This window comes from Triturus cristatus, chromosome 4_1 (assembly GCF_964204655.1).
Source record: "Triturus cristatus chromosome 4_1, aTriCri1.1, whole genome shotgun sequence".
NCBI lineage: Eukaryota > Metazoa > Chordata > Amphibia > Caudata > Salamandridae > Triturus > Triturus cristatus.
The window spans coordinates 754231100-754375278 of record NC_140585.1 but is presented as its reverse complement, the minus strand read 5'-3'; the positions used below and the strand labels follow the sequence as shown (position 1 = coordinate 754375278).

The window sequence follows — 144179 nt, the reverse complement described above, 5'->3', positions numbered from 1 at the left end:
GAGCCCTTGATGGCCCTGGGGACCACCACCCCAAAGGGCCAGCTCCAGCAATGTCCTAGGGCGCCCATTCATTGCAAACTCTGCTTTGCTTCATGAAAGTGAGAGCACGAAACCTGCTCTCGCTTCCACAAAGCAAAGCAGATTGCTTTTGGACAAGGGGAGCTGCATGTCAGCAGCTCCCCTTGTCCAAAAGCAATGCCGGCTCCCGCAGGAGACAGGGAGCCGGCTGGGACTGCGGGGCATTGGGGCTTCCCCCGCAGTCCCCAACGTGAGGCCACGCCCCCGGGGGATGGGATCCCCAGGGCCATAAGTGGCATAGAGAAGTGGGCAGCAAAGCCCCCTCCCAAATATTTAAATATTTTTAAACAAAACGAAGGCAATGCGTCAGGGGATGGGGTCCCCGGGGCCGATAAAGGCCTCAGGAGGGGAACCGAGTAACCACCTCCTTTAAAAATATTATTTTAAAAAAATGGATATGTGGCCATACCATGGAGGATGGAGTCCCGGGGGCAAAATCGGCCTCGGGAGGGGGCCACGCATTCCCCTTCCTGTATAAAAAATTAATTAATTAATTAAAACATGTGTCAGGCCCTGGGGAATGGGGTCCCCAGGGCCCACAAAATATTAAGAGCAAGGGGGACCACACAAACCCTTTCTAATTAAAAAAAAGAAAAGCCGTCATCTTGCAAGAGGCCCCGCCCCCTCCCTGCACCACTCTGCAAACGCGCCTCCTGGCACATTCTAAGTTTGGTGATTAAGTCCCCTTGAATCCTGCTGTGTGGGCAATCTAGCTGTGTGTGGTTTACTAGAGATAACAAGAGGGCTAGTTGGCCCCCAGTGTCATGATTCCACTACGCAAATCCGGCTGCATACACCAGGCTGCGTATACCAATCAAAGACTTACTAGAGGATGCATGTTGTTATTAGCAGAAATCGCACAGGCTGCGCAAACCAACTAAAGACTTCCCACAGAGGATGCATGCTGTCAGAGGCAGAGAAACCACGCTGTGAAAGAAACATGCAGTGGTATTCAGCATAAACATTAACCAGAATGTGGAGCATCTCGCTTCTGGGCATAGATGTGGGAACATTGCATAAGTGTACATAGAACTGCGGCATTGTGTTATACGAAATACTCTGTCTGAATCACTGTTGCTTTTGGAACTAACCATGTAGTTTATTCAGTCTAGGCCATTCTGCGAGAGAGTTTTAGGAAAATTCAGAGCAGAGAACTGTCTGAATCTTCATTACCGGAGAGGAGCCAGGACTGGAAGCAGTTCTTGGTCTAATAAGGTTTGCTTGCACTTTGTTGTTTATTACGATCTACGGAGCAGGTAGGCCAATTATTTTGATATAATTATTGGGATAGCTAGACTTTGCTTTTGAGAACTGCAATTCACAATCAGGATATAAGAGAAAAGTGACTTTTGAGATCCTGAGACTTTGGTGATAATGCGACCATTATTATAATATGTGAATGTGAACATTAGTACAAGTGAGAGAACAGTCTTACGTAATACATTGAAGTGAACCCTCGGAGCATTGTTTTAGCATCTTGTAAAAAGGAGACATTTCATCAAAACTTTATTAACAGTAAATCAGAGTTGTTTTAATAAGAACTTTATTGAACAAATACACTGGACTGATTTCAACCAAAACTTTATTGAACTGTATTGAAGAACACTCTTTATCTTGGTTAGCATATCCTGCAAGAAAACCATAGAAACTTTATTTTATGCATCACAAATTTTTTTCACAGGTAACTAGAGAACAGAACAGTTTCCATAATTATTATAAATTAGTAAAGAATATTAGCCGGTATAAGTTTGACCTTGTTCATCTTCTTTTTAGGTCTCCCTCCCTGCAGTACCCTCCCTAATTTCCCTTCCCCTCATCTGGCCATTCTGATACTCTGTGAATTTCATATCAGAGTCGGAGCTGCTAGAAGATGGGCCTCTTGAGGGTACTGCTCCTGAGGAACATTGTGGATCGTGACACCCAGGGACCCTCAGGAGGCAAGGGGACTTCATACCCCAATCAAGAGCACGCCAGGAGGTTTGTTCGCAGAGTGGTTCAGAAAGGGGGCATGGCATGTGTCCACCTCTCAGCAATCACTATCTGGGGCCTACTGGAGGTAACAGGTAGGTTAGTTGGCCCCTAAGGACCCCCAGCAGCGAAGGGGACTTCAATCCCCATCCAAGAGCGCGCCAGGGAGCTCATTTGGAAAGTGGTGGGCAAAGAGGATGTGACCTGCTATGTGAACTTACCAATGATGCTGTGTGGGACTTACTGGAGGTAATAAGAGGGGTAGTTGGCCCCCCATACAATGGTATTGCTAAGAGGTCTTTGGAGGCCATGCCCCCCTTTCTCCACCATTTTGGAAATGCTTCTCCTGGCACACTAAAGGTTGGGGGATGAAGTCCACTTGACTCCTGAGGGAATTTGGGGGCCAAGAAGCCCTCCTGAAACTCTGCAAACGCGACTACTACGTTATAGTTAGAAATTAGCATTTAAAAAACCTTAGAAATTCACTAAAAAAACACAGGTTTCAGGGACGTTATAGTTAGTTGGACATTTCACTTGTACAAAAGCAAAGAAATTTGGCCGTTATAGTTAGTTGAGCTAACTATAACTCGCACCCCCGCAAAAGTGGGTTGTGTAATAAGGACGTTTTTCAAAATCTTGTATTCCAAATTGCATGCAGTTAATGTAATAATTAAATATTTTCAATAAATATTTTTAATAATGCTAAATCATTTCAAATGAACATTTGAAAAAGCATGTTATCAATAAAGTTAACATTTTCAACAATAAGCACACTTAATTTTAATATTAAAAATGAACTCCAACAAAATATTTTTTCCCTATACATGTATTGTTTTAAATGAAAAAAAATAATTACAGCACCCTTGCAACCAAAGACATGAAAACAATCTTCTTAAAAATATTGATCATTACATTTGTACAAACCATTTAAAATATTAAATATAATGTTTATTTATCATGCATTATCTTGAGAACAATCCAGGCTGTCCTTGGTGCTAGGGCTGCCATCTTGTGTTGTACACTGTCACACAGACATTCTTCCTAACGCACAGAAGTCTGCTTTATTGCTATCAATAATTGTAGCATCAATAGGAAGCAGACATCATATTCCAAATGCAGAAGCATAACTTTCAGGAACTTTGCGAGGAAGCAGAAAATATTACTTGAGACATTCCATTTGATTCAGCAACAGTATCTTGAAATGATCTAGTTGTAAAGTCTGTGGGGAGAGGATGTGGCCTCATGGCTAGAACGGCCGACTTTAGAGCTGGGGAACCAGGTTCAAGCCTCGGATTCAGCTCAGCATCCTGTGGTTCTGGGCAAAGCACTTAATCTCCACGTGCCCTACCAAAAATTAATGTGTCCTTGTGTAACGCAACTGGTGCTCATGTAAAGCGCTCCAATACCTTTGGGTCGAGTTCGCACTATATAAATCTGCCACAACAAAAAAGGTGTAACACGCCATGATCTTCAGAAGTGAATGGATTGCAGATGAAATGTTAATTTCTGAAATCAGATCAAGCTTCAAAATCTTACAATGCCTATATTGTGCTGTAGTCTAATCTTCAATTTTTGATGTTGTGCCTTCTTTACATGGTATGTAGATCTGGGTGCGGCACTATGGCATGGTCTTGATGTATTCTATGTGTCATCTTTCTTCTTTGGTGAGGAGGATGCAGTATATGTGTGTTATAAATGCATATAAGTGGGATAAACTCTTGCTGCTATACAATATAAGGATACTGCAAGTCACCAAGGAGTTCCGTGATCATATAGAGGAATGAGGCTTAAGATCTTGGAACTGCAAGGTGACCAGCAATAAACTTTTGTTGTACGGCAGAAGGTATTTTTGGGCATATTTACTAGGAAACTGTCAAAGCGCTGTGTTAAGCCCAGAAGGCTAACGCCACGCTCCGTCAGGTTCCAAACGCAGGGATGTGCCGTATTCACAAGAATACGGTGCATCTCTGCCTTTTCCTTAGCGCTGGGGCTAAATCTACCTGCCTAGCGCCAAAACAGGCACTCTTTCTCCATTGTGCAAGGGTGCCTGAGTTGCAGGGAAAGATTGCTTTGTGCAGGAAGGTGCCCCTTTCGGCATATAAAGAATCCAGACTAGCGATTGGTACTTGTAAGTGTTCTGCATTGTGCAGCACAAATAGAAGTTGCATATCGTCATTTTTTATGTGCAGCTTCAAACCTTGGCGTCTTGCTCTTTCATGTTCATTGCAGATAAGAGGATTAAAAGCATAATCTGTACTGAGAAGCTAAAAACACCAAAAAGCAGTTAGTACTTTCTGCAAAATGATATTACAAGAAGTTTAAGATAAGTCTAGACAGTCCTTATTACCATATATTATATAGTTTTACCTTCTAAGTGAATGGATACTGGGGGTAGGAATGGGTGGGGGGACATATTATTGGCTATGTATAGTATGGTCAACAATGTTTAATATAGAGTTGTCCAGTGTTTTAATGTTTATTTCCTCCGATACTATTAGGGATGGCCTGTACAGGACCTAAACGCATAACCGTTGTTTTGATGATTGCTGTCACCTGCCCAATGGGGCAAAACTGAGTGTCACACTGGGGTCCACATAGTCAGGGCCTGAAGAATGTATCCTGGGATGGTATGAGTAGGAATGTTGAACCTTTGTACTGAACAATGCTATTTTTGCAAAATGTCCATTGCTGTTGGTCATCTGAAAGTTAATAAAGAAATTAAAAAAAAAGGTTTAATGTAAGTCAGGTTAAAAAACTGCTGCTACTCAGATTGTGTAGAAACAGAGGTTCTATCCGTCCTTCAATAAATATCTATTTTCTGCTGATCATTTTTTCATTTTAGAAATTAATAAAAGAAGAAGGAAATGCTAGTTCTCATTGTTTGACTTCAGCTTTAATGAAGCTGCATGACCTGCCTTTCACCTTACCTGCTCTAATAACCTAATAAAGTTGAGCAGCTCACTCATTTATTTTTTACATGTGAGTAGAGACATCACACCTCAGTTGTAATAAGGATATTAGAGACAGGTTTATGTAAATAAATTGCAGGCCACAATGCACTATAAAAAATGTATAAGAGTATGTACATATAAGATATGTAGATACTTCTGTAACAAACATAATAAAATAATTTGACATATATGGCGAAATAAAAATTCAATATAATTGTACATTAACTTTTTTTAAAGAAAAAGATAAGACTGCTTAGATATTTCTGACCATAAGTTGTGCATTACTATCATAAATTTAACAAATGCTACAAACATAATTTTACCACTTAATAACATTTTATTTTTTCATTTCAATTGTTTTGTTTTTATGAAATACTTGTTACTTTTTAAAATGAATACCCAATAAAATATAAATGGGTAGACAATTTTCTATTTTTTGTTGTTCATTGAATGTGACAGATGCAACATGGTGGATGCTGGATGTGTCCATTATTGACGATATTCCTGCCTGTTATCTTGTCAAGCATTTACCTTTGTACAATGCATGTCAAATTTACTGACTACAGCATGGTAATTGACATACTCGTCTGCCATGGATGACAACATCTTTGCTGAATTTACTTTAAGACTGATACATCTACCATCAGAAATCAGTCATAGTGGCATACTTCACAATGCTTCTTTAAAGGTTGACTAGCCTGCCACTACTGACTTGCCAATACTGCCTCAATTTCTGCTAGAATTTAGTTTTTTGGGGAATGGTGAGGGATCCATAGACAGCGCACTCAGCTTGGCCACAGAAGAGCTGGAGATCTTGGCAGAGAGTGCCCTGGCCAAGTATCTTCAGTTACATAAACATTTGGTGCATGAGATCATGGACATAACCATAGTCATCAAAGAATTTTTACATTTGATATAATATTTTCAGTGGTGAGATTTTTGTTCTTACAAATGTTTATATGATACTTTATTGTACCCTCAAAAATAGTTTTTGGATACATTTATTTATATTACTGTCAAAAGCTAAAAAAAATATAAAACTTGGAAGAGTATACTCAATACAAACAGGCCAACATAGTCAAGTTCCTAAATTATGTAGCACAATATATTGCCCATTAATTTTTATTCTTACACTGTTTTCCAAAATTAAACTTGGCTAAAGATTATAATACAGCATGATTGGCCATTTAACAGAAATGTAATTTTTCTAGGCGTGCACAGTGTTCAATAAGGTCCTTATATAGACATTGGTGGACAGTATACTCCCTCACAAATATACTGAGTGCCCCGTCACACGTCTTTCAAGTGCCTTGTATCTCAAAATCAGCCAAAAAAAACTAAGATACATAAATAAAATGTGGTGAGCTGGATGTCATTCCACAAATGCTGCAGACTTTTCAATCTATGTCACCCTAGCAGATGACCACACACCACATTTAGCAATATCAGCCTGACTGGTGGAGGTGACTATGCCCTCAAAGGAGCTGCCTACACAGAATATATTTGAAGGCATTGAAATCTACAGCAGACAGGCAGAGATGTTTTAATTAGACAGGCAGTAATCTGCATGGATGACATATAATACGTCTTTTGCCGCATTTGGGGGACGGGGCCCACCCACCAAAAGTAAATAATCATATGTTTCAAGGTTTAAGAAAAAATGCCTGTATATTTCATACGTTGAATTTTCATGATTTAATATGATTTTAAAAATGCATTACTTAAAAACGGTAAACAATATCAAATTTGCTTGTCGTTTTTCAGTTAGTAATAATTATTTGCATTATGTTTAATACCACTGTTTTGGTCAGTGCTCACACCAAGAAGATCTGATGGACATCTGCAAAAAGTGTGCAAGCCTACGGGCAAGACCGGACTGGCCAGACCGGGCATCGAGAGTTTCCCTGGGACGCTGGAAGGGCGAGGGCCATCTTTTGTTACCAAGGGCTGGTTTCTTGTATATCCAACAGTTTTCAGGCAACAATAAAAAAAGTGCCAACATAACGCTGGTGATTTATATCCCTGCTGGAGAGAGATCTGTTTTGTCTAGTGGCATTTTTGACTCAGCGCAGAGGGTTAATCTACATGCTGCCAAGAGTGTGTACTATGCAGATTTCAGGACAGTATTTTATGTGCATAGCTCAGTGGGATACTGCTTTTGTCACAGAGTTCCTTTTGCCACTATGCCTTTTTATAAGTTACAATTGTAATCTAGGCTAGAAAATAATGTTTCTTCCCAGTCTTTCATTATTCTAATTTTGCTAGAAAGGGTTTGTTTGGATATAAATATATTCTTGTCAGTAAAGTCAACCTTAACCACTGTGTTACGCTCTGTATCCTGAGTTTGTGCTTACACAGACCAAGGACTATTACAAAATGCCTACCAGTATGAATGACATGTGAATCCTACATCTTGTAGCCCCCCTTGTCTTATGTAACCTTTTCTATACACTGATTTACACACGTATGACTCATTTTCTCTGTATGTGTGTGTGATGTAAAATGCTCCAATACTCTACACTGGTATGAGAGGTGCTAAAAAGCAAATCAAATGCATGTGAGAGAGGGACTATGGAGACATGAGAAGCACTGTTGGAAGGTGATAGTGACAGAATCATTGAAGAGCCCCAATAATGATTACTGTATCCTGGTAGACTGTGAGGTCATCATTTACTATGCTTTAAAATGAACACAATTGAATAATTAATAAAACATGTGTTGTAAAATACACCCATTGTTCCCAAATTTTCTTGGGGTAGAACCCCCCAAACACCCATGTAGTGGTCAACATCGCTCACAGCGCTCGCTCGCTATTTACCGCATTGGGGCTTGTCTGACAAAATTTGGCAAGTCTGTTTTGGATTCCCAGTCAGAAGCACGGTATCCATGTGCACAAGCTCTGGAAGGACCTCTGCCAGTGGTGCAGGCTGCCTGCATTCTATCAGCTGGGGTGTTCCACCCACCAGAAAAAAAGGTGCAGTGCTCAATGACACCCTCTATGTTGCTGAGCGGCTGTAGGGTAGAGCCCAGGTGCACAATGTGAAGTATCAAACTTGATATAATTTTACAATAATAAAAAGATCTTTGCATTTGATTTATGAATAGGGCTCCCGGTTTTATGGCATTTATGTTTTTTAACATTTCCATCTGCATTTAACCATATTTATTTTTGGGCCATTTTATTGGTATTTATCCATATTTATTTTGTGTTTCAAGAATAAATGTAGCTGTAAAATTGTATATTTCTGCATTTAAATAACTCTTCGACATGAACTCAACCATGCGCTCAAACATGGATGCCTGTCATAATTTAGCAAACTAAGCAGCCACGAATACCAATAGACTACACCCACAGGTACATATTAGCATCATACTACAAATATATGTTAACATATGCCTGTATTTAAGGAAATCTCATCCTGTATTTTGTCCCTCCATGTTGTCTGCCTGCTCAGCTGTTGCCTAGAATTCATGAAAGACAGCATGGAGAATTTCTGACCAAAAGCAACATTTTCAGTATTTTTCCACGTTTAAACATAAATACAGACAGGAAACGCATTGTTTTCTGTCTGTATTTACCTGTAAATCAGTAAAAACGGAAAACAGGAAGCATTAATTAAAATGTACCTTCTGCGAGTCTACAATGTATCTAATTGGTGCTGCTCCTTTGGTCGTAATAAGCTTGAAAAGATTTAGAAATATGAGTATACACATGTGATTCCAATATGGCTGCTGCTGTTAGACGTAAATGTAGAGTATGCACACTAGTGCTGATGACATGAAATGTGCAACGATCATGTGATGATTTTAAAAACACTGTGGTTGTGAGATACGGGTTTGCCCGGTTAAAGGGGTGAACCGAAACGCGTAGGCGTCCTGTGTTGGGTGTTGCTGCATTTATAGATGTAATGAAATACTATTGAGTACTTGGACAGCATTGTGCCATCTTCGTGGGTGAGAGCACTGCTGATTTTCTTTTGAATGAAGGTCTTAGGGTGAAATATAAATATATCCAAATCTATTCAATAAATTAAATTTACAGCAATAAGTCTGTGTTCCCGTTTTTCTGGCTCTGCAAGGTGACGGCAACTAATCTCCTGCATATATATATCTATATTCTGACGTCAGATATTACATCACTGATTACATATGTGTCTTTCTGAAAAATAAATATTTGTAATATATGTATAGCTAAAGTTTAATGGAAGAAGACATGGGTAAATAGGTGTCTAAATACAGTGATGTAATATCTGACGTCATCAGCAGAGGATTGCGGTCGCGTGAGTTATAGTTGCCTGCACTAACTATAACGGGGGAATTTCATTGGTTTTTTACGAGGGAAATGTCCAGCTAACTATAACATGTGTGAAACCTATGGTTTTTTAAGTGAATTTCAAGGTTTTTTAAATGCTAATTCCTAACTATAACGTGTGTGAAACCTATGGTTTTTTAAGTGAATTTGTACGGTTTTTTAAATGCTAAGCTATGTATTTATTAATATTTATTTTTTTCAGGTTTTTCACCGTGTGCGCACCGTGCGCGCGCTGTGGGCACTCGGTGCGCTTCTCGCACCGAGCGCCCACGATGCGTTGTGCGTGCAGTGCGCGCACGGTGCACGCACCACGCGCATTTTCATCAGAAAAATAAATGTTTTTTTCACCCTTGGGGGTCCTTCAGTGACCCCCTGACAAAGGCTAGGGGGTCAGGAACTGTCCACCCTGCCCCCTTTTCACGTTCTCCACCTTTGTTTTTCACTGCCTCAGACTGCGAGAGACAAAATGGCGGCCGACACTTCCTGATTTCGACCGATTCGAATGTTTACTGACATCTAACAACCAATCAGAATTGCGCTCGCGCACGTCACCGTGTGGGCACCGTGCGCGCACGGTGCGCGCTTATAGATATATATGTACTTTTAACTGAAATTTTCTCTGGTACTACTGAACCGATTGACTCCAGAAATTCAAAAGGCACATCCCTGACCTGAGGACCACCTCTCTGCTAAATTTCAAGTAATTCTGTTCAGCTGTTCGGGCTGTACCTTGGACTAAAGGTCCCTATGGAAAAATGCATGGGGAAAACGCGTTTTGGGACCCCCCTTTTTTCTCAGCCCCCGCTTGACTAATCACCCCGAGACTTTCAGGGTAGGAGCGGAGCGGAGCCCCCCACCTATTTTGAAAAATTCGCGAGGATTCGTCAACCGGCGCCAAAGTTATTCAAAATAGAATTTTCAGATTTCCTATGGAAACACGGTCCTAACTATAAGTATCTACTGGCGACCGCCAGTAGATAATGTCTATATAGATATATATAGATATATATATATATATATCTATTCACTGAAAAATCCATAGGTTTTACAGACATTATAGTTAGGAATTGGCATTTAAAAAACCCTAAAAATTCCCCCAAAAAACCATAGGTTTCAGGGACGTTATAGTTAGTTGGACATTTGACTCATATAAAACCAGAGAAATTCGCCTGTTATAGTTAGTTGAGCTATAACTCACTCGCCCACAATGCACTGCTGATGATGTCACATATTACATCACTCATGACATGGTCAGTGACATCACTGATGACATCTCAAATGACATCACTCATGACATCACTCATGACATCATCCAGTGAATGTGTGTTTCTATAAAATGTAAATATGTTTTATATATATATGCCAAGGTGTATTGAAGAATGAATGCATTTACAAGTGCCTAAAGGAATTATTTTGTATGTGTGTGACTGACTATCAGTGAGTGATTGAACGTGTCTTACTGAATGCATGGGTTAGTGACTAAACTGTGTAAAAGTCTGTATTAGTCTCTCCATTGGTGTGTAAGCAACTGCATGGGAGTGTCTATATAGGTTATTGATTTGTTGTCTGAGTATCTGTATGGGTTCCTGAGTGTCGGTGTGGGTGGGTGGGTGTATGAGTCTGTGCATAGATTTCTGAGTGGGTGATTCAGTGGTTGTATGGATTAAAAAGTGCATCTGGAAAGGGCTGTATGGGTGAGTTAGTGTGTCTATGGATGTGTTTGTGAGTGAATAAATGTCTCAGTGATATATCTGTGACTAACTACATATGTTTTAAGCCACTATATGTGAGTGTTGGAGTATATAAATGAGTATACGTGAGACTAAGTTATTTCAAGAGTGGGTGTATAAATAAGTGTCTGCTTCTATCAGTGATTGTATAAGACAGTAAATATGTGTTAGTATCTGTATAAATAAGTGATGTGGTATGTCTAAAAATAACGAAGTTGGTGTGTATAACTTTATACATGATTAAATGGGTATGTGATTCATTCTTTGCATTACTGACTAGGCATGTGAGTAACACTATGGATGAGTGGCAGAGTGTGACTGCATGTATAGATGTATGAGTACATATTATAGTCCTCTATTGATGAGTAACTACATGTAGAAGTAACTGGATGTGTGTGTAGACCTAGCAAATAGTGAGTGCTATGTAGTATATGGCATTCTTCTATGTATGGTTTCATAGTAGTCAGCATTTTAGAATGAGTGTATCAAAGTTTATATTAGAGCATCAGTGTGTACATCAGATTGTCACGTGGATGATGTCATGAGTGATGTCATTTGAGATGTCATCAGTGATGTCATGAGTGATGTCACTGACAATGTCATGAGTGATGTAATATGTGACATAATCAGCAGTGCATTGCGGGTGCGCGAGTTATAGTTAGCTCAACTAACTATAACAGGTGAATTTCTCTGGTTTTATATGAGTCAAATGTCCAACTAACTATAACGTCCCTGAAACCTATGGTTTTTATAGTGAATTTCTAAGGTTTTTTAAATGCCAATTCCTAGCTATAGCATCTGTAAAACTTATGGTTTTATCAGTGAATTTCGAAGGTTTTTTAAATATTAATTTCATATTTGAATGTTTATAAAGCCTATATTTTTTCTATTATATTTTTAAAATTTTGGAACTCTAATATACTTCTTGTTTTTAACTTTAAAAATCATGTAATGTTTTACATCTTCCCCAAAAAATATGTACATATTTTTTTTGGGGGGGGAGAAAACTGCACTCCCCTACCGGTAGCGTACCAAGCTCCATCACCACACAAATCTTATCCGCCATATTACTATACTCGTAAATGATGCGCATTTCGCATCGGACGAGTTCGTGGCACCGCGTCCCGTGTAGCATCATATACGCATGAAGTCACCCCAGGTACTACTTTTGTATCCGACGGCTACGCAGTACTAAGACATGCGTTACGTCTAGTACGTATGGGGTCGCGCCTGCTGCGCATTGCGTATTCGACGAGTACACGTTGCCAGGCCCTGTGTTACATCACAGACGTGTAGTATCGCGCCGGGTATGCAATTCCCTTTTTCTTTGTCTCAAAAGTATATCTAAATAACTTTAAACAGTATATGAGAGCAAGCAATAATCTAAAATATTTTAAACAATTATATATTTCTAACTGTAATAAACTTATATTATGATAAATATATTTTGTCAAAATCGCGTTGGGTGCAGCCTCCTTGCACGCTCGGTGCACGATTGCCATGTGACCTTAAAAAAAACCATTTGATTGGTTCATAACATTTCCCATTGTAACAGTTGTACGACCCCACCCATTTTACTCATTCCCTCTACAGCGTTTGATGAGAGACACCTCTTCTGCTTAGAAAGCTTTTTTGAAAAGTGTTTTCCTGTATACACATATCTTATACTACACACTACATGCAACGATCATCTTGATCAATATTCATGCTTTGTACATTAGCCTTCCACGTGTGATTGCCAAGCATCTCAAACGTTCCATCAAAAAACAAATATGTGTTACACGATGCCCCTGGTGTGTGTGTCTGCACATTATTGTGCTGCCTTTCGGCCTGGGTATTGCTGGCTCCAAGGAGCATCATCAGCCAATGGCAGACTGCACATCCTAGATCACATGCCATCTCATTAACGATATATTCCGCCCTCCCAACACACGCTACACTAATCTAAATTGCACACTCCGCGAGGTCAAAACTACAAAAGAAACACACATAAGTACACTTCCTGGCCAGGCAGGAACTGAACAACGCCCAAGTCCCCGGAATAATTATTCACATCCCTACGCTGGCCTGGCGTACGCAAGCCCTGCCCACTTTGCGTATGTAAAAATAGGATTACCACGACGCCACATGTCCCTCTTCTTCCACACTACCTCAAATGATTTGCCGCATCCACCTCGCATATCACAATGCGCAATAAAAAAAAGAATTGGATCCATGAGGTGTACTCCATCCTGGCACTCAACACGGGCTCTAAATTGTGAGCCTTACTGCCCGTTGTCTACGAAAGGGATCCATGAGGTGTACACTCTCCTGCAATCAACACTCCATCTGAATTGTGATCACTGCTGCCCGTAGTGTTTGCTCACACAGCAATGACAGCAGGTAAGCAGAGCGGCCTGGGTGCACAGGGCCTCCAATTGAGCGCGCTGCGGCGAGAGGGGTGGGGTGCTTCAGCCTAGCTGCGCAGGTCCGAACAAACGATATTGCTATTTGTTATGATGTGATCTTTGACATCATTCAGTCACATCTCTGTCTCATTTTAAAGACCTGCTGGACTGTACTGTAGGCCTGAGCCAGCGGACAGCGCTGCCCTACAGACACCTCTTCGGCGCGGTGCTGCAGGAGGGATGGGATGCATCAGCCAGACTGCGCACGTGCGAATAAGCGATATTGCCATGTGTTATGATGTGATCTTTGACCTCATTCAGTCACATCTCTGTCTCATTTTAAAGACCTGCTATACCATAAGATAGGCCTGAACCTACGGGCAGCACTGCCCTGCAGACACCTGTTGAGGGCAGTTCCGCGGGAGGGTTGGGGGCATCCCCCAGAGTGCGCACGTGCGAAAAAGTGATGTTGCCGTGCGTAATGATGTGATCTCTGACCTCATTCAGTCACATCAGTCTAATTTTAATGACCTGCTGGACCGTAATGTAGGCCTGAGCCTGCAGGCAGCGCTGCCCCACAGACACATGGCGTTGGCTTTTAGGACACTGTAGTGAGCTACTTACTAAGTGTACATGCACACAGGCCCCGCCACTGCATTACACGCACACATTATGTTTCTAGCATGCGCTCTGTTCCTTTGTATGTGAACGTTGGCATAACATATTATTATTTAACCTTGTGTATTCTTGTGCACTCTAACTTCTCTTTGAACCATGATTACCACTAACAGTTGGTAGATCGTACTTCAAAAACGAAGGATGCACTCAACTCCTATTTTCTATCAAGATTGAAATAAACCTTCATTTACCGCCAGACGTTTCCATCATTAAATTATTTCTCCCTTTTCAGACATTCCATTGATTGCCACAAGAAGGGTGGAGCGGGAGCTGACCCCGCAATGATGCCCTGGCATTCTGACACCTTCCATTGTGGTATCAAAACACCGTCCCGACCGGAGACCTAGTCCATCGTACAAACATACCCCGGACTAGGAGCTTTCACCAACACGTCGTGAGACACACCAGTGGTGGCAGGTGAGCAGTGAAGCCTCGATGTGCAAGACCTACAATTGAGCACAGTGCGGGGGAAGGGGTTGGGATGCAGCACCCTGGGTGCACAGGTGCATGCAAGCGATTTTCCCGTAGCTAATAATGTCGGACTATATTATCAAACGACGGCGATAACATTATCACCACTTTAGCGACAGGAAACTGCCACTAAAGCAACGATAAGGGGTTGATAATATGCCCTTGTAAATTCCCATAGAAGCCCAGCTTCACACCAGAACCTGGGCCTCTAAGGGAATTCACAAGGGCATATTATCAACCCCTTATCGCCGCTAAAGCGGCGATAATTTTATCGCCCTTCCTTCATAATATGGCCCATAATCCCTGGCCTCATATATTTAATTTTAAGGACTTGCTGAACCACACTCTTTCTCGCAGACCTCAGCGTCCTAGACAAACGGGTGACGGAGGGTAAACACTAAGGGCTGGGTGCAATAGGCCGACGCTCTGTCTCCTCCTCCCTCTCTTCTTTTGACTCTCCCTCCCCTTCTCCCTTCCACCCACCCCCCCCTCCCTTCCATTCTCACTATGGTCCTTTCATTCGGACTACCTTTCTTTACCTCTACCACATAGCACACATACTTATGTTTCATTTTGTCTTGCAGGTTTCCTACGCTGCTTCCACTGGAGTCCAACCCACGTTTTTTTTATTATACTGTTCTATTAAAGTTCCATTTCTATTTATTTCTGTTATAATAAAGGTTACTTATTTTTTCAAATAAATAACTGAGTGTATAGGTCTTCTTTTTCTGACGACACTTGTCTATTGTTTATTGTGAAAATCATCTGTTTATAGGAGATTTTAAGGACAACATTATTTAATATTAGAGTGCACCTACCAAACATAATCTAACTGACTATTAGACAAATGGAGCCTGGGTAATTGTACAGCTGCAAGAGTTCTATGAGTGTATCACTTTATAACACCATAAGTACTGCCCGTGTGATTACAGAACAAATAAGGCACTGCCTAAGACCCGGAGTGTGGCGATCCCTGGACTTCAGTTGGCCTCGAACCCCCCGAACAATTTGTAAACAATACCCGGGAAGGTGGCGCTCCCCTAGGCTGAAAAACGTCTCTGTGCCCTTCCGCGCCTAATTCACATGTGACATTAAGATCCCCAGTCCTACAGAGACCCCGCAATATAATAATTTGATTGGCCACGGAACATTACTCACCCACCAGGGGCCTCATTTAAAAGAACGGGTGAGACCCCGTTTTTTTTTTGTTTGTGCTTTACTCTCCATTGTTACCATCCATCCCCTCTATTACAGCAATACGAAGCTTTCCTCCTCTCGCTTCAAGTAGTCGAACAAGTATTTGCTATCACAGGGTGGAAGCAATGCACCACCCTCTAATAGCAAACACAAATGTCCAGCGAATGCACACCCCGGGACATTGTATGAGCTGCGCCTGAGAGGTCGCCCTCCCTTCTACCATGATGCATTTGTTAGTATAAACGCATGCTAACACTACTTACACACGTGTAGTACAGCGACCAGAATGTAGTGAAGAAGCAAAGGAAGCACAAAATCTAAAAATATAAATCCTACCTGAAGTCGGATGACAGTTCAATGAGCCGACGACCCTGGCATGAGTAGAAACAGCTACACGAACAAAACGGGTCTTCAGCACAACGCAAGCAATTTTGAAATATTGCTGAGTGGTGCCTTCTTTTTGCCTTCTCCCACTCGTCGCCAAATTTATGTAGTGAAGAGGCAGACAGCAGTGAATCCAATAAGTAGATTGCTTACAAGAAAACAAGACACCTGAAACAACCACCAACAGGAGCAGACAGCAAAGCAACCGTCTAATCCAGCACTGTATCCAAACTCCGCAAGGTTTCCCTCATGACAGCCGTACATTCTAACATTACATACTGAGCGCCATATTATCAAGGAACGGCGTTAAAATTATCTCCGCTTTAGCGGCAGGAAACTGCCGCTAAAACGGCGATAAGGGACTTGATAATATGCCGTCGAGAATTCCAATAGAAGCCCATGTTCTCGTGTTAACATGGGCTTCTATTTGAATTCTCTACGGCATATTATCAAGCCCATTATCGCCGTTTTAGTGGCAGTTTCCTGCCGCTAAAGCGGCGATAATTTCAACGCTGTTCCTTGATAATATGCCCCTTAGATTCTAGTAGAATTACATACTAACATTCTACTATGACTTACAATGGAATACTACACAGAGCACATGACTTTACAGCAATGAGCTCATAGTTTCATCCACGAGTCTTGACACCGGGAGGGGTAAGACTTTCGCTTCCCACTCCCTATATTGTATAAACGTAAACTAACACTTCTTCCACAAGTATGCTACAGTGCCCAGAGCACATCACTTTACAGCACTGAGTGCACAATTTAGGCTCACGGTTTAATCCCTGAGTCTTCACACCAGTAGGGATGAGTAGTTTGCTTCCCACTCCCTATATACTATAAACGCATACTAACACTACTTACACACTTATACTACAGCGGCTAGTATCCTACACCGCCCAGAGCCCATCACTTTACAGCAATAAGCTCGGTTTCATCCCCAAGTCTTCACACCGGTAGGCGTAACTACTTCGCTTCCCGCTTCCGGTATACTATCAACACACAGTAGCGGTCAGTCGTTTGCTTCCCACTCCCTGTATGGTATAAACGCCTACTAACACTACTTGCACACGTATGCTACAAACACCAGACCACATCACTTTACAGCAATGACCTCATGGTTTAGACTCTCGGTTTCATACCCGAGTGTAGCACCATCTCATATCACCACCATGCCACTCTGAGCAACACCGCACTTTCAGACCGTTAACAGTGATAACTACCTACTGGCGACCGCCAGTAGGTAATCAAGAACAAATCACAATAGTTCCTTGATTCTATTAGCTTTCAAAAATTCTCTCTTTTACTGTCTTTCTACTTTTCCATATAACTAGTTTTTTTAATATTCAAGTACACATCGAAGTCAGAAATGCAACGTATTCTATCAACACACTTTCTAGAACATTCTACAACACGTGGAGGTTAAAAGTTCATAATTTTTTTTAAACCTAACGATATTTATTTGCAACATTTTCTCGAACATTTAACGGCACGTGCAGGTTAAAAGTTCATGATTGTTTTAAGTTCAAACAGTGCCTTCCAAATGCAAGTAGCAGGTGTGGTTGAGTTGAGCAAATGTTATCCTATAATATGTACTATAATATGTAAGTGCAAACTGCTTTTTCTTAACCAATCACAAACATACTTTTCCACAAAACGAATGCGCACCCTACTTTTAAAAAACAATGCTTTTCGTCTCCCAATCAGGTACCGTTTTGTATGCGAAAAGAAACTAGTTCCCCATCTTTAAACATATCTCTTATTCTATCAAGGAACTGCATGAGCTACAGACATCTTTCCATACCTTCCAGCCATACCTTCAAAATGCTAGTGTGGATCGTAGGACATAGCTATGTTTTCTGGTGCAAGAGGTAGGCAGAACAGAGACGTATTGACTTAGACCTAGGTTTACAAAATGTGGACATTAAATGGTTCGGACAGAGAGGATTGAAGTGGCACCAATTGTTGCCTTTGGTTAAAACCTGTTTGCATCTCCAACACCCTGACCTCATGATTGTGCACTGTGGTGGAAACTACCTAGGCACATTGACTGAGGTAGATATGGAAATGCTTATGAAGTACACCTTTAGACAATTGATGTTACTTTTGCCTCAAACCGTCTTTGTATATTCCAATATATGCCAAAGACAGAAGTGGAAATGGTCCAAACAATTTTGTCCTCAGATTGAAAAATCTCGGAAAAAAGTCAACAAAGCTGTCTCTGCATACCTCAGAGACCACAAAATGGGGTCCATATACAACAACAACATACGTATTGATATGGCGGATATATACAGAAGTGATGGAGTACACTTCACAGATCAGGGAAACCAAGCTCTCCTGAATAACTGGAAGCTGTGCATCTGCACTTATATGTAGCTCCAACTAATGAACACAAGGGCTCTTTTTAGAGCCACCCTATAACTTACAACTTAGGCCCCCTATTTTAGGGCCATATAACGCCAACTCCCGCACCCTCACCAAAATGTATTGTCCACACAGCTGTGGCGCAGCGGCCAGACTATCTCACTTTGCAGCACAGACCTCTCGCTTTGATCCCCAGCTCTACTCACCCATAGGGGTGAGTAGTTTGCGCTCTACAAATACCATATTGATTTACCTTCGCACTCCCTATACAACACCACCTAAGCACCATATACAAGCTAGAATGTTCTAAACAAAAGTTCATCCAAGTACCTATAACTACATGCTGACACTACTTGCACAGATGTGGCACAGCGGCCAGAGCACATGACTTCACAGCATATGACACACAGTTTGGGCTCACGCTTTAATCCCCGACTCCGGCAGCAGCTCAGCATAGCAACATGAGACTCTAGACAATACCTCACATATATTCTGTACCCCAGGACTTTCATACCAGTACGGGTCAGTAGTTCGTCCTAGTAGTTATAAATAACATCCGGACACTACTTCCACAACTGTAGTGCAGTGGCCACGGCACCTGACTTCACAGCACAAGACACACATTTTGGGCTCACGCTTTAATCCCCGAGTCCCGCACCAGCTCACCTTACCCGCATCAGACTCTACCCAATACCTCACTTAATTTCTGTAGCCAACCACTTACACACCGGTAGGGGTAAATAATCCGCTTCGCACCCCCTCTATAGCACACCCTGAACACCCCACGGAGTTTACAGTGCTCCAACCCTCCTATTTCCCACTCTTTTCCCCCTTTTTCCCCCTTTTTTCACCTTACTCGCTTCAACGGAATCACAAAATTGCGGCCAACATTTCCTAGTTGCAACCGCTCACACCGCTCACAGCCAATCAGCAACAAGCTCGTGCTCGTAACGCCTCAGCCAATCAGATGGCAGAATTCCCAAATATCGTTATCTGTAAATTTCGATATTTCTCAAAAACTGCTGAACGGATTTACACCAAACCAAACAAAAGCGTGCTTTCTAGACCAAGACCCTTCTCCCTGCCAAATTTGGGGTAATTCCATTCATCCGTTCGACCTGAAGCCTTGTCTAAAGTTTCCTATGGAAATTAACATTGAAAAACACGTTTTGGGACCCCCCTTTTTTCTCGGCCCCCCCTTCATGAATCACCCCCAACCTTTCAACATAGGAGCTGATCTCAACAAAGAATTCGTTTTGAAACTTTCGCGAAGATTCGTCAATCGGCGCCAAAGTTATTGGGAATAGAATGTTGCCATTTTCCTATGGTAACTAGGTCCTAACTATAACTACCTACTGGCGACTGCCAGTAGGTAGTGTATATATATATATATATATATATATATATATATATATATATATATATATATATTACCTACTGGCGGTCGCCAGTAGGTAGTTATAGTTAGGACCCTGTTTCCATAGGAAATCTGCAACATTCTATTTTTAATAACTTTGGCGCCGGTTGACGAATCCTCGCGAAATTTTCAAAACTAATGGGGCGCTACGCTCCGCTCCTACCCTGAAAGTCTCGGGATGATTCGTAAAGTGGGGGCTGAGAAAAAAGGGGGGTCCCAAAACGCGTTTTCCCCATGCATTTTTCCATAGGACCTTTAGACACAGCTACAGCCCGAACGGCTGAACAGAATTACTTGTAATTTGGCAGAGAGGTAGCCATAAGGTCAAGGAAGTGCCTTTTGTAGGTCTGGTGTAAATCTGTTCAGTAGTTCCTGAGAAAATAGCATTTAAATCAATATATATATCTGTGGCAGCGCTCCGTGCGCTTACCGTGCGCTTACGGTAAGCTTACCGTACGCGTACGGTGCCGTGCGCGAGCGCTTTTCTGATTGGTTGTTAGATCAAAGTAAACATTCGAATTGGTCGAAACCAGGAAGTGTCGGCCGCCATTTTCTCTCTCGCACTCTGAGTGGGGGAGGAAAAACAAAGTTGGATAACATGAAAAGGGGCAGGCTAGACAGCTCCTAACCACCTAGCCATGGTTAGGATGTCCCAGAAGGACCCCCAAGGCCAAAAATTAAATTTTTATTTTTTTTGAAAAAACGCCGAATGCGCTTACCGTACGCGTACGGCAAAAAATTACTTTAAAAAAAACCAAACTCCACATATTCCCCCCCCGTGTGCAAAAGGTGCCCGCAGGACACCTTTTGTGCATGGCATATCTACCCATTGAACATTTAATAGATAACCTTTCACAACCAAGCGCATAATATGTCCTCCGTGTGCGGACGGTGCGCGAAGCGCATCGTGCGTACATGGCCCATCCAGCGTAACGTGGGCACGCGGTGCGCGTAGCGCACCGCGTGCCCACCGTGCGTGCACGGCACTAACTGCGTAAATTGGGCGCACCGTGCGTGCACGGAACCAACTGCGTGAAGTGGGCGCGCACGGCACGAACGGCGTAAAGTAATTTAGCATTTAAAAAAACGTACAAATTCACTGAAAAAACCATAGGTTTCACACACGTTATAGTTAGGAATTAGCATTTAAAAAACCTTGCAAATTCACTGAAAAAACCATAGGTTTCACACAAGTTATAGTTAGCTGTACATTTCACTCGTAAAAAACCAATGAAATTCCACGTTACAGTTAGTGCAGGCAACTATAACTCAGGGGGCGTGGCCGAGCCGAGCTGCAAGATGGCCGCCGTGTAACGGGGCTCTGCCGGCCGGACAACCAATCCGTTAGCCCATCCGGCCTCTGCCCAAATTTCCGTGCAGGGAAGCTACGGTGGGAGGTGCCCTGACACCGAGGATCCCGGCGGTGCTCCTGTGGCAGAAATCGGCTGCGGAAATCCGGAGATACAGGCCCTCGTGGCTCCGGCGGCTGGGGTGTGCCGCGCTGGGCGGCGACATCTGATACGCGAGGCCCTGGTCGAGGGCCGTTGACCGGTGGGCACGCAGAGACCGGCGTGGACACCTGCAGAGCGTTGGATGCCCGGCGATTGGAACCCGAGGTGAAGCGGCGGGCCCCTGCTGGGCTGTGTGTGGCCTTCGCGGCGGCTCTGGAGCGCGTTGTGTGCTGGCCTGATAAACTGACTGCCTGGGCCTTGCCGGCGTGGCCGCGATCTGCGCTGCTGACTAGGCCGGTACTCCTGCTGGCGTGAGGCAGCGGAAAGAGGACGCTGCGAGGCCCGATCCGTACCTGCGATGAGGGGACTCCGGCTGTCTGGCCTGTTTTAATCCGTGCCCAGGCCTCTGAATGTCTACGGCGCTACGAGGTGGTGGCAAACAGCGCGTGAGAGGCCGGGTGACTTTCCGAGCTGCTGCCTGGCCGCGGTGAGTCCGCGATTGGTGCGTGGCTGCTGCCGACCCGCTGCCCGGGAGGGCCGAGAGCTGGTTGGGCCGGGCCTACCTGGAGAGGTCCCCCGAGGTGCGTGAGGGCCGCTTGGAGGGACGAATACCTGACCTCTGCGACCTGGCGCTGGTTGGGGCCCGTGACCTGCGGAGTGCCAACTGCCCCTCTTCATTGGTGCCGGTGTGTGAAGGCCCCTCGGAGGCGACATGGGAAAATCCGACACCAAGCAGCGGAAGCTCCACTTTGAGAAGCAGGCTTCCCGCGGCGCTGTGGCGGTTCCGCCATCGCCGAATGTGGTCCCTGAAACGCAGCTAGACCCAACACCGGAGGACGATGTCAGAAGCATGTTCCGCGACCTTAAAGGCTGCCTCAAGGAAATCGATGGCAAGCTCGACTCCATGGCCCAGCGGCTTGATGGCATATCTCATAAGGTAGACCAGCACGAGGAGCAAATCGCTGCGGCGGAGGCGCGGATTACCGACTGCGAGGAGAGCCAAGGAGACACCCAGGAGAGGCTACTTCGCATGGACAAGGTCCTGGAGGTGATCAGAGGGCGCAATGAGGATTTGGAAGCCCGTTCCCGAAGAAATAATGTGTGCATTATTGGCATTGCGGAATCCACAAACATTGGCAACATGGAACAATTTATTGAAGGAATGTTCCGCGAACTGTTTGGGGCGGACCTGTCGGCCATGTTCCTGGTTGAGTGGGCGCACCGCACGCTGGGGCCGCGACCCGTGCCTGGAGCTCCGCCGCGGCCGATCCTGGCATGGGTTCTGAACTACCGTGACAGGGATACCATCCTGAGGTTGGCGCGTGAAAAAGGTGAGCTCCGATTTCAAAATATGGCCATCTCCTTGTTTCCGGATTTTACGCAAGCGGTACAGGCTGCGAGGCGAGAATTTATACCGGCTAAAAAAATATTCCAGAAGGTGGGGACTAAATATGCCATGTTATACCCGGCCAAGCTGCGTATACACCACAAAGGGAAGCCAATGATCTTTACAGCCGCGGCGGATGCGCTCAAATTTGCGAGGCAGGCGGAGCGCTCGCAGCGTGAGCGAGGAGATGAGCAAGGCACTCCTCCGCTGGGCCAGTTGAGTGACACTGAATGACACAGCGCGCTATCACTTTGAGATGTGCAGAGACGCTGGACACCGCGACTGTCAGGTACGCGGCCTGTAGCCGCAGCTGGAGGTCCGTGGGGCCTGCAGGGGCCGAGGGATCTGTCCCGGACCTGTGAGAACTGGTTCGACTTGCCACGGCCCACATCGCTGATACCTTACGGAGCGTTGCGGGGGGAGGAATGTTGGGCCTCCTTTCGCTGTGGATTGTTGTACTGCGTTGACAAAAGGCAGCAATGTTCGGCCACCCTGTCGCTTTTCGACGGGGGTGTGAGCCGGTGACCCCACGCCCTGTGGGATGATTCCCGAGATATTGTTACATGACAGTTATTGTTGGGTGGGGAGGAGGGGGGGGACTGTATCTCAACCTGATTGGGGGGTTGGAGTGGGTGGTGGGGGGTTCTGGTTATTGTTGGTTGTTGCTATCTCACTGCGGTTTCTTAATGCACCACGACATGACGACGCGACCTTGCCACAGGCGGACTGTATATGGTTGCCGATCCCGGGGAATGGGCAGCGGGGGGACCCCCGGTGGCCCCTGGTACGTGGGACATTGATATCCTTGCCACTGTATGGGACACACACATATAAGCCTCCCTGACCGAGTTGCGCTGCCTTACATGGAATATCCGCGGTCTTAACGATCACCGCAAGATACGCTTGACTCATGCACATTTGTCACGACACCACATTGACATATGTTTCCTACAGGAAACTCATTTGCCTCGAAACGCCGGGGACAAGCTGCGAGGTGCTAGATGGGGCGAGATACACACCTCCGGCTGCTCCAGCTATTCCCGAGGAGTGGCTATTCTTATCCGTAAAGGCCTTCCTTGGCAAACGTTTACGGTAAATACTGACACTGAGGGGCGCTACATCATACTGAGCGGGAAACTATTTCACATGCCGCTGACGTTAGTTAATACATATGGCCCCAACTCGGATGACCCTGGGTTTTTCCGTCACGTCTGGCACCTGGCACAATCACTGGGTGGAGGGGATTGCGTGTGGGGAGGAGATTTCAATGCCGTGCTGTCGCTGGACCTGGATAGGGAGGGGGCTGCTCGCGCACATCACCCGCAAGCTGCAAGTCTCATACGCGGCCTAATGGCTGATTATAATCTACTGGACTCGTGGCGGGTATTGCATCCCGCGGTTCGGGAAGGCACCTGCTTCACCCCGCACAGAGGAGCCTGGTCCCGCTTGGACTTCTGGCTCTTGACCCCGCAGGTCCATGCTTGGGTGTCTGCAGTCGCTCATAAGGCGCGTACCCTCTCAGACCACTCCCCTGTTGAGCTAACTCTGCGTGTCCCCAAGCCATACATCACGCCCTTCACGTGGCGACTGCCGCCACAGGCCCTGTCAGATCCGGTGTTTCGGGAGGATATCCATCAACACATACTTGACTACTTTGAGCACAATGAGGGTTCCGTGACGTCGTTGGGCACCTTGTGGGACGCGTTTAAGGTGGTGATAAGGGGCCACTGCATTGCGGGACAGGCCAAAGTCCTAAAGACTATAAGGGGTGCGCTCGGTAAATTAGAAGATCGCCTGCACTCACTGGAGGTGCAGTACTGCTCGGACCCCTCGACTGCCACATTGGCGGACACTCGCGCCACGCTCACTGAATATCAAACAGAGGCCGACAGGGAGCTCAAATTCCTGACTAAACATGCGGTGGCCCGCCGATATGGGGAGGGGGATCGCCCGGGCAAAACGCTCGCCCTCCTGCTGCGCTCACAGCGGCCCTCTACTTTTGTCTCCGCAGTGATGACTGTGGGTGGTGATACCGTGTATACCCCTCCGGAAATACTAGATACCTTCCGGACTTTTTACAGGGATTTCTACAGGTCTCGGGCAGCCCACCCACAGGCGGAGCTGTCTGAATATTTTGATGCTATACAGCTTATATGGTTTAATGCGCACCAGAAAGGGTACTTCGATCGACCATTTGAGGCAGACGATGTACGGGAGGCCATTGGGTCATTAGCAGCCGGTAAGGCGCCGGGGCCGGACGGCCTCCCGGCGCAGTTCTACAAGGAATATGCAGATCTCCTGGCCCCCCGCCTGTTGGCAATATATGCGGAGGCGGTCGAGTCGGGTATACTCCCAGACTCCATGAGGGAGGCTGTCATCATAACCCTCCTGAAACCAGATAAGGATGTCCAGCAATGTGACTCCTACAGGCCATTATCGTTAATCAACACTGACGCTAAGATCTTTGCGAAAATGCTTGCAACTCGTCTACAGCCGGTGTTACCCCTGATGATCCGCCCGGATCAGTCGGGCTTTATACCGGGCCGATCGACGTCCCATAACCTCCGCACCCTCTTCGGTGTACTGCACAATTTGGCCCCACATGTTAAGGCTGCGGAGGTGCTGTTGGACGCCACCAAAGCGTTCGACTCCTTGGAATGGGGGTTCCTGTTTCCTCTGCTGCAGCGCATGGGGGTGAGTGAGGCCTTTATCAGATACATTAGACTGCTTTATACCGGCATTACTGCTAGGGTAAGGGTCAACGGGTTGATCTTTGAGCCATTTGCCATTCGGAGAGGCACGAGACAGGGTTGCCCCCTGTCGCTTCTGCTTTTTGCCATCGCCACAGAACCTTTGGCTGCCCGCATTAGACAACATCATGCGGCCAGAGGCATTGGCTTCTCGTCAAGGGCGCTGACCATATCGCTATATGCAGATGATGTTACGCTATATGTCTCTGATCCTCAGGTTAACCTCTCCCCTCTGACACGAGAACTGCTGGAATACGGACGGTTGTCGGGTGTCAATATAAATTGGGAGAAGTCAGTCATTCTACCCCTGACTACCGGGACTCCCCGCTTTAACCCGGACTGCCCACTGAAATGGGCGACTGGGCCGGTGCGGTACCTGGGGATTTGGGTGAGCACAGATATGCAGCAGATATGGACAGAAAATTATGGGCGTGTGACGGGTTGGGTAGAGGAGAGGGTTGGTCGCTGGAAGCATTTGCCCCTTTCGCTGGCTGGCAGGATTGCTGTGGCTAAAATGGTGATCCTGCCTATACTTATTCGTGAATATCCCGCTGCCCCTGACCGCACATTTTCTGCGACGGCTGCGCTCCCTGATGGTGGAGCTGGCCTGGGGGGGTAAACAGCCGAGGGTGTCCTGGGAGACCCTCACTCTCCCACAGAGACAGGGCGGCCTGGCTGCGCCAGACTTCTCATTATATGCCTACTGTGCACAGGCACAGTTCCTGCACTACTGGGCGCACCCCACACTGTTCCAACCGCACGTGGCGATCGAGACCGACAGGGCGGCTCCACTGCCGCTGACTGTTGCACTCTACGCTCCACACGTCCGGAGGTGCACGGAAATCGACCCGGTGCACGCACTCAGGTGGGCCTGGAATGGTTTTTAGAAGTAGAGCTGGATTAGATATGCTTTATACCCGCTCTGTGCCCCTGCGCGGGAACCCGATGTGGCCGCCGCTGCGGACTATGCGGACCGTGGAGCGGGCCACGGAGCTAGGCCTCCACACTGGGGGCGATCTGTTTCCGGATGACACCTTCCTCACGCCGGAGCAGATGTGTGGATCGGAGGCACCGACGCTACTGGACACGCTTCTTTATTACCAGCTCCGCCACTCATGCAGGAGGCTGTTCCCCACTTTCCCGGCGCCACCGCCGGATCTGCTTGCTTTGGAGAATGTGTTATCTGTGGACTCTGGCCGCAAGCTGGTCTCCCGATTGTATGTGCGAATGCAGACTAACCACCCCGTGATACTTCCGGCGGCGCGGGGCCTGTGGGCGGCGGAATTGGGAGCGGAAATTTCTGATATACACTGGGATCTGTGCTGTAAGCTACTTGAGATTCTGTCCCCCAACTACAGGCTGCGCCTGATCCACTTCAAGTACATACACATGACTTATCGCACACCAAGCCGGTTGCACCGCATGGGTTTAAGGGACACCGATGAATGCTGGCGCTGTCACACCTCGGGGGCCACCTTTATACATATGGCGTGGGGCTGTCCTGCAATAGCGTTGTTCTGGACAAGGGTAGTGGAGATAATATGCGCTATCACGGGCCTACCCATCCCATGCACACCCCAGGTTGCATTGCTGGGGATTTTGCACATGGTTGAGCCCAAACACCGTAAACTGCCAGCAATGCTATTATTATTGGCCAAACGACAAGTTGCTATGCATTGGGGAGTTGTTACGTCACCTAGCATTAAGGTATGGGTTAAAAGCGTTGTCTATTGCCAGACCCAGTTGACCCTGTACTGGGAGCTCATGCCGATGCGAACCAGGCCTAGGGATGTATGGGGGCCCTTCATACACTGGCTGGAGCTAATTCCGCTACAAACGCTGTAGCTCGATGTTATCCCCTAGGACGGGAGGGTGAGGTCAATACTTGCTGCTGCCCGGGTGGCGTGTTGGCGGCTGTTGGGGTGGGGAGACATGGGTGGGCAGATGTGGCGGATTGACGGTTGGGTAAAGCGCAGATTGACATGTAACACTGAATTGATGTCCTTGCCAATCCGTAATGTGTGCCTTGTTGGAGGGGAGACGTGTCGTCATTGCCTGAAATATGTACGCAGCAGTGTGAAGCATTGTTTTACGTTTGTTATTGAAAATGCCAATAAAAAGAATTTAAAAAAAAAATTAAAAAAAATATATAACTCACGCGACCGCAATCCTCTGCTGATGCTAATACTGTATTTAGACACTTATTTGCCCATGTCTTCTTCCATTAAATTTTAGCTATACATATATTACAAATATTTTTTTTTCATAAAGACACATATGTCATCAGCAGAGGATTGCGGTCGCGTGAGTTATAGTTGCCTGCACTAACTATAACGTGGAATTTCATTGGTTTTTTACGAGTGAAATGTACAGCTAACTATAACTTGTGTGAAACCTATGGTTTTTTCAGTGAATATATATATATATATATATATATTATCTACTGGCAGTCGCCAGTAGATAGTTATATTAAGACCTATTTTCCATAGGAAATCCGCAACATTCTATTGGGAATATCTTTGGCGCCGATTGACGAATCTTCACGAAATTCTCCAAACTTTTGGCCAGCTCCGCTCCGCTCCTACCCTGAAAGTTTTGCGGTGATCCATGAAGCGGGGGCCGAGAAAAAAGGGGGGTCCCAAAACGCGTTTTCCCCATGCAATTTCCCATAGGATTTGTTGTCGCAGCTACAGCCCGAACCGCTGAGCGGAATGACACCAAATTTGGCAAAGAGGTAGTCCTCAGTTCGGACTCGTGCCTTTTTATATTTGGTGTGAATCTGTTCAGTAGTTCCTGAGAAAATTAGGGTAAAAAAGTTAGTGATATCTATGGACGCGGAGGATCCGCGGACCGTACCCGCACCGTAAGCGCACCCTCCCCGAACGGAGCGCGCACCCTCCCGATCGCGCGCTGAATGCTAATTGGCTGTCGAGCGTCTCTCTACATTCGAAACCAGGAACTGTTGGCGGCCATTTTCTGCCTCGGTAGAAGCGAGGCTGAAGATGGAAGGGCAATAAGTGTGTAAAAGATATAAAGGGGGCAGAGTGGAAATACTCTGACCCTCTAGATCTTCTTAGGGGGTCCCAGAAGGACCCCTTGTGGCCTCCCTTTTTAAAAAAAAAAAAGTGGCGAAATGCGCGCACGGTGCGCGCATCCTACCGCGTTGGATGCACGGATTCTCTTGCGGTGGGTGCGCGGATCCACGGCAACGTTTTTTGAAAAACGACAAGAAATCATTGGTTGTATAACAACTTTCTACACTGAAAGGTAGGGTGTATATTTTTGTTTTTTAAAGGTATGATTGTTATTGGTTAACAAAAACAGATTGTAAGGAACATTATATATGATAAGCTGATATGTTGAAAAGTCAAGCACAATTCCTGTCTTGTGTAGGAACATTGTGTGCTGAACTTGTGACCTGTGAGCTCAGTGCAGTGTTCCATGACCTGTTTCTATGGTAACAGGCAGAAGGCAGATTGGGGGAAGGGTTGAAATGTATTTCAGTTGGAAAGGGTTGAAATGTTTAACCAATAGAAATGTGTGTTCGCTTTGAGTTTATGTGCGAAGGATTGTGATTTGATGTTTACATGTATATGTGTGGAAAATGAAAGGGAAACATTTTCATTCTTTGCTTTTGCTGAGAGGTGCACAGTGCAGAGATTCTGTAAAAGAAAATATGGTAAGTGATTTATATACTCCTTAATCTACAAAAGAACTTGAAAGATGATTTATTTAATTGTGAGGGGATGTATGTAGACTATTTTGATTTTAATCAGACTAATGTATTTTTCCTGCTAAAGTGTAGGGAGTACTTTTTTCTCTACAATGTCTGTGCATGTAGAAACCATTCTGTGATTGGCATTTGTGTTTTTCGTGTGTTTGTAGACAGATAACTGTGCAGTTTTTATATTTTGGTAGAATTAGAAACCAGTCATTGTTTATGAATTTGTGAAATGAGTTATGTTATGTTTCTATACTAAAATGTAGTACTACTTCTAGATGAAGAAATGTGTTTTGATATAGTGCAAGGGATAGTGTTGTTTGTCTAGAATCACACAGTGAGTCTGTGTGCATTTGGGAACCACTGTGAGAGAAGCATTTGGTAACATTGTGTATTTGCTGACAGATAAGTGTTGTAAAACATGTCATGTTGTCAAGTTTTAGTAGCATTAGAAGACAGTTATGGCTTATGCTTTCATTATATGAGTCAGGCATTGACAGTAAATTGCAGTTCTGAAATATGTAGATTGTGTGCAGTTCCCTTACCACTTGCACTGTAGTGAATGAGTTTTAGTAAACTCATAGGGTTTAGTGGTGCTTGTCTACAATCACACTGTGAGTTAGTGTGTATTTGGGATCATTGTGAGAGAAGCATTTGGTAACATCATGTATTTGCTGATAGATAACTGTTTCAAAACGTGTCATGTTGTGAAGTTTTAGTAGGATTAGAATCCAGTCTTTGCTTATGCGTTGATTAAATGAGTCATGCTTTGACACTGATGTGGTGTACTTAAATATGTAGATTGTGTGCAGTACCATTAACTCTTCCAGAGTAGTGAATGAGTTTTAGTAAACTCCTAGAATAGTGTTGCTTGTCTAAAATCACACTGTGAGTCTGTGTGCATTTGGGTAAGGATTGTGAGAGAAGCATTTGGTAACATCGTGTATTTGCTGACATATACCTGTTTTAAAACCGGTCATGTTGTGAAGTTTTAGTAGCATTAGAAGCCAGTCTTTGCTTATGCTTTGATTATATGAGTCAGGCTTTGACATCAAAGTGCAGTCCTGAAATATGAAGATTGTGTGCAGTTCGCTTACCACTTCCACTGTAGTGAATGAGTTTTGGTAAACTCCGAGGGATAGTGGTGCTTGTCTAGAATCACACTGTGAGTCTGTGTGCATTTGAAAACCGCTGTGAGAGAGGCATTTGGTAACATCGTGTATTTGCTGACAGATAACTAATTTAAAACCTCTCATGTTGTCACGTTTTAGTAGCATTAGAAGCTAGTCTTTGCTTATGCATTGATAAAATGAGTCAGGGTTTGACACTAAGGTGCAGTACCATGTACTATTCTGTTCACTGTGGCAAAACTGAAAATTTAAAAGTTTTATCTAAGCACTGTCCTAGAAGTTGTCTGATTATTTAGTCAGTTTCTAAGTACCAGACTGCTTCAAATGTCTATGCAGTATGCATGTAGTGTTCTATACACTTGTCTTTTACACCTTTAATTCCCTAGTCAGTATCCATACACTTCCAGGAAATACCCTGTCACTCCCTTTGCAGTCCTCTAGTGACCCATTCAGCACCATGTACTAATCCATTTACTGTGCTAAAACCCAAACACTTATAAATTCACCAAGATACTATCTTTGCAGTACTCCAATGATTCAGTCACTGCCTAAGTATTCATGCACAGAGCCAGGTCTTAGCATATGGACTTCTTCAAACCCCTATCCACTATGCATGCAGTCCTCTAAGCACCTACACATTTGTCTTTCACACCTTCAATTCCCCAGTCAGTATCCGTTCACTTCCAGCACACACCCTGTCACTCCATTTGCACTCTTCTAGTGACCCATTCAGCATTATGTACTAATCCATTCACTGCGCCAAACCCTAATAAATTCACCCAGGCACTCTCCTTGCAGTACTCTAATCATTCAGTCAGTACCCAAGTACTCATCCAGTGACCCAGGCCTTAGTATATGGACTGCTTCAAACCCTTATCCACTATGCATGCAGTCCTCTAACCACCTACACAATTGTCTTTCTCACCTTCAATTCCCTAGTCAGTATCCATACACTTCCAGGAAATACCCTGTCACTCCCTTTGCAGTCCTCTAGTGACCCATTCAGCACCACGTACTAGTCCATTCACTGTGCTAAAACCCAAACACTTATAAATTCACCAAGATACTATCTTTGCAATACTCTAATCATTCAGTCAGTGCCTAAGTATTCATACACTGAGCCAAGCCTTAGCACATGGACTGCTTCAAACCCCTATGCACTATGCATGCAGTCTTCTAACCACCTAGACACTTTCAATTTCCTAGTCAGTATCCATACAGTCCAGCACTTGTGACTGCCTTTGCACTCCTCTATTGACTCATTCAGTACCAAGTACTAATCCATTCCCTGTGCGAAAATCCTAGCACTTATAAATTCGCCTAGGCACTCTCCTTGCTGTACTCTAATCATTCAGTCAGTACCCAAGTAGTCATGCAGTGAGCCAGGCCTTAGCACATGGACTGCTTTAAATGCCTATGCAGTATTGATGCAGGCCTCTAATCACCTACACAGTTGTCTTTCACACCTTCAATTCTCTAGTTAATATTCATACTCTTCTAGCAAACACCCTGTCACTCACCCAGTGTGTCTCCTTATAGTACTGTAATCATTTAGTCAGTTAGCATGTAGTCTTTTAGTGAGGTAGGGCATGAACTGCTTCAAAGTAGTATGCACTATGCATGTAGTGTTTTAACGATCGTCACACTTGTGGTTCAGGGCTATAGTTTCTTAGTCAGTTTTTATATAAAATGTGTTTGTACAGTAATGGAATAGTATAAATTTGAAAGTTATTAATATACATTTATTTGTGATTCTTTTTTACTGATACAGAACAGGAGTGTTTCTCATCTGATTGCACTCTTCTCGTGCAAGATTGTTTGGATGAAGGGTCCTTAGGTGTTTCATCATACTTGCTGTGCCGCACGAGTATTTTTTGTTAGGATCCCCTCGTAACAGAACTCTTTGGCAAATCTTACGAATGAAGAAGGTGCCATTGGTCTTTGTTTGCCCCTTGGAAAAAAATTTAAAAAAATTCACCACTGATGAAAAACGTGGGCGTGGTGCCTTCTGCAAAAAAAATTCCTCAGATTTGGTAAATATTTTAAAGCGGCAACATTTACAGTTTTTGTAAGTTAAACTTATCAAATTTTGTTAGCTGTATACATTTTATATATCTGTCATTTGTTTCTTGTGGTATTTTGTTAAGAATACCATGTTGTTGTTTTTTAACAATCTTTTTGATTTTTCAGGTCTGTCGTCGACATCCGTGGTTCCCACAGGAGTGTTCTGCTTTGTTGTTTTGTATTATTGTTGTTACATTTTGTTTATTAGTTTATTGTTTATATTTATGTTAATAAAAATATAAAGTTTGAAAATAGTTTATCGTTTATATATTTATTATTATGGAGAAAAAAAAGTTTGAAAAAAAAATTAAAATGTTTTTGGTTGTTGTCTTAACTGCTGTGTGACTCTTTCTTGTTCTTATTACTGTTATTTGATGGAGTCCACCATGGTGTTAAATTTTGGGGCACTTATCGCTGGAATACTAGTGATATCTGTAGTTTGCACCAACTTCTGAATAGTGTGTTAGATTTATCTCAACTTTACTTCCGTTAAAGTGCTGATAATGAAATGGAGAGTAGCCGTTCCCGTGCAAAAAGACATGAGGTGCACCTTTGCGATTTATTCTAAATACTAAAATCCTGTATTGTATTGCACTGAGGTATTGGCTGCACTTACAGTGTACACACGAAATCTATTAAGAAATCTCATTGTATTTATATTGATTGGGAATAGTGCGTCAGGTGCTGGATCTTGACGAGATACACTGCTCAGTTTGTATATTGTTGTGCACACGAAAAAAATCACATCACAACTTTCACACCAATTGCAATGCGAAACAAATTCCAGCAATAAGACACGTTGCACCAGGGATTTTACACCTGCTTTCTGCTGGTGTTAAGCAGGACAACTACCTGCACCATGAAAGGGAACACAGCCAAGAGCCACACCAGAACACCCACAGGTGCCATAAAGTCAATGAGCATGATACAGGGATACCCATGAGGGACAGAAGACTCATCTCAACAACTCCAGGACCGCCAATGCCCCCCAAACCCATATCTTAGTAAGTGTGTCCCTGTGGTCATTGTCTTAGCATGATAGGCACGAGCCCTGCAACATCACAGTGTGCTGTCACCTCAGCGTTGGCAGTGAGCCTGGATGTGTAGCTACGTACGCATCATCCTGCATGCACAACTGGCATGTGCTGATCTGGGGTTCACATGTCAGTGGAGGGGTGTGCCTATCCGGCAAGGGGAACGGGGTGTCACGGACATGTCCGTGTACAGGAAGTGCGGTAAGTGTGTCTCTGTGTTCTGGTGTGGCCTGTTACAAGAGCCGCAGCAGTCGATGTTGTAAAGTGGCATGTACCACCTCCAAACGGCACTGTGATGTTGTTGTTGGAATGTAGCAGGACATGCACAAATAGGCATTACAATGGCGTGCCGTACGAGTGCACGAGATACAACAGCTCACCGTACAAAAGTGTGGGGACTCGTGGGAGGGAGGAGCAGCCGTTTGGCAACATAACACACAGTGAACTCGACCATGTGCCACATGCTGGGCATCTCATCCATGATGACCACAGTCGCAGACATCCCACAACACCAACGACTGGCCTTTGTACACATCCTGTATGAATGCAGCGTGGTTTTCACTTCTATGCTCGTTCAGTGGTGTGATGTTGGCGGGTTGTGTGACTTGTGCTCCTTGTTGGTGTGTTTCATTTTGGCCATTGTTTGTCTATACTTGTGCTGTACTTAATTGTGCATGTGTGCCATTCTGCCCATCTCCACCCCCTCCCCCCACTCCCTGCTTCTTCCTCTTCCTGGTGCTGTTGTGTCTATAATTTTGTTGCTGCACACATAAATACATGTAAAGAATAAATTAGAATAGTTCCTTGATTCTTTTAGGTTTCAAAACTTCTCTATTGGTTTCTTTTTAATTTTCCATATGAACCGGTTTTTTTAATATTCAACAACACATAGAAGTCAGAAGTGCAACTTATTCTATCAACACACTTTCTAGAATATTCTACAACACGTGCAGGTTAAACGTTCATCAATTTTTTTAAACTTTACGATATTTTTTTGTAACATTTCCTTGAACATTTAATGACATGTGCAGGTTAAAATTTGACGATTGTTTTAAGTTGGAACAGTGCCTACCAAATGCAAGTAGCAGGTGTGGTTGAGCTGAGCAAATTTTATCCTATGATATGTACTCCACATTGAAACTGCTTTTTCTTAACCAATCACAAAGATGCTTTTCCACAAAACTAATGTGCACCCTACTTTTAAAAAAGAATTCTTTTCATGATATCTTCAGAGATAAGTTATAGATAGGAATTAGCATTTAAAAAACCTTTGAACTTCACTGAAAAATCCATAGGTTTCATGCACGTTATAGTTAGGAATTGGCATTTAAAAAACCTTTGAAATTCACTGAAAAAACCAAAGGTTTCAGGGGCGTTATAGTTAGGAATTGGCATTTAAAAAACTTTAGGGGGTGTTATAGTTAGCTGGACATTTCCCTCGTACAAAACCCTAGAAATTCCCCTGTTATAGTTAGTTCAGCTAACTATAACTCGTGCCCCCGCAATGCACTGCTAATGACATCACATATTACATCACTCATGACATGGTCAGTGACATCACTGACGACATCACTGATGACATCTCAAACGACATCACTGATGACATCACTGATGACGTCATCCATTGAGTATGTGTTTCTGAACAGTTTTAATATGTTTAATATATATAGGGAAAGGCCTGTTGAAGAATAAGTGGGTGTACAAGTGTGTGAATGGGTGAATGGGTGATTTTCTAGGTGCGTAACTGACTCTATAAGTGAGTCATTAAATGTATCTTACTGCAGACTATTGACTAAACTGTGTGAATGTCTGTATCTGTCTGTCTGTTGGTGTATAAGCGGCTGCATGGTTTTGTTAATAGCAATATGAGTGCCTCTATGGGTTATTGATTGGTTGTCTGAGTATCTGTATGGGTGCCTGAGTGTATGTGTGGGTGGGGTGTGTGTGACTCTGTGCATAGATGTGTGAGTGGGTGATTCTATGCGTGCATGGTTTTAAGAGTGCAACTGTGATGGACTGTATGGTTGAGTGAGTGTATGTATGGGTGTGTTAGGGATTGAATGTATATCTCAGTGGTACATTTGTGACTAACTACATATGTGAAAGGCAGTATATATGCGTGTAAGAGTATATAAGTGGGTATATATGAGAGTGTGTGATTGTGAGAGTGGCTGTATGGATGAGTGTGTGCTTGTATCAATGATTGTATAAGAGCATAGGAATGTGGTACTATTTTTATGAGTAAGTGAACTTGAGTGTGTATAACTGCATAGGTGAGTAAATAGGAGTGTGATTAATTATTGGCATGACTGACTAGGTGTGAAAGTACCTCTATGGATGATTGGTGGTGTGTGAGTGTCTATGTAGGTGTATAAATGCATATGATAGTCTTGTACGGAGTGACTGTAAGTATGAGTGACTGTACATGTGAATGAGTGGAGGTGTATGTAGACCTAAGAGTCAATGAGTGGGTATGTAGTTATTGGTATTGGAGTATCTATTGTTTTGAGAATGGACATCTGAAATTTTGAGTTTGTGTATCAACGGTTAAATTAGGGTGTGAGAAGATGCAGTAATTTATCACATGGATGATGTCATCAGTGATGTCATTGACCATATCATGAGTGATGTAATATGTGACGTCATCAGCAGTGCATTGCGGGGGCGCGAGTTATAGTTAGCTGAACTAACTATAACAGGGGAATTTCTAGGGTTTTGTACGAGGGAAATGTCCAGCTAACTATAACACCCCTGAAACCTATGGTTTTTTCAGTGAATTTCTAAGGTTTTTTAAATGCCAATTCCTAACTATAACGCCCCTGAAACCTTTGTTTTTTTCAGTGAATATATATATATATATATATATTTCATATACAAATAGTTTTGCAAGTCTTCCTGCCTCTTGATTGTGGCGGGCACACAGCGAGGTCGCGTACCTCCTTACATTCGTCCGTGGTACTTTCCAGTTTGTTATTTACAACTTTCTTTTTTTTAATTTATGATAGTGATGCAGTGAAGGCTGTTGAGTTTCTCTCATATGCAGAATTCCGTTTGCGTTTTTCTCGGTGCCCGGCAAAACTCCTCTGTACGGCCGGTGCCTCAACAGAGAACTAGCTGACGACATGGACCCTAGTAAATAGTTGTTGTTTGACCCCAGGTGGGGGAAACATTTGTGTTGTTGTTTCTCTTTTGGGGTCATTATCTTCTCTTCCTTTTATGGTCCTTCCCCATCAAGGTGGCCACCCTGTCTGACCACTCACCCATCAGGCTGCATCTTGAATTATGGGGGCAGGCACTGGATATGCCAACCTGGCACCTTAACACAAAACTCCTCACTTATGACCAAATAAGCTCAAATACCTTAGCAGCTTTAACTACTTTCCTGAATATTAATGACTCACCTATGACTACTCTGGCCATACTATGGGAGACACTGAAGCTGGTGCCTAGGGGCCATTTCATCTCAATATCCACAGCTCATAACAGAGAGAGACAGGCTACACACCACCAGTTAGAAATGCAGGTTAAGGACCTTGAAGCTCAGCTCGTGCGTTTAGGCTCGGATGCAGCCCATCGTCAGCTAACAGCCATCCAGAAACAATTCCGGGAGATTGACATAGGTAGAGCAGACTACATGCTGCTTCGCATCTGCCCAAAATACTATGTTGGTGGCAATAAGGCAGGGCAGATGCTTTCACACTGCCTTAGAGCCCAGCAAAACAATGGATTTAGGCCCAGATCTCTGTACTGTGGTGAATGTACGACATTGTTCTGCATTCTGTCCATCAATAGTTCTTTTTGCATTTAGAGCCCAGGGCATCGAGCGGAGAGTCCTGGAAATATGTGGGACAGACGGTGTCCCTCTTCAACAAGATGTGGATGTAGCGGGTGCTTCTCGAGCTTTCTATGCATCCCTCTACACAGCAGAGCCCCTACTGGACTAGGACGCACAGGTGTATTTGTCTCAAGTGCCGCATGCTGAAGCCAATGTTACCACGTATTCAGCCCTGTACAAGGATATCACAACCCGAGAGGTCCTAATGGCCATCCACAAGTTACAGCCTAACAAGGCATCAGGCCCAGATGGCTATAGTGCCAAATTCTATAAGGCTTTCGCTCTGCGACTCTCCCCCCCTCTTGGCCAGCTTGTTCAACACTTTCAGTGATATGGGCACATTACCTGACTCTCTATGTTTAGCAACAATCACAGTTATTCCCAAAAATGGTGAAGATCCAAAATGCTGTGCCTCCTACCGCCTGATCTCTCTCCTGATCATTGATGCTAAAATCTTTACCAGCATACTCCTCCACATGCTAGCCCCTTATGTACTGGGCCTGGTAGATCCAGATCAGTGTGGGTTTGTTCTGGAGTGGGGGTGTAATTATAACACAAAGCGGTTGTGCCATTTGTTGTGCAAGGAACAGCGTACCCAGACTCCAGCTGTGCTGCTCTCCATCGATGCCAAAAAGGCCTTTGATCGGGTACACTGGCCCTTTCTGCAGAGCGTCTTGCCGAGAATAGGCATTGGCGCCCGGTTTTGTAAATGGTTTTGTAAATGGGTTCAGCCATGCTATCACGCTCTTCGAGCTAATGTGCAGGTAAATGGAGGGAAATCTGTCCCATTCCCCATTACACGCGAGGCCCGGCAGGGTTGCCCCTTGTCTCACTTGCTCTTTGCACTCTACATGGAGCCTTTAGAGGTGCGTTTTTGGAATGACCACAACATAGCAGGCATATGGATAGCTGGGAGAGAGCACAAGATCATGCTCTACAAGGACGATCTCCTCTTAACCCTTACAGACCCCAAACAATCCTTAACTACCATGATGAACGAGCTGGCCGCACTCAGTGCCACTTTAGTATTCTAGGCTGACCTGCAAAAGTCATTAGCCCTTGGTATAGGCATTCCAATGTAGGAGCAAGCTCGATTGGCACCCCTTATGCCCTTTCGATGGGCAGAGAATGGGATCCCATATTTAGGCCTTTAGATCCACTCTACACTCCTGGCTACAGTAGGTCAGAACTATGGCCCCCTTCTTCCCAACACACCTTTAACACTTGGAGGGCCCATAACTTGTCCTGGCTCTGGCGAATAGCAGCCATTAAAGTGATGCTATTACCTAGGCTCCTCTATGTGATGCAAACCCTCCCGCTCCAGCCCCCCGACAATTTTGGATAAATTGCAGACCCTTATCTGAGATTTTATCTGGGCTGAAAAACGTGCTAAGATGGCTAAGACCTGTGCTTATTTGCCAGTACAAATGGGTGGATTGGGGATTCCAAACCTACACTGCTACTATCAAGAAGCACAATTACGCTACATGGTGGAGTGGTCTCAAACCTTAACGGAGAAACATTGGTGCTTTGTGGACCAGACGATTGCAGGCATGCATATTTTGAAAATACTCTGGCTTTCAAAACCCCGCAGGCTGGCCAGTGTCTACGTTTCACAGATGCACTGGTGCTCCGAGCCACTATTGGTGTCTGGCACTGCGTTGCACTGCAACATGGGCTCTCAACGTCACTATCCCCTCAAACTCAGCAGATAGTCAAACTGGTGTGGCATATATGATCGGGCAGGAAGCCTCATGGACTTCCACATGCTCCAATCCTCTTATGGCCTTCCAAAGGCCATACGCTGGCAACATTTGGCAGTGGCTCACTGTCATAGCCTTGGATCCGGCCACACGCCAGCAGAGTGCTAACATCCTTTGAAACATGGCAACTCAGTGACACACGAATAAGAAAATAATCTCTCATCTCTACACCTTTTTAAATACACTGCAGTCCCCGCTGAAGTCACCAGGGTGCGCTAGATGGGAAAGGAAATACGAGAGACCCATCACTGACAAAGAGGGGGATGACATGTTGCATCACACCCGAACAACAGCTCCTGAAAATTGCTCCCTACTGGTACCTTTCCCTCATTTTTATGGTAGTGCCCCAAGCTACAACTCTTTTGAAAAGAGGTCCAAGGCCCAATAAATATCATATACACAAAGGATATTCCAAGATTTCCAAGTTACATATTATTGGGCCTCTCAAACCCCCTCACTTGCCCCTTACGGTCCCCCAGGTTGAGGCCATCACTCTCACACCCGGAGCAGCCAAACATCTCCTCTATAGTAAATGGGGTATGGAAGTTATTCCAACACAACTCGATTGGCTGATGTGGCAACCCTGCCTTACGTACCTTTCTACAAAGTTCCGGGAACTCTCATGCCCCCACTGTCTATGAGTTCTGCGTTTAATTCCAATAGCTGCGCCCACCGATGACGCCACTACCAAATTGCATCCCCTAGACATTACTGCTCATGAGTAACAGCTCCTTTCCCCCTCCTTTTCTCTCTCTCCTCCTAGATTTTTCTCTCTTGATCACTTCTATAATTGACTCTATTATGTCTGTGCCGGCGAGCCTTCTATGTCTTCATATTTAAGCCACCACCACACAACGGATGTAGGTGGGCAGTGTTGTACTGAGTCTCATTTGAATAATAAAAACAGATTAAACCCTAAAATAGTATATAGGTAAACTATGTAATTCGCATTGATCCTCTCAAAATTACTGATAATTTAGATGACTCAAAATGAAAAAAAAAGAAAAGACCAAAAAGAAAATAACAACAAAATATGTAACATTAGAAATTCAAAGTATGGGGAACCTATAACGATTACCAGACAGCTTGCAAGTATGTCCATTAGCATTTGGTTGCTACTTTGGAAACAGTTATTCGTTTAGCTGCTCCCATATTTCTTTGTCTTGTGTTCTTCTTTCTGGATATTTAGTTTCCAGTGAAATAATATATTCTGATTCCAACTTTCTCAAGATTTCTAGTTTATCACTGTCTCCCGGTTTCATATCTACAAAGTCAATACCTATAAACATATGTTTGCCTCCATCACTATTATGTTCCTTCGCAAAATGTTTCACTACTGGGTATGTGAAGTCACAAGAAGTGATGGTCCTTTTATGTTGTAAAAAAAGTTCCTTCACTTTTAGCTTTGTAATTACTACACAATTATTTTTGCAGGGACACTCCAAGCACTCCAATAGCTACACCAGATAACACGTATGGCAAGTTATAAACTTCAAAATGTGAAACTTTTTTTTGCTATGAGGCACTACTAAGGTATAGTCAATAGACCGCTGAAGAATATGATCTGTTAATAACACATTCCAATGTTTTTGTAAAGATTTATTTATTTTTCAGGCATCATTGCTGTAATCCAAAATAATTATTTCACCTGAGGTACTCTCCTTTTTCTGTGTTTCATAAGTCAGTTTGTGTCTGCATTTGGTTGAGACTGTGGGCTTGATTACGAGTGCAGTGGTCTTCCGACCACTGCACTCAGGGTGATGCAGCAGTGACGGTCCACCGTCTGCCGGATTACGACTTTCACCATCGTACCGGCGTTGGGCCACCACCGTTGCCTTACGCTGTCGCAGCCCAGGGCCAATACAATATGCAGAGTGAGATTGGTGCAGTCCCGCCAAGCATATTTTGAGTTCCTCCACTGCCAGCCTTTTCATGGTGGTGAGCCCATCATGAAAAGGCTGACAGTGAGGAATGCGTCTGCTTGCAGCCCACGTTCCAGAACGGCATAGACTTCCAATCCATGCCGTGCTGGAACATTTTTGCAGTTCCCATTGCGGTGCCTTTTTTCTGGCACCGCCGTGGGAACAGCCAAAAGACTGTCCACCTGCATGAGTTACACTCGCAATCAGGCGGATGGTCTTTGTGCGACTTTGGTGCAGCTGCGCCGGCAGAAATCCAGCGCAAATGTGCCAAAGTCATAATCAGGCCCTACTTTTTTAGCTCAATTCAAGACTGGTTTCGTATATCCATGGTTGTGGAATCTTTAATGCCATACTTTCTGCTCCTCTTCGAAATTACTTTCCAAATTGCAGTTCATTTTAATTCTACAGCTCTCCATACGGAATACTTTACACTAATTTATTATGATGTGTACTGCTGGAGTGTAGTACACTGTTTCCAGCTGTTTCTTTTTTAAGTTTCTGAGTTTCCAATTTTCCCATTGAGAACTTTGATAAAAAGGTTACACTCATTTTATGAATATGACCCATGAAATTCAAATTTAAAGCATCATTGTTCCACCTATGTATACTTTTGATTGCATCATCTTTGCACCCCAACCAAATTATAAAACAAAGTCATCTGAATATCGATGCAAGGTGACTACAAGGGTCATAAGATCTTGCTATTCCTCACTTCTCAAAATTCTCTCTTCCCGCCACCCAAGGGGAAGATTGGCATAACTGGGTAATATTTTGGTACGCATCAGACAAATTAGTCTGAACATCTTATTTTGAAAAATAAAAATATTATTGCTTCGGCACAATTCCAACATTTCTAAAATCATATTGTTATGCTTCCAATATTAGATTGCATGTCTACTAAGACAGAAGCTGGAAGCTCATATTCCTTCTTCGTGTGTCTAATAGAAGTATATAAGGATGTTACATCCATAGTTACCATCCAATAGTCCATTTGCCAAGGTATATTACTGACCTCCTGTAGCAAATCTGTACTATCTCTTAAGCAGGAAAGTAACTTCACATGTGGTTGTAAAAAATGGTCTACAAATTCCGATGCTGCTTCCAGTAAACTCCCTAGTGAGGCTACTATAAGGCAACCTTGCAGTTTCTCCAGATTCTTATGGACTTCAGGTAACATCAATATCATGGGGATTACTGGTTGCTCGCATTAAACCTTGTTGAGGCCCTCATCTTTACAATCTAAAGATTTCTCTTGATATTTCCTTATTTGCATTTTGTGTTTTACTCATTCATACGATCCATAACATTTCAGATTTTTTTGTTGTGCTTCATAAATACATATCTCACTCGTCATTAGCCCTATATTTCCTCCTTTATCCAAGGGTTTATTAATTAAGTCACGATCTGTTTTGCTTCCTGCATCTCTTTCTGAGAAACATTCAGAGGTTTATGTTTTCTCCTCAAATCCTTTAAATTATTGATGACAAAATCATGAAATACATGTATTGCATCTAGTGACTACTTGGGTATATATTTCGACATTTTTTTTCTTGAGATTAATGAATGCCTTAATTTTGAAAAAATTATGAATACAGGAAAGTATATATGTGTAACATTATACTGTTTTGACCCACAGTAAGACAGGAGAAATGCCAAATATACCCCACTCCAACTTATGGTCGTTTTGTTATAAAGCTGAAACAAAGTGTGTAGTCCTATATTTATGTTTAGTATTGTGACATAATATGTTTGAAACAGTTAAAGTTTGGGGAAATGAAAAAGTTAGTGGTCGGAGGACGGTCGAGTTCAGAACGAAATGCATAACCAGTGTCTAAACGCATTGCAATTGCAAAATGAATTAATCAAGTTGGAGCCATAAGATGTTGACTCTTAATTTTGAAATGAAGTGTAGACTAGAGCATTATGTTCTAGACAGGACATGCACTACCACTAATACTCATAAAAGAGTTTACTCTTAGGTTAAAAAAATTGACTGTAAGTACTCAATGAAGAACGTGTAGAATCCAATATTCACCATGAATTTACCATTTTTTTCAAACAATACAAGTGTTTTGACATAAAACCAAATTCAATATTCGTCTTGTTGATGTGTTTCCTTTTTGATGACACATCTCTTGAAAATCCAAAGTAAAGATCCAAAATTCAAAGATGATTACAAGCAGTTCATAAAATGGGTAATTGCTGTATGACGAAGCCTTAAATGTTATTCCCAATGCAGTTCGGGTGAATACATCACCCTTCTTCAGGGGATATCTGCAAACAAAATGGATCTCGTTTGTTGCATTGTAATATAATCTCAATTTTACAATGAATCAAGTAAAGAATAAAGTTGAGATAAACCAGGTGAAATGATAGGCCTTTAAGTCCAGGGGGGTTATAAGTGCTGTAGAATGCAACTGCTGTATGAGGTCAGATGGTGAATTAAACATGGATTGTTGTGCAGAAGAAAGGATGCGAGAGAGAAAAAGACAATGAAAGACCTGGGGGAGACTAGCCCACCAGCTACCTCCATTAAGCGACACAGAGCTGCGTTGCAGAGAGATGTAAAAAGGGGCGTGGCCTCAGAACACCTCTCTGCAACGCAGCCCCCTGGCGCATACTGGAGGTTCCTGGTTGGCTAGTTGGCCCCCAGGGACCCCCAGTATTCAAGGGGAATTCGTTCCCCATCTGCAAACGCGCTATGGGGTGTGTTCGCAAAGTGCTGAAAGGAGGGGGCATGGCCTCCGGCGCGATGCCTGCCTTTTTTTTTCTTCTTTTTTTTTAAAAATGGGGGCCTTTGTTTTTTTAATTATTATTTTTTTTTTTAATTTTTAATATTTGAGGAGGGGGCCGCATGGCCCCCCTCCCGGGCCACTAATAGCCCTGGGGACCCCATCCCCCGGGGCTGGCCCTCTCCTTTGGGGACCGTGGGGGGGTCCCCAATCCCCCCACGGTCCCGACGGCTCCACGCGTCCCTCGGGAGCCGGCATTGCTTTTCCACATGGGGAGATGCTAAGATGCAGCTCCCCGTGTGGAAAAGCAATTTGGTTTGCATTTTGAAAGAGAGAGCAGGTTTCCCTGCTCTCTCTTTCAAAATCCAAACCAGGTTTGCTATGGCAGGACGGGAGCCGCGAGGCTCCCGCCCTGCTATAGCAAACTACAGTGTCCCGGGGTGGGCACCCCGGGACACTGCAGGAGCCGGCCCTGGGGGGTGGCGGTCCCCAGGGCCATCAAGGGCTCCAGGAGGGGGCTACGCAGCTCCCTCCCAACATTTTCAAAGCCCCGGGGGTGGTGGTCCCTGGGGCTTGGGGGTCCATAACGGCCCCCCCAATTTAAACTCTTAGTGCCCAGGGAAGGTGGTGGTCCCCAAGGCATGTGGGGGGTCTCAAGCCCCCCACACAGGTTTATATTTATTTTTAAAAAAAGCCCCAGGGGGTGGCGGTCCCCAGGGCTTGGGGGGGTCTTTGAGCTCCCCCACCCATGTATTTCGAAGCCATGGGGGTGGCAGTCCCCGGGGCTGGGGGGGTTGTGAGCCACCCGCACATATTTTCATAAAGGCCCGGGGGTGGCAGTCCCCGCGGCTTGGGGGAGCCTTTGAGCCCCCACCTATGTATTTAGAAGCCCCGGGGGGTGGCAGTCCCTGGGGCTGGGGGGGCCTGAGAGCCCCCCACATAATTCAGAAAAGCCCCGGGGGTGGTGGTTCCCGGGGCTGGGGGGCCCCTCTGGGCCCCCATTACATAAAACACATTGCCCCCGAGACTTGTCCCCCCCCCCGTGGGCTAATTAGCAAAAAAAAACAATTTTATCAGCAGGATCCGCGCACCCTGCGTGTATTTTGCCGATTTGTTTTTACAAAAAATAATCTTTTTTTGCCCCTGGGAGTCCTTGTGGGACCCCCTAAGCAGGCCTAGGGGGTCAGGGTGTTTCTACCCTGCCCCTTTTTGCGTTTTGTGCGTGTTTTTCTCTGCTTTCTTGTGCCTACCGAGGCACAAAATGGCTGCCAACACTTCCTCATTTGGAGTGCTGACAGACAATTAGCATACAGCTATCGTGATCGGGAGGGTGCACACAGGGTACGGGGATCCTCCGCGGCCATAGATATATATGTGATTTTACTTTTGATTTTCTCAGCAACTACTGAATGGATTTACACCATTTAACAAAAAGGCACCTTTCTGAACCAAGGGCTACCTCTTTGCCAAATTTGGTGTAATTTCGTTCAGCAGTTCAAGCTGTAGCCACGGCTAAAGTTTCCTATGGAAAATTGTATGGGGAAAACACGTTTTAGGACCCCCCTTTTTTCTCGGCCCCCGCTTGACGAATCACCCCGAAACTTTCAGGATAGGAGAGGACCGGAGCGCCCCACGAGGTTCGAAGATTTCGCGAAGATTCATCGACCGGCGCCAAAGTTATTGGAAATAGAATGTTGCGGATTTCCTATGGAAAATAGGTCCTAACTATAACTACCTACTGGCGACCGCCAGTAGGTAATATATATATATATATATATATATATATATATATATATATATATATATATATATATATATATTATATATATATATATATATACTGTTGCAGAGAATGTACACTGATTTTAGCAAATTATTTTGAATACTCTGGGGTGTATTTCTCATCAGAGTTTCATGGTTTGCAAACAATGTGGTATAGAATGAATTCTCTCCAAAAAGTAAACACTGTTTAGAGTGCTCAGTTTTCTACTGCTATCAACGTTATTTCTTAATGTAGGTTTGGTGTGTGTCAGGGGTTTGATACAGAAAAAAGCTGTCCGTAGTAGGGCTTTTGTTTTGAAACTGGCAGTCGCTATTTTCGCTTTCTCTGAACAGTTATACACATAAAGGTTAAAGGTTTTGCCTACATCTGTGGTTGATAAATAATGTGAACTATGCTACCTGTAAACTGTATGCTTTAGGGTCAATGTTTCACGTAATGCCTGTTTTCAACACCTAAGGGAGTTTTTTCTGTGTTGCTAGTAATGATGCCTGATCTTCTCCTGAGCTATTTTGTACTTAATGCCATAGTAATTTATACAGCAATATGTGGGACAACGATTCTTGGATGATGTCATCAGTGTTGTCATTGATAACATGTGAGATGTCATCACTGATTTCATAAATGATGTCATAGAACAAGTCATGAGTGATGTCATATGTGAAGTCATAAGCAGAGCATGAGGGGACGAAAGTTATAGTGAAAGTAAAATATGTTTGATCCATTTTCAGCCCTGTGCTTACCTTTAAAGAGAGCCCAATAGCGCAGCAAACAAGTGACACATGTATGTGCATTCCTTTGGCCACTCAGAGCATTAAAGAAAACACATTAAAGGTGACAGGAGGAATGTCTGCAAGTAGTTTAAATCACTAGCAATTTCTCTGGGTAGCATTCCTGCCCATCCTTTTACACTCACTGTGCCACTCTAGATAGATGCTTGCCTTATGTAAATCAGTCAAAGCAACCCCTAAATTAAGCCTTTCCTGAAGACCTTGCTCCCGTTGGAGAGTCATGTATACAGAGGGAGTCTTGAGAAACTAGCTGCAGTGCAATAGTACCAAAGCCCCCAGTGGTAAACAACAACAGCAACCAAGGATAATGCACAGTAACCATTGGTTGATCCAAGACCAGCACAAAATGCCTGTCATTTACACGGGAGGGAACTTGAGAATTCCTGTGATGTATTCAAGATGTACTTGAGCACATCTGCGTGAATTCCGTTTGTACCTGAACATCTGAATGATGTCCCCAAATTTGTTCCTGTGCAGGTCTTTTGACATACGATATAAAATAGCTGCCTAAATTCCGAGACTGCAGGCATGTTCTGATTTACTCCAAAGCAAAGGTTTGTGAATATGGTCTGTGCTGCACAACTGCATTTAATCAACAGGACCATAACATAAAGATATATAAACAGGGGTGGCTGTCATGGCTTGCGGGGTTCGTGAGGGGGATCTGCGGGGGAGGAATTTAAAAAAAAGGTAAACCTACTTTGAGGCCGGGTCCCGCGTCTTCTGTGCTCCTGCTCTCCTGCCTCCAACAGGAAAAGGAAGCAGGCAGCCAGGCTCCCTCCCCTAAGCCAATCACAACGCTGCAATGCAGTGTTGTGATTGGTCTGAGCACCATGACACGGCACTCAGCCAGGGACTCGCGGAGGTGGGCATGTTCTACATGCAGGCTGTAATACAGCCTGCATGGAGAACACTGAAAGTGCGCATGACTGGTTTGGGCGACCCGAGAGGCCGACAAAATTGCCATTGCACACTTAGGAGTGGGCAAACCACTCCTCCCCTGCCCTGCCCTGCTCTGTTAGCAGATCAGCCCTGCCAACCCGCCCACCCGCAAAGGAAACATAGAATGGCAATAACTGAAAGATATTACCATTTTATGTTTTTGCTTCTCGCACTGCGAGAAAGCAGTGGGGCGACGATCCTCCGCCATAGCGGGAGAGCCGCCATTGTATATAACCACAAAATCGCCTCATTGTCAGTATTAGCGACTCATATGTAGGTGCAGTGAAAACAAATCACGTGTGCCCTCAAAGTGAATTATTTCAGAAAATATTTGTTTTTCTATACGGTTTAAATTATTGTAAATCAATGATGTTGCACATATTATTGTGGCAAAGTAATTCATCCATGTATATCAATGAAAAAACAAAGAACTTACTGCACCACCAGCAGGGGGCAGGAAAGAAAATTCTAACGCTGCAAAAATAGCATGTTTTGGCGGTGGGGAATCAGCTAAATTAATGTTGCCCTTTTCCCTGCGTGACGAAATTCCTCAGCTAATTCATGCGGAAGTGAAATCTTCATAAAATGCAGTGTAGATGAATGTGCAAAAATGAAACCCGATATTTTTTTTTCTTATAACATACAAAAGTACAATGTGTACCAAATATGATTTTAATGAAAAATACAAACATATTTCAAAAAATGTTTAAAACATTTTGCAACTGTAGAAATTACTGTTACAGAGTATAAATCAAGTTGTCAATTTTTTTAAAAAAAGGCACTCTAACATTTAAAACAGTAGAAATTACTGTTACAGAGTATAAATCAAGTTGCCAATTTTTTTTAAGAAAGCACTCTACCATTTAAAACAGACATACTCGAGTAAATGTTTTTCCTAACACAGAAACACACTTTATTTAATCCGTATACACGTAGGATAAGTTCTACACCTGTAAGTAATACGAATTTTGGAAAAATGGAGTGCTACTTGCAGCAAGAAAGTTCTAAGCTGGGAAATAACTGGTGAGTAGAACAGATAGTCATGTCTATAATGCAATATTTCTGGAAAATTTAGTTTCTGCGCTTAGAGACCAGTCAGGATGTAGAAAACAACAGCAAACAGAAAGTTCCAACTTCACAAATAGACTGCTTGAAGAAGTGGAGTCTTAGTTGTGCTGCTCTTACACTTTGATGGGATTTAAGTTAAATCAATGCTGTTTCTGTGCCGCAGTTGTCTGCTTTGGTGATTTTTTTTTTACTATTGTGTATTTTTATTCTAGTCTTGGTTTCACATTGCCCTTGGCACTGTTGCCCAAGAAGGACACATGCTCCTTTCTCTCTAGGAAGTGATGGTCCGCACGCAGTTTCAGGTAAGGAGTACTTAACTTGGTAATTACAATAGATTACACATCCTACTTATATTGCCACCGATGTGGCTACTGTTGGTCCGATAGAGAAGCTGTAGTCCTGGGACTGGTGTCAGGAATTGGGTATTTCCTCCGCAGGGCAACAGATCAGCCCTATGTCCCATCCCCATACCTGCCAACGTGAACACAAATCTCACCATGTGAGGGGGCAGGCCTTGGAGAGGGGGCCTTGTGTCGAGAAGTACCTAAGATGCCCTTTTTGCCCCAACCTGCCCCAAACTCCCTCCGTCTGCTCCACAAAAAAAGCATGTCCATGTTTATTCACACTCCTTAATGGGTGTCAGCAGTTCAAAGCCTCGGAAAACGAGCTGGAAATCCACTGTTTACAGCGGTTTTTAGTTCATGTTCTCTGCCACCATGTGATGTCGGCTCCTCACCAGGTGATCGTGTGATGGGAGCGGCTATCGTGTGTCACATGGTGGCATCCACTGTGTGAGTTGGCAGGTCTACATCCACTCCGACGTTATTGCCACATGAGGTGAAAAACACACATGTGAATAGAAAAGTTTGAGCTTTGGCACGTCTCCTGTACTATGCATTATAATGCAGGTGTCCAGTGTGTAGGATTATAGCACGATCATCAGCGTCGTTATGGGTCTTCAGAGGTCCTTTAACGTACTGTGGAACCATATACATTGAATATATTTTATGTATTATTGTGAGAAAGGGAGACTGCTTCAATAACATGTCCAATCCTCATTCCATCTGCTACACCAACTTTGCCGTTTAAATGCATGCCAATGAGAACAATGAAGTCATATTCACAGGCAAGGAAAATGGATTTCAATATCTTTAATACTGGCATCTTCTCCTTTGGACTCCAGAGTTGTAAGGTAGCAAGTGTACTAATTCCCACTTAGAGGCACCATGCGGACAAGTACAACCACATATTGGTTAACAGGAATCCATCTAATTCTGGTTTCTTGAAGTGAAACATCCAATAGCACCCTCCATAGCTGCTGAAGGTAGATCTGATAGTTCATTTTTTGACACCATTAGCCGTTGGAGACTCTTCCGTAATGTCCATCTCATAGCTGCTGAAGGCTGGGTTGTCAGTCCCATTTTCTGTGACAGAGTAAGGGGTCCAATTCAAAACCTTCACTTTCTCCTCCTGAAAAGAGTTAAGAGGAGAAGAAATTAATTAAGGTCTACAGCTGTGGTTTGTTAAAAGTCATTCAATACCACCCTGGGTTTCACCTTGAGTCTCATGGGATTTACATGAAATGAGACATATAAAAAAGCCAGAAATATCTCCTTCAATGGTATAACAGTTTCTTCATGCTGTAGTTCAAACTTTATAGATGTTGAGAAAAAGTAGGAAGAGGAATTTAGGCAAAAATATAATTTTGTACTTTTTCTTTCAGAAAACTGTGTGGACACTGGGCTTTTTGTGAGATCTTAGTACTTCAGACTTCGATAGCATTATCATTATCTTGGTTCCTAAAGATTCATTTTTTTTTACTTTTCTAGATGATGTGATTTTTGAAAGATCGGTGTCTAATGTTGGATTCAAGCCATCTTGAATTTAGGCTGTTCGAACACAAAACTTGTCTAAATTCAGAGGCACATTATTTGATCTTTCAACTATCACAGCTACTATTAACTTAACATATATTTTAGAATCATAAAATATATTTTTTTAAATGATGGCAAATAGTCTCCAATATGCACCAAATAAAAACAAATATAGCAAAGTCCCCATGACCTTCAATACGCTGAAAAATATTAAAACCTATTAAATATATCGTTAGTGCTAAATAATTGAAAAGTGTTATTCTAAAGCCACATTGTATACGTCAATGATAACGAGAAGCTTTTTCTACTTGTATTTTGCTCTGCGAAATGGATGAATTCTCAGCTTTTGTTAATTCCAATATTTTCCTACGTCATCCACCACACCTGATTGTTTTTGATTATAGATTATTTTATAAGGAATGACAAGATTCGTCTAGTAGTTATTATAATATTTCTTTTAATATAAAAACTATTTAAACGCCAACTGGAGGTCAAAAAGAACTTTTAGAGGAATTTGGAGTGTTTTTCAACACTCCCCTTTCTTATCCTAATGTGCGTGTAATTCAGGTCCTCATTGCGAGAGCTGTGGGACCGCCACGTCAGGCCGTCGGTGGCGATCCCACCATGGAGGTCCATCTGCCGCATTACAATGACAAGCGGATGATGTGCGGTTTGAGAGACCGACTGCCACGGATCTGGCGGGCTAGAGGAGCCCGTTGGAGGAACTGCAATCCCTACAATTGTGGCAGTGCCTGCTCAGGCATCGCTGTAGGGATCACAATGTCACTTTCTGGCAGCAGTTTCATGGCGGTTAACCCACTATAAAAAGGCAGGCGGAAAGTGACTTGGGGGCACCTAGCAGGGCCCTCTTCCCCCTGGGCCTCTGCTATAGGCCCTGGCATATCCCTGCACCATGTGGCAGGCACCTCATGGTGCCTACCACATGGTGCAGGGATATGTGAAATGTGTTTATTTTGTACTGCTGCTTGTGCTGCAGCCCGCAGCACACGCCGCAATACAAACTATACACATTGCGACCATCTTGAAGGCGGTGCTTCATAATGTCGATGGCGGGACCACCATCAGCTAGTCCGGCGGTCCCATTGCCGACAGGATGGCAGTCGAACTAACGTCCAACCTCCATCATAATGAGCTCCTAAATTTCTAAAAGTAAGATTAAGCTCTACAACATTTTGATAGGCGATCTCTTGGTGGCATTTAGTCTGATGGAGATATGTTCTACAGGACCAAACACTACACTTTATTAGAGGTTCTGATGGTGATAATGCAATCTATTTAATGTTGCTTCTGCACACATGCCAGAATCTCCCGTACCCCGTCTGCATCCTTGGTGTAACGTGCACCAATAGTCAAGACACCAAATATGATAATCCTCAATGTCCCAGACCCTCCTGGTTTTTGGCCTTTAAAGCCCCACTTACTTTATGCTCTGGTCCCTGGTTTTGTGTGCCCTGAATGTATGAAGTTGTGCTCCACTGCTCTGAATGGGAGCTAACACATTCCAAAACATTTTAGAACACTGTTAGATCATTCCTAATTCTTCCACTCACTCTAAGTGATGTAGCAAAGTTCCCAAGGTCCCTAATGCAAGCAAGGAAAAGGAAACCTCCTCTTTGCTGGAGAGAGACACCCATAAGCATAGTGAATCGTTAGCTATGACTGAAGTAGATGATGTAGTAGGTTTCTCACACCAGTGGGCCCATGTGAACTGCTCCTGCTGCAATACTGGTAGCTGTTCCCCACCACAGCATAAATGTGTGTAACTCAAAACTTATTTCCCAGAGCCTCTCCTGGTTCACCTTCCCATTCTTTGCAGAACACTCCACTAAGTACTGAACCCTTTGGTACCCTACTTTGCATTTACTCTACTTTTTATGGAACTTGAAGCAAGAGCAACATGTTCCTCCTAACAGCGTGCCAAAAACCACCCTGCTATAATCCCAAAGTGATATAGATTTTAATATTCCATCCTACCAGTCTTTAAATATCTTTTTTCGAAAAGCACTTTCAAAGGCATATTGTTGGGGGAGTGATATAAGAATGGTGCCTGTTTTGAGCTTCACTTTAATTAGTCAATTAACAGTATTTTGGCAGGAGACAGCTGTTTTCTTAAATCACTATTTTTAGGCAAGGTTTTTGACATCAAAGACTACTCCTGTTTTCTTTCAGATTTGGAACCCTATCTCACAACACAAGGCTGTTCACAGAGATTTGCCTAACAACACTCAGTATGGTGATGCCTTACTTTCACTAGGATTTCATTTTTATAGATCAGCGTATCATCTGCCTTCTTAAATGTGGATGTGAATAAAGTCAGTGGGGTGGTTGTACTTACTTTGCTGCCTCTGCAGTACGAAATGAAATCATAGATGTAGCTGAAGTCCCGTTTGGTTAGGAGAAAGTCTGGGTTTACCGTTTGCTTCAGCCCCCCTGCAAAAGACGAAAAATACGCATCATAATGACATGGTTACATAAATTCATAGTTATAAAGATATGGACCAGATTCATTCTATGAACTTCAAATCATCAGCATAAACTATAGGGTCGACTCATACCATGAACTGAGAAGGCTCACCAAACAAGCTTTATAGCCAAGAGAAACTTTTTGGAACTCAGGCAACTCAGAAGATATACACAGCCAAAGCAATATCGGTTAAAAAAGATCACGTGAACTTTCATATTATGGCATTCTAAAATACTAGCCAGACAGGCTCAACGAAGGTAAAACAGCCTCCTATAAGTAGCCTGGCTAACACTGAAACTCATGTATTTGGTGTTGGGCACATGACTTTAAATGGGATGAAAAAAATCGGTGGTCTCTCAAAGGGGCGTGGCCGATGTGATTAGGGCATGGCTTAAAAGGTAAGCTAAAAATCTGTGCTTAGCATAGTGTGTCACCCGACTGGTAATTTGCTGCTTCTGTCATTGCATCCAGATATATAATACAACAAGTAAAATTTCACCTACAACAAGCCAGGACTCTTGGCTTTGCCAATGATGAGACTCTGAATGTGTGTCTTTGAAGTTACATCAAAGGCATTGAACGGTGGCACTGCTGCAGAGTTATGATGTATTTTTTCACCCTGAGCTGAGGGTAAGGGCAACAATGGAGAGCCCAATAGGGACCCCTCTCAGCAAATGCTTTTTAGAACTGCCGGGGCTGAGCACCGGCAAACCCGGCCCACTTAAAGCCCCAGTTGTACAAATCAAATACCCGCAAGGGTCTGACTGAGATGCCATTCTATACCTAGGCAAAAGAATCCCCTACAGTTACCAACAGAGCTCTTCACTTCACAAACCTCTTAAAACACTCCACTCCTTTGGAAGAAACTACATACCAAATACTTTTGAGATGACGAACTTCCTCTCCAGGTTGGTTTGGTGTCCTAGGTGTAGTAAATATTTTAAAGTCCTGCAAAGCGCTTTATACAGGGTGGTCACCTTAAGGTCAGGAACTCTTACTCTAGTACTGCTAAAATTAAAAAATGCAAACTGCAGTAAAAAATAAGCTTTCTTTCTACAGTGCATGTATGAGATAAAATTTATATGTGATATGACTGAGTGTGTCTTTAGATGTAAGATATTACCATATGAATTCCAATGGTCACTATGAATCAGACAACAGAAAAGCGTTGAGAATAAAATTCTATATTTGCATTGTCCAGCATTCTGTCCATCAATTGTTTCTTTTGCATATGTCGCCCTAAGTGGGAAGGGTATGCCCAGACATGGGTCCCGTGCTCACTACACCACTGGATTCAAGCTAACCTGGCTCCTGAGGGGCAAAACCCTGAAACCTGTCCTTGGATGCTTGTTTCCGGTCCAGGAGGACCTGGCCTGGCAGTTCGGGCTGGACTGTTCCCATTGGACTCAGGGTTAAGACTGATTTGCATATGACTGGGTTCAAACTGGAATGGCATGGAGAGCAAAATAAACGGTGGATTTAGGCCCAGATCTCTGTACTGGGGTGAATGTATGGCATTGTTCGGCATTCTGTCTATCAATTGTTCTTTTTGCATTTGTCACCCCGAGTGGGACGGGTATGCCCAGCTGTGGGTCCTGTACTCTCCATGCCACTGAAGTCAAGCTATCCTGGCTGATTAGGGGTGAAACCCCGAAACCGGTCCTAGGATGCTTGTTTCCAGTCCAGGGAGGACCTGGCCTGGCAGTTACGGCTGGACTGGTACCATTGGGCACAGGGTCAACACTGATTTGCATATGGCTGGGTTTAAACTGGAATGACATGGTGTGGAAAAAAACGATGGGTTTTGGCCCAGATCCCTCTACTGGGGTTAATGTATGACATTGTTCTGCATTCTGTCCATCAATTGTTCTTTTTCCATTGATCATTGAAACAACATCATGGCAGGAGTCATGTCATACCTGAGATTAGCATGGAAAGTAATGTTGCAACAAAAGAGGAAGATTAAAGTAAATTCAGAGGAGCAACCTAAATGTACCATCCGACGGAGGAATCAAACAGAAAATGACAACCAAGGATGACAAAAAGAAGAAGGACTTAAATCACATGGGTCTCAGACAACAAGACTTGATGAGCACAGATTCCACATGCCCCTGGAAATAGCACAACTGAACCCAAATGAAGAAAGAACTATCTAAATTGTTCTTTTACAAGACCTTACTATTTATGTCTAACCACATGAATTTTTACAATTTGTATGTAGCATAAGGCGCGGAACTGAAAGCTGTCTTATGCCAAATGCGAAGGCTCCTGGGCGAAGAGGAACCCAGTCAACTGCAGGGAGTTAGCTCTTTTTTTTTTTTTTTTTTTTGAAAAACCTTTATTTTAGATCAGTGACACAGCTATTCAGCCGACAACCCGGAGGTACGGCAGCTTTAGAGATTCAACACATGCTTGCGTCCACATATCACTGACAGGAGAGCCAAAGGTTCTATTTTGCATAAACATAAATACAACCCTAAACACAAGCAAGGCGAAAGGTACTGTAAACACCAAGAGAGGTTCCCATCAGGGGGGACGAGCCCCATCACGTCCAACAGGCACAGATCTATAGTAAGGGAAAGGAGGGAAAGGCAGAGACTCTAGAAACAATCACATATCAGCGGGAAAGTCAAAGCCGGAAAAAGACTAAGGGGAAAGTTGCTCCTGAGGCGGATCCGGGTCGGGGGGCAGGCATATGTCCCCTCTGTACTGGTTCCATGGCCCCACACAGCATGCCATTTCCGAGGGCGCCCCCGAGCACAATACACTGTCTTCTCCCTAAACATGCTCCAGTCCATGTTTTCCATCCACGCTGTCAATGTGGGCGGCCTATTGGAGCCCCACAGCCGAGCGATATCGCGCTTGGCTACCATGTTCCCCAGGGTCACCCACTGAGTCTGTGCCGCGTTGTGGTCAGTAGGACTCCAGACATTCAGGAGACAACATCGCGCCTCAGGCTGCATAACAATTCCTGTCACCTCCCCCATCACCTCGTGGACTTGCCTCCAGAACTCCATAATCGCACCGCATTCCCAAATAATATGGAGGAAGGTACCCACCATACCACAGCCTCTCTTACATAGGCCCTCCTCCGAGAAACCCATGTGGACCTACCTGGGCCCCGTCACGTAGACCCTATGGAGTATTTTAAGCTGCACCAGCCGCAGGCGCGCGGGGATAGCGACCTCTTTGGGAGAAGAAACTGCGTACTGCCAATCCTCATCATCTAGTTCAAGGCCGTCCCTTATCCATTGGGCGCGCAACCCTAGGAGAAGATCCGCCCGAACATTGATAAGCTTCTTATAAATGAGCGAAATCGTGCTCTCTGGCATGTGACCATCCAGGATCCGATCCTCCAACGGAGAGGACTCGGGCACCTTCTCCCCCTCCACAAGGACTGACCGCAAGGCGAGGCGCACTTGTGCATAACGGAAGAACTCCGTGCTCCCCAGCTCGTATTCCTTCTGCAGCTCCTCGAACGACTTTATCTTACCCCTAACCAAAAGGTCTCCAACCCTGGATATGCCAATCAAATCCCATTTCTCGAACCCTTTTGTGCGCCAAAGCTTCCCCAGAATCTCGGAGTCAAACAGAGGGGTGGCAAGGGTAAGCTTACCCCTCCAGCCCAGCGAGTCCGTCGCCACCTTCCACACATGGACGGCCACTCTGGTGGGCCCCGTGAGGGTGAGGTCCGACGATTTCGAATACAACGCTCTGTGGTAATTACCCCCACGGAGCAACCAGCGGTCCATGGCGAAGAGTTAGCTCTTTTTAACCAGTTCTTTCAGAGTCTCAGGTTGTGAGCTGCTTTGTAAATTAAGTTGTCTTGATGTTGTGACTGTGAGCAGTTGGTGTAATCGAGTGAGACAAACTATTTGGAATTTGTCTCCAAAGATGCACAAACACAATGTGGCAAATAGTGCACTCTGTGTGGTCATGCAGCAGAAAGTTTCGAGGCGCCCACTTATATTGGCAAACAACACTAGATATAAATAAAATGTTTCTATAGTTTTATTTAATGGACAGTCCGGCGGACATAACATACCTGTGAGAAGGCTGGCGATGACGCCAACAATGACTGCCACTAAGGTCCCAAGGGTGCTGAAGTACAGGTAGGACAGTGAGTACCAGCTATCGGCCAGAGCAGGTCTGGAAAAGAAAGAGGTTGCACGTCAGCACTTACGACTGCCAGCACTTACAACCGCTGTCCACATAGATGCACACAGCTAAACCAAGAGGATTTCAAATCCTTAAGAATATGATGTCAGATTCAGCTTAAGTTTTATGAACTTTCTGGTTTCTAAATACAAATAGAAACTCAACTTTATTAAAAGTATTATTATGAAACTAGGAGTGTGAATGAAGAGGGCAACCACTGGTATTTAATATGAGCTGTGAAATTGATCTTCCTCATATATAACCCATTCGTTTCTATGTGCAGTACTTCATGTAGCTACACTGCTACTATTAGATAAGTATGTAAGGGAATAATAGGCTTCCCTAGATAAAACTCATACATTCTGATGCATATTATTTTATTATGGAGACAGAGAAAATGTGTAAAAAGTAACCCAGGATACCATAGTATAACCTTATGATCCACTGTAGATTAGAGGTTCAAGACATACTCTCTCAACACTCCTAAACTCCTCATTTTAGAACGTTTCTACATTGGTAATAATCTTCTACTTGACCCTAAAAGTATAAAGCTGTTCAATGCTAGAGAACAGTGATGGTGCACAAGACACTCAGGGGCATATTTACTACGAAGTGGCGGAGCGCAGCATTAGCCTCCTTGGCTTAACTCTGCGCTCCCCCACTCCCAAAAAGCAGAGCTGCACCATATTTACAAGGATGCGGTGTAGCCCTGTGTTTCCCCCTGCACTGGCGCTAATTTTAGCTGCCTAGCACCAACGCAGACAACCTTGCACCATAGTGCGAGGGAGCCCGCATTGTAGAGGAAGGTTGTTTATGTGCAGTAAGGTGTCCTGTCCTGCCCATAAACAATTTGTAAATGGTGTTTTGTAACTTCCATGTGTGCTGCTTAATGCGGCACACATAGAAGTTGCAAAACATCATTTTTTTAATTGATGGTTTATGTGCAGAAAGGGATATCTTCCTGCACATAAACTATCAATGGCCTTTTGCTGTTTCTATGTGCGCTGCAGAACGCAGCACACATAAAAACAGCAAAAACGAGGAGAAATTAAACATTTTTCTTTGTTGCGCTTGTTTAAGACCATGTTTTCCCTGGTCTTAATTTTGCCGCTGCACCATATTTACGCTGCCCTTGTAAATATGGGCAGCATCAAAATCAATGGGTGTTGCGGTGAAACGCCCACCACAACACCCATTGCCCGCCCCTTACACGCTAAGTATAGCGTGAAAGGGAGCCTTATTTACAAGGCAGCGTTGAGCCACTTTAAGTGGCTTAATGCTGCCTTGTGAATAAGGCGAAGCCCATATCGCCACAGGAACGTCACTAAAAGTGACATTCCTGTGGCGATAGGGGCTTGTAAATATGCCCTTCAGATTAGAGTAAACCATGAATCTTCACTCTTCGCTCAAAATGACAATAACATTACCAAGTGGCTTTATCGCTTAGTGTTAAATTTTGTTAAGTTGAGTTGAATCTTCCACCTTGGAAAGATCTATTTTAGCTCTTTTTGTTGAGCAATCAGACCTTGCAACCAAAAACTTCTCACAACACTGGCTTTCAGACCTAAAAATAACTCTCTGGTTTACATCATTTTAGTCGCCACTTTTGTCTATCTGGCTGAGAAGCTCACCACCTCCAGTAGCTCTTAGTAGATCTTCAGCCAGGATCTCATCAGAACGTAGATCAAGAAGTGCAAAAATACAAGGCAACAGGTCTTCTCCATCTGTGCACTCAGGATCTCGAACAACATCCACGTATCCATGTGGACTTCTCAACCCTGCTCTAAGTTAGGAAAGAGCAGGAGTCACACCTGTTTAAAGAACACTACATCATGATGCAGCAGCAGCCCATAGTCGCTTTTAGAAGCTAGCTACCCCTTCAATCACACATTGACTATGTCTTTACCATTGATTGTGCAGAGCACTTGGCTAGCTTTCTGCTAATTCTGCACTGTGTACATATACACATACATAGTGGGACTCACTTGGAGAAAAGGAGATGGGAATTTTTTTTAGTAAATAACATAAGAAAAGTGGTGGGGTGTGGACAGGTGGACGGCACAAAAGGGTGGGAGTCATTTAATGGCCAAATACCTTTGGTGGGGTAATTGCTTTATTGCCAGGCATGAGGTCATCTCTTTTGAAATGTTTTTTTGTAATGCAGGGTATGCCTAGACCATTTCAATATTCCAAAACATCTTTGACTCCTTCCCCACAACCTTTTTCCATTTCCATTTAGGTCTTGAGCTCCATTTCCCCACTTGACTGACTCCTTTCCCTTTAGTCCTTGCCTCTCTAATTTTCACCTTATCATCTTGTCTCTTATTTCTTCTGTCTGCTTCCTGGCGAGCAGAAGACACATCTCTCACCTGTCCAAGTCTGTGGTTGTTGTAAGGGATGTTATGGCAGGCATTCCCGTTGTTAAGGTCCAGTTGCTGTTGATGGTAAAGTTGCACCCAGCAGTTGTAAGATCTAATGGCAAACTTCTGTCTGGAAGAGGAGGATAAATCTGAGATCCGATACCGACCCACAAGGAAACAGTGAACCCTGCAAGGAGACCTATGATGGAGCCCTGAAAAAAAGAGAACGTTTTGTAGTAATGATAAATGAAAAGAAGGAAAAGTAGCATCTGATAATCTATCGGAGCTCCTTTTTGTGTCATCAGGAGGATGTAGGTGAATCAAAGATTATGAAACAATGTTTCGTTTTATCAGTAAACAATACGAAATGATACGACTAAAAGAGACTGTGAAAGAGCTAACCTGTGCACAGGCAAAGATGATGAAAACACTGCTAAGTGAAAACAGCCCCAGTGTGGACAGGAGTTAGGGGCATTGGGTGGTGGCTCTCAGGTGGGAGTCCACCACCCAAACACACCTGTTGATGAGCTACTTCTATTTAACTGGCACATTAAGTACTGCGGTACAATACACAACAAAATGACCTCGAGGATACTGAAACATATGTACAATTTATTGAGGGACTTGTGAACATTATCTGCAGTGGTCTGAGTCAGGTAGCACCGCACATCTTCAGGCCACATTTGATTGCTTTCCCTTTGAGCGGGTGTCTCATTTCCTTATAAGAAAGTGAGGCTGTCTAGCGTTTGCCCAGAATACTCTAAGCGTGGCTGTCTCCTCTTTAGGTCTCGACCTCCAGATCCCTTAGGTGTCTCTTGTCAAAGACCTATTGTCTACAATACAATATATAGTGTGGGCAGCAGTCAGACCTTGGTCATGACTGGGCCGCTTCCTTCTCTATCCCAGTTCCCTTCTTGTACCCTATTGAATCTTTGCCTCAGCACTCTAGGGGAGTGGATCTCTTTCTTCTCTCCCCTCTGTTCTCAATCCCTCCGCTCCTACTCGTCCTTTGCTACCCCACTCCTTCCCACCCTGCTTCATTCTTTTTTTTCAGTTGCTTTGATACTACTTGGGCACGGCAGTTGAATACTGCTGCCAGGACACTCTCTTTCCGATCTTTGCACCCCATTCCTCTCCACATCGTATTTTTCTTCCAGTTTAAGAAAAATTATTCGACTATGGCCACCACATTTGCGTGTTCATGCACTGCAGCTATCTTTCAATGTTTAGTCTTGGAGCAAATTCAAGGTAGCCTCCTGCAGAAGCTATTTTTGTTCTGCTTTAACAAAAACTATTACATAATGCCTCCAAATATACGTACATGGCGAAGATCTAGAGAGAAAAAAACATTTGCAAAGCCAATAGGTTTCATGGGAGAACCATCATGGCTTTGTCAATGCTTGTTATTAATCAATGGCCTAGAACTTGAGACATCCATCAGTTTACCTATAGAATCTAGATTATATTATTTGACTTTAGAATGCATATAGCAAATTACGGTCTGATTTAGATCATGGCTGACACATACCGGAACATAATGAGTGTGATCAGATCCCCCTCCCACTCTGAAAGGGTATTACAGTCTCCAGGAAGTTCCCCAGTGAAGAGATGCTGGCGGGAGTATCGGAAAGTCCACAAAAGTGCATGTGTGGGTGTCGCCAAACTTCCAAGGAAAACCGTGCCTTGGACCGCGTTCCTCCGAAAAGTGGGGTTTACCAGTGCAAACGTCTCTGCACTCACGCCAGCTATGTCGGCTCATGTAAAGACATTCACGCATGCCAGGAATCTTCTTACAGATTCGTGGCAGGGGTAAGAAAGTTAAATTGTAAAAAGGCCCCCTAGTGTTTCAGTATTAACAGGCACATGCATCAAAAGAAAAACCAGTCGCGAACGGGCAGATTCTCAGAATCTGTCCCTGTGCGACCGGTATTTTTGCACTTAGGATGCATCATTATAGCGATTCCTACATGCATAGGATTTTGCGAGTCTTTAATTGCGAATCCTTAATATCCGCAATTAAGTACTCGCAAAATCCTAGCTTGATGCATGTGCCAGTAAGTGCCGGACCATGGAGTAGTGCATTCGCCTGAGTAGGAATTTTAAATTCTGCAAACCAGTGCGCTTCACAAGGGCCCTGTTTTATGGTGATAGTTTTACATTGGCCATATATAATTTCACACATGCATACAAACTATGGCACATGTTAATTGTCCTTATAATACAGTGATGCAAAAGAAAACTAACCAAAGTCAATGTATTCTTCTGTCAAAAGAACATTATTCATTCTACATATAGATCTCGATTTTTATAAACAAATTCTGATGCTAAACTGACAGCCTGCATGTACTTACTAGTGGTGTTGCGCAAGGGAACAAAATGCCGAGGGAGAACAGCCCCAGCAGAGGGCCTCCGACCATGCCGAAGATGGAGAGCGCCGCCTGAAGAAGGAAAGGGTATATTTGGTCAGTTTTATTGCTCTGTGTCCAGTGTAGAGTACAATATGCGCACAGCTGTGTATAAAACAAGACACCCCAACCAATGAAGGGTGTTAGTATAGCAGCAGTTTATTGCCAGCATGTAGGATACATTGGTAAAATACAGCCAAATCGTCAGCAGAAGTATTTTAAAGTGGAATCTACTGAAATCCAGCAATTCTGAAGTTCTTGCCCGTGTACGGAACATGGCATTTAATACTAATGCACGCGCACAGTCCCTAGAATTCCCCCAGCGACCGTACCATGTTGAGCTGTCTTGCCGCAGCGCAGAGGCGCGCGCCTGTGCTGTGTGCCTGCAGTGCTCGGAGTGAATTCACTTAGCCCAACATTTCTCTGAGTTAATGCTTTATTTTCAGATAGGATACAATTTACATAGACATACAGGTTTTTTGAAGACAATCAATAACAATAACAAATAGAATTTGTTAAAAAAGAAACAGATAGAAGGAGAGTAAAGATATAGGAAAATAGAAAACCCATATAAAAGAGGTATTAGAAAATTGTATCAATTTTTATTCAATTTATAAATGTTAAAACAATTAAGACAAACGCTCAGAACAATACACTGGTACATAAAAAGTGCTATACAGTACAAAACCAGACAAGTGGCAAACAGAAGGGATTACATAGCAAAAAGAGGTTCAGGGTAAAACTGAAACAACATCAAGCTAGACGATGCGTCCTTCATTATTACGGCCACACGTGCGTCGACGCCGTTTCGACCTTTGTATAATTACATGGTCATCATCAGGACAAGACATTTTACTGAGTGCCCAAAAAGATCTATTACTGAAGATCATCCAACCCCAAACTAATTGACAGATTATACGGTTGTATCCAGATTTTTTTTGAAGGTGACAAAAGATGAATTAAAAAAATTGATGCAGGGTTATAACTAATATACCCCGAGATGTTAGAGAGCATCTACCCTAATAGCTGCATTTAATTAATAAAACAGAACTAGCCAGGGATGGGGTGAACAAATTTCCGGTGTACTTCACTCCCACGTAAGGAATGTCGCAGCACCATCTGGTGAAGTTACTGTAGCACGCTCAGTGGCGGCTCCTCCTTAAGGTGGAGGAGCGTCGCCTCATTGCCAGGAGCAGCAAAGAAAGGAACAAATAAAATGATAATAACGGAATGTTATTATCATTTTATTTTTTCCTCCTGCTGCGGCAGTGCGTGAGGAGGCGGGGCGGAGCTGCAGGGGAGAATTGGTAGACACTCCTGTGTACAATGACTGTTTAGTCGGCCCTCTCGGGCCGCCCAAAACAGTCATGCGCACTCCCCTGTTCTGCATTACAGCCTGTATGGAGAACATGCCAACCCCTCCAGCCCCTGGGTGAGCGCTGTGTCACGGTGCTCAGACCAATCACAATGCTCCATTGGAGTGTTGTGATTGGCTTAGGGGTGGGAGCCTGGCTGCCTGCTTCCTGTTCCGACCTGGAGTCAGACACAGGGAAGCAGGAGAGAAGATGCGGGACCTAGCCGCAGCAAGGTTCGTTTTTTTAAAATTTATTTTTAAGCAGTTTGCAGCCCCCCACCCTGGCACTCGCTCCCCCAACCCGCGAGCCATGCTGGCCGCCCCTGCACGCTAATTAAATGGAGTAAAGCATCTATGTCACTGTATGGAATGTGCCAGTACCATTTGGTAAAGTCACGAAAGCATCATAGTTAAATGGAGTAAAGCATCCATTTCACCGTAAGGAATGTCCCAGTACTCTCTGGAGAAGTTATAGTAACATCATGGTTTCCTGGAGTAATGCATTCATGTCACCATATGGAATGTCCCAGAGCCCTCTGGTGAAGTTATGGAAGCATCTAAGGTCAGTGCAGTAGCATGCATGTCTCCTAAGAAATGCCCCAGCACCCTCTTGTGAAGTCACTACAGCATCGTGGTAAAGGGAGTAAAGCATCCATGTCACCATAAGGATGTCCCAGCACCCTCTGGGAAATTTAGTGGCACCGTGGTTTAGTGGAGTAATGCATCTACTATAGGGGCTTCTGTTTGGCACAGTAGTCAGCAGTTTGAATCCCACTATTTCTACACTGCCTTTCATCTTTCTATGGTAAATGAATCGGATAATGTCAAAGTTCAACCAAGGCACAGGTCGAGGGTACACGCAGGTTGACAGCATCAATCAACTATTTTCACAGGGTGGACGCCATCTACCCTAACAAGAGGTTGGGCCTCACTGAAATATGCTCAACTGGTCCCTGTGTAATTTTCAGACAGCAGGACACATTCAGCAGCGCCTGCACATTGTCAGCTTTCCTTCCAAGCAGCAACGTGCAGGCAGGGAGGGGTTTGTCAGATTTCAGCTGGGACCAAACAAAGGCTGAATTTAAGGGGCCATTAGGACTCCTTTTGTTTCAGTATCCTAGTTGGGAGCTATCTGGAGTCTCACCGCTACATGCAAACGCAATGGAAGGGAAACAAAGGTACACAGTTTGTTATTACTTCACAAGTACTTCAGAAACTTGCTTTTGACTTTTTTCAGTCTCCGTACATCTGAAATATACATGCACTGTAAGTATGCCAGAGGTATTGGTCTGTCCCAGTATTTACACAAATAACAATTTAAATACCGCTATTTTCTTTTTTTTCTTTTATAGCACTATATCGCTACTCATCCCAAAACAGGGTGTTAGAGTGTTATACATCACACATACACATTATACATTGACAATAAATCATATATGTGTTAAATCAATGTACAGGATGTGTTACATGAGACAGTGAGGCTTACCAGGTGTAGGAGTCTCGTGTCCTTCATAGCTCACTGTGCTATATTAGAAGGATTACAATTTATAAACTGCAAGTAACAAAAGGATCTCGGTGATAAAAGCAGTAACCCACATACCTGTTTACATAAAATACAAACCTGTTACATGTTGTGCTTTGCAGAAGATATAACAATCGATGCTACTTTGATTCAAAACATGGAACTCGACTAAACCCAGATCTCTCCAGTAAATCCATCAACTTCCAGAGTAACCTTACCATTATTATTATTCGCTGGGATTTACAGGGCACACAAAGATCCCTGCAGCAGGTGACTTTACCCCATAAGATATATATTAAAATGCAGATTTTGCAACCAATTAAGCAGGACAGACATACGGCCGCATTTCTCCTTGTTGCCGATTTCTTTGTGAAAGAATTGAAAAAAAATAACAATCACCATAGCACAATTTGTTAGATAATTCATATGACAGTGTCAAGGTGTCTAAAAGTCGATGAAGTTTCGATCCCTTACAGAGTACCGGGAATATCATCAGGACATAGACATGTATGCCTGAGACTAATGCCTGTTGATGGCTTTGTATGGTCACTCAGGGAACTATACAGGCAGGCGCCGTGGCGCACGCCAATAGGAGGGCCACTAGGGCGATCCGCTCACTAAGGTAAAGTGCAGTATATCCACAGAAGAATTGTAAATAATGCCAATATTGGCAATCCGAGCGAAGGCCGGACGGTCTATAGAGTACATTCGTTTCCTCAACAGGTGTGAAAATGAGCCGGAGCGCTTAAAGTGCTTAAATACGAAACGTCGCCGACTTTTAGACACCTTGACACTGTCATATGAATTATCTGACAAAGTGTGCTATGGTGTTTGTCTTCATATTTGCTTGGCAATTGTTTATTCCTAATCAAGCGTTTGAAATGCCTGACCCTCTTTTTCTGTCTTCTTTTTAAATGTCACAGTGTTTGTGTTCCACTTGATTTTTGTCTTTTTGCAAATGTAATATATTAAAGAATCATAGTCCGAACGGAGAACTTAATGTAGATCTCATTGTATTTCGATATATACCCTGTCTCCTAATTCTTTTTGTGAGGGACCACTGTTTGTATAAAAAAATGTATTTAAGGAGTATGACACATTTCTGCCTTTACCCCTAGTCTGCCGCTCAATGGGCAGCTTAGCACCAACGCTGTCCTTCTTGCATAATGGTGCAAGGAGGCCTGCGTTGCATGGAGGATTGTTTTTGTGCAGGAAGCGTCACCTTCTTGCGCAAAACCAAATCCTGAGACGCCTATTGCTCTATCTTTGTGTGCTGCCAAATGCAGCACATTTGGAAAGAGTAACTTAGGAGGGAACACCCATGCAACGCCCATGGAACACCTTCCAAGGGCACAGTAATGCAACCCAGCGATTTGCGCTGCACTGCTTAGCTTCAGATATTTGGAGCCACTCAAAGCCAGGCAAAGTGGCTTGCGAGGTTTAAAAAATCTGACTTGTTTGTGTCACTCTGGCACCATGTTGCAAATATGGCACTAAATCTGAAAATCACATTTGCGTCACTTTTTTGGCACAACCCAATTCAAAATCTAATTTGTTAAATATTGTAATTCACTGAAATGTACTCATGATAGACCGGCTAAACATATGTGTGAGGTCTTAAGATCTGATGTCACTTCTTGTGATGTCCCTTCCTGTGAGATCATGGGTAGTGATGCCACTTCCTGTGGTGTGCCATGAATTCATGCACTGTGATATCACACACCCAGATGCCACTTCCATACTGCCTAACTTGGTTAGTCCCCCCACTTCTGTTTTTAAGGACTTGTGCTCTGACATCAGCTGTCAATGTCAAGTGGCTCTAGCTTTGAATAGGGGGAACAACCTTTACAACGCAACTTTTACAACGCACTACACTTACAATGCATTTTTTACAACGCACAATCCATTACAACGCATGACTTTACAACGCATGACATTACAACGCATTTTTAAAAACTACCTTTACAACGCATTCCATTACAACGCATACTACCATTACAACGCATAACATTACAACGCATAATATTACACTACACTATCCAACACTTACCCTACTGTTGCACCCCCTGGAGTTAGAATAGTAATTGTTACCCCTATACTATCCAACACTTTCCCTACTGTTGCACCCCCTGGAGTTAGAATAGTAATTTTTACCCCTATACTATCCAACACTTTCCCTACTGTTGCACCCCCTGGAGTTAGAATAGTAATTTTTACCCCTATACTATCCAACACTTTCCCTACTGTTGCACCCCCTGGAGTTAGAATAGTAATTTTTACCCCTATACTATCCAACACTTACCCTACTGTTGCACCCCCTGGAGTTAGAATAGTAATTTTTACCCCTATACTATCCAACACTTACCCTACTGTTGCACCCCCTGGAGTTAGAATAGTAATTTTAACCCCTATACTATCCAACACTTACCCTACTGTTGCACCCCCTGGAGTTAGAATAGTAATTATTACCCCTATACTATCCAACACTTACCCTACTGTTGTACCCCCTGGAGTTAGAATAGTAATTTTTACCCCTATACTATCCAACACTTACCCTACTGTTGCACCCCCTGGAGTTAGAAAAGTAATTTTTACCCCTATACTATCTAATACTTACCTTAAATGCAATTTAATATTATGCGTTGTAATGGTATACTGTTGCACCCCCTGGAGTTAGAATAGTAATTATTACCCCTATACTATCCAACACTTACCCTACTGTTGTACCCCCTGGAGTTAGAATAGTAATTTTTACCCCTATACTATCCAACACTTACCCTACTGTTGCACCCCCTGGAGTTAGAAAAGTAATTTTTACCCCTATACTATCTAATACTTACCTTAAATGCAATTTAATATTATGCGTTGTAATGGTATGCGTTGTAATGGTAGTATGCGTTGTAATGGAATGCGTTGTAAAGGTAGTTTTTAAAAATGCGTTGTAATGTCATGCGTTGTAAAGTCATGCGTTGTAATGGATTGTGCGTTGTAAAAAATGCGTTGTAAGTGCATGCGTTGTAAAAGTGTGCGTTGTAACGACATACATCCTTGAATAGGTACAATACAAACTAGACTAGATTTAACAGGTTGGCTCACACAATTTGTTTAAAGTAACTTTATATTTTGTAAAGCTGTAGAATTCTCAAAAACTGGGCATGTCACCATTTGGGGATTGTTTTGTTTGGAACAAACTAAAGTTATGAATATTCTACAAAGTAAAATATCTACCCCAAGTGAATATTTGGTCAAATTGAACCTATTATATGGAGTAGACGCGATCAGATCATAATATGGTTGACTGAGACTCGTGATGAAGCATAAATGTGGAGGCCGAGAAGTCTTTCACTAGCTGAAAAGCATTCATATTGAATGGAATGTATCTTGCCCACCACGTCCGGCAAAAAATATAAATATACAATTTTACACTCACCTGTAGTAATCCACCCATGAGTGATGCCAAAGCCGCCATGGCGATGCACACAGCACCATATGCCAGACCTAGACAACAACAGACAACAATAAACCAAGACCTAGACAATAATAAGATGTTTGGATGGATGAGAAATCTTTGCTAAAAGCTTAACATATGAGTCAAAGACTTACTTGTCCCTTTGGAAGTCCAAGACAGCTGCTGTTCACTGAGAGATGTGAAATATGGTTTGATGAGATCCTCAACGGTCACTGCCGCCAAAGCATTGATACTGGAGGAGACGGTGCTGCGGTGCGCAAAATGAGAACCATCTTAGGTTTCCTCATAAGGACATGTTTAGAAATTCTGTTATACTACATGGGAGCCTATGATCCATGTAAAAAAAGCCTTTCTCTAATTTCCTTATTACACTTGAGTTGTGTCATCTCTAGTCACCTGTGGTAACGTAATGACATAGCTGCTCAACTTACTGAGTTTATTACAGTACAGTTGCTACATCATTGGGCCTGCTCATGAGCCAACAGCCAGAATGAAAGGCAGGTCACAGGGCAAAATCACAGCTGCAGTTTAAACAATGACAATGAAAAGTAGCTGTTCCCTCTGATTTGTTGTAAACAATGTTTAGCAGAAAGACAACATTTATGGCAATATGTTTAATTTTTTGCACATAATTACAAGAAAAATAGGATCTGTCTGCCTTTTTCTACACATTCTGCGCTACATCATTTCCTAAATCTGACTTACATTAAACTGACTATAATACTTTTTTGCAACACATTACTAACTACTTTTTTGGTGTCCTTTATTTTGCCCTACAGATTACGACTTTATTATTCATATCTGCAACCATACTATTTCTTTCAAAAGTAACAGCAAGGCACTAAGTATTAAAGCTGTTTGTGGAACCATTTATTACAAAGAATAAAATGCCTTCTGGTGTGCGCTGAAGACATTACATGTTCCCCTTGAAGCTCCATGACCTTTTGAAAGAACACAGCTCCAGCCTTGTTCCAAATGGTCATGGAACTCCTTGGTGCCTTGAAATATGCTCCTAATGTATGGCACAGGGGACTGTAGACAATATATCATTTATTTCCAGTGTTCGGATCAGTGGCCTAGCTGGGAGGGAGTGGGGGGGGGGGTGGGGGCGGTCCGCCCTGGGCAGCACATTTGGGGGCGCAAGGTAAGTTTTCTTTTCCTTGTCGTCATCTGTCGCCGCCCTCCGTTCGTCGTCTGTTGATACCCCCCAGCTTGTCGTCATCTGTCGCCACACCCCACCCACTCTTACCCCCACCGGCTGTGCCTGGGCGGCAACTCTGGGATCGCCCCGGGCAGGAAAAGGTCTAGCTACACCACTGGTTCGGATCGCGTCAGATCTCGTTTATGGTGTGGCACAGTACAGACATGTTGAAGTAGTGTGGTGTCAGAGAAAATGTGTCTGAGTAATAAAGTCTCAGAGGTAGTGCTAGCACTAATAATAATAATAATAATCTTTATTCGTTTTTTTAGCATTGCAAAACCATAAAAGATATCATAGCATACAAATATTCACAGTAAAGTTTGTTTAAAAAGTATAGTTGAATATACAGTTAAAAAGAGAAAATGCAAACGGTTAGATGATATGCGAATTAGTCCTCTGTTTTACAGGTTATTTCTGTGCCTCATGACACACTTTAGAAAATTCAGTACGTGGTAAACAGTACATTCGGAGTCCAAAGTTTGAAGTGCCAGCATAGCTGGACGGCATTGTCTGTGGCCCCATTTTTTTAGTAAAGGGATTAGCCAGATTTTTCGGTGGGTATGGAAAAACTTACAAAACAATATTGTGTGCATGGTGGACTGTTGGGAAAGATCATCACATGGGCACGGATCCATCTGAGTATTCCAGTTATTTTTTTCAGGAAATGTCACTAGTCTGAAGAAGAGATTCATTCTGAACCTTGTTAGGAGCATCTTTTCATATGTTGTGATCTCCAGAGTCAAATATGACTGAATTTTCGGGGACTGCTGTGTCATAGTTGCGTGAGTAACAGATTTTTTCGCAATCAGCGAAGTCAGTCTCAGGGATTCCAAATGGCTCAGCGCAACTAGTTTCAGTTCTTTTTTGGATATTTCTTTCAAATTTTCTGGCGTGTGGTAATATTTTTGTAGACCCAGGTCGGAAAAAAAATGTCTTACATAGGAGAGCCAGGCTATTTTGTGAGCGTGGTCCAAATCCATAGTGTCGTGTAGAATGCTTTTAGTCAGGCTATTTTTTTCCGACAACCAAACTCGCCTCCAAAGTAAAAGAGGTTGGATTTTCATTAAATCTTCGATATGTGGGATTCCCAGTTCCATGTGTGAGGCATAGGTGGAGGTGCCTCTTGGAGTTGATAAAAGGAATCTCATGAAGATATTCTCCTCTTTTTGTATAGAGCCGGTGGGTGTATGTCCCCAGATCCCTGCACCGTATAGTGCGATGGCTTGGCATTTCGCAGCATAAATCTGTAGCAATTCTACTGGTGGTCTTTTCCCGAGTTTATTGGAGAATTTCATCAACGCCATGATCGCTCGTTTGAAGAGATGTCTCCTGGCCTCAACCGCCGCTTTCCAGTTTAGGGCGTCATCGATCATAATGCCTAAGTAGGGATATTGTGAGGTCTTTTCAATTTTTTGATCTTTCAGAAAGATGGACTTAGTTACTTTTCTTGATCCACCGACTACCATGACAAAAGTTTTTTTGACGTTAATGTGCAAGTCCAAGGCACCCATGAAGTCTGCGTATTTAGATAAAGATTTCTGCAGTTCGATGGGGGTACGTGCTAAAATGACTGCATCGTCCGCGTAAAGCAGCGCGGGGATCAAGCGATCTTTTGCTCTAGGGAGGTCCCTCCCCCCTCTCAACATAGTCTCTTCTAGGCCATTGGTGTACAAAGAGAAGAGGAAGGGGGCCAGGACGCAGCCTTGCCTCACTCCCCGCTCTACCCTAAATGGTGACGTCAGTTCTCCTTTTGTCCCGTACCTCACTCTCGCCGTGGCTTCACTGTATAGCTCCCTCAGAAAGTCCAAAAGAGGGGGGTCTACCCCCATTGCGCTCAGCAGTGACCAGAGCTTCGCGTGCGAAACGCAGTCGAATGCGGAGGACAAATCCACATATACCATGTAGATGGGACCAGGTTTAGCATGGGTATATTTTGATGTTAACAAGCTTAGATTTAGGGCCTGTTCGACAGTTCCAAAGCCCTCCCTGAACCCGAACTGTAAGTCCGAGAGGATGTTTTTGTCTTCTACCCATTGCTGTAGCTTTTCAAGAAGAACTCTGCCAACTACTTTGCCCAAGGAGTCGAGGAGCGAGATTGGTCGGTAGCACTTAGTGTCTTGTCGGTCCCCCTTCTTAAAGATTGGGACCATGATGGAAGATGACCATGACTCTAACAGGCCGAGTTTCGTTGTTGCTATGCAAACTCTTGTGAGTATTGGTACCCAGAGGTCTGGAAGATGTTTAAATAAGTCGACTGGGACCCCGTCAGGGCCGGGAGCTTTCCCACTCTTACTTAAAGATAACGCCGTTTCGAAATCCTGCAGCTCAACATCCATTGGAATTGGGTAAACTACTGGGTAGATGTTAGGATGGTGTTCTTCACTAGTAGATGTCAATTTGAAGATTTTTGAAAAGTGGTTCACCCACGAATCCTCGTCGATGGCCACGTCTATTTTTGGGCCGTTGGGGTCCGTTAGCAAGGGGGATTTAACTATTTTCCAGAATGCCTGGCTGTCTTTCAGAAGTGCACTCTTGTGCAGAGCGTTCCACAAAGATTGTTTCAGTTCTTTTTTCCTTGCTTTTCTAGCAGTGTTATACTCCCGTCGAAGAGCTTGGATGTTTATTTTGTCTCTATTTGGATTTCCGAGAGCTTTCTTCAGGTTAGTCTGTGCCTTGGTACAGTCTCGGTTAAACCAACCTATGGAGCTTGTTTTATTTTGGTTAGGTGTTTTGGTTAGCAGTTTTTTGACTTGCTCTATTATTGTCTTGAAGTTTTCCACGATTTGATTCGGCTCCGCATGAGGGTCGAGACAGATCAAAATGTTATTATAGGCAGATTTTACTAACCGTTTTGTGAGAATATTGGGATCCACTTTTTCCCATTTTATGGTACATCCATTATTTTTGCCCAGTTCTAGCCTGTTCTGTGTTAGAGTTTTTGCTATAATTGCCATCAGTGTTCTTGGTTGATTTGTTTGAAAGTTTAGGCTTAGAGCAGAATGATCACTAAGATTGTTTTCCAAAATTTTAAAATTATTAATTTGATCTTTGAGGCCTTCTGAGACTATTACGTAGTCAACGGTGGTCTTGTGGCCCCTTCCTCTGTAGGTGGGTTCTAGTTTGTTATTTGACTGTTGGATGGGGTTTATAATTTGCAGATCCAGATCGGAAAGTATTTTGTTCATGGCTAGCCCCACTCCTGAATGGATAAAGTGGACTATAGAGTTCTCATATTCATCCACCATTCCACAGGTGTCGTTGTTGGGGCAGGGATGTAGATTGAAATCTCCTCCCCAAATTATATGGGCATTTTCGATTTTCTGTTTGGGGTGCCAATGTTCGGTTATTTTTTCTTGAATTAGGGAAAGAACGTTCAAAAAGTTGTCATCCTCTAAGTTGTTATATAAGTTGATTATTGTGATGAAGAGTTTTTTCCCAATTATGAAGGTGAGGATCTGGAAATTTGATAATAGGTCTACCTTGATGATCTTTATGTCAGAAATTGTATTTGCTAGGTAGATTACCAGTCCCCCTTTAGGTCTACCTGAAATGCTAGGAAGGGCGGGGGATGTAAATGTCCTGTATCCCTCAAGGTGTAGGGGCGTCGTTGCCCAGGTTTCTTGTAAGCAAATGATTTGGGCGTCCTTCAAGAAACCAGCGGCCGAACCGTCCTCTATTTTGTTTCGGAGACCCGCCACGTTCCAAAAAATCACAGGAAGCTGTGAGGATGTGTTATCTAAGGCTGAGATTTTCATTTGTGGAGGGGCTGGAGTGGAGATGGATGGGGCCAAGGTTGTTTGTGGGGGCTCCGGGGATTTGATTATTGGTCAATCGACCATTTCCAGGCCACTGAACCGATTCATAGTCGGTATGCCTGGCCAGTTTTGCCCATTGATGGTATCTCTATAGTTGGATCCGTATAGTTGGTGGGGTGGTCTCTCCCACTGCTCCCAGTTTCTAGGTCTGTTTTGTGGGCCCATAATCTGCCACGGGACTTCTCTTTGCTGGTGGTTCTGATTTACTGACCACCAGGAGTTATCAGGGTCACTATGTCGCGGCAGTAGTTTTGGTCCAGCGACATCTAGCTCCCACGGCTGTGGAATAGGTTTCCGCCAGATGTTATCAGTGTCACGTATGTAATTGTTGTTATTATATCTTTTTGGGTAGAAGTATGACAAAGATCTTGTGGCGATCCCCCCTGTGGTGTTATTGTATTCCCAGGAGCAGATATACTCAGCTATACTGGGGTCCTCAAACGTGATTACAACGCAGTCTCCCCGGATAGTTTTTTTCCTATGGCCCACCCACGAAGTCCTGCAGACTGATGCTATTCTGCTTTTCCAGGGTGGCGGGACGGGACGGGGCGGTTTGTATTCAGCCAATACTGGACTTTGTTCTTCAATGACCAGTTGGGTTCCGTCCCCTCACCTGTAAGTTCGGGGACCCCCGTCATGACTACCACGTATGGACATGCCTCAGGTGGCATGTTTAAAGTAGGTCTTTGATCAGTAGTCCCTTTCGGGGCTCCTTTTGTTTTTGGTGGATTTGTGTTTGTTGTGACAGGGGTTTTAGAGGCAGGTGTGTTTATGATTGGGGTATTTACTATTGGTGTAGGTTGGGAATTAGTTTGTGGGGGAATGGTCAGGGGCTTGGGGATCGGTTTTTGTACAGTGGGAGGGTTTGGAACTGTAGGGAGTTTTACTGTGGGTTGTTTTTTGGTCAGCGGAGGAGGTAAGGTTACAAGTTTCTTAAGTATAGGAAGAGTACTCGTGGGATTTGAGGCTGGTTTTGGAAGGGCTTGTGGGGGTATAGGTTTAAAAGAACCGGAAATTTTTGTTAATTGAATCTCGATGTTACTAAGTCTAGTTTCTAAAGGGCGAATATAGGAATTTAGGAGGGAAGCTATCTCCTTGATTAATCTCGCTGCTTCTCTTTCTTTGCCTAATTGTTGTGGGCTTGGGGGATCTGGAATAGAGGTATCTTGAAGGTCATGTGGTGGCTGATGTATTACTACTACGTTGTTATTTGGGGGGGCAGAGTGATGGGGTAATACTGCTGGGTTTGTATCACCAACCAAAACTATGTGCTCTGTTGCTTTAGTATTTTCAGTGTGGTTTGGGTTTTTCCTAGCGTTCCTTTTCTTTATGGCTCCCTCCCGCCTCCCTCTCATTTGCCTTACTTCTTCAAGGGTTGGATCAGGGAAGATGTCTGGGGTTTTTTCTAGGTCACTTTCTGTGAAAGTTACAGAGAGTTGGGAGGCTGAAAGGTCTACATTGTTTGGGAGGCTAAGTCTGTTTGCAGCCACAGAGGTTTGGGTTGGCGGTGACTGTATATCTGGAGTTCTTGCGGTTGCTAATAGTCCCATTGAGGATCGACGTGCGATTGCAAGTTCGGTTGAGACCCTCCCCTCAATTAGACTTATACTTTGGTCAATGAATGTATTTGCTTTGGCGAGAAAATCATCCATTGGGCCTAGCAGTTTTTCTCCTATCCCGTTTTTTTAAAGTTTTTTTTGCTTGCTAGATCTCGTATTCATTTTCCGATGAGTGTTTATAGGGAGAACTTTGTGTGGCGACTGTTAGCTTGTAGGAGAGGTCAGAGAAGTGATAGATACCTGTATTTGGATGTCCAAAATATAGAGCTTAGGGGGGTGGGCCGGACCGGACTCTCACGTTCTCGAACGGCCTCAAACGGCCCGCTCTTTGCCCGGTCTTCGCCCCGGGCTGCGACCCGCGCGCGTCCCGCGATGCGCGTTCCGGAGATCGCTTTTAAGATGTGATGGATTGTGGGGGCGAGGCACTGTGAGGGGGCGCGGCTCTCGCGGGAAGAGGACCAGCTGGAGCTGTTGTATGCTGGTCCTCGCAGTCCCGGGGCCAGCGCCTCACCCTCCTCTGCGGCCACGCGGTGTTTGCCGGCATCCTAGCCGATCCAGCAGCGCAGGGTAAAGGTGGTTTTGCTACTCCTGTAGCGCAGGCGGTAATTCAGGGCTCCAAAACAGCAAAGGCAACGGAGTCTATTACGAGTGGCACCCGCGAAGCGGGTGCCGCGAGATGTTAAAGGGCTTGGCTGTGGGCGTGGCACTGTGAGGGGGCGCGGCTCCCGCGGGAAGAGGACCAGCTGGAGCTGTTGTATGCTGGTCCTCGCAGTCCCGGGGCCAGCGCCTCACCCTCCTCTGCGGCCACGCGGTGTTTGCCGGTGTCCTAGCCGATCCAGCAGCGCAGGGTAAAGGTGGTTTTGCTACTCCTGTAGCGCAGGCGGTAATTCAGGGCTCCAAAACAGCAAAGGCAATGGAGTCTATTACGAGTGGCACCCGCGAAGCGGGTGCCGCGAGATGTTAAAGGGCTTGGCTGTGGGCGTGGCACTGTGAGGGGGCGTGGCTCTCGCGGGAAGAGGACCAGCTGGAGCTGTGGTATGCTGGTCCTCGCAGTCCCGGGGCCAGCGCCTCACCCTCCTCTGCGGCCACGCGGTGTTTGCCGGCGTCCTAGCCAATCCAGCAGCGCAGGGTAAAGGTGGTTTTGCTACTCCTGTAGCGCAGGCGGTTATTCAGGGCTCCAAAACAGCAAAGGCAACGGAGTCTATTACGAGTGGCACTAAGCAATGTTCGATTTCCAATCATCACACACGATCACACATTAGCAAAGAGTGTGGACTGAATTTGCAAAAATATGTTAATTTAGTCTATTTATGTAATATGAACGGCTGCACAATATGTGTACTCAATTCAATATTACACAAGTAGCAGAGATGGCACAAGAGAGGATAAGCAGACGTTTTACACAAGTGCACAGTTAACATATGTTGTATGTAACTAGACCGAGGACCATCATTTCAACCTACAATTACACTGGAACCACAGCAAAGCTAGTTTGCAGGCACTGAAAGTTACTTTTAAAGGAAGTTGTGCATGACATTGCCTATTTTTGCTTCTGATTAACGGACATAATAAAGGGAAAATACTGCGTGCACATTATCGCCAAAGGTAATCCGAAAGGAGGAACAAGCCCAATATTTGATGTCATGCATATGACCTGCTCTTGAAATACAAAATATGCTTCCATGTCTGTACTCTGGCAGAGTACCAGGACGTGAACTTGCGCAGTGTTGAGCCTAAAAAAAAAATTGGGTGCTGTGTGTTGGATTTCTGTACTTTAATTATAAATAGAGTGGCCACATTTCAAATTGAGCAAACGCTGGAAACTCTGCAGTGCATTGGCAGTGGTGTTCATCACATCAACGTGCACAACCCACTGCACAACATTTCCCATGAATTTAACACATAAAAAATTGTGTTTTGTAAATTGTCCGGACATGTAATGCAATATTCCAAATTCTGAAACTACTTTTCCGCAGGCCTGTTTGTCCAACAGTCGTTTCAGCGCCTGAGTACTTTTCACGGGTTTTTCCATCTCCGTATTGCTTTGCTGGTTTGTAGATTTTATACAATTGGAAAGTTTATTTCTATTCCCACGTTTTAATCTCAATTCCCAAATGTTGCTGAAATGGACCACTGCTATAATGAACATGCTTTATCGAAGTGCTGATGTTGCAAATACACTAAATGTTTTCCGTCCGTTCTGTTGTGACACATGCATGACTTGTGTGGCAGCACATGTCTATGCTGCAGTTTAGACTGGTGCATCAGCACCAGTGCTTTGGTTGAGTTGAATGTGAGCTTTTGTTTGCTGAGATGACCTCACAGTTTGCCAATGGGGAGTTATGCAAACGGGTTTGGCCTACTGTGCTAACTCTGGGGAAACGGTATGTGGTAGATTGCAATACTACAGTCACCCCTTGCAATTTAAATCACTAGAAAGAATTATGCAGCAAAATAAACTGTAATTAAAAGCAGCCCATCTCCTTGTGCTGACACAGGTCAGTGTGTGACAGCCCCATAAGCTATTATAGGCCTGCGCCTAACAGTCGTCATGAACTGAAACCCCTAAATCTAAGTCTAACTATGAGCCTAACCCTAAAATTATTCTTAGCCTGAGCATAAGCTATATCTAAAACAAAACCCTACCCACTGCCCTAACCCTAATCACAACCGACAATTACCCTTGTATTTAAATTTAGCACACAACCTATTCTTCGCATTTACTCTTATACTTGCTTTAGCCAGTTTTAATGATATTCCCAGTTGTGCCTTTTCGGATGTAGTTTTTCCAATCCAGTTGTAGGTTGAGCCCGTGGATTCGAAGTAGTGGGTTGCATCTTTACAAAACCTTCTCCCACTTCTTTAGGGCAAGGAGAGAAGAATACACTTCTTCGCTATTATCATGTGCTGATGTGCACACAATGGCATGGCTTGCGTGCCGTGGCAGTGTATGAGGGTAAGTTGTTACCATCAGATTCCCGAGGTCAGTTGGTTGTGAGATGAAACAGCCAGTGGGAGGTATCACTACTGCTAGGCCTAAAGGCCTAACCTCTACTGGTACAAACAGGACCACATATCAGATTGCATTTCCCAAAAGTCCAGTAGGGCTGAAGATAAAGTTGGAAATCTACTCTTGTAGGCTTACTCCTATGTTTGGAATAGAAGCCGAAAGAACTATACAGATATCTGAAGATTTTCCAGCATTTCTTCAAAAGGCCAGTAGGCAAGGCAAGCCAGGAGAGTTTGGCCAAATATGAGCACCAACACTGATTGCATGGTTGTTTATATATGCGAGGCTAGAGAAAAGAACACGGTTGCCAAGAATAACAGACCAGATTTCCAAAAACAATGTCCTTACCTCAAGGTTCCACTGTAGGCACAAGCAACAAACAGTCCCGGAAGTCCAGGATAATCCCGCAAGATGTCCAGCGCAAGGTAGGGCATGAGCTGCAATAGAGAAACACATTTTCATTTTCTTTTTCATTACAAATAATACATGTATTAGAAAGGTTGTAACATTTGTCAGGAGTATGCTACTGTTAGTGGGGGTAGGGTTGTCTACATACTGGACGTTTGTAGGCACGCACAGAGAAGCAACCCCAATAGCACAACTACGGATCCACGTCCAACCCCCCCCTGCTTCCATGCTTCAAAACACATGGGCAACCAGAAGACATCTCGGTGCCACCCCTCTGCTTTACCCATAACTCACACATCACTCACCAGCACACTACTGTATAGTAAAAACAAGCTTGCTGCCTCAAACACAAAACACTTTCCCTTATTGATAGTGGGCATCAACAAAGCATACTTATGGTGTAACTCTTAAAAGGGCTATAGAGGCAGCATCTTTTTTTGAGGCTTACCGGATTTTCAGAGTGTTTATGTTAGACTTGGCTTTTTCAGCGGGTTCACCCTCAGACTTTTGCTTTCTGAACTCCTGTTTATGACCTATGTTTTGTTGGTTTTAGGACTCTGGGCACTTTACCACTACTATTCAGTGCTAAAGTGCATATGTTCTCCATGTAAATTGTGTTTATGGATTGGTATTTCCATGATTGGCTTATTTGATTTACTACTAAGTCCCTCGTACAGTGCACTCTGTGTGCCCAGGGCCTGTAAATCAATTGCTTCTAGAGGGCCTGCAGCACTGATTGTGCCACTCACACCGGCAGCCTTTCAAAGGTGTCTCACACCTGCCACTGCAGTGTCTGCATGCAGTTTTTACTGCCATGTCGACTTAGCAAGTGCAACCACTTACCAGGCCCAAACCTTCCATTTTCTTACATGTAAGGCACTCCTCAGGTAGGCCCACGATCCCCAGGGGCAGGGTGTAGTGTATGTGAAAGGTAGGACATGTACTGGTGTGTTTTACATGTCCTGATGGTGAAAGACTGTGTTTTTCGTTTTTTATTACAAGGCTATCTGTCCCATAGGCTGACATGGGAGTTGCTTTGTAACATCTTCCAGGCATTACTTTCCATTGGGACAAGATAGATGAATGGAGTTTAGGCTTCCTGAACTCAGGATTTAAAAATACATCTATAGTAAAGTTGATTTTGATATTGTGTGTTTGAAAATACCACTTTTAAAAAATGGGTATTTTGTTGTCTAACCATCCATGTGCCTCTTCCTGTTGTGTATTCGCTGTCTTGGCTTGAGACTGACAGGGGCTGGTTTGTGCATTCGCACTAGAGAGGCACTAGGGGGGGTTGAGGCGTGTCCTGCCCTTCCTGGGTGACTCGTAGCCAGGCTGAATAGACCTGGCAGCATTTAGAGCAGTGGGAGGAGTTGTTGCTTGTACATGAATTGACTGTGTCTGTCTTCCACAATGCTGTCTCCACCCCATGGAGTGGGTCTGGTCTGAGCCAGGCAGAAGTGGATTATGCATGCCAGTGGAACATTGTTTGTTCCACCTTCAAAGGGAGATGTGGTGTAAATATTGGGGCCCTGATCCAAGGACTTTAGATTACTTCAAGGAACAAGAGGGCCCTGCTAAGAAGAGCAGAAGGACTGTGTGAGGAGTGCTGCCTTGTCTGTATGAGGAGTGGGTTGGGCTGAAGTTGCTGCTTCTGTCTGTGGTGGAGGAAAAGGACTGACTCTTTTGATCCTGCTGTGGCATCATGCTTGTGAAGAATCACCAAAGGGCTTGTGTGTGCTTGCCTCCTATTGGAAGTCTAAGGGAGAGAAAAGACTTCAAGAAGGATATGTGCTGTGCCTGAAAAGCTGGGAGGACAGCTGGAGAAGCTATGTGAGGAGCACTGCCCCTAAATGGTGTGGGGTAGGATGGCTTGCAGTAGTTGTTCCTGCTTGGGACAGGGAAAGGAATGGACTGTTCCTTCATCCATTTGCAAAAGCAGCGCGTTGTGAGCTCTGTGTCCTTCACCCTTTTATTTTTAGAACCAAATGTGTATTGAGCGTGTGATTTTATAGTCCAAAGTGTGGAGAGTGCTGTTGAAGAAGCCCTTGTGTGTGGATAGCGGGAGGGGAGAGCTTGCTATTGCAGAAGTGCTCTCCCCCTCCCACCTGGCAACTGGTGCGTGTGTCTGCACTCCCAGAAACGCCTGAGGAAGCGCTGTGCCCATACAGTAAAGGTGCATGGTAAGTGCTTTGAGCCCTGGTGTCCGAGCCTGAGGCATGGGCTCACTCTACCAATGTGGCAAGCACAGAGGAGTGAAGTCGCACCAGAGTAAAAAACTGCATTGCCAGAAGGAGCCTGACCGCGGCCCCAGCAGGTTGCCATCGCAATGAGGGAGCCACAGAAGAGACTAGCCCCGCCCGAGGGTTGCCGGAGCAACCCAAGTGCAGGACACGGCGCAGAGAGGAGGAACGGAGAGAGAGCTCTTGCACCGGCCGCGGACTGGAAATCTTCGCCACTAGGAGGCGAACTCGCCTCAGACCAAGAGAAGTCTCCAGTGTGAGTATGTGCCCATCCCCTGTGTAAGGAGGATGGTGCTGCAGGGTGGAGGTCCACAGTAGATATTTGGGCCTAGAGCTGACCCCACCGCCTGCACACACCACATGTGGGCGAACAACCCGGAGTGAGCAGGGAGGAAATTGCGGTTGCGAGGAAAGCAGCTGCCCCAATTGCCAGTGGACAGCTGCCATAGTCTGACACTTGTTGGGGACTCAGTAAGGTAGCCTCGCGGAGTAAGGTCATGAGTATTACCCCCCCCTCCATGTCTGCAAATACCTGGTGGGGACTATCCCATATGGTTGTGGCCATTGAGGGGCAAGCATTAAGGGCAACACAGCTTTAGGAAGTTACCACCCTGCTTGTAGTAGGCGCGCAGCTGTTCCTGCGGCCTACGTTTCGAGCCGGGCCATAGATTGAGAGATCCATATGTTTGATCTCTACACCTTAAGCATTTTCAAGCCCTGCATATGGCCTGCATAACCTTGTGTGGAGTCACTTTTTGTGGTGTGCCTAGTGTGTCACTGGTGTGTGTGTGTTGTGCAAACTCTTTACATATTGCCTCTGGTATAAGCCTGACTGCTCTACCAAGCTACCAAGGAGGTAGCAGGAGTTATCTTGTGTGCGTAACACCCATATCCTGACTAGAGTGGGGAATTCTGCCTGGCTTAGGTGCATACCCTAGCCAGCCAAAAGAACATTTGTTACAGAGGCAGAATTGTTCCCACTGAAAGAAGAAGGTTGACGGATAATGGCTTTGGTAGGCATGGGTGTAAGTTCGAATATGGTATTTTTATAGTGCATACCTAGCCGAAAGGCAGCTGAGTCATATTGTGCAGAGCTGTAACTGAACATGTGGACCTGAAATACATCCATTTTTTTTGTACTATTTGCTACCTGGCTCCGCCCTTCTGGGTTATTTCAGTGCAAAGGACAGTCAGGCAATGGCACTAACTCATTTTTTGAAATCTCCCATTGTGAGCATGGCAGTCTCTTGCCTTCGATTTCTATTGGACCGCATATAGAGCAGCGACAGTCTGCGAGGAACCTAATGGATGCACGAAGCAGAATTCACCACTTGGCCCATTGACAAGTGGATACAGCCTGGTGGACATAAGTATATTCCCATGTATCTCCCAAGAAGAAACAAAGAAGGTGCACACATGTGCATCTACTGATAAGATACGAAATTAGCAAAGGAAATGTGAAGACATGTTTCTGCTCCAACGGGCTATCCACTAATTCCCAAGAAATAAGAATTAGGCCAACCATTCGCTGATTCTGAGAAATGTGTGTGCCTCACGCAAACTGCTTCTCAACTTCACGCTCCACTTGAATAGTTGAAAGACATAATTAATAGTAACTGCAAACCAAAAATTGCTAAACCATCATGAACTTTATTGGCTTACCAGTGTATTCTTAGTCTAATAGTAAGCCAGTTATCAAGGTAAAATAAAACTGGCAGTGTTCTTGACCAAACATCTCACCAAGCAGGCCCAGAATAGCAAGACCCTAGGTGGAATCTGTCATCCGCCTCTTGATAGGGACATGTGTATTAACAAAGTCTATTGACATGTAACCTTTTAAGAGCAATTGTGGCTTCAATACAGGTGCACATAGTGGGAAATCAGCTGCACTGGGGAATATCCTATCTTCATAAGTGCCCTAAACAATGCTCTGAAGGTTTCTGAAGTGAGTATTTGACCTCTTTTATTGCTTCAACATTGCCAAATATGTAGCAGGGTATCCTGTGTTGCACGTTGACCCTTGATAAATCCTTGTTTGATAGTGAAAGCTGGGGAGAGTATACATGTTGTTCCCATGGCCTAGATGGAGAGGGCACTTGTGTGCATGAGTGTATGCGCAAGTGTTTAGATGCATGAAGGTAAAGTGTGTGTGTGTGTGTGTGAAGGTGATGTGTGTGTGTGTGTGTGTGTGCATGAAGCTGAAAAATCCATCTGTAGCTGTCTCTAGGCCAGACCTAAAAAGAAAATATGGAGTCTTTTGTGCCACCAACATCAATTATGATCAAGTAAAGTACCACATTGAACACACAGCTCACCTGGTCCGGAGCTGACACAAACTTAGCGGTCCAAGGGTCGCAGTCATGGTATATCGAATACATGGCGAGGCCAGAAAACACTGCACAGGTGAGAATCGCCCAGAGTCCGACCAGATTCACATACAGGGACCTGCGGTTCAAAAGAGTTGTAAATAAATTAAAACCTTGTCCAGCAGTGTAAATCTTACCCTGTAAGCCAGTGCAGTGAAAGTGAGTGCTGGCGTTAGGTTTCCCAGGAGGCATAGTCTGTTGACTTGCGTGGTGCATGGCCTATCTTAGGACGGAGATGGAGCCAGCCAGGTTTTGAAAGTCCAGCCCATTTCATCCCTTTTCTGCTCCAGAACAGATGCAAGTATACAAGACTACATTTGATAAGACCCCGTGAAGAATTCAAGAGAAGCATGCTGTTGCACACAAGCGCTCCGAGTCGGACAGGACCTTTTTGCTTTCTGTTTCCTCTCATCCTCCTTCTCAGGACCTGGTGAGCACAAGTGCTCCGAATAAGAAAAGTCTGCAACAAATCACTCTTATACTTCCAATCTTTTAACAGATCAAGATTGTGGTGGACTAGACTCTGTTTATTCCACTGGATCATACTTTGTCTCATATTGGGGAGTAGCACCATCGTCATCCTCCTCTTCATCGTCATATGTCTGCGACAATGAACAGAACCAGCAGTGAAGGTGAAAATTGTTCAGAGTGCCAGATCACTTGGCATCACCCTCGATAATCATCTCAACCTTCACAGACACGTTGCGGGCATGGCTACCAGCGCACAACACCAACGTAGGCAATTGTGGGGCATCAGACAATTGATTCTAGAACAGGACCTCAAAACAGTGGTGCAGTCTGCTGTTCTCTCCAAACTAGACTATGGAATTGCTTTTCTCTCATGCATTCCCAAAGTTCACCTAGGACCTTTGAGAGCTACTCTTTATGCTGCAGCACTCTTCATTTTAGGTCTCAAGAAATTTGACCACCTTACCCCCGCCCCACTAACCCTCCAGTGGCTTCCCATTGAAGCGCGGGCCCATTCAAAACTGCTTGATTTACCCACAGGGTGCTGCACTCCTCTTAACCAAACTACGGATTCAAGAAACTGAAAATCTCTGGGACAAACAGGGGTTACAGAAATGCCCAATTCGTGCTGCTGGAACCCCCACCTTCAATGAAGAACAATTAATTGACCAGTCTTTCTCTTGTAGTCACCCTAGAATCTGGAATTCTCTGCCACCTGCCTCCGCCTATCCTCCTACCTAGTCACCTTCAAAAAGAACCTCAAACTCCTCCTATTTGACAGGCATCGTGGTTAATCACCCTTGGCCAGACATAAGTACTCTTTCCACTGTGATCTGAACTAGCTTTGTTATGTGACTCTGCCATCTAAATTGATGCCTCAACTGTGTACATCCTCTTCCCAACTGCAGTAACGGTCTCTTGTGGTAACTCCTGTGCCCATCGACCGATGTAAACGTCTGAGTTTAATTACTATAACTGTAACCAATGTATCCTGCTTGCTGTAAAGTGTTCTGATGCTTTCGGGTCATGTCCGCGCTATATAAAATTGCAAATAAATAAAGTGCATCAATAAGGAGGCATTTTGTACAATCATAGGTGTTCTCAGTTGCAGACATTCCTCCTACTTTCAGTGAAATGTTCCACCAATCTGAGCAGCCGTCTGCACTCTGCTCGCTCTTCATCAGGCTGTGGTCCTCGAGGAAGAGTGAGAGGAGGGACCATTCAGTCCTCCCAGCAAGTGGGCAGTGTGCTTCTAAACCTGCTGTTGCGTTCACCAGTCACAGTAGAGGACATCTCCTGATGACGCACTCATTGGCCACAGCAGATGACATGTGCCGATTAGCGCGAGGCACTTTTCCTGACAAGATTTGTGCCCAATATGTCTACTTTGCTCGGAATGATGGAGGTAGGGCATATTTGCTTTTTTTTCAAACTACACTCTGGATCTACATGGCACAACCAGCACACCCTATCAGCCTCTGTTAGAATTCAAGGGACTTTAGTTAACACGGAGGAGGCGAAAATCGATGTGGGGAAAACACATGTCCCAAGGCGCCGGATGTGTCAAATAAATCAAGGTGCTGACAGGATGACCGCCCAAGGAGTGGGAGGAGCCAAAATAGATGGGGCAGAAACTTGATACATGGTCATGGGTGGGAAATAATTGAGGAGCGAGAAGGAAATGGGGCACGGAGTGGTGCCGGACTGACACGTGGAATTAGAAGGGGGAGCAAACATAGGAGTGGGGTGGAAGGAGGCCCAGGGTGGTGGATGGGGTAAAAATCAGGGCAGTGAAGAAAACCAAGGCAAAGCTTAGAGAGGGTCAGAAATCAAGGGGGCAAAGTAAGAGAGGAAGGGAAATTTATTTTCTGTGTATTTTTATTAGTCAATATCAGCTAAGGACGGGAAATTGTAGGAATCTTATAAATAAAAAGCAAATAATGACTCATAATCTAAAACCCAATTAGAAATGAGAAATCCCAATATACTCATCAATAATCTAGTTGCATAAATTGATCATTGCACAACGTTAACACATTTAAAAATTGCTGAGGATCATAACCTAGAAATGTGAACATATCCTACATTTACGTATTGCAAATTGCCTAACTGCAGGGACAAGCTAATCTAGTGACTAGTAATGTTGGAAACTAACAATGGGAATATGACTACAAAGTGTGTTCTACATGGCACAAGAACTGCGCATGATTTGCAGTCAATCAGAAAATATTCAGTTAGGAATACGATGAGGCAACAAAATGGCCCATCATTAAATGTATAAACTGTAACACTACACAATGTAGTCTACATACGGGAATGAAAGTATGAATATAAATATGTGGGCAACTCTGTGGTCCCATTACAACTGGCATGATAACTTCATGTGGCGATACTGGGGCCTGAATTAACACATCTGGCTGGTATCTCCCAGTGAGTTAAAGAGATTACACGCTACCCACGGCAATAACTCGCTAGCCCCAGAAATACTGGGTCTTTTTAGGCAGCCTTTGCCCGATTCTGAGCAGTCTAACGCTGCCCCTTACCGCATGCTCAGAGTAGGTGGTAAACTTCAGCAAGTAGTGAGATCGGGGATTGGAGGTGGGTGTCGGGGTGCCATGGGTAGCCATGCCAAGCTGTGGCTGACTTGGGAGAGCACTTTTTGCTGCTCCCTGGTGCTAGTAAGGACAGATGAGGGCTTGGGTGTGCCCCTGACTGCAGTCACGTCCCCTCTCCTTAATGGGTTTGATATACACCTATAAAAGCAGGTCTGGAGCTTCAAGACCCCGTAATTGTGGATCCAGAAATATTAGACCACACACAGGTGTCCAGACTGTTCTGGGAAACTCATATTGGTCTCCCATGAAGACATAGAAAAAGTTTTCAGAAACATGTGAAAGCTGTTTGACAACATGACTCTAATCATCATGTCTGAAACTTGCAAGAGCTGATGTAATGGCAATATTTCAGCCATGCAGGCTTGAGGCCTATTGAAAAAAGTCCCCAATTGTGAGAGAAGATAATCAGGAACGTAATGTGCTTTTTTTTCAACTATGCAAGTGAAGTCTCATGTAGAGATTGATTGCTAGCTAACCCATAGTTCTTGGCGTTTCCACATGTTCCTGAATTTAAGCCACAGAGTTGTTTTTTCACGATAATTGGCAATATTTCCTTGTGAATCCAAGCTTTCGTTCAACGTGGATTATTTTCTTATGAGTTACGTTTTCCTCTGAAATCTAACTAAATATTGGTGACATGTTTTTCTCAAAGCCACTTAAAAAGAGTTTGAAAGCCCTGATTTGAAAACAGACAAGAAAACCCATATGCACGAAACATAATGAACTAGAAGATAGTAAGTAAAAAATGCCAAGAATTGTGGGAAGCTAATGAGAAAAAAACTTTACAGATCCGCACACCCCTAAATCATGAGAAGAAAATGATACATTATGAGATGGGTTGAATTAAGTAAAAAGATGCACAAATGTTTGATGAAGGTCAGGCTTGTCTATGTTCCATGCTTACAGGCCCAAAGAGACTATGAAAAGAAAGTAGACAGCATGGAAAAACCATCACCAAGGAGAGAATTCAGAGAGTGTGCATGTACAACAGAAACTGCAAAAAGCAGGGCTACCTTCTTACACACTTACGCCACTGTGGGGAATTGAGGGAATCACATAGCCACCAGAGATTGAGGTAATATACCCCATGGAAAGCGAGGTTAGATCGGCATACTTCTGAACTGGTCATGTGACCACACTCCATGACAAGGTACCAACCCCCACCATGCTGGCTGGAGTTAGCCATAACAAACAAATATGTCCAGTGCCCATGTGCAGCCACAGAGCTCGCGAAAGAGGTCGCATTTAAGATATTCAACAAATCATTTGTCTTATTACTGATGCATAGCTGGAACATAAAGTAAGTTCAAATGTCACAATATATGTTGACACACCCCGCAGCTCTCTCATTCTACTGAGAAATTGTGCAAGAGAAGAAAGTGTTGCAACAGCGCAACTCCTGCACAAGGTTCCAATTAAGGTGGGTGATTCAGTCGTTATTGGCTCTTGAGCTGCGTTACACGGTCACCACGGATTACATTGATCCCGCTCCCTCTTGGTGACCATTGTCCAATGCAGTTTGGCCTCAGCCAACAAAGCTTCAAGTGCAATCAATTGTCTAGAGTCTAATAGTTCTCATTTATATAACATAATGGGCAGTACAGTACAATTATATCACATAATGTGCAGTACAGTCCTGGACAAATAATATGGCAACGACGTTAACAAAGCAATCAATACAATACCACCAAAAACACTTACATTTTAGCGTGAAATATGGTTTTACAGGCAATGTATCTCTGAACTTGAGACTGATTGACCCCATAGATGCCAGTCCACGTAAAGGTCCCACCAACTACGATTGTCCAGAAAGAGTGTCTCTGTAATGGATTGGGGTTAAAACTATGCAGAAAAAAATAGAAATTGTAGATGTGATAATAGAATCAACACTTGATAATATGATTGTCAAAAAATGTCTTTGCAGAAATATTCCTGATATGGGCACCTGAAAGCTGTTCGGACATTTGCCATACTAACATGCTCTGGCTTTATTTGAAATTAGTTTATATTGATAACATTTAGCTATCCCACTGACATGTAAAATATACATTGAAGCCATACCTTGCTTTCTGATTACAGTTTACTACCTTTTTCCTGATTCCTCCCAAATGCACATATGTATAGTATTTTAGTAACACACTAGCACAAGAAGCTGTGTCTGCAGAACTTTACTATTGTCTGGGGAGCTAGGAATATGCCTCAGGAAGAACCAAATTATCTACAAATGTCATCAAAATTATGAGCATTTTTTTTAAATATGTGGATTATTCTCTAGCAATATTATTTTCATCCATTTCAGCTAGAAATATTTGTGCGAAATCTTCAAATGATGTATTAAATCCCTGATCACATGGGAAATACTGCAGCAATAGATTCACATAAATACGCTGGGCCTCACCATTGCCCATTGTTTTATCAAAAATGTATTCATGAAAAGCAAATAAAACCTAAACTTTCTCATTCCAATCACTGTCCATTGTTAGCTGCACTTTGGGAAAATGTTTTACCCAAGCAAACTGCCCCAATAAACATGCAATATAAAAATGCATCTGTATTCTTTAGATGGATAGGCAGGCAGCCAGGCAGGCATAAACAGGAAGGGTGTAAGATTCCAAGATATACTCTGTTTCAAGCAGAGGTAGAAGGTTAGATAATGGCTAATATACATAGGAAGGTGGATATTCAAAATTGATGTTAATGTTCTAGTAAGAATGAGAAATGTTGACCAATTGCCTGAGTATCAGGGCAGTAGATATGAAAGAGTGACAGACCGCTATGGTAGTGAGGAGCACGTTCCAGGGCTTGTGGTACTCCATACTGAAGAGTCAAGTGCTCGGTGCTTAGCAAAGGTTTCAAAACTTTGTGATGCTACATGGAGGGGACAGTGCAGGAGTGACTGATGCATCCATGCAAATCATTCCTAGGATGATTGAGAACAAAAGATCGGGAATGCAGCAGTGTTCAGCAGTTTCACTCTCTAGGCTGTACATGCTGAAACTTTCACTTGTGCTTACATTCTGTGACTTTACAAACGTATTTTAAGAACATAATCATATTCCATTTTGAAGCAATTATGTTGCATGCAGATGCAGGAAAAAAATCAGGAAAACTTACTCCCAGAAGTTCAATCTTCCACCATGGTAGGAGTCATTTAAAATGGGTTCAATTCCACCTTGAACGACAACAGCACGAATGATGACAGAGGAAAAGCCGGCAACCATGATTCCAACTTGAAAAACATCTGTCCAGACAACAGCTTTCAGACCACCCTATAGGAAATAACAATCACTTGAGGATCAAACATTGAACTTCTATAAAATGCAATTATAGTGATAAAACACAATAAGGTTATGTCTTTATGGTTTTCTAGACTCTGCTTCATTTTTACCAGCTCCTATGAGGTTAAAAAAACAACTTTTGAAAGCGCTTCGCTGCGACAGGTGTGCCGAGGCTTGGGTTCCATGGTCATGGAGCCACAGGAACCAAGCTGGACCCAACTGAAGAGCCCCAACCAAGGAGAAAGCAGTCTTGGGTTGCTTGTTTTCCAGTTGAGTTTGGGCTGGACTGTTCCTATTGGACCAGGGTCAAGACTGACTTGCATACAGCTGGGTCCAAACTGAGGGGTCATGGTGTGAAAATAATGAATGTGGCCCGAGTAATTGCCAGTTCCTGAGATCAGTTGAAGCATTCCACCCATCACTTTTTTGGATACTTCGGACCACAGTGGGCAAGGTACAATGGGTGAATTGCCGCATAACAGGAGACGACGTCTGTAGCCCTCAATACTTAAAAAGGAAGCATTTAAATTTACCCAAACAAAATAATAAACACCTCTAATGAGGCAGTGGGAATAGTAACTGCGTATATTTAAAAAAGACATAGCTATAGTGCACCTTTCAAGGCACCCGCTCAGAATTAATTGTGTCACTGCTATGTGACTAACTCTGACTGAAGTCAAAACCCTGATGCTGGAGTTTCAGTTCTCGCTCTCTAGTCCTGCTGACTCACTTCAGCATGGATCCGTTGAGGCCTTACTTGATGAAGGATCCATTCTAACCCCCTTGGCAATGTTCTGAGCTCTCTCCTTGCTGCGCGAGCCATGACTCACAAATCCAAGGGCACGTCTTGCAAAAGAAAGCCTGGAGCTTAGCAATAGCCTAGGCTGGGTCACACACAGTAAGGGGAGCGTCACTGAATTAATTCACAGGCGAAGTGCCATAAGCAGAATTGTATCTGATGACATCATTTTTTCAGGCTCAGCAAAAACAGAGAGGGAACCCGTTTTTTAATACGGGATTTGTATAATATCACCAGTGGGGGCTGCTTCATTTTGAGCATGTTGTGTTTGACTGCAATGCACTTTAGGCACGTGGCCGCGACATAGGTGTCTCTGAAATCAGTGAATCAGGGGCGCTGCCTTTACCTCAGGAAATAGACTAATGTCATTGGGAGTGCCTGGAATATCATTGGCTGGAATGTCCTTGGGAGTGGCTGAAATGTCCTTGGGAGTGGCTGGAATGTCCTTGGGAGTGGCTTGAATGTTATTCAGATTGGCTGGAATGTCCTTGGGAGTGGCTGGAATGTCATTGGGAGTGCCTGGAATGTCATTGGGAGTGCCTGGAATATCATTGGCAGTGGCTGGAATGTCATTGAGTGTGGCTGGAATGTCATTGGGAGTGCCTGGAATATCATTGGCAGTGGCTGGAATGTCCTTGGGAGTGGCTGGAATGTTATTGGGAGTGCCTGGAATGGTGTTGCCTACTAAACTATTTTCATAGTATTCTGAAAAAGTAAGCTCTGAATGCACAAGGGTTGAGGCGACCCATTGAAGTACACCTAGTGGAAACATTTATTCTGAGTGCAAACCCACTCTCTGGCTGCTGCAGCTTTCATGTCAGAATCGGTGGTTGTGCCCATTTTAAACATGGAGGATTTTTGCAAAAAATATGACTGCATTAACCTTAAAACGAGACCTCGTCATGCTATTTTACAAATTAAAATTACACTCAATCATAATGCTGGTCATAACAATCAATTCCTTATCGACTATTTGCATTCTAAACAGAAAGCAGTCTTGTGCAACTTTTTTCACAGAACTGGGGAAGACAATAGGCTAGACTAGAATCTCATAAAAAGCATTGGTGCATGCAACAAACGTTAACAGCATTTTTTGTGTATGGCTGTGTTTACATGCGTTGGCACATTATAGCCAGACATAATGGCTTTGCCAATGCTTGTCTTTGTGGAAGGGTCATTAAATCCTGGTTCTTTCATGAGGCTGAAACCTAGATTCCTTGTTTGGGCTCGGAAATATGTCAATAGCAGGGGTTGGTGTACATTTGGTTAAAAATGAAATATGTTTGTGCTGGAAAAATCAAAACGGATGCGTCAGTCCACATCAGTCCACATCTGTCCACTGATCTTACCGCAAAGGCGGTAAGATCCTACAAAATTTCTTTCAAGTAAATGTCGTCAATATGTGACATATTCCATCGTCTCTTTTCTCACGTGTCCAGACGTGTTTTGTGTTTTAACAATTTTGCTATAATCCTGCCCAGTTTTTTTTTAGCTTTTTCTGTAACTCTGTCTAAAATAATTAATCTGACCTGAGGATGGCACCCGTTTGTTCGGCCACAACAAACATGTATCCAGACCCAAAACTTTATACCTCTCCCTGGAGCACGCGTCCCTCTCAATGAAAGCATCAGCGTCATTTCTAACTGTTTGGGTCTAACAATGACAAGCAGCAACCGTATGGAAGTCCTCACTCTTGCGAGCTGGAGTAAGAAGTGTAAGTCAAAGGTATTTCAATCCTGACAAACAATCCTTCTGTGTGGTATTCGGGATAGTGGGATTCATCTGTGGCCTCAGAACCCCAGGTTACCCGTCTGCAAGTGCACAGTTCATATGACCGCTCTTCCCGGTGCAAATGCACGTGATTTGATTCTGATGCAATGGAGCATGGCTGACACTTTTAATAAAGTGCGAGCAATAGTTACCCTCCCCCACAAGTGTGGGCCTGAGCCGCCAGCAATCGGAGGAGGGCAATTAACAGCTGTTATTGCCTTGCAGGTGAGGACAACAAGGCTGTTTGCACCCTCTGGCCTTCCGTGGTGAATTCAGCTCGCCTGGAGTCCCAGCTGCCAGCCCGGCCTCCTCTGGAGGCCGCGGCGGCCACTCTTACTTTCATCAGATTCTGCCCTCGCTTCCAGCCCATGCCAGCCCAGCCCTTGTTTTCAAAGTGGGAATGCAAGACTTAATGCCACAAGACAGTGGAACAGAAATAAACAAACACATCAGTGTGTCTATTTTTCTACATTTCTGATTTTGTTAGGGCTTGTATGTCCACTTTGACAAAGAAGGGGGAGACGGGGCAGTTAGAAAGAGCCAGTTCCAATGAAGACGCCTACCCCAGCTTTCAGGTGACCTCCAGGCCAGTTCCTCGGACTAAGGGTGAGTCGCAGGCTCACCAAGCGGAGGCACGCTGGGTGATCAGGGAGGTGGAGGCCACACAATGCTCCCCTTTCAGCCTGCAGTGGCAGCTGTAGCCTCGAGGGGGAGCATTCGGATTGGCTGGCCCTCAAATAATGTCACACAACCTCAACGATTTGGTGAGTAGAACGTTACATTTAGACGAAACCAGAGGCTCCTAATATGTAATTCTTCCTTGTTTTAAAGGGGCCATGCAGTGTAGACAAAGTAAAGTTCTTCTCAGTCACTCCTGCATCTCTTAAACCACCCATACCAGCAGGGCTCGAGTCGGGGTACCACGCGGGTGGACGGCGTCCCCCCACTTATTTTACCAGGTTTTTCCGGGTGGACGCCGTCCCCCCTGCCCAAAAGCTGGACAGCATTGTGTGAGCAGAGAGAGCCCGGGTGGGAGGGAAGTTTCCCGTAAATTACCAAAGATATGCTCATGAGATTCCTGTTGTGACGTCACTTCCGGTGACAGCGTCCCCCCCACTTCTTTTCATGGGATTCCTGTTGTGACGTCACTTCCGGTGACAGCGTCCCCCCACTTCTTTTTTTAGGACTTGTGCCCTGCATACCAGGCACTGGAGAATGTTGCTTTGTCAAAACCCAAGGCTGCTCCGGGTGCACGCAGAGCGTCCCGCCAAGGAGCCTCCATGTGCATCTGGCCCGAACTCTAGCGTGCTTGCTGACCAGGTTTCCACCTCAGTTGTGGGCAGATACTCACGACCTACAGTAACTGAGGCATTGCTTCAACCACACCATCAACTCATTCATCTGGACTAGGCGAGGACGCCATCTCTACCGAACACGCAGGCCTTGCTTTCAGCCCAGGGCTTCATAGTCCTTTTCACAGGTGGCCTGGCCCAGTGACTGACCCTGCTCAGCCTGTTTCAGTGCACTGGGGTCTCGAGATTGAAACCTACAATGCTGGCATTAGGTGTGTGCGGACATAGGAAATAGACAAAGGACGCAGCAGTGTCTGGGAAGCTTGATCTGAGTAATGCCGGTGAAACTGCGTCGGACTATCGGGCAGGGCCGAACCTATATGTGTCTAATTAGACAGCAAGATGCACGAGATCTCTATTCAGGAGGCTCTGTGCTTCCTGACGGACCCCTGACACTGGCCTCCTTAACTGCAGTGCATACCCAGGCGTCACAGCCGTGCCCGCCGACCCCCCAGAGGGAAGGGATAGGATCTGTCACTCGACTTCTCAGAGATCCCATACTCTCAGAATATTTACCAAGGGTCTTATATTACTCACTTATCTATGGACGGAGGAATCCCCAAATGTTTGTTGTTTGGTTTGCTTTATTGGAGTGTTGATCCTCGTGGTTGAGTAAAGGGGGGCCTCCGTTTCACCTAGGCACTCAAGAACGTGCGATGATGCGGGAGGGGAGAGGTACACCAGGCCATCTTATCTCCACTGAGTTTGGGCAAGCGAGCCCCTCCCTAGATTAGGATCCGCTACCTCAGTGGAAGTAAACAGAGATGTCACCTACAGCCCTCTAGAAGAGCTCTAACCTCCCTGGAGACGTGAACGCCGCCATGAGCACCGGAGCGCACCATTCTCAGACCGACTATCTGGGAAGTGTTGACCAATGATCGTGTTACATCCTTTAGGTGATATCATCACATCTGCTTATCACCTGAGGAAGGCAAACGACACCTGACACTAATCAGCAAATATGCCGACGGGGTCCAAGCCTGAGCCAGTACAGACCACCAGGGACTGCAGTAAGCCTGGGTGGGCAGCAATCAAAATGGAATTGCTATGCAACTCTGGAAGTAACTGGCTTCCCCACTAGCAGAGGTAGTGCACACATTTTTACTAATCGGTATATTCTATTCCAATCAGAGCCTGAAACATGTTTTCCCCAAACTGAGGGCTACATATTTATTATCTGGCAAAACTCTGCAGTGGTTGTGGATTCCCATCCCCGCATGATGTGCTGTTTTTATTGCTAAGAGCCTCAGTCTATCATCTGCCTCATGGCTCCCTCTATAACCTGCTGCATCATTGCTCCACCTAAGTTAGTCATTCCTCGTCCGAGGTCAGGAGCGCTGCATTGCTTTGAATACACGAGGACAATTTGGACTTCTTTTACTTTCGTCTGCTCCTGTCACTCCTCTGGGTGGGGTCATGTGCAACTCGCAACAGTGAATTATTGTGCCCTGCCTGTCATTCCGAAGGCAGCTCCACACACACCTCTCCAGAGACCTCAAGGTATCCTGTACCAGACAAGAGAGTTCATCCAACTCTGTTCAGTGTTTGTGTTATGGCACTTACAGCGTTCCTTCTAAAACGAGGGCTGCCAAACTGCAGAGCAAACAAGAGGAATGGACCGGCTTCCATTGCTGAACATAGTATTCAGATGAGGCCTCTAGAACTGGACCCAGCACTGGGCTTCAACCCTGGATGATACAATAACGCAAACAAGCCCTAAGAGCTGGGCCCAACAACCAAGATGTGGCCTTGGCTGAGTACACTATTTTGTGAGGAATATCTGCAATTAAACACCATACTCCACATGGCACCCAGCAATAGTTAGCATAGTCCAGCTGTGACCTTTTGCGCCGGACATAGCACTTATAATTGGGGTTTAAGACTGGACACAACCCCCCTGACATGGCCCCTAGGGTCGTACATGGCTATTGGGGAACGAGGTCTCCAGAAATGGCACAACACTGAAGATTTGGCCTCACAAGTTATGCAAATTCACACTTTCAACACTTTCTGCTTGAATTTAATCTGATGTTCAATGCATTCTGGGACAATGGATGTAAAGAAATGTACCAAGTAGTCTACAACTCTAATGAAACTCCACAAGCATTTGTGAATATAGACTGAAAAATAGACTAAAAACTGCCAAAATATCTTGCAAACTTGAAAAAGGCACTACAACAACGTGTATATGCACATCAGCCAATTTTCAAGGGTTTGCCTCTAACTGTGTTGGCACAGGAGTCGGTATAGTACATCAGCCCAGTTTTATAATTGGGAAAATGAGTTTTTCTGGATCAGGCAACTTAAAAGGGATCAACATTTTTGTAGGGAGATATTTACATATGGTAGATATTTTGGAATTTCGTTTTTGCAGTTTGTGTTTCTAGTCAACGTTTTCACGTGTGACCTGATCTGTGTGATTATAAACCAGGTCTCCTGACTCCATGGATGATAGTTAAAAGGCTACACCACATCTATTCTCATGATAAATACACGGTAGCACCTTTTCCTGTTTATCACACCTCTCCCTATGTTTCAGAACAATCCCCTTTTCTCCCTATTATGCAGCTACTGTGAGGATCTCCCTTATGACAGGAGCAAATGTGTACTTGTTTGGTGGATACTGTGGGCTTCCTGCCGAGGATCAGCGGTCGGTTGACAGCCCAGGGCTTGCACGACCAGCAGAGAGAGTCATGTGTCAAATGGAGTTTATCAGAATATTACCCACTGGGGTAACTGGGAGAATGGAACGCGTTTACCTCCCCGGCGCTGCCGGCCTCTCAGCCGGACAAGCCTCAGGAAATCTCTCAGTTTTGCCTTGGAGTCCAACTCTAGCCATCTCGCATCCTTTACTGCTTTAAAAGGTTTCTAGACCCCAAGTAGATGCATTTAGACTTTGTTGCATTGAACCTAAACTGCCACCTGCCATAGGATTATTCTGGTTTTTTAAATCACGCCTACTGTTTTCCACTTAATCTCGTGTTTGAAATCCTGTGGAAGAGCTATGTGTTACACCAAGGGTTTCAATGTGACCGTGCCTGTTTATAAAAATAACTTGCAGTCTCGTGAATACAAGCAAAATACATTAGACACTCGTGTTGCAATGGTCAAAGTCAGTCATCCTGCTTCACTGCCTGTGAAGGCACGAGCACAATTTTAAAGGGGAGCCACAAACATACCATGGTACAGTAGAAAGTGCACACTACTCCGGTTGCGACCACGGCTCCCCACAGGTCAAATCCCGTCACTGAAAAAAATTAGGAAAAAGACATGTGTAAGCATTGTGGCCAGGGAAATAAATGACACTCAGTTCATCAACCATGTAAGGATAAAAGGTTGAGCCAGACTAGTCGGAATTTCATCAGGTTCCTACACATTTCTAGATCTCTGCAGTAGGCTCCCAAATCTTTACAGCTACCCTAGGCACTTAAAAGGAGCACAGATACTTACAAACCACGATACCCGCTAGGCAGTCATGATACCGCCATCGCCAATGATGGCTTAAGTTGGAGAGTCCACACCGCTCACTACACAGTGGGAAGATAGCACACATCAGTGTAATCAGCTCCACTGATTTACCAACAGAGAGGGATTATATGGTGCTAATCTGAGCTGGTCTCAAATGGGTAAAACCCTTTCTTGGCAGCTTCACAGCATGAAGCAAATCATATAAGTGGTTACTTGGTTGAGTTATCAGGATGCATTTGTTTATTGCACCAGTGTAAGTCACTGAAAGATTGTTTTGCACATTAGCAGTGAAGATCACAAGAGTGGCGCCTATAATTTGGCCGACAGTGTGAAGAACAATGACAGCTCTAGGATAACACACTGATATAGAGTTACCAACACCGCGCATGCACTGAGGAAATTATGATGGAAAAGCCATCTCTCTTTAGGGACCATCCCTCTGGAAGGCTTGTCTGTGGCGGCTGAGGCCAATGCCCAGCCGTATGTGGTTCTGCAAGAACCCACTTCTTGATTCACAACAAATATTTTGAATTCTAGCGTATGTCACAAATATGAGCAGGAAAAAAGTGTGCAGTGACATGACCACAACAAACACACTTTTTTAATGTAATCCCTAAAGGGTGCCAGGAAATGTTCTCTTTGACCTTATATCTATTGTTAGTTTTGCCTAAGACCTCACCATTTCTGAACATAATAGAGGCGGTGTTCAGTGAGTTGGACAGGAGGAGGCCGGGATTGATGCAATCACAGCTTTAAGACCTCATTGTCCAGTTGCATTGTAGGGTTAACAATGCCATTTATAGCTTTTGTTTTTTACTATGCTTTCTAGACAGGCCACCTCCAAATACAGAATGCGTAGGCGAGGAGGATCATAATACAAAATAGTGATAGACATTTAGGGTACACTTGTAGATACTTACATCATATTATAAAAAGGTAATAATACTACTGCTCAATAGCATTGCTTTTAATGATAGTTCTTGCTATGATTATTGTGTTTGTATCTCTGTATCAATTTGCGTCTATATTTTGGGCTGATCTCTCCAACATCTTGGGAGCATTCATTGTTTCCATTTGTCTTTGCTCTCTGAACATGTGCAAAGCACTCTGATACCCGCATGGGTCATGTTCACGCTATATAAAACTTTTCAAATAAATAAACAGAAATTGAACGGACAGTACTCTGCACTTTTGCTGATAGGGAGTTGGTCATTTCTGGCACATTTTCAAACGCATGTAGGAGTGCATAGCAGAGCGCTCCTGCAGTGCTATCGCCCATACTCCTAGAGCCTTTGTGAATGGGCCCATCAGCTCAGCACTACTGACTGAGGACAGATTTCACCCCTTTCTAATTGTCAGCCAAGCCGGTAAGCGGTGGCCCTCAATGAATTCTTGTGCGCGAGCCCCAGAGCCGGCTGAGCATCACTCCAGTCACTGAAAGGAAACGGAAGGGCAGACGCTTCATACTGCTGTGACCCTGTAGATCACTAGTCTTCAAAAACGATATTGAGATTTTGTGTAAAGTCATAATTAATATATTTATGTTTATAAGAGAAGAGAGGGTGTTAAACTAGAACATAAAACAGAGATGGGAACAGCGAAGGTGGGCAATAATGTTTGTTATTTACTCGGAGTCGACTTGTGGATCCGAGCTGCAGGTGTGAGTTCACAATAGGAGGAAGGCACCAGGGCAGACGTGGAGGGATGATATGAGTGGACTCCGGTGGGTTACACAGTGAGAGGAAGCCGTCCCCTTGAACCGGCTGCCAAGGGAGGACAGGACAGGCACTGTTCCGTGTGTTGTTAGCCCAGCAGTAAAATCACTCTGTTTACACCATCACAGAGGCTGCCGTGCACTGACTGTCTGCCATCACGCACACTTTGAGTGCAGCCTCACTGGGAATATTTAAGTCCTCTATAGGGGAGGGTTGAGCACAGTAATTTAGTGAATTTTGTGGTCCACCCTGACAAGGATTGTGGTTGTGGGTGGGGCTTCCACTTCAATCAACCAATAACCCATTTTCTTACACACCCTATAAGTTTCCTAGATTCCTATATAGAGCAACAGTTTTGACCTTTTAAATCAGGCACAAGAGAGGTGCTTGTGTAGCACACACTCTAATCTCACATATTTCAAAGAACTCTCAAATGCAATAAGGAAAAAAAGGAAGCATGGTGAAATGAAATAGTTGCCTAAGATCACAAGATTTCGTCAAGTGGGAAGATGGAAAACATGCCAGGTTTTCTGACTTTCTTTGTGCCATTCAGGCTCTAACAGCTGCTGCTTTCCCTCTCCTGTTCACATCAACGGTTAATGTTTTCTCTTTAATTCTCCGTGCATTAGGTTAGAGCCTGAGTAGCAGGCAGAAAAAAGCCACATGAAAGACCGGCTTGTTGTGGGCTACAGGGTTCAAGAAGACCTCACGTTCAGCCAGAGCCATCTAGCATTTAGTGCCTCGCCTACTACTAGCGATGTCTTATAGCAGAGGCAATGTTTAGTTATTGTATTTTAATTATTTAGATTAGCCATTAAGTCATAATATGTATGACACGTCACATGAGACAGATGGAACAGCCACTGCTCAGGTAAAAAAGGGAAATGGATAAAAGGCAGTGTCGAGTCCTTGGGAAAGAAAGAGTAAAATTGAGGTTGACACATCAGACCAACAAACATTGCAAGGTAAGGATGAGGCATATTTGGGTGAGGGACTCTATCACTATCTCTATCATTTAGGAGACCAGTAGAGGCGGCAATAAGGATGCGCTGTCATCTAAAGGCACAATATTAATATGTATGTGCATTGAGGACCCCTTATTTTTCAGGACTAAGTGCCTCGTTTTGAGTTTGACAGACTGCTGCCAGCCATATTCAGACATCTCTGCCAGCCTTGTGGAGAGGTCTGTGCTTCAAAGGAGCCTCCACCACAGCAGCTCCCTTGAAGTCACTGTAAGATTGCTGAACGGCAGCCATGCGGCCACTCAGCAAGCCTTTTTTGTTTTATATAAGCAAACTCTTAAAGTGTGAGTTTGTTTTTGTAAAATGAAATACAAATGACACTGGTACCATGGGAGTTTCCTTCCAAGATGTGGGGTTCACTTTTCAATTTTTTTCTGTTTGGGATTGCCACACTTTCCCTGGCGATCAAGACCAGAAAAAATGTACATCAGACCATCCGCAATAAGTAGAGCGGACAGTGTGATGGACTTATACCAGGCGAATAACGCCCATTGGGCTGAATGGGCTTCAACCCCCCGGTCGTGTGTCTCAGCCTGGGCAGCTGCAGCTGTGGGCTCGGCTGGGCAGTGTCTGGAGTCCATGCCAAAGTTTTTCACAGGTCTTTAAAGACCATTTGCATATTTACATACCTATGTAAACTAGTTACCAAGGCTTAGTTCTTTTTCTGGTTCCAGTACCCCCTGGCACCCCACTCTGCCCATTCCTTACATTGCATTTTACATTTACTGCCCTAGTGTGAGAATGCATTTCATGAAAAGGAATATAAAGTAGGGTTGCCAAAAGAAAACTGCCAGCCATGTGTTGTTTAAAGAGCCTGCAAAACCTTGTCTTGACACTAAATAGGGTTATAAATAAAACAGTATGTATTCATTTGTAATGTGACTTCTCTGTCTTTGTTGCCTTTAATTATTAGTCATGGATCATTCAGGCAGCCCTTCAACACAATTAAAAGTGCTTTCTATTTATATTTGCTGTTCAAAGTATGCACAGATAAGTGCTGGAAATACGGCTTTAGGTGACTGCTTATTTTTGTACCGTCTGGGATATCAAAATAATAAGCTGACAACCCTAATCATAAGACTGGAAGTTTGTTGCAGGATCAGCACATTATGTATTTCCTCCACCCTTGATCCCTGATTAATGCAATAATAGCAGGGCTTTAACTTTGCATGGTCCTGCCAGTGCTCAGCACCAGCAGTTTGTAAAAACAGGCGCCAAGAAGGGTCCCTATCGGGCTCTCCATTTTCACCCTCACACTCAGACTGGAAAAAAATCTTAACTCTGCAGCAGTTAACTGTTTTGATGTAACTTTTATTTTTGTGCAGTTCTGTATTGCTAAACTTGAAGTGCTTTACATGAGCACCAACAGGGACATCTTCAGTTATTTTTTGGGAGGCACGGACAATTAAGTGATTTGCCCAGAAACACAGGATATTGAGCGACGCTGAGACTCAACCCTGCTTCCTCAGCTCCAAAGTTGGCAGTTCTAGCCATTACGCCACAACCTCTTGCACAAGAACTAAGGCATTTTCAATATTATATACAACAAAGCCATAGTTGTATGTAAACATGTGGTATATTTATCTTATTCAACTACCAACTTTTGACAAAGCCAATAGTCCTGGCTTAGGTGTAATGTTACTTATGTGGAGGCAATAACAGAAGCAGCGAAATACCAGTTGGGCGGCACATTATGCTGGTCAGAGATTTTTAGCATAAATGTTTTAAGTCACGCCCTTAATTATATTGCGCATTTGAGAGACCCCCTGTAGGAAGCTGGCTCTGTATATACTATACCAAAATGAGGTATGGTGTGCACCGAGTCCAGTGGAACCCCAAAGGTAGGCAGAGGTAAAAGTAGATAGCACCTTACTTTCTATTTGTATTGTATTGTAATTGCATTGATATAGCGCTTATTACCCCTGACGAGGGGTCGAAGCCCTTTTCCGGTGAGTTGCACGCTACTCCAGAACCAATAAAGGATTAGTTTTGAATTAGTATAGTGGAATATGAAAGTAATTTGAGTGGTGGATATGTTAGTCAGTTATTTGGATTGAGAAGGGCAGGGGAGGGACAGAAAAGGGAAAAAGGTTTGCACTTATATAGTGCTTGCTACCCCTGAGAAGGTAAGGAAAAGCAGTCAATGCAATCCTATGGAAGGAAATGAAGTTATCGGTTTGCAGGTAAGTACTGGTTTGTGGGAGCTGGATTCTGGGGTTAGAACATGGGTTCCTCCAGGGTCGAGGATGCACTCTCAGAACACCCTCAGCCGCACTAGGGTGGCCGAGTGCAGAGTGCTGAGGCCCAATGTTATCCAACCGGGGTTAGGGGGCCTCTGGTTGGTGGCTGCTCACAAGCAGGCCACAAGGCTGTGGGAGCAAAGCTCCTGCTGTTAGGCTCAGGAAAAAGGGGGGTCCGAGTTAGCATACAAGGTGCACCCACAGGTGCACAGGGGCAGCAGGGTGCTGTTTTGTCATCGGGTGCCAGTTGTTTTCAATGGGGATTGCCGGTTTTGGTTTTTGGCTACAGGCTCCGTCCAGGAAGGCTTCCAGGAGGAACCAATAGCTGGACAGTTAAGTTGGAGGGCGATGGGACGTAGGTGCACCTTGAGTTCTCTTCTGGAGCACTGGGGGACCTCGCTGGGATCAGTGAGCCACCCACATTCGGGCCGTAGGCGTCGGGTGCAGTGGTGGTTCCAGGCTTTGGATTTCTTTGTCCTCAGCAGGCTTAGAGTCTGTTTTGGGAGTTTCTTTTGAACAGAGCTGCAGTTCACAGGAGATCCAGTCTTTGTTGAAGGCAGTCACTCCTCCCAAGGATTCTGGAGGTCACTGGCTGCAGTACAAGGTGTCTTTTGACACACGATCTCTGGAAACTGCAGAAGGGCCGGTAGGACTGGGGTCAAGTCAGTTCTTCTCTGCAGTCTCCTCTGCTGGGTGTCTTCTTTCGTCCTTCTTTATCTTAGGTTGCGGGAATCTCTCTTCTTGGTTCAGGGCTGCCCCCTAAATACAGAATTTAGGCGACGTTTAAGGGGTCTCGAGATCAGTAGCCAATGGGCTCCTGACCTTAGGGTGACTACACCCTTGGTGTGTTCACCCCACGAGGGGGAGTGGGCACAATCCCTAATCCTGATTGGAGAGTGCCTCCCATCTGTAAGATGGCGAGCACTGAAGAGTGGGCTTCACCTCGCCTCCCCACCTGAGGGGTGGGATTGGCAGAAGTGGGCACACCTTCTGGGCTGTGCTCATTTTTCCCACCTGTCTTCCCACCCAAAAGGAGGGGAGACAGGAAGGGGGCCTGCTCCTGATAGCAGGAGAGGCTGGGGGTTGTGGTACAAAGGCAGCAAAGCCTTTGAAGCTCCCCTGCCACGGATGGCTCTTCTTGAGCTTGGGGGAGGTGTGACCACCTCCACTCAGGAATGGCTTTGTTTATGGGCTCAGGGAGTGAAGGCTCCCACCCTTGGGGTCCAGAAACATGTCTTGTGGTGGCAGGCTGGTATTTACCAGTCAGGGAACCCACCAGAGGCTGGTCGTTTTTCAGGGGGCATCTCTAAGATGCCCCCTGAGTGCATTGTATAATAAATCCCACACTGCCATCAGTGTGGGTTTATTATGCTGAGAATTTTGCTACCAAACTTTCCAGAATTCAGTAATGCCCTAATGGTGCTGTGGAGTTCAAAATGACAAACTCCCAGACCATATAATCTTTAAAGCTTTACTGCACTGTAGGGATACAGTGCTCATCCAGCTGTACCCTCACCAGTGGTATTGTGCACCCAGCTAGAGGGGTGTCTTACCTATACTATAGGCAGTGGGTTGCAGGCATGACAGACAGGAATGTGTGCTATGTCGACTCTTCACTTTTCCCTGCACCAAATCACCTGCAATGGCAGTGTGTGAGTGTTAAGGTACAGGACCACTAAGGGTGACACAATATGTTTATATGCAACCCTTAGAGGCCTTTCCTGGTCACAGTGCCCTTGGTACCCATGGTACCTTTTACAAGGGACTTACATGTGACTAGAAAGGTGCCAATTCGGGGTACAAAGGTACAGTTTGGGGAAAGAGCACAGGCCCTGGGTACCTGATTGGCAGGAACTCAGGGCACATCAAGTCAAAGTGCATTAGAAATCTAGAAAAACGTGTGGGGGGGGGGGGGTTACTGCAACAGAGTCCCAGCTTCCTGCACTCCCCAGTTTTTTCATCCCACTTAAAGCCCTGCATAATAGCAATAGTTTAACTTATATCTGAACCCCACGCCGCAGTCAATAGCAGGCTGAGTTACTTCAAGTGTCTGGGAATGCCCCCTGCATTCAGACAACTCACTCCTCATTCTTGACCTTCACTTTCACACTCACCCTGCACTCACAGGGATCACAATGCACTCACACTGATCACCATGCACTCACACCATTCACCCGCTCACCCTGCACTCACAGCAATCACTCTGCACTCACAATGCACTTGCTCTGTTCACCCTGTACCTCACCCTGAAGTCACACGAACACACTACTCACCCGCACTCATGTGACACTTCACCCACCTGTCCCCCTCACTGCTCAATCTGCAATCTCACTCAAACAAGCCCCTCACTAACCATGTATTCATTCATCTCACTCTGCACTTACATCCTCACCATATGGTCACCTTACTCACCCTGCAGTCACTCCTCTCACCCTACTCTTTCACTGTTGCATCGCTCACCGTGCACTCACATGGGCACTCCTGCCACGCGCACAGTGCAGAGGATTAATGTGCCTGCTACAAAGAACGTGTACCATGCAGGTCACAGAAATGAGTGTGAGTGTACTATGAGTAGCGCGATATAAAAAAGGAAATGTTTGTCAGGAAGGTGCTATAGAGAGATGAGGTGCATTGTTGGTTTGTGGTACAGAGGGAATTCATGGAAAGAAGGAAATGGGGAGGGGGTGTTGCACCGTGTGCGACCAGTGCTAGGGTCAGCCCTGGCTGGGAGTGTTGGCCACCCTCGAAGTTCGTGTCTGGTTGCGCCTCTGACTTACACTGACATTACGCTCCAGGTCTCACGCAGCTGTCTGCAGTTGGCCGAGTAACCAAAGAGCCAATACATTGGATTGAACACGTTTTTAGACCACTTCAACTGAAAGGCGTTAAAAAAGCAACGCAAACCTGTGCAGCGAGACTTGGCTACACAAAACGTGGGTCTGGAACGCGAAGAATGGTTGCATACATAGTTTTGCTTAAAAAAAAATCTGCAAAGTGTGATATTGTGCAATTGCAAAGTCATTTTGCTGGAGAATGCCGGAATGAGAAGGCTTCATTCATCACATCCCTTCCAAACACAAGCACGATCCTTTGCCAATAATAACAGGATGCAAGCCGCCTTTGGAATCGTGAGTTATACAAATAACTCATCACGGTTGTGTAACCTGCTAAGCATCCAAGTGCTGACTGTGCAAGGGTTGCAGGAGGGCTGAGCAGGCTCACACCATGTGCTGATCTTTGATGTGCTTCTCTTAGAGCTGCTTAAACACCAGCGCAGTCAAGCGATCTCGTCTGGAGCCCATGTTTACAGACAGTTTCACTGTGTGACCAGTGGTAAATTCCAGACGCCTCTTACAGCGGGTTTCCGTCGTCGTTTGTTCTTGGTTTTCGTGGACAGCGCGGGGGATACCTGACGCTCTCAGTCGGTTACTCGTGTTTGCTACTTTGCCCATGGTCGCTTTGCCCCGGTTATAAGTGATATTTACACCTCCGCGACAGGTGGATTATTTTGTACCAGGACAATTTCAGGTATTTGTGTAGCAAATCACCGCTTTTGTCAGCATTGCTTCCTACGCTTACAAAATATCTTCATAAAGTGCGCGTTACTAAGAATTAAGAATAATATGGGTATTAAGAGTCAACAACCCGGGTTTTCTTGTGACATTTTCCGTTTAAGAATTGTGCAGGGTAGAGTCGTGCTGCTTCGGGCACCCCTTTACCCCTGGAGGTGTGTAAATCTTAATTCCGGTGTTAAACTCCTCCTGTGCCACAATTAGGATGCCAACTGTTGCAATACTACCACACCCCATGCGATATTTCCAACATAATTTGCCCCAAGTAATTCCTGGCGCAAACTGAGTTGACAACATTTCAAATGTGTGCACCCCGGAAAATGGAAACACTTGGCACCCCTCACTGAAATGTCCATGGTGTAGTAATTGCACAGTAGGTAAATACCGTACACAGCAATGCCCCCCAGTATTGTGCACAAAGAGAAAGCCATGCCAGCTATGGCGATGTCAGCCTTGTCTACATTCAATGAAAAGAATAACAAGCAAAGCCCAGGTCTTTGCCAGTTTTACCTTGGTTCAGGGCCAGAGCAGGAGCATAGATTACAATTCCAGTGTACAAAATCTGGAAAAAAACAGAAATACAGGAATATACATGAATTAGATAAGAACCAAAAAGGCATATTGATTGATACTGTACTTAATAAATTACACTAAAGCCTGTGAGTGATACAACATTAAAATCATCATCGAATGGCCAGTGATTTGAGCCAATAAAATCAACATTGGGGACTCAGGAAGAGGATACCATATTTGCTGATAGCCCAGTGGTAGGAATTTTGGGTTTATGCATGTATGTGACTGCTCAGATGCTATTCCACCAGTGTAGACCTTAAAACCCACTAGCTCGGGGTACTGTTTAGCAATGTCCAGATTGGATGCTAGATAATTCAACCCTAGTAAAAGGGATCATTTGGGCAATTTGTCCTCATCACCAAGAGCGCTACATATGGATTGCAGATGGTTGTGTTGAGAATCTCAATATATCAATGATCTGTAAACCATCTAGGGTGGTTGATTACATGGGATGAGGACCTCTCAGGCAAGAGTTGCCTGAGTGTGCGTTTCAAAGTGCCTGATCGCTGATGCTAGGGGAGTCATACGCAGTAGTTTGTGCATAATGTGAGCTGCAGAACAGTGCTGTGTTTGAGTGGCGAGTGACCCTAATGGTGCAAAAGTATCTGAGGGGGAATGGAAGAGGATATGGAAATGTGATGACCAAATTAAAGTTGTGGAGACACACTACACCTTGCATTGTGGCGTTGAGATAGGTGATAGTGATACTGGCCAAAAAGGGCACAGGAGACACCTACAGCAGAGGAGCCCATGTGCAGCAGTGGATGTATGTGAGCTTCAAGGGTATTGCGCAACACTGATCTGCCCACGGACTGGGGATTCGGGCCATGCTCCTCTTCAGAGATTCCTACTTGATATACCACACAGTGATGAACCGACCATCTTAAGGAGCAGTAGGGGACCTCAGATATGTCTCCTCCCATCCATGGTAGGGGTTGTGAAGGTAGCAGATCCACCGGCAGATGCACCATGGCACTTGCGAGGTACTGTCCGATAAGTGAGAAAGTGCTGCCCCCTTTGAACTAGCTTAATCTTCCACGGACAAGGGGTGTGGAAAACATTCAGCAAGGAGTGAGCGTGAGACAAACATTGGCCATGCTTGGAGAGCAGCAGTGCACATGGCCGCTCTTTACTATGGGAAGGTAACCGGTCACAGCAGAACTGCACTCATCACAAACTCGCTTTACATATTGCACTGTGCTTGAGCTTTCCTTGTGAACAGATCTATAGAGACCTCTCAATTACCTGAGGAATGTGTGCACTCCAAGTGCAGAGATTGTCAGAACAGAGGTGGCTGCCGTTCTAGAGAAAATGGCTTCTTTGAGGCTTTGTCCTCTCCTGATTATCAAATAAATGCTGCATTATTTACATTGTTTAAAAGAAAATTCGGCCTGCCGTACGGGAGAGTCCTAGAAATACTCACGGTTTGTATGATGAACAGGATGGTCCCCAGGAGGCGCACATACTTGTTGAATCGCAGCTCCAAGTACTGTCAATGGAAATGCAAACAGGGATTAGTGCATTTCATGATATGTAATGAACAGGGTAAACAGGTATTTATTTTTTGGCTTTATGTTACTTTACTATTTTAGCATCTTGAGACCCTAACGGGTGAGTAGTCGCACTTTACAAGAACTCTGATTGATTGACTATTTACTTCAGAGAGCTCGATTGGTTAGCAAGAGTACAATGTGATACAGACTGAAAGTCGAAAAATGGAAGCTAGTCTAGCCCGACAGGACCCAACTCTTCAGTAACACATAGTTTAATTAAAACGCAAGACTAAATTGTTCAGCTCCAGGCTTCTACACTTCCGCAGTACAAGGAACAAATGCTAGTGCACAATCTCTGTTATTGCCACTGCCAATTGTCTCAAATAAACAATCCCAACTCACATCCGAACCTTAGAGTGGGGCGCAACATTATGCCAGCAGGTGATAGTCAGTGGTCCGTACTGCACCCCTGCCCTTGGTGGAATGTGGTGCATTCCGATATTAGGTGTTCTGTTCTCATCCACCTCGTACTGGTCAGACCTGGGCCATTTTGGACGACCAGAACGGCGGAAACACATGCCAGTGAGGGCACTCAAAACGTTAGAAAGCCCGAAAGGGCTCCAGACATTCCCTCCTGTGCAGGTTGTGCTATGTCATTGGTTGGAGTTTGGCAAAGTCCACTCCATTTGATTTAATCGCTCTAATGGACAGGTCTTTGCTGCTCAGGACGAGGCAGGACGGTGCCTGTCACCAGTCACTTGAAGGCAATGTGAAATAGGTTTGGGACATGTTCCTGAAAGTGAAGGGCCACAAAGAATTAAAATGAAGTCATTTTATATTTGCTGTTCGTAGGTCTGTGTTTTGACAGCACTGTCAGACAGACTAAATGACATCGATATACAAAGAGTCAGCTTGGGTCCGCCCTTTCACCCATTGGCTTGAGACTTTGACAGTCATGTGTTGGACAGCGCAGTGGGGTATTTATCCCTCACCTCATGCTATTGGCTGTTTGGATGTATCCCTCTACTGCACGAAGAACTACTTTACAGCTATAGCACCACATGTCCCCAGCTGCTGGCTTCCTGCCATGTGTCTCCAAAGTGCTAAATCTCACTGCATGCATTAACATATTAAACCCAGCCCTGTTAGCTTTGCCAGCGCTTGTTGCAAGAAGCAAAGTCAGAAACTTTCTGTCACCTCATACTTGTTCATTACATTGTTTACTTTCGCAGTTGAAACGTGAAGCACAAATAGTTTTTCTCTTCCTCTTATTACACAGGAAGCTTTTGAGTTTTCTCATTGATAACATTCACTTAACGGGGTCAGAGCAGACTGGCGTGTGCCTTCTGCAGCAGAGCCGCGAGACCGGGAAGGAGGTTTAGGAACGTTTGTGCGTGCTAGTTATTCAAGCACCATAGAAGGCGAATATCAGGCAATAGGAGTGTGCTAGCTAGTGACTGAGTATATGAGTTGTGAGCTGCGCAAGTGAGTGAGGGAGAGAGTGAAGGAATGTAAATGACTGAGCAGGGAGTGTCAATACCTGCTGCAGGGTGCGGGTGGCTGTGGGTGAGGGCTAGTGTTTGGGTAGGTTATAGAGTAAGTGCTTCAGGAGTTTATAAGTTGTGCTGTTGAATACATGAGGGCATGCATGTATATATGAGTGATTGAGTGGTTAAATGAATGTGTAAATAGGAAAGTGCATGTGTGAGTGCACGTGTGAGCCAGTCAGTGCAGTGCATAAGGGCAGAAACTGAGTTTGTAAGTGAAAGACTCGATGACGGATAGCGTGTGTAATTGTGTGAATAAGAGAATGAGTGAAATGTATGTGTCTGCTTGTGTGAGTCAGTGAGAGAGGGAATGTGTGAGCAAGTCAGTGGTCACCCGATTGAAGGAAAGAGGAAGTTAGTGAGGTAGGAAGAGAGTGAATAGGCAATTCAATTAATAACATTAAATATATATATATATGAATTAAAGAATGAGTAAACACGTTAGTGGGCCTTTTTTGTGGAAGTTAATGCAGGTGCGAGGACATGCACACAGCAGTAAGTGGATATAGTGCTGAGTCACTGGATTGGTGATCACATGAACTGAATGACGAAATGGGCAAAATTGTTACTCACTCATCTTTTCCCTAAATCATGAAACCATGTTCGCATCAACTCAGAACTCACGAGAATGGAAAACTGAGTGGGAGCGGGAGTGAGCGAGTGAGTTATCTAGCTTGGGTCAAACAAACAGGGCATGATATCAATGGTACTTCATTCTCAAGGAACGGAAACAAATAATGTTCAGAAAAGAGTAAACGCATAAGGATCGATTTAAGAGCATGGCCATATTGGTAAAACTGCTGCAACTGACACTTTGTACCAACACTACAGCACCTGTGGCAGGTCATTCTGAAGCAGCAAGCACGCACGTCACTCTGATCTCAAACAGACGCAGTGTCATGCCGGCTTTACCCAGTACATTCCAATGCAGGGGCGCCAGCCAAATCAAACACGCGCACTGTAGCTGCAAGCGCGCGACTCGAGCCAACGGTGCTTTCCCAAGTGACAACATGAGGCCTGGTGACGGCAAGCAGCCAGCCTGCCCACAGTGACGTCATTCTGCTCGCCAGGAGAGAGCTTGGTTGAGAATGCTGCTCCTGTCATCCCAGACGCTTAAAACTACTCTTATACGTACTCATTTTGGACTCATCCCTACAGCAATGAGTGCCCTTTATATGTTTACACGCCCTTATAACTACATCCGTCTGAGCCATATCTGCACGGATGGTTGCCCAGTCTATCGTAAACCATATAACTCTTTATTTAACACAGCCAATTTGTATATGCACCAAATTAGCAGCAGAATATAATATCTATAAAAAGAGGCACAGCTGTCATCAGAACCTGGAAAGGAAATATGCTATAGACGGAGATTGTGATTCTCACTACGACTTCTGAATCAACTTTCGCAGATATCACATTTCACAGGATTGCCATGGACGTTGATATTGTAGGGCATTAAACAGTGCATACACATGGACTGTAGAATGCACTACATTATCTGGTGGCGTCATTAAACTTTGCCATCCCATATCAAGCTCTGTGATTCAAACGATAGCATCTTCTTTTTAATATTTGAGCATGCGTTAGTGATACATATTGGGGGAACTGCTAACCAAGCTTGAAACTTTTCTTTCTGCAAGCCACTTGTGCATGAAGAGATCTTTATGACATGATTCAAAAACACTGATAGAAGCGAATGGCTGCTGTGTGCAGTGTGATGACAATCTCCCTCACGTACCCCTGAGTTGTGATGCCAGGTACAATATATACAAGGCACAAGGTAGGAAGTGCCGAACCGCGTTACAACGTAACTAAATAAACAAGGAACATATTGTTAATCTTGCCCCTGTGTCGGTTTCTGAATTTAGAAACTGGAGTTGGATTTATATATATATATATTCACTTAAAAAACCATAGGTTTCACACAAGTTATAGTTAGCTGTACATTTCACTCGTAAAAAACCAATGAAATTCCACGTTATAGTTAGATCAGGTAACTATAACTTGCGCGACCGCAATCCACTGCTGATGACGTCACATATTACATCACTCATGACATGGTCAGTGACATCACTCATCACATCAATGATGACATCTCAAATGACACATTGTGGATTGCGGTAAGCTTACCGTACGCGCACTCCGCGATTTTTTTTAAAATTATTAAATTTATTTTTCATACTTTTTGGTCCTTTGTGAACCCCCTGACGAACGCTAGGGGGTCTGCAACTCTCTTCGTTGCCCCCTTTTCATGTTATCAACCTTTATTTTTCAGTGCGAGAGACAGAAAATGGCGGCCGATACTTCCTGGTTTCGACCGATTCGAATGTTTACTTTGATCTAACAACCAATCAGAATCGCGCTCGCGCACGTCACCGTACGCGTACGGTAAGCTTACCGTAAGCGCACGGAGCGCGCTTACAGATATATACATTGATTTAAATGCTATTTTCTCAGAAACTACTTAACAGATTTACACCAGACCTACAAAAGGCACTTCCTTGACCTGCGGACTCCCTCTCTGCCAAATTTCAAGTAATTCTGTTCAACAGTTCGGGCTGTAGCTGTGTCTAAAGGTCCTATGGAAAAATGCATGGGGAAAACGTGTTTTGGGACCCCCCTTTTTTCTCAGCCCCCGCTTGACGAATCACCCCGAGACTTTCAGGGTAGGAGCAGAGCGTAGCGCCCCATTAGTTTTGAAAATTTCGCGAGGATTCGTCGACCGGCGCCAAAGTTATTCCAAATAGAATGTTGCGGATTTCCTATGGAAACAGGGTCCTAACTATAACTATCTACTGGCGACCGCCAGTAGATAATATATATATATATTCACTGAAAAAACCATAGGTTTCAGACATATTATAGATAGGAATTAGCATTTAAAAAAAACTTAGAAATTCACTGAAAAAAACATAGGCTTCAGGGGTGTTATAGTTAGCTGGACATTTCACTCGTACAAAACCATTGAAATTCCTCCGTTATAGTTAGTTCTACTAACTATAACTCGCGTGCCCGCAATCCACTGCTGATGATGTCACATATTACATCATTCATGACATGATCAGTGACATCACTGATGACATCACTGATGACATCTCAAATGACTGATATAGGTTTTTTAAATGCTAATTCCTAACTATAACATGTCTGAAACCTATGGTTTTTTCAGTGAATTTCAAAGGTTTATTAAATGCTAATTGCTACCTATAACATGTCTGAAACTTAAGGTTTTTTCAGTGAATTTCAAAGATTTCGTAAATGACAATTTTTAAATGTAACAATAGTTATATTTATTTTTTGATACTGATTTTCTACATTTTTTAAACTATTTATTTTTACATATTTAAAATTTTAAATTACATTATATATTTTTAATATAAATGGAAAAAAACAATTTTTCCAATATTGAAACTAATCTTTTTTTTTGGTTTTATATTTTTTTTAAATATATTTATATTATTTTCTTTATTGTTTTTTTTTTCAAATTTTTTGGGGGAGTCGCGTACCCAAAGCGTACCTTTCTCGATCACTGCGCGGAACCTAGCTGCCATTTTAGGATTGTTGTGTCGGATCCGCGTAGGATGTGCGATGGGTGTGTATTTTCATGCGCGATCGCTATGGGACCGGTACGCGACTCCAGGCGCATACGCGACACATACGTATTACTTTATGCGACGCTCGCGTGCTTGAACGTGAAAAGCCCCGGGGGGTGACGCTCCCCGGGGCTGCGGGGGGGGGCGTGAGCCCCCCGCATATATTCTAAAGAAGACCAGGGGTGGCGGCCCCCGGGGCTTGGGGGGGCCTTTGAGCCCCCCACCCATGAATATTGAAGCCCCGGGGGTTGGCGGTCCCCGGGCTGGGATGGGCTGTGAGCCCCCGTACATAATTTTTTAAAGCCCTGGGGGGTGGCGGTCCCCGGGGCTGGGGGCCCCTCTGGGCCCCTCATGCACATAATAATATTACCCCGGGACTTGAGCAATAGGCGCTTTTAAAAGTTACTATTCTTCTGCCTATAACCTAGAGGCATTCAACTGTAACTTGGCTGCTGGATGGCTCCCCTGTGGTAAGATGTGAATTGCTCCCAGAAAGAGGGAAAAGGGCTTGAGTGTGGGTAGGTTCTGGCATTCCCTTGACTGGATGGCCTGGGTACTGTGCCTAGTGACTGATTTAACTTGAACAGCGCCTTCCCTGTCACATGTAGATGAACCTAACACAAGGCCTGCCCCCTTCCTTTTCACTCTAGCCAACTTAGCTACAAAACCAATGGGAAGGGGGGAGCTACCCTAGATCCATATTGGAGTGACCATTATCATAGCCACACCTCTAGGTAGGCATAGGAGCTCTGACCAGGGGCAGAAGGGTTCGGCCATCTTGGATGGTGCTAGAATGCTGCACAGAAGCATTGGGACATGGGTGGAGGAATGATCAAAGGTACCCAAGGTTTGGCCAGGGGTGCCTGACATCTATAACGTTCCATCCACACGTATAAACCTCTACACAAGGTAAAGAGGGCAAGCAAGACCCTGGGCCTGGATGGCGATGGGACCAAAATCACGTAAAGCTGGGAGGAGAAGCTACCTGATGCCACCGATGGACAAGGGACTTTGCCCACCTGAACCCCAGGTTCTCTCCAGAGCAAGTGGTTCTAGCCCCCATATGCCCTCTGAGGACCAGTGGATGGAAAACCTGAATTTCACCTCTCCAAGTCCCCTGCAGGATAGTCAGGAGACTTTGGGGCTTGGCTGCAAAAGGCAGTAGAGTAATCTGCTGGTTGGTAGAGGACGGGCTGGGCACGAAGGCCTCACCCGCAACAGAGGAGCACTGTAGCAGAGAGACAGTATAACCAGTTTCTCATAAAGCGTGCCCTTTATTGGCCAGGGAGTCTATTGTAAATGCCCCTGGTGCCTAGAGCTTGCCACCAGAAGCAAAATAAGCCCAATAACAAGAAAATCTGCGGATCAGGTTGTGAATTATGCACATTGGAAGCCTTGCTCATTTAAACATACCTATAAACAACATAAGAGCACATGGGGCTCTGCTTCTACTTCCTTTAAATAACCCCCTGGAGGGCTAGTGCTCAAGGGTCGGCACATGTTCTCACATTTCATCTTTCCAGGGTGGAAGTGTGCCTGAGGCCCTCCCCAGACTCATTCTAAGCCAGGGACACCATCCCCCAGGCCCAATGTGATAATGATGGGTCCAGGACCGCATCCCCCGAAACTCAGAACACAGAGACATAGTGTGTTCCCTACCCACAGTAGGCCAAGTCAAATGGGAGAGCAAGTAAAGAGCAGTCCCACTTGCAGGACCAGAGGAACTGCACTGCTCTCGCCTGGCGTGAGCCCAGAGAGCTAACGCCAGCTCCAACATGTGGTGCCTGAGTGCAGCATGTGAGGGGAAATGCTGGAACCATGGAGACCTTGGAGCTCCCTCCGCAAGCCCCCAAAAAGCCCACCAGTAAGGGGGTGTCCTGGGTGGTATGGGAACCCCAATTTTGAAAGAAAAAAAAGGAAAACGGACAATTGACGAGGAGACTCACATCCGGAAAGCCAGCTCATTACATATTCATTTTTCTTCCTGGGGAAGCACCCCATTTGTTTATTTGTAAATTCTTCTATGGGGTGCCCCTAGGAAAGGTAAGGAGACCATTAAAGATGGCAACAGTGTTGTGGGGGAGGGACTGCAGGAGTTGCATCCGCCCCGAGAGTAAGTTAAACCAATTAATCCTATGTCTCCTAGGTCCTAGGAAGTATGACCTCAGGAATCTTTTTAACATTCTTAAGGATTATTGAAGCTTTTGGCCCTACAGTTTGGGAGTACAGTGACTCATAGTGGTTGGTACTGTGGCTTAATTTTATGTAGACTTAGTGTGTAGAAGAAAGACTCTAACACATGTTTAGTGTGATTTTGGATACAAAAGCTTTATTGCCAATGTTGTTGATGAACACTGCAATGCTTGTGGATAGGGAATGCTACTAAACACAATTAACAAATTCATTGGTTTTAATGGTCAATCCTAGTATGTGATTATAGACTGATATTTTAGTGTGATTACTCCTTGGCAAAGCCAATAGGCATGCCTTATATTTCAAATTGGGGACCCCTTGACAAAGTCAACAAGCTTGCTTTATTTAACATAACACCCCATATATTGTGATGTTATGTCTAGTAAAGGAGGAGGGGGTATTATTATTTTGGTTGTCATGACCCACTAGGGTTCAAATGTGATTTCAGAATGTCACCAAAGGTATTTAAATTTACCATATGTATATATTAGTAAATTAATGCATAGCATTTAGTAGTGTGTGTGTGATAGGTGAACGTTAAGTTTTTCTATGAAAAAGCACTGACTGGACAATCATTCATTGAGTGTTGTGGTTGTGTTCCAGTAGACGGAGCCCAGACCACCTCCCCTGAGTAAGCCTTGGACTGATCTGCTCCACTAACCTGAAAGAGTTAAGTGCTACAATGGGATCCTTGGTTTCTATTAAGGAGACAACTGTGGACCTATTACTTGCACAGGAAACACATCCCGCACAGCTAATAACCCACTTTCTAACAAATACTTTACCTTTTAATTTGAAAAATGTCTATTTATATATTTGAACACACAATTATTCTGAAATGGATGATACTGCTGGAAAGCCATTTCACATTATTTGTACCAGGGCTAGCAGACTGACCTACACAGAGCAGGTGAGAGGCCATCTATAAAAAGAACAACCAACTTCAGGTGCATCAGAGATAGAATCAAACGCTAGATTGCAATAGAAACCAAACCTTGGAGTTGTGCTTTGAGACACCTCTTAATAGTTGACAATGCTACGAGGCCATACTCATGCCAATGGCATAATATGACGTGGATTTACACTGAAAAGTCTTTAACATAAATCATTGAGAGATGAGTTTTTAGTAAGTTCCTGAAGAACTAAAATCTTTATTATTTCGATGATAGAATGTTAATTTTTCGAAGAATATGGGGCAACTTTATCTGCTTCTAGGGATCATTGAGAAGTATCTGAAGTGGTGGAGAGCTTGGATCTGGGAGGTGTTTTTGCTCAAATTTTGTAGTAACCCAAAATAGTAATATTTTATTCTTGAGAGATAAATACGGCTAAATAGTATTCAACCACATTATCGACTTTTCTATGTCAACCTACAAAAATATGAAACCAGAATATCAACTAACACTATATCATCAAGGCATCTACATGTACGTAAGCATAAATTTAAACTATTCATAACTTCACAATTATTTACTCAGATGACAGTGTCAATATATCGTCATGGTACGTAGAGGTGGAGTTAAGAATAATACACCTATAAAGACTTTGATGATATCATGGTAGGCAATATTCTAGAATCTTTTTTTGTAGTTTGATTTGTAAAAAAAATTGATATTTTGAAATACAACCCAACAAAGTGGAGCAAAGGAACAAAATGGCTGAAGATGGAGTAGGCGTGGTCTTAAAAAAATATGCAAGGTATGGGCACGGCAAGATTTTTATTGTGTAACAGTACAGTGATAAATAGAGAATACATGTGGGAGTTATTTTAACTTTCATTGACACACTAAGCTGGATAGATCACATAAACATTATTTCGAAACTACTGAGAAGACCAGAAATGTAAATTTGTTGTTTACTAACTTAGCTTAAATTATATATGTTTTGTGTACCATTGTCATTTTCGGTGATAGGTGTATAATTATGAACTGCGCCGGTTGCCATGTACAAGAAGGTACTTGCAAAATTAATAGAATAATAGCTCTCTTGACGTTTTCAGAATGAAATGCACTTGGAGCTATCAACAGTACACAGAAATTGCAAAACACAACGCCATCTAATAAACCTTAGAAAATGGCAGAAAATGGGACACCAAAAATTGCTTCATACACGATCACATTTTCTTTTGGTTGAACTAAACCCGTTGCTAAATTTGCAAGTTGGTACTTTGGAGAGGGCAATATATTTCATTTATTTGCATGAGCACTTTAGAGATATCAATTCATTGAGGTTTGTGCAATAACAATCAGCCGTGTGTGTGACTTGTTAAATGCTAACGCTATTAGTCCCCTTTGCAAGCAGCAAAACACATTCCACTTTGCCTAAAGATACAACACAAGTTATTTTTTATTAGGTCAATTGGTCTACCCATATTTCACAGGTTGTAAAGTTATACTTCTTCATTCCAGTCTTTCTTTTTCTAATAATATTTCAACAATGTGCTTTGATTTCTTTTTAACATTTTTATTGTATGGATTGTAAACTTCACAATTTATGATTTTCTGTGGCATAGCATACAAACCAAACTTAGATTTGACATGTTTTGTAAGGGATCTTCCATGTAAACAGTGTTCTTTATCTCTTTAAAAACTGGCAAATGTTCCATTTATTAGTCACAGCCTAAAGTCTGTGGCACAGTGTAAGAAGATGTCTCTTTTTTAATGACCACTAATCATTGGGAACACTTTCTTTTATGTTGTGATGTCTAGATTGGTTAATGTGATCACTGCAGATGCCTAATTGTATGACCAAAGAGTCACACAATTGAATCCTGATTGTCGCAGTGCGTTATAGTGGCTTGTGATTTATAACGCTATGAAGTCCTAGCCTGCAACAAAAGGTTCTTTATATGCAAGTCATTATTTAAAAACTGTACTGCACACAGTATCAGCATGGCCACTGGAACTATATGGAATGGCTGACTACATTATTCTTCAAAAAAAGGTAAGATGTGAAGCTTAATGTGGGTCTTTTTGGAATGGTATTACTTTGTTATTTTGACATTTGTACTTCATCAGGCAGTGGCTCTCATTACTGAAGCAGGTGCAATGGCACTGGGGCAAAAAATTTGAGAGGCCCACTATGTAAAATTATGACTGCCTTTATCTATAAAACAGCATTGGAAGCTCCTTTTCCTTGTTAGCATTTGGGCTTGCTGCAAAGTCGTGGGCAACTTGTTGAAGATAATTTCATTTTGAAAGAGACGGAGAATCTCTTTCACGATTGGAGTAATGGCCTGGCATGGTGGGAAGGGGAGAAAGAGGCAGAGGACTCAGTCTGCTACTCTGGGTCGTGGGTATCATTAGTGTAATAGGTGCAGTTGCATAGGGTACCAGGAGTGTGAGGGGCTCACTACACCCAAATTCTAGGTAGTAGTGTTTTTGCTTGATATATTTGCTCTTCTAAAAGTCTCACATTTACTGTGGATTGTGAGCTACAGAAAAATTACCCCATAAATGATAAGCCCACACTCTACATTCAGCCCTAATCCTTTCACGCTCCCGAGTACTGCCATAAAGTTCTGGTGGAGGGGGGGTGACACAAAAAGATTTTGTGGGGGGGGGGGTGCTCACAGCAAAAAGGTTTGAAGACTTCTGCCCTAGTATAAGGTACAAATTATACCCAGGACCTAGAAGTTAAATATCGCTAGAGGAATGCAGGACATATTGTGCCACCACTACAGTGACAATGCAAAATATGACTGCAGGCCTGCCACCAGTAACCTGCAAATTCAACCTGTCAAACTAACCTTTTTTGAGAGGCCTAATCCCTCCTCCCAAATATTAATGTCACCCCCTAGTAGGCCTGAAAATGCCTGTAACTAAGGATGTGTGATATTTAAGAGTAGGACATGTAAATGTGTAATGTTAAACATGTCCTTACAGTGACAATTACATAAAAGCTATAGCAGGGATAGCTGTTCCAGTGGAACTCATTGGGATACATCAATGCATTTCACTCTTGGACTTTTTAAAATATTTACTACAAACCCAATTCATTAGTAAAATTTGATTTGTAACAAATATTTCACTAAACCCTCTTTCAAAAATCCACCTTTAACCTCCCTAAAGCATCCAGAAGCCCATTTGCGTGAGTTACCAACCATCACACAGGAGCTGAATAGCTACTTGATGAGATATGAATTGGCTTCCGGAGCTTAGACAAAGGCCTTGGGTGTGAGGAAAGGTTGACTTTTCCATGACAGGCTTGCATGGGACTGTGCCCAGCCCCTTGCATATCTTCAAAGGATGCCCACTCTTTCAGTGGCAGATGTAGTTCACTTGGGTCTGCCTCTCTTTTTTCTTACTAGCCAGCCAGGCTCTAATCCCAGTTGAGAAGGAGCTACCCACAGAACCCATTCTGATTGACCACAGAGGAGGGGTTGTTCATTTCCCTGGCACAACTTTACGGTGGGCACAGGATCTCTGCACAGGGGGAGCAAGGTTCTGTCATGTTGGATTTAGAGAGAGAGGGGCACTTTGGGATTGTTTGTAGTAGGGCATAAAGGGACTGCTGCCAAAGTGGGTAGAATTACCCCTCTGAACATTTTCCCTATTGGTTAGGGGGTGGCCATGAGTCACCCCACCCACAAGCAGTGCAAGGCATAAATGTGGCACCCCAGGTTACCATCTGCAGAATACTAATGGACCTATGGATAGTTGAAAAGGGGCTGTACTTGCAGTTGAAACCTGTGAGGAGAGCCCTGTGGGCTAAACCTGCTCCCACTTAATCCCAAAGAAGTGGACTCCAATGGTCAGTTGGTTGACCTCTTGTAGCTAGAGGGACACAAAAGCTGCAAGAAGCCTACAATTCCTGGGAGAGCACAGCTGATTAGTATTCAAATGGGCCTCAAGTCAAGTCAAGTCAAACAGATGTATTGAGCGCACATATAACCCAAGGGTCTCATGGCACTAACGTAAAACTCCTGTAAAAGCTGAACAGAGACGGCCGTTAAAGGTGATCAAATAGCCAAGTTTTTAATTCCCTGTAGAACAGCTTGTGGTCTGTGATAATGCGGATCTTTAATGGAAGTTCATTCCAAAAATCAGGAGCCAGGTGGGAAAAAGATCTACCACCATTCCTGGTGGTGCAGATCCTACAAGGGGTAAGGAGAAATGTTGTACTCTACCTAAGCGTCCTATTAAGTTGATACCAGCTAAGTCAGTGGAGAGTCTTCAGACGGGATGCAGATGGAGACCTCGATGGGAGGTTTAGTATCAGCCTAGCAGCAGTATTCTGCAAGACTTGGAGTCTGGAATAGAGCTCCTCATTAATGGAAGCCGACTGGGCATTTCCATAGCTGAGCCGACTTATGATTAGTTCCTGGACATGCAGCTTCCTTGATTCGATTGGAATCCATTCAAAGATTTTACCTGCCCTGGACCCTGCTGGTGGTTTCTGTTGGAGTGAGTCTTGACTGGCAAGTGCTATTCCTGACGTCCTGGAACCCTTGGTTGATGTCAGAGCTTACTCCTCCTGCCTAAACCTAAAAACATGGGACTTAGAAACCTTTTGCTAACTTTCTACTTGGAGAATCATTGACTGACTGACTTCGCCGAAGCTCCAGCTACATTCTTCTCCGTAGCATCAATTCCATTTGAGCAGGCCTGATGTCGACCAGCATTTGTCAACATTGAACCCTCTTCATCTACAACTTTCAACCTGCAGACTGTGCCATAGCTACCAGGGTCTGAGCTCAGGTTTAAATTACTGAAACCATTACTGAACCTAACATGAATTTATTTGTTATTGATTTGAAAAGTTTTATATAGAGCGAACAAGAACCCATACGGGTATCAGAGCACTGTACAGACAATGCAAAAACGAGGGTAACAAACTCAATGGGGCCAAACTAGCTTTGGGAAGTCCAGCAAGGGTCACCAGACCATATTCCAACCTAGAGATCACCAAGGATTGAACCGCCGGCTTAATGTCTTCTGGGGGGTGGAAGGGGGGAGGAAAGGCTTGATTTTCTTAAGGGTGTAAAGTTGAAAGTTGGCTTCCCTATTAGCTGCACTGATGTGTGCTTGCATGTGTAAGTGTTTATCCAAGGTGATGCCAAGAGATTTGGCAGAGTCTACGACATGAGGGGTGGAGTTCAGAGCTGTGAGTTGTTTAAGCCTATCCAGGGTAGGAGCGGAGTGATTGGGGGGCAATCAAAAGGAATTCCGTTTTGATTGTATTCAACAGCAGATGGTTCTGAGCCAACCATTGCTGGGTTTGTGCAAGTGCAGCATTTAGCGTTTTTATGTTCTCTTGAGAGGAGATCTTCAAGTACAGTTGCGTGTCATGAATAGTGTCATTATTACTTGTGGTGGATTACCATGCGCCCCAACCAATGAACCACTTTCTCATACACAGGAAATATCTAATGCGATTCAAGTAAATAAATGGGTACTCAAGGATCCCATAAAACATTCATTTACTTTTTAATGCAGAGTCTGTAAATATTTGTTTTACATTGTATAGGTTTCCAGGGTTTTTTTGTACTGTAAATTAATTGAGAGTATTGTACCACATAAAACTTCGGTCTCTGTGGAGAGCTGCGTTACTCTAACAAATGAAAAATTGTCTTAAACAAAATAAATTCAATGGAAGAAAAATTATCTTTGTGTTTGATGCTGATAGATGCTCGTTAATTTTAAAATTCAACTAATATGTTGCATTTCTCTCTTCAAACATCATCCCTCCAACTATAAAAAAGAGTAACAAACACATAATCTCAAATGCACAAAACACAAGCACACATGGACACACGTACATTAAAATATAAATCCTACATCTCATATATTCACACAGACCACAATCACTACATATATACACCACAACCTCACACACTTCACATAGAATGCACTTAATTATCATGGATGCATACCGAAACATAGCACACGACATACCCATAACCCTCTGGAATTATGTGGCAGGGAAGAACCAAATAATGTGACTGGTTTGACTAAATATACAGCAATAAAAGGCAAATTATATGACATATGCAGCATATTTTCTGATAGTTCATTATTTGGTCATTTTTACCAGTGTTAATAACACTGTATGGACAAAGATTTCACCTTATTACTACCACTTTAACAATCAAATACAGCATTAAGGAAATGAGAGATGATCAGTCAAACACTGCGAAGGGCCTTCCCCCTGTGCTGGAATACATGTTGTTCGTTTTTTAGTAACTTTTGATCCATTTTAGCTAGAAGCATTTTTGGAGAGTATGCAACAGATGATGGATTATGTGGCCAAGGCCTCAAAATCCAAAATTATACCGTAATCACAGCGGCCACAGAATCGCGTAATTCCAGTGGCCCTGCCCAAAACACATAAACCTCACATATCACACATGTCAGTATACGTATAAACACATACACCGACATCCACATATAGACACACCACGCACATATAGCCATACCATGAAAAACAGAAATATCATCACATATACCTCACAAGTTTTTTAATGAATGGAAATATAACTGTATTCAGTTTCAAGCGTCATTTTATGATTTAGCACGTAAACATACTTATATCTATCAATCACTGCTAGGCAGAAATTTGAACTATAATAGATTTCTTTTTTCTGTCTAATTTTTTTGCATTATGCCCACTAGTAAGGAACTCAGTGGCAAACAGCAGTACTTGCACAATGACACATACACATGTTGTCAAGTAAAGCCCACAGTCCATTCTGGAATAACTTAAAACCATGCTGAGGCAAGCTGAAAGTAAGGATGGTACAGACGTGGACAGCATTCAGGCCCACTCACCCTAACTGTCCTGTCAGTTAACAAAGCCCATCCTGTCCCTCACAGGAACACAGGAAAGGGGAGCACTCACTACATATATGACCCTCAGTAGCAAGCCAATGTATACTGGATGTCGTGCAATCGTGAAATTCACACTCTGTGTCAGGCCTAACTTCATAAACAAATAAAAAGAAACATTCACAAACTCGCCTATATGATGAGTATAATATAAAGTGCTGTAGAATAAATTAGCATACAATATTCTTCACAAACAACTAATATGAGTTTGTGGAAATCATAATCTAACAGAGCATTTACCCACCTAATGATGGTATAGGTTTGCAATATTCTATTAGTGATACAGCCTTAAAGAGGGCACAGCCCCGCATCCCTACCTGGCTGTAGAATACACCTCTTAGCTTTCCTCACTTAAAATGACGTAAGGGTTACAAAACCAACTCTGTCATCCGGTTGATGCTTATAATGCTATAATTATATACTCAAGTGCACCCAAAAGGATGTCGTTTGCAATCCCATAGTAATGACAAACAGTATTTAAATACGATTAATCTAATCCTCTGTCTCTCTCTCATCACCCCATTCCTAGAAGTATACCTGCCCCTCGCTTTCCCTATCATGCACCTCTCCACCTTGGATCCCCCTCCCCCCCCTTCCCCGCCTCCCTCCCTTCGGTAGAAACCGAAGTTGTCCGGTTTAAAGTGTTTTTTTAAAACCCACATGGAGTATAGCGGTTTTGAACTTTGCACTATAAAAATCAGTTTGAAAAAAACTAGAGGAATTCTCCTGGTGAATGAAAAATGGTGACCTAAACTGGCCCTCAACAATCAGTTCCATAAGGGACTCGTATCAAGTGGAACTTTCTCCACAGTAGGCCAGGGACATTCATAAATATAGGTTAGCAACTCTTTCAAGCAGCAATCCTTTGTGACTATCAACTGGAATTCTGCATGAGAGCTGTACGCCATAACTATTTGTCCTTGACGTTTTACTTCTCCACAAGTACAGAGGCGTGGTTTCCATGGGTGTAGCAGGTGCAGTGCACCAGAGCCCAGAGGCCTGAGGAGCCCACTAAACCCTGACTGTACCTATGTTTCACAGTTTAAACAGAGGCCAGCAGGGGGACTCCGTCCTTGCACTAGGGCCCATGATACACTGGCTGTACTACTGCACAAATACCGGGGTTTCCTCCATCTCCCAAGAAATGCATCTCACCTGCTACAAAGATGTGTCAGCTTTCACGTAATATTATCCACCTACTGTCCTGACCTTCATTTCAATCCCAAATTCTGTTCTTTTGCTTTCCTGCCAAATATCCCTCCTCATCGTTGCTGTCGGTCCACCAAAGCCCATGCTGCTGGTGGTGTATATGAATCTATCGACCGCTGGAAGCCTCACATATACTGTTACCGCTCTTTAAAACTGGTGTCCTATCTACTAAAAAGCCTCTTTCACAGAAATGAGACCCGTGCTCCCTTGAACATTGCATCCCACTCAAGCATGAGTCTTCCAACTCGAGCGTTCCATTACTTCTCCCTCAAATGAGAGTCATTCTTTCACACAATGTATTCCTTTTCTCTCAAAAGTCAGTCTACTTCCGTTTAAATGTGTTTTTCTTTCCAGGTGACCTCTTTCATGTATATGTCTATCCTTTTCCCTACATATCTGTTTGCTCCTACGACTATTTCTTACTGTCTCTTGGGGAACATCATGCCTCTTTCTTACTGTCAAAACATGATGTTCTCCAAGAGCCATGACACCTCACAATATTAAAGTTCTGATGTTCTTAAAATGGCTGCAATTCTTCCTATTGATACATTGGGGAATGCATGTATACCATGATCACAGGTATTAAGCCTAGTTTAGCCTTTGATCGGCCAAACGGGCAACTCAAGTTGAACCCTGGTACATCCCCCTTGTAAAGCGAAGTCACTGAACCAGTCAGAAACTAGCATTTGCTCAATTCATACTAATTCACTTATATTTATTCCTGTCCATCTTGCTTACACCCCACCATAGGAACACCTATTCAGATAAGACAGAGGTTATTGCAATAGGGACCTGGACCTGTAGAAAGCCAGAGACACCTTCTGGAGATTTCGTATTGGCTGAAACATGGTGAGGTATAGACTCAAGAGTTAATTACAACCCACAGAGTCTCACCTGCTTTTAACTTTACCTTACTGAGGTTTGAGTAAAGCAATATTGTCTACCACTAGTTAATTTGACGTCAGTTTAGGGGGTATCCTTTCTGCTCAAAATTCAGGATACTAAAGATAGCGTATTAAAGTACTGATATAAACATCTGCTTTGTGAGCCATCTTCCACCTGGTCCCCAAAAAACTAACATCTCATTGTGCGGCCCACCTGACTCAGGAAACATTATAGGATGAGAAGCCGACATGATGACGCATATCACCTAAGTGGGTGATGATCCAGCATCCTTAAAGGGAAGATACCAGCCAGTGGTATCAGACGCTTCCATCTAACATATGTAACATAGCTGTAGAGAATAGCTTTTCGTCCTCCCACAAAGAAGGGTCTATCATTCTTAATGCTTATATGTCATTCTTTCTTCTCCAGAATGCATTTTCTTCCCATTTAAGAGTCTTCCTTCTGCCACAAGATTACCTCACCTCCAAAACTGATCAATGTCTTCCCCAGCATGCTCATCATATAGTCACAAAATAAATTATTGTTCTGAAGAACTTAGGTGGAAAGTTATGGCTTGCTATATAATGTGTTTGTCATGCTAAGGGTGCCTTTTCCTCCTAAAACATTCATTCTCCCCCCAACACTAACCATCCTTCACTATAAAATGTTATTTCTTCTCTGTAGAGGTGAAATCCTTCACTTACTTATGACCCCAAGCTTCATTTTTTTTTTAAATATAGTGTCTTTCATCCCCTACCCCCAAAAAAATACCTGTTTCCTGCTAAAAATTGTTGTGTTTTCACTAGAAGTGGCTTTTTCTTTTTCTAGAATCACTTATGAGAGGTAATCCCTGGAATGTCTTCTCTTTGACCAAGCTTCTCCTCTCAGTGTTTTCTTGTTTAAAGGATGCATTATTCTCTCAAATTGTCTCCACAGTCTAACTTGAGATGATCTATCAAAATGGTATTCATTTATTTCTAAAAGAACACGGTGTGTCTCTGAGGCTGTCGACTCCCCTGGAGAATGCCATTCATTCCAGACCCAAAATGCCCATCATTCTTGTTAATAAGATAATCCCTTCAAACCTAAAGATACTATTCGTTCTCGTCTCTCTGGCATGCATTCTTATTCCAAGCGTCGTACAGTGCATTACAATAAGCCATTCATCCTGCCAAAACTCCTACAACAGACTAGGTGCACCACGTATGCCTTCAGTTATTTTAAAAGGCCCTTTCCTACCTACAAATTCCCTTCGGCCCCATAATAGCAGCGATTCAAAAAAGTTATTAATTTTGCAAGAAAGGCACTTTTTCTCCCACCATACCCCCGCCCCCCTCGGATCTCCCAGACAGGACCACTCACCTCGTAGGTGCTGGTAATGCCCAGCCTGTAGAAGACGGGCAGGAACACCTCAGAGCTGATGACCACCACCAAGGTGTAGGTAATGGCAAAAACACCAAACATGGAGCCGAAGCGGTACACCTCGGACGGGGTCCCCAGCACGGTCACTGCCGACATGAAGCTGGCCGTGAGGGACAGGGCCACCGGCACGGCCGTCATGCTGCGCCCGCCCATGAGGAATTCCTTGGAGGTCTTCTGTCCACCGCCGGCAAAGGCGTAGTAGATGCCGATGACGGCCGAGATGAGCAGCATGAGGGCGAAGACCAAGTAGTCCCAGACAACGAAGGAACCTATATCCCCTGGGGCGGCCATCCTTTAGTGGCTCTGGGGTGCAAGAAAGTCAGAGGAGAAGGGGCCTGGGGAGTCAGGGAGGAGCAAAGGGTTAAAATAAAAAAATGGAGCAGCGGGGCAGAAATTGGTGGAAGAATAGACAGAACAACTGGAAGTTAGAAAATGCAAGAGGTGTTAAGAATGAGGACTGCAAACACCGAGAAAAGGAGGGTGCGCTGTAAAGAGAGCAGAACCAAAACGATAACAAACGAAAGAGATGCTAATAAAGGAAAAAGATAGGCAGAAAAATTACATTAAATAGGAAGTGAGGGGAATTGAAAAGATACAGTTGGAGAGGGGGTTCGAATCGTGAAAGAATAAGACTAGAGGAGTTGGTTAAAAGGTAGAACGCACAGAGGTGGGCCGAGGATGAGGAGGGAGAGGCACCACCACCCTGGACAGGCTGCGTGGTCCACGGGGGCTGTTCAGCACTCTAAACCTGCCAGGGTGGAACCCAGCGCACCCCTGGCAGCGGGTGAGCGGGCAAAGGTGGGGCACGGGTTCACAGCAGTGTGTGAGGGGTACCTCTGGGCGCAAGGGTGAAGCAGGTGAGGAGGCGTCCTGAGCAGGAGGTGAGCGGGTAGGCAGAGCGGGTGAAGGGGGTGCAAGCTCAGACGCAGCTGAAGAGCCTTGAGGGGGTCGCAGGTTGAAAGCGCGGAGCTGAGTGCAGGCGAGGGGCTCACGTAGCAGGTGAGTGAGGTGGCTCCGAGTCGCGGTAGCAGCGCCTGTCACCTGTGCACTGCACCCCTCCCCAGCGGCGCGCACTATATACCGGGTGGTGGGAGGGGCGGTGACGAGCAGGAGGTGAGGGATTAGGTGTTGAAAGCGGGAGTGTCACCTGGATGGGCACGGCCACCCCGCTGGGCTTTAGATACTCAGGAAGGGAGTACACACATGACCGGAGTAGTGAATTTGGCAGAGGGCATGCCCGTACCACTGGGCACAACACACTCGAGTTGGCGTGGGGCTCAGTAGCACTAGGGCATCACCGGGCATGACCCCAGGGAACGGGGACGTACAGGGTCCGAGACCGGGACCCAGGGAAAAAGGCAAGACAGCACCAGGGGGACTCGAAACAAGGGACGGTGGGTACAAAAACCCCAAGGATCAGCAGCGTACATAGGTGCAGTGTCACTACTGCGGGACACAAAGGCACCGTGTCACCACAATACTCTCTATGCCCGAGGGCACCACCACCCGTGCACTGGCTCAGCCCACCGGAGAGAATCACGAGGGCACCACCCCTGGCAGAGTGGGCACCACTGTCCTGGGCACCAGCGCAATAGGGCATCTTGTACAAGAGCACTGTCGCCTGCCCCTGTGCCCGGCCCTGCAACATTTAAGTAACTATCTGAACCAGGGTACCATGGCACAAAGCGCCTTGAGGTAGACTCATCAGCACTTCTACCACTGAGGCGCCCAACGTTTACGGTCCTGGGGCCTCAATCACTGTTACTCACTAGCCAGGCACACCAAAAAGGGGGCACTTTGTACCCAACCAAGGGGGTACTAGATCTTTATTACTGCCCCATGGCACCAAGGCACCCTGAAATCACCGTAATCTAATCTCAATATCCATGGGCACCCAGGAGGTCCCCACAACACTGTGGCATTGCATTGCTGCCACTAGTCGAGGGCACCAGCACCTTGGGGGTGCCCACAGCACTGGGGCATTGCATTGGTGCCACTAAAGGAGGGTGCCAGCACCCAGGAGGTTCCCACAGCACTACAGCATTGCATCGCTGCCATTAGAGGAGGGCGCCCGCACCTAGGGGGTACCCACAGCACTGGGGCATTGCATTGCTGCCACTAGAGGAGTGCGCCAGCACCCAGGAGGTTCCCACAGCACTACAGAATTGCATCGCTGCCACTAAGGAGGGCACCCACACCTATGGGGTACCCACAGCACTGGGGCGTTGCATTGCTGCCACTAAAGGAGGGTGCCAGCACACTGGGGGTCCCCACAGCACTGGGGCATTGCATTGCTGCCTCTAGTAGAGGGCACCAGGACCCAGGGGCACCAAACCAAGAGTGGAACAGTGCACAGCAGTACCATCATCAGCTTTCACCAATGGGCGACAACACTATCAGCAGCACTGCCCTGTGCCATGCCACCAAGAGGGTAAACCTAGACATGGGACACTACATTTTCAGGGCATTCCCACCCTCAAGAGCCCACAGTAGCATGGCATCATGACTTCACATTGCCACGACAGCGCAATGGGTATCAGTAATCGGTAACAGTGCTCGGGCCACCAAGGAACAACAGGCATGGAAGGGAGCGTGGGGCCTACAAGAACACAGCACTCCAGGTCATTTCATTGGTCCAGAGGAGTCACAGCACCAGGGGAGTAAAGAAATATACAAAAGAACAATGGGACACACAACACCAGGGCCCACAATGGGATAAGCCATGTGGGTGGGGTAAATCACAACACCAAGAGCGCTAGGTGGCGCTAGCCAAGATGGCCGCGCCGAGGTAGAGCTCTGCGATGCCTGACCCCTCGCATCCGATCTGATCCTGTTGCTGCTGTCCTGGGCGCACTCTAACCCCTGATATCTGCTGCGGAGCTGTGACCCCACCCTCGCTGCAACTTTGGGCCGTGTCCGAGCCTTGGGGGCTGCGTTTTACCGCCTGAGAGCGGCACCGTTCCTGAGGCGCGTTTTCGGCCGGTTCTTCGGCCGGCAGCGCCTGCTACGAGCGCCCGCGGCGTCACACGTGTGCCGTGGGCCCCCGTCTGCTGGCGACTGGACTGAGGCGGAGGACGCCCGCAGCGACGAACTTTGGCTTGGAGCACGCTGGGGGTGAGTCGGTGGGGGGGGCGACGGCATCTTCACGCCTCCCCGGACCACCCCGGCCCCGATCTGCGGGCGCGCCGGCCTGGGTGCTGAGGGCCTAAGTGACCGGGACCGGGCCCGGCTTGGTGATTCCTGCCTCCTTGCGCGTCGTGGCGCCTTGGCCTGTGGGCCGGTGTGCCCTCCTCTGCCCCTCCTGCCCTCCGCTCTACTTGCCAGGTGGGGATTTGCCGCTGGCGGGGGGGGAAGCTTGGCCCTTCCCGACGGGGAAGCTACGCTGGACTGTTCCGCCTGGTGCCATTTGTTCGACACTGCTGCTGAGGGGATCCCCCCCTCGCCCACGGAGCTGTGTCAGGGCTGGAAAGGGGCGCCCTGCGACATCTACGCCCCGGGAAGGATCGAGCTGTGGGTCCCGTGCTGGGGAATAGCGGAGCTCCGAGCTGCAGGACTGCCCCGACGGGCTGGGGCCGTGTGCGGCGCTGGTGTGGCCCGTGTGTCGCAGCTAGCCTGGGGGCCCTGGTTCGGGGGCTGTGCCGTGAGGACCCACCATGGGCAAAGAAAAAGGCCCGAGGCAGCCGGCGGCATCCCACCAAACGAAGATTGACCGCTACGCGACCCCTGACCCCCCCGGGGCCAGTGGGGGGGCAGCGCCCGCCCCCAACAACGACCTGGCCACCATCCTCCACGCAATCGATGCATCTCGCACCTCTCTGGAAGGGATGGTAGGGGAGGTGAAGGTTGACGTCGCGCTTCTGCGGCAGGATCTCCGTAACGCCACGGCCCGCATCACGGAGGCCGAATCGCGGATCTCCGCGACGGAGGACGACATCCATCAATTGCAGGACCAGGTCCGGGAGCTCACGACCCACTCCAAGGAACTGCACAGGCGGGCGGAGGATGCCGAAAATCGCGCCCGCCGCAACAACCTTCGCCTGGTGGGCTTTCCGGAGGGGATCGAGTCGGGCCGGGCCGACGACTTCCTAGAGGCCTGGTTTAAATCCTGGATGCCGGCGGGCAGCTTGTCTACCTGGTTCGTGGTGGAGAGGGCGCATCGATCGCTGGCGTCCAAGCCTCCGGTGGGGGCCCCCCCACGTCCCTTTATTCTTCGGATCCTTAACTTCCGGGACAGAGATGCCATTCTGCGGGAGGCTCGGGTGAGTGGCAAACTGGCATATAACAACCACACCATTATGATTTTCCCGGATTACACCCGGGAGGTCCAGGAGCAGCGCCGCTCATATACGGAGGTGAAGCAAAAGCTGCGCTCCCTGGGCCTTCAGTACCAGCTCCAGTTCCCGGCCCGCCTCCGACTTGTCTTTCAGGGTAAGACGCTGTTCTTCGACACCCCCAGGGCGGCCTGGACATGGCTTAACGAGGAGAGGCCCCTGCGACAGCTGGACGGGGGGCAGTCCGTTGCGGGCCCCGGGTGCCCTGTGGTGGCTGGGTCCCAGCGGCCGCGGCGCGGGAAGCGCACACGCTCCCGGCAGCGGCGAGGCGCCGCGGTCGCCAAGGTCCGGTCAGCGAGCGCTTCTGGCAGACCCATGAGAGACTCTTCCGCCTCTTCCGAAGCCTCCTCCCGGGCGGCCGGGGGATCCCGACGCCGAGCATCGCCTGGGCCGGCCGGGTCTCCGACCCCCCTCATCACGCACATTGACTCATCGGACCTTTCCCGTAGTCCCGCTATATGACTTTCCCCTTGTTTCTCACAGCTGCGGGGAAGGTGACTGCCTTGCCCGAGGGCGGGGGTGGGGGGCTCCACCATATTATACCTCCCAGTACCAGCCCAGGTCAGAACAATGTCATCCGTACTTCAGGAGGGGTCCACTACGCTCTTTATACCCGAGCACCCGAGCTTGGGGTCTTGTGACTGTTAGTTTGGTTCGGGCGACAGATGCTTCTGGTTTCGAAGTGTAGGGTGGGGGGTGGGGGGTTGGGGTTTGGTGTTTGTTTGGGGTCTCTCTTTATGAGACTGTTTTGTTTAGGTTTGCATTGTTGTTCGCTGAGCCTCTCATACAGCGCTGCGCGGCGCTTGGCGTTGTATCCCTTCATCCCGCTCTTCCTGTGCACTCTACTGCCGCTCACCTTTAACCACCGTCCGACCACTTCCCCTGGTGGAGCCCAACGGCCCCTCCGGGACATGCGCGCCCCGCGCCCCATCCCGCTGGCGCCCAGGTCCCCGGGTGTCCCCCCCGGCGCTCCCTACCTGCCCCCTTCCCAACGCGCTTTTTTCTCCCTGCTGCCATGGCTGAGTTAGCGCCCAAAGCCCAGGTGCGCATCCTGTCCTGGAATGTGAATGGCCTGCTGGACCGACTTAAGCGCACTGTCGCTCTCAAATACGCCCAACGCGTGGGCGCTGACGTGATCCTGCTTCAGGAAACCCACCTCCTTGGTGAGAAATGCCCCTTTCTGGCGCGCTTCGGATACGACCGGGTGTGGCACTCCGGGTTCTCGCGCGGGTCGCGTGGGGTTGCTGTCCTCCTGCGCCGTTCCTTTCCCTTCGTGCTGGCCCGGGTGGTCCACGACTCCCAGGGGAGGGGGGTTGCGGTTACCGGCACGCTTGAAGGCCGACCTCTCAGCCTCTTGTCACTCTATGTGCCGCCCACGGGGCTGTCCTCGGCCTTGGCTCTGGCTGCGTCCTGGCTGGCGACTTTTCCGCCCGGCACTGTTGTCATTGGAGGGGATTTCAATGCCGTTTCGGCCCCGCACCTCGACTCTTCGGGCCCGGTCTCGGACTCCCGCGCGGCACGGGCGAGACAGCTGGCCGGGTGGGCGGAAGCCCAGGGACTCTGCGACGCGTGGCGGCTCTGGCATCCGCACGCGCGACAATACACACACACCTCAGCCGCCCACCACTCTCAGGCACGTATCGACGCGATCTTTGTCCCCCCGGCCGACTGCCCGGGTATCCAAGACGTCCGTATCCTTCCCCGGGGGATATCCGATCATTCTCCGCTTTTATTGGGCTTGGGCCCCCCGCCTCACGGGGCTCGCCAAATGTGGCGCTTTAATGCATGGTTCCTGCAGGACAAAACGCTCCGTAAGGAGGTAGGATCCGCGCTGGCCCTCTACTTTGGCGATAATGACGGATCGGTCTCCTCGGCGGGCACCCTCTGGGAGGCCTGTAAGGCCACGGTTCGGGGGGTTGCCAAGGCGCAGGTGGTGAAACATCGCCAGACACAGCTGCAGCGGCTCACGGCCTGCGAGGCTCAGGCACTGCGTCTGGAACAATCGGTTTCTGACTCCGGGGATCCGGCCGAGGCCCGGCAGCTGCGGCTCCTACGCGAAGAGATTCGTCAGCGGTCACTTGACGCGGCTAAACTTCTCTGGCAATCCTCGGTGGCGCGGGTATATGGCTGGGGCGACAAAAATGGGGCGCTCCTGCACCGACTGGTCACTTATCCCAGGGCATCGCGCATCATCCCGGCGGTGACCGACTCGGGGGGCACGCTTCAGTCCTCGTCCGTGGCTATAGCAGACGCTTTCGCTCAGTACTATTTACAACTCTACCGGGCAAGGGCTTCGGATCTGCCTTTGGCGTCATTGCTCACCGCTGGTAATTTACGCCTTCCCCGGCTGCGGCCCAGCGATTGGGAGAGTCTGGAGGTTCCCATCTCTCCTGACGAGATCGGAGACGCGATAGGGCGCACATCCGCCGGGAAAACCCCGGGTCCGGACGGGTTCCCGCAGGAATTTTATGCCACTTACAAGGAACACTTGGTTCCGCGGCTGGGTGCCCTATATGCGGAGGCGATTGAAAGAGGTTCCTTCCCGCCGGAGGCCGACGTCGCCACGATTGTGGTCCTGCCTAAGTCCACTCCACCGCCCAGGGACAGGTCGGCCTACCGGCCGATCTCTCTGATCAATACCGATATCAAACTGTATGCGGCGGTTCTGGCCCAGCGCCTGCGGCCCCTCCTGTCGTGCCTGGTGCACCCGGACCAATGCGGCTTTATGCCGGATCGGGGCACCCGCCACTGCCTCCGCCGCCTCCACGTAGCTCTGGCACACCGCCATCGCATATCTCCCTACCTCACTCTCTTGCTCGCCGACTTCGAGAAAGCCTTCGATTCGGTGGGATGGCCCTACCTGTTCGACGTATTAGCCCATATGGGCTTCGGTCCCAAGTTTGTTGGGATGGTGCGGGTTCTGTACGCGCGCCCTCGCGCTAGAGTGTTGGTTAACGGGGCGCTGTCGAGAGCGTTCCCGATAGGTCGGGGCACGCGGCAGGGGTGCCCACTCTCACCCCTTCTTTTTGCGCTCGCAATGGAGCCCCTTGCTGCCTTAATCAGAGCGGACCCTCTCATTCGGGGATGGGAATGGCCGGGCCTTGAGGCGGACAAGATCGCCCTTTATGCGGATGACGTTCTGCTGTACCTTGGCGACCCAGCGCGTTCGGGCCCTCGAGCTCTCCATATCCTGGGCCGCTTCGCCCGCGCCTCTGGCCTCCGCCTCAATTCGCACAAGTCGGTCCTCGTACCCCTTCACCCCTCCCGGGAATGCTTCGACTGGCAGTCCACAATTCCCCTCCGCCGGCTGTCCTTCAAGTATCTGGGCATCGGGGTCTCCCTCCTCCCGGAATTGAGCTGGGCGCTCAACGTGGCCCCTTTGGTCAAGAGAGCCAAGGCGGACCTTACTCGGTGGCATTCTCTCCCGCTGAACCCGCTGGGGAGAGTGGCGCTCTACAAAATGATGATCCTCCCCCGGTTTCTGTATATTTTGCAGAACACTCCGGTGTCCTTTCCGAGGTCGTGGTTTCGTGAGTTGGACGGGATGGCCACCAGGTTCCTCTGGGGTGGGAAGAGGCCACGGTTGGCCTTGCCGATCTGCCGCATCCCCACCTTTGATGGGGGGCTGGGCATGACCAACCTCTACCTTTACTATCTGGCCACCCGGCTTCTGGTCATTCATGACTGGTTTGGGGGGGGATGGTCTGATCCGGCCTACAGGGTGGAACTGGAGGCCTTGGGTCTCCCCAGTGTTCAGGACCGCATGTACGGCGCCCCGATTCCCACCTCCTGCCCCGATATCACCAAGGCGGTCTTCCTGGCTTGGCGGGCAGCACTCCGCCACACCGGATGGACCGGGAAGCTGACGCGCGCCACCCCTCTCTGGCATGGGACATGGTTGCGGGAGGTTGCGGGGTTGGAGGGTTTTGACCCGTGGGACTTGCTCGGCATCTCCCAGTTGGGAGATGTATGGCGGGGGGCGCGCATGTGCTCGTACTCGGAACTGCAGGCGCGTTTTTCTCTCCACCCATCCCAATTCTATAGGTACCTTCAATTGAGACACGCCATAAGGGCCCACACCCCGCTTGACATCCGGCTGCCGGACCATAGCCCCCCGGAGGCGCAAGTCCTGATGGGTAACCTAGGAAGGGGAGGCATATCCAGAATATATCGTTCCCTCGTTAACAATACCCCTGTGCCCCAGGAGAATCTGAAGGAGCGCTGGGAGGAATGGGTGGGTCCTCTGGACGAGATCGATTGGCGGGAAGCCCTTATGGCTCCCAGGCTAGTGACGGCCTCCGCCAAACTTCGGCTCATTCAAATCTACTACCTGCACACGGCCTACCTTACACCAGCGCGCCTGCGCCGCGCGGGCCTCTCCACAGACGCAGCTTGCCCTCGCTGTAGCTTTGACCCGGCTGACTTCCTCCATATGGTATGGTCCTGCCCGGAACTGGAGGGGTATTGGCGTGGTATAGAGACTGACTTGACGGAGGTCCTGGGGTGGGAGGTACCGCACGACCCCAAACACACCCTACTGGGTATCACCGATGGCCTGGATGGCACGCGCGCCGAAAAAGTGTTTCTCATGACAGCGTTAATGGTGGCAAAAAGGGACATTGCGGCAGCATGGAAACAGCCGCAACCGCCTAGTCTGACCAGGTGGAGCGCGGGGGTGGACTGGTGTGCGGCGCAGGAGCGGACTCTTTACCAGGCTCGGGGCTGCCACAAAAAATATCGCAGGGTTTGGGGGAAATGGTTAGGGAATGTATTGTGATTGGTAGGGTGGGGTGGGGCGTAAGGGGGGGGTGGTTCGGGGGTGGGGGGGCGGTGAAGGGGACTGATTCCCAGATGGGATTAATGTACAAGGTTGATCTGAAAGGCTCACTGTTTTTTGTTGCACGAGAAAACAATAAAAACTTGTTTATCAAAAAAAAAAATCACAACACCAAAGAGGCAATAACAGCAGGCTATCCCTGGACCCTGCTCAGTGACATGACACGTACAATGCTATGCAGACCCCCTGTACATGAAAATCGGTCAGCGGGCCACAACACACAGGGAACTACTGCAATTTGACAATTAAAAGCATGGAATTGAGTAGGGGGATTCACAGCTAAAGGCAATAAGACATAAAGAGATGAAAGTACAACCATTACACCACGGTAACCCACAGTAATGGCTTGGAGTGAGGTTAGCACATGACACCACGATGCCAAGGAACCCAAAGAACTCTGGAATCCTATACCATGGTAAGCAACAAGGGGGTAGGCTCGCCCAGGAAAAAAGATGGCATGGCAAGGATCAAGATTAGCCCACAGCACCAGACAATTCAATGGCAAAGGCAAGAAGCCAGGGCTTCCCTCAGCACCAGAAGACTCACTGGCAAAGGCCCAGGACCCGGCAACCAACAGAAAACCAGGGTCAGAATCCAGAGCAGGTGTCCAGAAATGGAAGCACTGGCTGAGCCAACAGTGGCAAACATCATACCACATGTCAGTAAATGTAAGTGACTGCATTCGTGTACTGCACCAACCATAACGCATCTGGGGGAAGTTGTGATGCTCTGCCAAGCAGTGTGCTCCCCTCCGTCTTGACTGTGAGCTCCTTCTTAGGTCTTGCCTGACCCATGCGCTGGTCTGGCGAGACTTTTTGAGAGGGCTCCAAAAAGTGTTACCAGGCCAGCCTAGAGCTACAGTGCATGTGCGCGTGCGCGCGCGCCGCGCTTGACCGCGATTACTTTCATTTTCGCGGCCGCACGGCCGCTTTGATGTTTACCATCGCAATCACTTTCGTGGCCGCTTGGCATAGCCAACAGGTCTCGCTTTTGGGACCTTATAAGTATTTAGTTATGCAACTGTTCCATGGCTAAACACTTATAAGGTCCCAAAGGCGAGACCTATTGGATGTACCTGCGCCCTTGAGGGGTGCTTAACCTAAGAGACAATGAGCAGCATCACAACCACCTCCAGCAAACTTGTTACTCCCTGCCGAATGCCGATGACCAGAAACGTACCCAGAGATACAAGCATTGGCTGGGCCAACACGCGGAGATGACTCTGTAACTTGTGAGTACAATGGCGTGCCTGTATTCGTACCGCACCCACCATAATGCGAATTGGTGCTTTAATGCAAGCAGCCTGCTCTCTGCTCCCTTCAACAGAGGGCCAGGTTGCATGGCAATGCCCTCCAGCACCAAATTACCCATGTACACCAACAGTGGACCCAAGGGCATGGTCACAGCTCGAGGCTGGGGCAAGCAGCAGGAGAACCCATGGGATGAACCAGGGAAGGGGACACAGAGCCAGGAGGCCCCATGGCATGGGCTCAGAGGCAGGAGAGCAGAACCTCTAGGTGACCCCTGGGCATAACACAAAGCTAGATGGCCTACACCACCAAGGAGCCCGCAGCACCAGATGGCCCATGGAAGAGGTCCAATTTATGTTCACGTAATATTAGCCAATGGCGCTGAGTGTATCAGGTGCGCACTTCCGCACAACACCAGAGCAAGCAGGCAGTGCCAGTCAAGAGGCTCCACATGATAAGGCTGCTATTAAAATATTTCTGTTGAGTGACCATTTCTTACCAGCTTTGCTCACAGCAGCGCGCGTACGTGCTCCTCGGATACAATGCGATGTAAAGAGGGCAGAGCACGTTCACTCTGCATGGTAGTGACGTGACACCCCATAAACCCATCAGCGCGATGATGAGACCGATCCACAATCAATCAGGTGCTGGAAAACAATGGTAACTCGTTATCTCTGTGTTTGCTTCAGAACAACGTCGTCTTCCAAGGGGGTGTGTTAGCAAAACACGCAGCCTCTGTTAAGATATGCGTAGGGGCCGCTTGGAATTCAAAACCTGTTCCACAGTGTATCCTAAGAAAATCGCTTTCCGCCGGTATTCGGTAGATTTGGGCCAAAATTTAGGTATTCGGGTTCGACTAAATACTTTAACTTAACATATCCGAAGTTCAAGACCAAATTAGTCGAGGCCGTTGCATATATTACAGATTGAAATAAAACGGTTATTTATCTGCTAATGTGATATTTCCTGAATTCAGTGCTTAATTTCGCAAGCTGTGAATAAAAGCAGTGAGCAAAAAACACGGAAAAAGAACTACGGAACTCGCACCCGAAACATCCCAGTATTTAAATTTTGGCCATTTAACTCGGCTACTATTTAGCGAGCCCAGAATAATTTTAAGAGAGATAAGTAAATCATTTTCTGTTAAGAAGCCCCCTCCACACACACACACCAGGCACGTGCGCACCCCAGCATTCGCATTTCCAATTACTTCCCTGCTCCGAGTGTGTAATCTGCTCCTCCTCACACGGTTTGTGCTTTGTGTAGTGTGAGAAATCACCATATAAACCCATCACTGTCCCGACACTACTTTGCGATTAACCAGGTCGAAACGAACTAGTCATCTACTTATCTGCTCCAGTACACATCCCCTGCCATCGCGGCAGACACCATGACAGTCTGCATTAAGGACAACCTGGCACAGTCACCTAGTGGACGTGAGAGACCCTCACAAGAAGGAAAGCCCCCTTGTAAGCACGTACAGCCCTTCAGTCCTATCAGTGTTCTTAGTACACGTGAGTGAGCGATATAAGCAAGTGAATTAGTGAATATGTGAAATTAGCAGGTGAGGATGAGCGGGGACATAAATTACTATAAATAAGTGAATGAGTCAAAAAGTGAATAACCCAAAGGTAGGCAGTTAGTGACTGCATGAGCAGTCAGAGAGTTTTTCAATAATTGAGTGAGAGGATGAGTGAGTGCATCACCAACTAACCTCACTTCGAGACAATATATGCGAGAAGGCCCCTCAACATTCCTCCACCAGTTGAACACAGAGTCCCTCAGGGTCTATCCTAGCCATACAGAGGTCTTCAAATATTTTTGCTGAGAGTGCCCCCTAAGCAAAATCTTTTCAAGTCGGGCCTCCTTCCAAAACTTTATGGCAGTTGTTGGAAGCCAGAGTCCCAGTGCCGCACTACTGTCACCAAGTGCGTGACCCGGGGCTCCCCACTCAACGTTAGGCCAAGTAAGGACACCGTTTGAGATAGCCCTGCTCACCCCCTTAGTAGCTTGGCACGAGCACCAGGCCTATCTCCAAGGCACGAGTGTTCAGTATGTGCAACCACGCTCATAGCAACCCCCTGGTGACACCACAAATAGACTCCACACGAGTTTGATAGAAACGAGTATAAACTTTATACAAAAAGATATACGATCAGACCACACAATACACAAGCCAACATAAAATAAAGGGTAATATTCGTTCCGACTGGCTGGTAGGTTCAAACCCCAACTACCACTTTCAAAATGCTATGCTGGTTGCAATGCTAGAATCACACACGTTGCAATAGACAAACAATAGTGCACTGCATAACAATACAATCCTGTGCTGAGCAAAGGAGATATAATACAATGCGTAACGATACACCCCGGTACCTGCAAGGGGAGAAATAATGCAATGCGTACCACTAACTTTATGTACTGCGCAACGAAGGAATAATGCAATGCGTCACACCCCAATCATGTACGTTTCAATGAAGAAACAATGCAATGAGGGCTGCTACAATCATGTACTTTGCAGTTAAGGAATAATGCAATGGGTAATGACTATCATGTACTTTGCAATGAAGAAATAATGCAATGCGGGCCGCTACAATCATGTACTTGGCAAGGGAGAATTAATGCAATGCGGAGCGCTACAATCGTGTACTACATTAGGCAATAATAATGTCAGGCGTCCTAAGACAGTCCAGCAGTTCGTTAGCAGCAATATTGGCAATGTGTTCAGCGACAATCAGCCTCTTCGATAACAGTTGCCCCCCACACGGTTCAACAATGACACAGAGTACAGCTTATTACTCTGGTCCCTGTACTGCCGCGCCTTTAATAAGTACGGGCCTCACTGTTAGCCGAAGCAAAAGGCTCAAGTCGTCAGAAGGACTGAGAGGCCGAGAGAGTGTCCCTCCGAGCCCACACCCCGTCAGGTAGTAATCCACGTTACCTGGGGGCGTGACCCCATTCTCCTCTCCTCCTTCCTTGAACTGGGCCTGCCATGCAGAACTCTCTCAACGGGCCTCAGCGGCTCAGGCTGGCAGCTCAGCACTTCCAGGGCTGCCGGTCCAGGCACCGACTGTTAGGAAGGTCTCAGGCGGCCACAGGGCACACGTACCCCACGCCCCTGAGATTACTTTTACTCCGGGTGCACGTACACCACTGCACCCTCTGGGTCTCCTCTGGTATGAAGCCACACACACAACGCTGATGGGACTTCACATTGACTCCGAGTGCACGCTCACCAGGCACTCCTCCATGCGGTCTCAGTTGGCACTAAGACACGCTCACCGTGCTGCAGAGACCCACTTTCTTCCGGTGCACACGATGATCAGCCGATCACCTCCACAGTCCCAGGTTACACCCAAGCACGCACGCTGCTTCACTGAGACTTACTCCAACTCCAGTGCTCCGATATCCAGGCGCTCTTCACCAACGCTTCCTGTGGCACTTCAACACGCTCCCCATGTCTGAGCCTCACTTCTCCTCCAGTGCACTCGATGACCAGGCTCTCCTCACCAGCACCTCCGGTGCACCCCAACACGCACCCTGCACGTCCGAGACTCACTCCTCCTTCGATGCACGCGCCGACCAGTAGCTCTTCACCAACGCCTGCGGTGCACCACGGCACTCACCCTGCGCGTCCGAGTCTCACTTCACCACCCATGCACACGCTGACTAGGCGCTCTTCACCCACGTCGGCGGTGCACCACGACACGCACCCTGCGCGTCCGACACTAATTTCTCCTTCGGTGCACATGTTGACTAGGCACTCTTCACCAACGCCCCCTGTGCACCTAAACACGCAAAACGAGTTACAGGAACGTCGTAGGTGTGGGCATCTCACAAAAAGTTGCGGACTGGTCTCACACACCACCTGGTGTCATGCTTCATCATTGACCAGTCCTCGCCCTCTGAAACCTTCGTTTGATAGAGGGCGGGCATACACTTGACGACAAGGATGCACTTTCTAAATGGTTAAGTGGGGGCCCGTGAGATTGTGAGTGGGGTTAAAAATCATTATAGTGGTCAAAAGTGATTTTAATGTGATTGACAACTATATGATATTAAAAATTATGTGTGACGGTATATAGGGTATTTAGTGTCCCCTAACCGTCCTATGTGTGGTCAACATGTTTCTGCCATAATGGCCCTATAGGGTCCGCGGTATTCATCAGGACCAAGGTATAAGTGAGGGCTCCGTTCTTACCAGATATCGGTAAGATACTACCACTGCGTGAGTGTAGCATAGGCCACACTTCACTTCCTATGGTGCTTCCAAAGGTGAAGCCCTAATCGGTCGGACAACTTGTCCCAAGGGGGGAAGAGGGACGGGGGAAATCCACCGTAATGTTACTTTGTAACACGGAGCAGAGTATGCCTGTGTCCTATGCGTCCGCTCTAGCCTCCCGAATACGTATTCTGGTGGATCCCCACGGAGACCAGGAAGACCGTCACCCAGGCCCTCGTCACCAGCCGACTGGACTACGGCAATGCCCTCTACGCCGGAACCACCGCCAAGCTCCAGAAGAGACTCCAGCGGATCCAGAACACCTCAGCCAGACTCATCCTCGACATCCCACGAAACAGCCACATCTCCGGACACCTGAGAGACCTGCATTGGCTCCCCGTCAACAAAAGAATCACCTTCCGTCTCCTCACCCACGCACACAAAGCCCTACACGATCAAGGCCCGAGCTACCTCAACAACCGAATCAACTTCCACGCTCCCAAACGCCACCTCCGATCAGCCAGCCACGCCCTCGCCGCCGTCCCACGCATCCGTAGAGCGACAACAGGAGGAAGGTCCTTCTCCTACCTGGCCGCCAAGACCTGGAACTCCCTCCCGGCCGACCTGCGCCTGACCCAAGACCACCTCTCCTCCAGGAAGAAGCTCAAGACCTGGCTGTTCGAGCAGTAACGGCACCCCCCCCCCCCCCTTAGCGCCTTGAGACCCTACGGGTGAGTAGTGCGCTCTATAAATGTCTTTGATTGATTGATTGATTGATTGAGCCAATTTCGATGAAATACTTGTAGAGGGATGGCTGTTTAGTTTTAAGCATGTGCTAAACAGTTATTTCCATGCCTGTTCCCTCTTTAGGCTAACGTTGACCAAGGAGGTGTGTATGTAGTTTGACCGGAAGCAATAGCCACTGCTCCACCACTTTCCTACCTCCTCTATCCCGGCACAGCTCAGGGCACGGCGGTTTTCGGATGCGAAGTTCGGCGGTGACTTACTGCCCCAACACCGTCTCCGCCGTGTCATGGCCTATATATATAGGGTAGGCCCCGGGGGATTGAGTTGCCGGGGCCAAAAATGGCCCAGGAAAGGGGGGCCACACACCCTTTCCTTTCATAAAAAAAAAATTAAAGGCCGGGCCTGTGGGATGGGGTCTCTGGGCCAAAACCGGCTTAGGAGGGTGGCCGCATGGCCCCCTTCCTGTTTTTCCCCATCAAAAAAGTGAGACCCTGGGGGAGGGGGTCCCCGGGGCCCAAAATGGTTTAGGGAAGGAGGGGGCCAAGCACCCCCTCTTCCTAAAAAATAGGAACAAAGAAAAAAGCTGCAAATCGCAGAGGCCTGACCCCTTTCTCCACTTCTTTGCAAACGTGCCTGTTCCTGGTTGGGAGATTAAATCCCCTTGGCTGCTAAGGGTCCTAAGGGGCCAAAAGGCCTCCTGTTACCTCCAACAAGCCCCAAACAGTTGGATTGCTGAAAGGTGGTCAGAAGCCATGCCCCCTTCCTCCACCACTCTGCAAACGTGCCTCTCAGCAAGCTGCTGGTGATGGGATAAGGTCCACTTGCCTCCTGAGGGCTTCAGGACTAAAGTGGACTTCATCCACCAAGCAGCAGTGTGCCAGGAGGCACGTTTGCAGAGTGGTAGAGAAAGGGTGAGTGGCGTCTGACGGCCTCTCAGCAATCCAGCAGTGTTGGTCTTACCCCAGGTAACAGGAGGGCTAGTTGGCCCCCAAGGACCCTCAAGAGCCAAGGGGACTTAATCCCCCTACTAGTAGTGCACCATGAGGCACTTTTGCATAGTGTTGGAAAAAGTGGGTGTGACCACCAAAAACCTCTCAGCAAACCCACTGTGTGGGACTTGCTGGAAGTAACAGGAGGGGTAGTTGGCCCCCAAGGACCCTTAAATGCTAAGGGGACTTCATTGCCCTATTTGTAGTGCACCACGAGGCGTGCGTGGCCTCCTATGATGTCTCAGCAATCCCGCTTTGTGGGACTTACTGGAGGTAACAGGAGGGGTAGTTGGGCCTCAAGGACTCAAGGACGTCCTTGGGGGCCAACTACTCTTCCTGTTACCTCCAGTAAGTACCACACAGAGGATTGTTAAGAGGTCTTTGGAGGCCACAAACCCTTTCTCCACTACTCTGTAAACGTGGCTCCACTTGTGGTGCACTAATGGTTGGGGGATGAAGTCCACTTTACCCCTGAGGGACCTTAGGGATCAAGAGGTCCTCCTTCTATCTCCTGTAAGTCTTACACAACAGGATTCTTGAGAACTGGTCGGAGGTCCAGCACCTTTTCTCCACCGGTCTCCAAACGTGATCACTAGTTAAAAAACCATAGAAATTCACTGAAAAACCCAAAGGTTACGGGGACTATATCATTTGGAGCTAGCATTTAAAAATTCTCAGAAATTCACAGAAAAAAAACAAAAGTTACAGGGATGTTATAGTTAGGGTCATGTTTCGCTCATACAAAACCAGTGAAATTCAGCAGCTATAGTTAAATGAGCTAACTATTGCACTGCTTATGACCTTGCATATTACATCACTCATGACATGGTCAGTGACATCACTCATGACATCACAGATGACATCTCAAATGACATCACTAATGACATCATCCACAGAACCACTCACACACCCACTCACACCCCCTACAACCTATCAAACACCCACTCACACACCCACACAACCAGTCACATCCCCATTCACAGACCCATACAAGTACTCATAAATCCACCCACTTATCCATAGAACCACACCCACTCACTCACTCATACAGCCACTTATACAAACATACACTCACCCATACAGCTACTCGGGGGCGTGCTGAGCGTCGTGGCGGATTCACGGAAATAAACAACCAAATTGGGCTTCTTCAAAGGAAGCTTGGAAAGGGTTAAAGAAATACTGACCATTTAGAAGTGTTATAATAAGAAAGAAAGATGGAAGTAATGCTGTGATTTGTTAGCTAGAGCAGCATAAGTAAGAGTGCATGGTGAGGGGTATCCATATTACCTGCTTTACTACTCAGAGAGGAGGTGTTTTGCTGGAGTTCTGACATGATATTTGGAATGAAAACAGATGTGATCAGAGAAAGAAATAAAACTGGAGAACAGCAAAGAGATTTTACAGGTATGTTAATTAGGTTATAATATGTAAAAGTATATTTAGATAAAACATTGTTAGTATGTATAAGATTAAAGAAAATGTGTACCTTCTAGTGATATACTGCAAGTTTGGTAATTTTACTAAGCCAACATGAATGAATATACTTGAAATTAGATGTGGATGTTTGCTTACAGTATGTAATTTAATGTTTGTAATTTGCAAATGGTCACAGTCAGGCAGGCACTTACATATCCGATTGCACTTTCCCAAAACCACTTACATACACACCAATCATATAGCCAGACAGTGACTGCAACACTCAGTCATACAATCATAAAATCATTCACATACCCTTTTATTCACCTATAGTTCCAAGTTTAAGTACTAGTTCACCCTTAGTGCCTAGGCGGACTTGCACAGAATAAAATCTGCGCCACAAGAAGAGTTTGATGAGGACTACTTTAGCACTCTTGAAAAGGAAGAACCCTGATAGTAGTTGACCTCAGAAAGAGAGCCCCAAAGTGTTGTGGGTTTCAGAGGGAGAAGAGTGGAGAAATTAATGGGTAATGTCTCCAGAGGAGAGAGGGCATCCCCCAGAGACAAACTTCTCAATTTTTAAATGGTGCAGGAAGGAAGTACTGTCTCCTCCCAAACACAGTCCCCTGTGGATCTCAAGGACAGATAGGTTGAGTGAGACCTGAGGCCACAGCTAGGCCAGCTGGGTGCGAGGAGAGAAAAGGTAAGGTTAAGAGAACCTTGGAGTAGAAAAAGGCTGTGCTGGTTGGAGTGTTAAGGAGGTGCACTGGAAGGCCAAATAGCTGCTAGAGTCTAGCAGAAA

General features: G+C 45.5%; 1 protein-coding gene across 1 annotated transcript; it reads right to left on the bottom strand.

Moving 5' to 3' along the window:
* Nucleotides 1-47896: 47896 nt before the first annotated feature.
* On the bottom strand, nucleotides 47897-126622 carry LOC146855484 (sodium-coupled monocarboxylate transporter 1-like). The gene is made up of 15 exons (XM_085653320.1): nucleotides 125526-126622; nucleotides 106838-106903; nucleotides 105352-105403; nucleotides 96004-96071; nucleotides 88740-88894; nucleotides 87327-87467; nucleotides 82492-82621; nucleotides 77874-77962; nucleotides 68075-68187; nucleotides 67902-67969; nucleotides 61542-61628; nucleotides 59200-59402; nucleotides 56718-56821; nucleotides 52544-52638; nucleotides 47897-49783 (listed from the first exon to the last, which is right to left on the bottom strand). The coding sequence occupies exons 1-15, from the start codon at nucleotides 125874-125876 to the stop codon at nucleotides 49652-49654; spliced, it is 1854 nt and encodes a 617-aa protein (XP_085509446.1). The 5' UTR covers nucleotides 125877-126622; the 3' UTR covers nucleotides 47897-49651.
* Nucleotides 126623-144179: the final 17557 nt, after the last annotated feature.

Coding starts and splice junctions, on each gene's coding strand:
- LOC146855484 (XM_085653320.1), bottom strand. CDS start 125,876: ATGGCCGCCCCAGGGGATATAGGTTCCTTCGTTGTCTGGGACTACTTG. Junction 87,468..88,739: donor GGAAGATTGAACTTCTGGGA/GTAAGTTTTCCT, acceptor TTTTCTGCATAG/TTTTAACCCCAATCCATTAC. Junction 59,403..61,541: donor TCCCTTGCGCAACACCACTA/GTAAGTACATGC, acceptor TCTTTTTTTCAG/GGCTCCATCATAGGTCTCCT.